The 127,893-nt window shown below is 35.9% G+C and overlaps 4 protein-coding genes and 1 non-coding gene across 5 annotated transcripts; 2 read left to right on the plus strand and 3 right to left on the minus strand.

The window, feature by feature from the left end:
* The first annotated feature begins 12,394 nt into the window (after window positions 1-12,394).
* LOC100776644 (protein LSD1) lies at window positions 12,395-18,161 on the plus strand. The gene is made up of 7 exons (XM_003533780.5): window positions 12,395-12,592; window positions 12,895-13,008; window positions 13,555-13,665; window positions 16,461-16,567; window positions 17,107-17,187; window positions 17,280-17,351; window positions 17,703-18,161. Exons 2-7 carry the CDS (start codon window positions 12,897-12,899, stop codon window positions 17,742-17,744), a joined length of 525 nt encoding a protein of 174 aa, XP_003533828.1. The 5' UTR covers window positions 12,395-12,592; window positions 12,895-12,896; the 3' UTR covers window positions 17,745-18,161.
* Window positions 18,162-18,338: 177 nt separating this feature from the next.
* On the minus strand, window positions 18,339-31,842 carry LOC100777179 (vacuolar protein sorting-associated protein 2 homolog 2). Its single transcript, XM_003533781.4, has 11 exons — window positions 31,553-31,842; window positions 31,030-31,074; window positions 30,101-30,135; window positions 29,963-30,013; window positions 20,193-20,297; window positions 20,027-20,098; window positions 19,500-19,571; window positions 19,152-19,232; window positions 19,028-19,063; window positions 18,866-18,924; window positions 18,339-18,625 (listed from the first exon to the last, which is right to left on the minus strand). The coding sequence occupies exons 1-11, from the start codon at window positions 31,590-31,592 to the stop codon at window positions 18,562-18,564; spliced, it is 660 nt and encodes a 219-aa protein (XP_003533829.1). The 5' UTR covers window positions 31,593-31,842; the 3' UTR covers window positions 18,339-18,561.
* Window positions 31,843-39,084: 7,242 nt separating this feature from the next.
* LOC112997815 (uncharacterized) lies at window positions 39,085-39,459 on the minus strand. Its single transcript, XM_026123899.1, has one exon. It carries the CDS (start codon window positions 39,457-39,459, stop codon window positions 39,085-39,087), a length of 375 nt encoding a protein of 124 aa, XP_025979684.1.
* Window positions 39,460-51,748: 12,289 nt separating this feature from the next.
* Window positions 51,749-110,650, minus strand: LOC100777704 (vacuolar protein sorting-associated protein 54, chloroplastic). Its single transcript, XM_003533782.4, has 19 exons — window positions 109,538-110,650; window positions 108,622-108,684; window positions 108,278-108,357; window positions 107,127-107,244; window positions 105,664-105,738; window positions 90,316-90,472; window positions 90,096-90,184; window positions 79,478-79,734; window positions 77,784-77,955; window positions 77,611-77,694; window positions 77,102-77,523; window positions 76,668-76,821; window positions 70,483-70,564; window positions 70,268-70,347; window positions 68,716-68,877; window positions 68,067-68,134; window positions 53,275-53,355; window positions 52,916-53,170; window positions 51,749-52,044 (listed from the first exon to the last, which is right to left on the minus strand). Exons 1-18 carry the CDS (start codon window positions 110,342-110,344, stop codon window positions 53,032-53,034), a joined length of 3,090 nt encoding a protein of 1,029 aa, XP_003533830.1. The 5' UTR covers window positions 110,345-110,650; the 3' UTR covers window positions 51,749-52,044; window positions 52,916-53,031.
* A 6,861-nt stretch (window positions 110,651-117,511) lies between these two features.
* On the plus strand, window positions 117,512-117,580 carry LOC112997955 (small nucleolar RNA snoR53Y). The gene has a single exon (XR_003263004.1). It is a non-coding gene; the product is annotated as a small nucleolar RNA snoR53Y (small nucleolar RNA).
* The last annotated feature ends 10,313 nt before the right edge of the window (window positions 117,581-127,893 follow it).

Below are 127,893 nucleotides of genomic sequence, written 5' to 3' on the forward strand. Positions count from 1 at the left end.
TGATGCGCATGATATTCAGAAAATATAGAGCATAAGCCAATCTTAATTAGTACTATAATAAAATGCATTAATTTATGTTTCTAGTATGGAATATATATATATATATATATATATATATATATATATATATATATATATATATATATATATATATATATATATATATATATATATATATATATATATATATATATATATATATATATATATATATATATATTACTTTGGGTTTATAGTCAAAGTTTCACAAAGAAAAATGAAATGGAAGGGAATCAAGAACATTCTTACGATGGAGGCTACGAAAGAGTGATGTACATGACATAAGGTAAAACGACCGGACTTTAATAAATATATTTGAATTTTTCAAGCTTGATCAAGCAAGGAGTCCTCAAGACTATTTTTTTTTTTTTTATGAGCAATAGCAGTTTTATTAAAGCACCAGATGTGCTGGAAACAACATATATACATGTTGCAATAATCCCTCCAGAATGAACATCACAGCCAACAAAAATCCTGTCCTTCCCCAGTGCATACCATATATGTCCTAAGGAAAAAGAATCTTAAAATTTATTTCCATGTGTTTTTCAATATATATATATATCCATGTATGGTGCATTCCCGGGGAATTTTGTAGCTTCTTTTTTTTACTATATTCTCTCATACTTTTATTCTCATCTAGAGTGATGAAAATGTGGTATTTTTATGAGAATATGAAAAATTATTATCTAAAAATACATGTAACTTCTGCTTTTACTTTTTTATTTGAATTATTTTTTAATTTTTAAAAATAATTCTTTGAATATTAGAGAGTGTATTGGATTAGGATTTTAAAGGATTTTAGAACACTATTTTTTTTTATAAAAGAAAGTGTTGTGATATTCAATCAAGATTTTTTAATAGTATAAATAAGTCTTGTGATATTTAATTAAAATTTTTAAGAAAGACAATAAAATCTGGTGGTATTTAATTAGGATTTTTTATAACTTATAAAAGTCTTTTGGTATTAAAAAATATATATATTTCGATGGGTTTCACCTAATATAAAACATCTATCAAGAAATCTAACCAAAATTCTTTGGATTTTGCTAGACTTCTTTTTTTCTTTTTTTATTAGTTAGTGGACTTTTTATTCTTTAATCACACATAGTCTCTTCTTCCTTTAATATTCTTTCATATGCATGTGTCATATATATTTTTTATATTTTTTGGAATAAAAAAATGTCAAATATACTCATCTCTTTTGCAATTTTCCTTGTTTATGTGTTAAGACTAACTATATTTTCCTTATACTGATCATGTCTATCACTTGTTTGACGCAATGTTTTCATGATTGTCATTCTTAATTTTATTATCCACGTAACTCAGTAACTCTCGTATCAATTTTTCATCCTCACTACTCTCTTCTAGTATATGCTTATTATTGCATTCTATTTAAATATGTCATTAGATTTATCATGAAATAATTATAGTAATTAAAAAATTAGAAAATTAACATATAATTTAAATATATTGTTCAAATCCAAAAGTGAGAATGAGAAAATGTTATTGTAAGAAAGATTAGTATAGGAGGACATAAAGCTAGAATCAATATAATTATTAAAAGATTAAAAAAATTAAATTGGTTTTACTTTCTTTTATCCAAACCTCATTATTTTTTAAATTATTTTTTCACTAACTCTTGTAATTTTAAATGTATTTTTAAAAATTTACAAAATCATTTCAAATCTTATAAATCTATAAACTCTATTCAAATCCTTTAAATTCTTATGATATAAATTCATTAAAATTCAAACTATATTAAAAATCTTGCAAAAAAATCTGATAAGTCATAAAATTCCTACATAATCTTTAAAATCTACACGTTTTTAAATATACACATGAATAATATTCCTAGTTATCATATTCTTGTGAATATGATTCCTCATAATAGAAAATACATATTTTGTGTGTGTTGATGATATCCGTGAGAGATTATAGTCATTGTTTTTTACAATGGATACTTCATATCAATACTATGATAAAAAAAATCAATTTGTAAAAGTATTTTTGTTTTAATGATTACTAGAAATTATAATTTAATTTTATATATATCATTAATTAAGTTTAAGTATTTTTAATTTCTTAATTACTTGAAAAATATATGTTTGTCCCACAATTTAAATTAATTTTAAAACATTACTCCCTCCGGTCCTTTTTTTATAAGAAATAAATAATTAATTCATCAAAATCAATAGAAGTAGGTAAGTTAGTTAATTTAATTAATAATATAAAAAATTAAAATCTTATTCCAAAAATATCCATGAAAAGTAGTGGTGATATTTAACGACACTACACATAATTTCAAAAATATATTTTCATATATAAATTTTTAATAATTAATTTTATGTTAAATTTTTTTAATATATTTATTAATATGAAAAATGTATTATAATTAATTATGAAAAATTGATTAGTGTTATAGAATTTGTTACTTATTAGCCAATGATAGGTAATCCAACAATTAAATATTCGATTCTAATTATTCCAAATCAATTATATGTAAATAAGATTTTTTCAGTTTGATTTTTATTAATTATTTGAATTGAATTTAGTTTTCATTTTAAATTTTAAATGTATTCTTTATCCATCCATCAATTTGTCTTTTATTTTGTTCTATCTCTTTCATATTGCATTTTTATTTTTCGTTTCACTTGTGTGGCAAAGGGTGTTCTCCTCGTGTAACGACTTTTCTCCCTTTCCATTTGTCACATGTTACTTCAAAGAAAAATATTTTATGCATCATTCTCTACAATAATGTTAAAATTGATCTCTTCTTTTGTTGTTGTTTCAAAGATGGTGGGCATAATGCGATGAGTGTATGCACAAAATAATAAAATCGGTGATTATGTTATAAATGACGTTGATTATAATTTTAAATGACTGATATATGATATAAAATATTATATATTATTTGTTATATAATATAGAAATATTATTCCATTTGTGAATTTCAACTTTTGTTTGATCCATCTTTTAATTTGGGTTATAAGTATAACAATTAGAGATGACAAAAAAAATATGAACTAAAATTTATTATAGATATTATGAATGTCTATGAATATACTTGCAAACATACACACAATCATGACACACACGCATACACACACATGCATGAACTCAGAGACATGTATATAAATATAGTTAACATAAATAGAGATTAAAAATATATTAAAAATTATAATAATATAAAATTTGTAAATGGTAAACCTAAGACTCGTGTAGGCACGAATTATTACACTAGTAGAATCAATATGACAACAAAGTGTAAAGTCTATTGGATGAAGTTTAAACTTATGATCTAATAATAATTCATCAGTAACATGCATTTAACCACTAGCTGCACATCAATTATTCACACCACGTCTACTACTATTAATTGAAATCCAGTATCACAGTATTAACACACATGATACATCAATCACAACTACACATCATTTACACACACATGAATTATACAACCCTTAAAGTGTGACCACGACTTGAAATATATGATACAAGAGATTAGCTGCATGAAGCTTTATTCATTCCGATTTCCTATTCATCAAAAATCTTAGAGGTTAAATTTTCTGACCAATTGTACTCCTTCGAAAATCCTTCCAAGATTCCAGCTACATGATCTTGTTCAGATACATGATCATTTGTTGCAGCCAAAGATTCAGTAATACTTTGATATTGAGAACAAAGTCTGAGATGGATTCAATTCCTTTTGTTGTGATCTCGAGTTTTGACCTAAATTAAGTGACAAACAAGGACTTCCTCTTCTAAATTGAAGGGCGTGAACATTGCATCCCAAAGCTGCCACGAGGGGCGGAGTTGATGCACAAAAGGACGAATAACACTACTACAAAAGCATGATTTAATGTCGTTAAATCTAAGTTGGTTTTCAAAAAATAGATGTAGAAAAATAAGCGGTGACATTTTTGAAATTAAGTTCAACTTTTTTAGGACGATTATATAAAACCATCTTTGAAAACAATTGTTCAAAGACGGTTTTAAAAACCCGTCTTTGAAAGTAGGGTTCAAGGATGGTTTTCGAAAAACTGTCTTTGAAAATCCTTCCCATTGCTTTAAATTAAACTTCATTTAAGTAAAGAAACGTCTTAGAAATATACATTTTTTTAAGATGGATTTTTACATAATCGTCGTCATTCATTAACACTTTCAACGTCGTTGGCTTCAAAGACGATTCCACAATCTTCTTTGAATGTACATTAGAACCGTCTTTGAATGTCGCTTTTGTAGTAGTGTGACTTCAAATAGAGACGGTACTAGCCAAGAGAAGATCTCTTGATCTTGAAGGAACCATCACTTGTACTCCTTCATTGTGCGAGCGCAAGAGCAATCACTTTCGCTTGTGTATTCGACAAGAATGAGAGGATCTTTTTCAATGAAATAACCCAATCTATGGTTGATGAGGCCAACTTCAACCTGTGCATTCCTTAGCAAAAAATTATTGCTATAAAGTTTGATGCATGGCTCACGAAGTTTCACCACCGAAGTGCCTTGGACCACCATGATAAGGAAAATACATAGAAGAGAATGAGGAGGTAGTTCTTTCTTTCTATATTGATTGCTAAACGTTAATATTCATCGAGTGAGGTTATATATATAATGAACTATGAAGGATGCATGGATGATTGAGAAGATAAAAGGTCAAAGCTTACATGTAAGCACACTCCTATAAAGATTGACTTTCTTTCTGACAATACATTTTTTGTCTAGACAAGTTATGATGCAATCCTCCCTAGGAAGGGACCAGTCATTAGAGCCATGAGCAAGAGGCTCCAAGAGGATTAGGCTAGAGTTGTTGAAGAAGGCCTTAGGGTTCTCATGAACCTCATGGTAGATTTCTGAGCCCATGGGTCAAGGTTGGGTCCAATTATCTTTGTACATATTAGACTAGGATGTCATTATATTTGATCCTTATATTTAGGGCTCCATAATGTAGGTAGGGTACCCTAGAAATATAGGATTTTTCAGCCCTTGTATTTTAGGGCACCTAGACTAATTTTTGTATTAGGGTTAGATTTGTAATTTCACATGCACTAAGTGAATATTTGATGTGTGTGTTGGGAAATAAAATTTAATTGAATTGGTAGAAGCCCAATCCAATTAAATTTTAGAGGGGGAGGTGAGCATTTGCTTACTACACCTCATTGCCACATCATATAGTCACACTTTGTGCATGTCCTTCATGCTTTACATGCCTCATGACACCTAAGTACATTTAGTGGATAATCTTGGAATTGATCTTGGATTAGTGGGTTGAACCATAACTAAAATTCACTAATCATAATCAGTGAAATTTTGGCTCCAAAGTTTGGCTCCACAAATTCAATTTCAAATTCAAGTGAAATTTGAATTGAAATTCAAATTTTCCTCCAATTTTGTGTGAGACTTAGGCTATAAATAGAGGTCATGTGTGTGCATTTTTTCAACTTTGATCATTTGAAAATTAAACTTCAGATTTTAGAGCTCTTTTAGAGCATAAAATTTCGTGCTCTTCTAAGCATTAAGTGAAGAACTTAGCGACTATTATATAGGGTGCCATAGTTCACATACTAAACATCACTCCCAAAGAAGAGAAAAGGATAGAAGGCCTCAAGAGGTTAATATTAGCCTCCCATATTTCCATAGAAAAGATAATGTTGTGACCTACTTAGATTGGGAAATGAAGGTTGAACAACTCTTTGCTTGTCATCATATTAGCGTAGAGAGAAAAGTTCCATTGGCTACCCTTAGCTTTCAAGGGTATGTCCTCTATTGGTGGACTTCCCTTGTTAGGGAACAAAGGATTCATGGGGATCCTCCAATAGAGTATTGGAATGATCTTAAGAGTGCCCTTAGGAAGAGGCACATTCCCTCCTACTATGAAAGGGAGCTTATGGACAAGCTCCAAAGGCTTAGACAAGGGAGTATGAGTGTTGAAGAATATAGACAACAAATGGAACTACTCCTTTTAAGAGCTGGACTTAGGGAGGAGGAAAGAACAAGCATAGCTAGGTTCCTTAGTGGGCTTAATATGGAAGTGAGGGACAAGGTTGAACTCCTTCCATATAGGGAACTAGATGAGCTAGTCCAACTTTGTATAAGAGTGGAGCAACAACTTAAAAGAAAGTCTTCTTCAAAATCTTATGGCTCTCACTCTTATCCAAGGAAGGACCAAGCCCATGGAATTTTAGGGGCTGCACCTTCAAAACTCAAGGAAGATAAGGGTAAGACCATAGAGAAATACACCCCTAAGACTAGTTCCTAAGAAAGGACTAGCAACATTAAATGCTTCAAATGTCTTGGGAGAGGTCACATTGCCTCTCAATGCCCCACAAAGAAAACCATGATCATGAGGGGTCAAGACATTTATAGTAGTCAAGAGGAGACTACTTTTTGCCCTTCCTCTAGTGGAAGTGAAGATGAAGTAAGGGGTGAAGAGTCTAGTGAGGAAGTCTACCCCCATAAAGAAGATGACCTCTTAATGGTTAGAAGGCTCCTTAGAAGTCAATCTTGTGATCTATCTCAATCCCAAAGAGAGAACATCTTTCATACAAGATGCAAAAATTTATATAAAACTTGTTCTCTCATTGTGGATAGTGGATCTTGTTGCAATTGTTGTAGCACAAAATTAGTTTCCAAGTTGAACCTCACTATCATTCCCCACCCAAAACCTTATAAACTTCAATGGCTCAATGAGCAAGGGGAAATGATAGTTAACCAACAAGTGAAGGTACCTTTCTCCATTGGGACATATAAGGATGAAGTTAATTGTGAATTTGTGATATAGTTTCCATGGAGGTAAGACATATTCTTTTAGGAAGGCCGTGGCAATTTAATAGGAAGATCATTTACAATGGCCTAACTAATGAGATTACTTTCATTCATCTTGGCACTAAATTTGTGTTGCATCCTCAAACACCTTCACAGGTGGCCAAAGATCAACTAACTATGAAAGATAAGAGGGATGAGGAAGAAAAACTAGAAAAACAAAAGAAAAAGAAGGATAGTAAGACCTTGTCTTCAAAGGCCAAGGGGAAGGAAAAAGAGGAAAAAGATTCCTCCAAGAAGATTGTTAAGAAGGAGAATCATTTTGAAACAAAAGGTGATATTAAAAGAGCACTCCTTCTTAAAAAATCTTTCTACCTTTTCCTATCAAGGGAAACATCCCTTAGCACTGCCACAATTCCTACATTTGAGACCTTACCCCCAAAGGTCCAAGAACTCTTACATGAATTTGGTGATATATTTCCCAAAGAGATACCCCTTGGGCTACCTCCTTTAAGGGGAATAGAACACCAAATAGATTTAGTCCTAGGAGCAAACCTTCCTAATAGGCCAGCCCATAGGACTAACCCTTAGGAGACTAAGGAGATAGAGTCTCAGGTTAAAGAATTGTTAGAGAAGGGCTGGGTCCAAGAGAGCCTAAGCCCATGTGTTGTGCCAGTGTTGTTGGTGCCCAAAAAGGATGGTACGTGGAGAATGTGTACAAATTGTAGGGCCATCAACAACATCATTGTAAAGTATAGGCATCTCATTCCTAGACTTGATGATTTGCTTGATGAGTTGCATGGTGCCAATATCTTTTCAAAAATTGATCTTAAAAGTGGGTATCACCAAATCAGGAAGAAAAAGGGTGATGAGTGGAAAACCACTTTCAAGACCAAGTTTGGTTTGTATGAATGGCTAGTGATGTCTTTTGGGCTCACTAATGCACCAAGCACCTTTATGAGGCTTATGCATCATGTCTTAAGGGATTTCATAGGTAGATTTGTAGTTGCTTATTTTGATGATATTTCAGTCCTTAGGAAAAACACCCTTTATGCAAATATAGAGAAGTGTACTTTTTGTGTAGATAATATAGTTTTCTTATGGTTTGTAGTTGTTAGAAATGGGGTCCAAGTGGACCCTGAGAAAATCAAGGCCATCCAAGAATGGCCCACACCAAAAAGTGTGGGAGATATTAGGAGCTTCCATGGGTTAACAAGCTTCTATAGAAGGTTCGTTCCTAATTTCTCTACTATTACATCACCTCTCAATGAGCTAGTGAAAAAGAATGTGACATTTACCTGGGGTGAAAAACAAGAACAAGCCTTTGCTTTGCTCAAAGCAAAGCTTACTAAGACACCTGTTCTAGCTCTTCCTGACTTTTCTAAAACTTTTGAGCTAGAATGTGATGCCTCTAGAGTGGGAGTTGGAGCTGTATTGTTACAAGGTGGGCACCCTATTGCTTATTTTAGTGAAAAACTTCATAGTGTCACCCTCAACTACCCCACCTATGATAAAGAGCTTTATGCCTTAATAAGAGCCCTCTAAACTTGGGAACATTACCTTGTTTTCAAGGAATTTGTCATTCATAGTGATCATTAATCACTTAAGTACATTAAAGGGCAAAGCAAGTTAAACTAGAGGCATGCAAAATGGGTAGAGTACCTAGAGCAATTTCCACATGTTATCAAATACAAAAAAGGGAACAACAAATGTGGTAGTTGATGCCTTCTTTAGGAGACACACATTGTTTTGCTCCCTAGGAGCCCAAATTTTAGGATTTGATAATATTAGGGACTTGTATGCTTTAGATGAACATTTCTCTCTCATTTACGAGAGTTGTGGGAAAAAGGCCCAAGATGGATTCTATTTGGCTGAGGGGTATTTGTTCAAAGAGGGAAAGCTTTGCATACCCCAAGGATCCATTAGGAAATTACTTGTGAAAGAGAACCATGAGGATGGGCTCATGGGCCACTTTGGGATAGACAAGACCCTTGTCTTACTTAAAGAAAAGTTTTATTGGCCCCATATGAAGAAAGATGTCCATAAGCATTGCACTAGGTGTGTAGCTTGTTTACAAGCCAAGTCTAGGGTGATGCCTCATGGACTATACTCACCCTTACTCATCCCCTCTACACCTTGGGTAGACATTAGTATGGACTTTGTCCTTGGGCTTCCTAGAACTCAAAGAGGTGTAGACTCTATCTTTGTGGTGGTGGATAGGTTTAACAGATTGCACACTTTATACCATGCCACAAGGTGGATGATGCTACCCACATCTCAAAACTCTTTTTCAGGGAAGTTGTGAGACTCCATGGTTTGCCTAGGACCATTGTGTCAGATAGAAATGCTAAGTTCCTTAGCCACTTTTGGAAAACCTTATGGGCTAAGCTAGGAACTAAACTTCTTTTCTCTATCACTTGTCATCCACAAACTGATGGGCAAAAAGAGGTAGTGAATAGGTCTTTATCCACCCTTTTAAGGGCTCTTCTGAAAGGCAACCATAAGTCTTGGGATGAGTATCTTCCTCATGTAGAATTTGCCTACAACAAGGGGGTTCATAAAACAACCAAGCAGTCCCCTTTTGAGGTTGTCTATGGGTTCAATCCCCTAACACCGTTAGACCTCATTCCCCTCCCACTGGACAGTTCTTTTATACATAAAGAAGGGGAATCTAGGTCAGAGTTTGTAAAGAAGTTGCATGAGAGGGTTAAGAACCAAATAGAGAACCAAACAAAGGTGTATTCAACTAAAGGCAATAAAGGAAGAAAAAAGCTAGTTCTTAATGACAGTGACTGGGTTTGGCTCCATCTTAGGAAGGATAAATTCCCTACTAAAAGGAAATTCGAGCTTAGCCCTAGAGGGGATGGACCTTTTTAGGTTTTGGAGAGGATCAATAGCAATGCCTATAGGTTGGACCTCCCAGAAGAGTATGAAGTCAGCACCACTTTTAACATTTCTGATTTAATTCCTTTTGCAGGTGGAGCTGATATTGAGGAGGAGGAATTAACAGATTTGAGGTCAAATCCTCTTCAAGGGGAAGGGGATGATGCAATCCTCCCTAGGAAAGGACCAGTCACTAGAGCCATGAGCAAGAGGCTCCAAGAGGATTGGGCTAGAGCTGTTGAAGAAGGCCCTAAGGTTCTCATGAACCTTAGGGTAGATTTCTGAGCCCATGGGTCAAGGTTGAGTCCAATTATCTTTGTACATATTAGACTAGGATGTCATTATATTTGATCCTTGTATTTAGGGCTCCATAATGTAGGTAAGGTACCCTAGAAATATAGGATTTTTCAGCCCTTGTATTTTAGGGCACCTAGACTAATTTTTGTATTAGGGGTGATTTTGTAATTTCACATGCACTAAGTGAATATTTGATGTGTGTGTTGGGAAGTAAAATTTAATTGAATTGGTAGAAGCCAAATCCAATTAAATTTTAGAGGGGGAGGTGAGCATTTGCTTACTACACCCCAGTGCCACATCATATAGTCACACTTTGTGCATGTCCTTCATGTTTTACATGTCTCATGACTCCTAAGCACACTTAGTGGAGAATCTTGAAATTGATCTTAGATTAGTAGGATGAAACATAACTAAAATTCACTAATCATAATTAGTAAAATTTTGACTCCAAAGTTTGACTCCACAAATTCAATTTCAAATTCAAGTGAAATTTGAATTGAAATTCAAATTTTCCTCCAATTTTGTGTGAGACTTAGGCTATAAATAGAGGTCATGTGTGTGCATTTTTTCAACTTTGATCATTTGAAAATTAAACTTTAGATTTCAGAGCTCTTTTAGAGCAAAAAATTTCGTGCTCTTCTCTTCCTCTCCCTTCATTCATCTCCTTCTTCCTCAAGCTTTTATTCATGGTCTCTTATGGTGGTGAGTTTCTTCTAGACTCATCTTCTCCTTGAAGTGGCGTCTCCTCTCTCTCTTCCTTCTCCATTTCGCTGTCATTCATCTTCCAAGAAATAAAGGAATCCATTGATGAAGAAAATCCTAGGCCTACAAGCTCCAATGGAGCTTACATCAAGTTATATTCTCCACCAAAGGTAATTCTATTCCAATCGGGTAGAATCACTATTGAAAATAAAACCCTTCTTTCAAATATTTAGTATAATTGCATATCTAGGACTAAAAAATTATTTGTTTAGTATAATATATATAGTGTAATTATGTTTCAACATTATTTAAATTGTTCATAATGATTTTCACCCATAAGTATAATGTTCCAATAACTAATTTTGTTCCCACATTAGTTATTTTGGGGATTTCAATAATTTCATTTTTTCTCGTTAAAAAATAAAATTTCATTTTTTCATGGTATCTGCAATAAAATAAAATATCTTAATAAATTTAGAAAAATAATTTATCAATTAAGTTTAGTATGAGTTGTGTTCATTTAAGATTACAGTAATTTGGGAAAGAATTATATTGATTATACTAAAAATAGAAAAATAATAAAGAATATAATCTAACAATATAAAGTAACCAAATTGTCATTATTTTATTTAAATCATAAATTATTATTATTATTATTATTATTAACATACTTCCTGCATGGACTAAAAGTTAAATGTGTGACCTATTTAACAAAATGTAACTGAAATTGAAAGTTAAAAATAAATTGAAAAGATGTAACTAAAATTGAAAGTCTATAATTCTTAGAGATAAAAATGTTCATTAAAAAAGTGAACACAAAAAATTATTACCTTTATAATAATTATAAATTATTATTATTACTGTGGACTTGGTGTTATGGTACTCACCCATTTAATTTATGGGTAATTATTATGGGTAATTATTGATATTCAAACTCATATCCATTGTGTGAGTAATGATCTATTAATCATTTTTGTAGGTACACGTTAGATATATTAACTAGTGTCATATCTACATGGAATGAATCAGCGTCATGTAATAAATTTCATCATTATCAAACCAAATATCACAATATCTTAACTTTGATCACTAATTCACTTTGGTAGATAAACATTCTTTTAATATAGTTTCTAGTATTTTTTTTTTGAGATACTAGATGAATGAATTTTCAAAATATTAACTTTTAGCCTTTTATATTTATTCTCTTTTTCTCTTTAAAATATTTATTAAATAAGTGATTCTTCCACTCATAAGGTAGGTTTTTCTTATGTGTGTGTGTAGGTTTTTCTTATAATAATGTGTGTGTGCGTGTGTGTGTATATTTTTGATCTCTAATAAATACTTGATTTTTTCATTTGTTTCCTAATAAAATTTAGTTTTGCATTGATTCTCTTATAAAATAAAAATCTTAATTTTGATGCTTCATATTTTATTTTAATTTATAATAAATTAACAAATTTTGTATTTATTCCTCACTAAATTAACATATTTTATGAGAGAACAAACATAAAATTTATTCATTTGTTGGACTAAAAAAATATCATAGATAAAAATAAAATCATTTTTTAATTAGAAATTTAAGATAAAACAAAAATTTATGAGGAAGAAAATATAAAAATTAAGTATTTATTAATGATAAAAAACATATTTAAGTTGATTATAATTTAGCTTTAAATAAATAACAATTTGGGTTAATTTGAAGGCACAAAAAAAAAGGTTAGAACGCGGTGAAGTTTCCTAATCCGCGTACCCAGAAGGAAGGAAGTTATTATTATACAGACAAGAGTTTAATTTGAAGGCCAAATCAAAATATTGAAAAGCCGCGAGGGAGGTTTCGTTTCGTTTCGTTCAGTTCACACATTCTATTCTCTATCGATTCCTCTTCCCTTTTTCTCAATCCACTACACCACAGGTATGCTATTCTTATTCCTCGATGTTCTCAATTTCTTGCACGTTTCCGCTTGATTTCTTTCAATTTTATTATCATTATTATTTCTTGGTGGGTTTCTGGGTGAAGTATATATGGTTTGAGAACTTGTATATCGAGTTTTTGATGTGTTTGAATATACAAAGATTAAAATTTTCAGGGCAGGGCATAAATTTTGTTACAAATTCTATGTTTTGTGGGTTTCAGATTAGAATTGTCTTGGATTACATGGCACTGAGATGTTAAAAATGTTGCTAATGTGTGAGTGTGTGTGTGTGACTTTGCAGTTATGAGGAGCCAACTTGTGTGTAATGGGTGTAGGAGCATCTTGGTTTACCCTAGAGGAGCAACCAATGTTTGCTGTGCGTTGTGCAACACCATTACCTCTGTTCCTCCTCCTGGTATTCCTTTCACGGTTTCTTTATTATCAAGATTTGAGAAACTTTCGTGCTCCTTGATGCTTAGTATGTTGGATTAGTTTCACAGTTCACACTTGGGGATTGAGTGGTGTAAGTGTAAGCCATCTTAGGTGTGGAATAGTGGGCGGTTACCATTGCTTTATTTTATATCTCTCATGCATGAATACTTAAATATTGGGGGTATGGCATCCATCTTATCAGAACTTGGCTGCATTTTTTCTTAACTTTGTCTACGATTATGCATTTTTAATGAATTCTTCAAGAGATTGAAGATCAATGATGATGAAAAATCAATATAAATGTTAGCTATATGCTTTTATTAAGATAAAGAATAAAAAAATTGCACTCGTGTGTGTAGCTATTAATAACATAGGCATATTATTTGAAAGATACTGTGTGTGTGGTGAGAGCGAGATAAACTGAAAAGAAATTATGCATTTAGCTTGATTAAATATTCATTCACACGTATTGTACTTTAACTGAATGGTTACATCTGGGGGAACCTTTAATTTCATGATGCCCATGCAGGAATGGACATGTCACAACTCTATTGTGGAGGCTGTACGACATTGCTAATGTACACACGTGGTGCTACAAGTGTGAGATGTTCCTGCTGTCACACTATTAACCTTGTACCAGGTACAATATATTTCTCTGTTGCCAGATTTGTGAAGCTTATTAGCTCAATATTTATTTTGCTGTACTAAATGCTGATTTGCTAGACAAACTATTTACATTTATAAACTGTAACTACAGTGATGTTTTGGTGGTTTTCTTGATCATTGAATATGCTTAATACATTGATGGTGATTCCAAATCCTGGTAATGGATTCAGCAGGGGAGCAGCGAGGGAATCCTTTTCTCCTTTCCTCATTACCTTAGCTGTTGGAATAGGCCATATGTTGATGTATTTGTGATGAACTCAAGAATGCAAACCAACTGTTTGTACATCAATCATACTTGAAAAAGTATTTGTTGACTACTGTAAATTTATCAACTCTACTAAAAGATTAGGCTGTTTTGGTGAAGGATCATGAATGGCTTTTATATCTTTAAGCATCTCTTCATGCAACAACCCTTTGGGCTTAAAGTTTGGGCAATGTACAAGTCCACTCTCTAGTCTCTACCTTGTGCTGAAATTCAGTTTATTTATTTAGAAGAACGCGAGCAACAACAATTGAACCCATGATTACTTTTTCATAAAGAGTCTGATACATGTCAAATACCAATTCTTCCAAAAGCCTAAGGAGTTTACTAAAAGCTCATGAATGGTTTTTAACTTTTTATATCTCTATCCAGTACAAATTGTATGCACAAAAAATATCCATCAAACCATATCTAGGTAGTAGGAAAATGAACAAACTTAAATTCAAACCATGTGGTTCTCCACAGCTTTCTTTTTGATTTGTAACTATGTAAGTTTATAAATTTCTTCTGATTATTCCCAACTTTCTACTCAATTCTTTTTAATAAATTTCATAAGACATTAGTGAAATGCCACAACCACATATGTTATTAAACAAATAATTATCATCAACTGTCTTAGGGAACACCTAATGCCGGATTTAAACCCTTGCAAGTCTCAATTTCCTTAGCTAAGCCAACTTTTCCCATGCCCTTATTGTTGGGTTACAAGTGCGAGGTGAAGTCCCACATCGAGCAAAAGTGGAAAAGTTGAGCATTATATAAGTGAGGAGAATACCCATAAACTCGAGTATTAAGGTTTTGAGTTAAAGTGTGGTGTCAAGTTCCCTTATGTGGTGGCTCGTGGTCCATTGGTGTAAATCTCCCCGACGTTTACTCCCCTCGAATTTTCCCAACAACTGGTATTAGAGCCGATGGTTCGACTTGGTGACCGGTTTAGACGAATAAGATGGCGGCGATAGATCGTAGCCTTGGAGATCCCTTGTATTGAAAGTCTTCCTGGTGGTGGGTCCAGGCAGCGTGTCCCGTAGATGGAGCGGCGGTGCAAGTACTGCAGGTAGCTAGAGCATGTGGGCTCTAATGGCTATACTCGTGGACTCACACTTGAGGGAGAGATTGTTGGGTTACAAGTGTGAGGTGAAGTCTCACATCGGGCAAAAGTGAAAAAGTTGAGCACCATATAAGTGAGGAGAAGACTAATAAACCAGAGTCTCAAGGTTTTGGGTTAAAGTGTGGTGTTAAGTTTTCTTATGTGGTGGCTCGTGGTCCATTGGTGTAAATCTTCCCGGCGTTTACTCCCCTCAAATTTTTCCAACAACTTATCACTTCTTGGAACCTAACAGTAGTAATTCTGGTCAAACTTACATTGTTCCCAACTTTAGAACCTTCTTATATATTCTCCTTTTGGCAACTTGTTATGCTAGTACTGATTCCTTAGTACTAGGAAAATGCTCAGCTGACAAGGAAAAATTAGTTTGTGCTACCTTTGATATAGAGCTGATGCTATCAGCTATAAAGTGTATAAATTGAGGTCAACAGTACTACCATGTATATTAACGTTCTTCTTAGAGTAATATTTCTTCCAAATTAAATTAATGATCCAAATTAGCTTAATGCACGGAATTGCTTGCTGCCTGGAGACCATGAAAATAAAAGAAGTCTATCAACAGTTCTAATATTGGTCAAGAACCAACTACCCTGTATGCATAGTAGTTAGTCCCAAATAGTGGTGTGGAGTGGCTGCTCCCCAAAAACGCTAAAGCAGGATAGCAGATAGCAGAGTTATTTGGAATCCTAAATAGATTTATTCTACACATGTATACATGTTGAAAAAAGAGAAAAAAGTACCTGAGATTAAAAACATCTGTCTCCTCTTTGAGTGCATTTGGGATCGAGCAGTTCAGCTAGCTGGCTAGCTTCTTTGTGGTGTTCTGCTAGGAGTTGTCTTTTTCAGATCTTCAGACAGATTGACATGTTGTGTCACATGTTTCTTGTTCTTAATTCTTTGTTTTTTCCTTTTTATTCCTTGTTTAGTTCTTGAGGATTTCTTATCCTTTTTGTACCTCTCTTTTCCCTCTTAATAAACCTTTATTTATAATAAAAAAGAAAGGCAAACAAAACAAATCAACAAATCAACAAATAATGTCAAGTTAGTTCACAACCTGAAAATCACAAACCAAGAGTGACATCCTGATTCATTTGAATATAAGCATGACCCAAAACCAGGATAATATTAATTTGACTCTGTATTTTATCGTTGATGACAGTTTCTATTGTGAATGCTGTCATCAATTGACCGAGCTCTGTAATAAGGTTATTTTATGCACAAAATCCTACTGCATAAACTACAGGATGTTGGGTGTTTGATGTGTCATTTATTGGGTTCCATTTTCTTTATCTTATGTCATTCCAATGATGAGTTCCTTGTTTTACTGTAATATTGTATGCTTATTAATTTGCTTAAATTTATTACTGATTTATTGTTGATGGGCTGTGTCTTTATCAAAAAGAATCTAATCAAGTCATTCATTGTGCGAACTGCCGGACAACACTCATGTATCCTTATGGAGCTTCCTCAGTCAAATGTGCAATTTGTTGCTATATTACTAATATCAGTGTAAGTATACAATTCATTAATTGTATGATTAATGTATTGCGTATTCACTTTCTATTTTTGCAAATGCTTCAGAACTATTGAAATTAAATTGACATGAGTTTTGACACATGATTTGGGGTTCATTTTGTTGTAAATTTTGGTGGCTTTCTGTTGCAATGTGAATCAGAATCCTTATGTGATAAATTTGCAGCTAGAAATTTTTGGTTGATTGGATTTGTAAAGTAATAAGAGTGCAGTTATTTGACTAATTTGGAATTTTAAAATTGAAGATTTAAATCTCATATATCCTCTTATCACTGAAAATTGTTTAGAGAACCCAGAAGCTCTAGTTAAATTTATTGTTCAAGCTCCAAAACATCTTTCCTACCTAGGGGCTGTTATCTGATTCAACATTGGACACATGTTGGGATTTCTGCGCCTTTTACATGTTATAAATGACATGAAAATCTTGAAATTTGATGCAAATGTTTTGCATTTTATGTAACTTTTCTGATCTGAGTTTTTCTACCATTTAATGGCTTCTGCTTCTCCTTCTGTAGATGACCAATGGAAGGCTTTCAATTCCTGTACAGAGACCAAATGGAACAGCCAACTCTGGAACAGTATCTTCAACTTCATCGGTATGGTTTTCTCCTTTTCTTTTTGATGATTCTGTTAGACGTATTGTTGCATTCTTGTGATGATATCTAATACATGATTTTACTACTTGCAGTCAATGCCTTATTCTCAGAGCCAAACTGTCGTAGTAGAAAATCCTATGTCTGTTGATTCGAGTGGGAAATTGGTAATTACTATTGCTTTTCCTTTTTGGCTAGTTTTGGATGCATATTTGACTTAAGTATGTTTTTAGTCAATGAAAATAAGACGTCTTTTTTTTAATCCCTACTTAAAGTTTATTCATCTTTAATTCTTATGTATGACCACTTTTTAATCCCTTGTTGGTGGCTGAAAGCACCTTTTTATTTATAATTTTTAAGAATTAAACTAAATAATTTAAATAGACTAATTATAAAAAAGTGTGTTTAGGAACTAAAAATATACTTTAGCTTATAAACTTTTTACTATATTTCACTAATTTTTCTGTGATTCTTTAGCAAAGTAAGATTTTCTCACTTGTAAGAATTTGATGTCACAGGTGAGGAATGTCGTTGTGGGCGTTACAACAGATAAGAAATGATACTTGCCACATGAAAATGTTACACAAGTGTAAAGGGAACATCATTTGACTCGTCAACTGCTGGTGCTTGAAAATATTGTTCGTGTATATGAAATTGCAGCTTATAAGTTAAAGATATTTTTGTTCTAAATGAGATTTAGACTGATTTAATTTACATATATGTATACGAGGACCAGTGGAAAGGGCACACAACTTGTCATTTATTGAATTGCCAAGGTCCTCTTTTTGCTGCAGTTGTATCACAGGGTTTTTCGCATCTCGAATTACAAGTCCTAGATGCACATTTGATTCCTCTTCTTTGGTGACTTGATTTTATTATGCAAGCATATAACCTGATAAGGTGCCTAGAGTCAACTGGCGCAGAAATTCAAATGTGTACACGCACTAAATCAAATATCAAAGGATTAGTTATTGTAATTTTCGTCCAATTTTGTGTAACATGTTCCAATGTGTACAGGGATCACACCTCAAATCCTTATTTGTGACCCAAAACTTGGACACAATGAAGTACCCACCTATCTAAGTAGCTTATTGATAAACACATACACATTTACAAATTCCCAACTGATCAATGGTAATTATAAGGGGTGCCAATAGTACAATCTCTCCATTGCTATATAGTATATATAATAAATGTTTGGGATAGTAATATATATTCCAGTCTAAAACTATTTTTACTAGTTCTTTATATCCAAACACACATCACAGCATAAAATTGGTAATTAAAAGAGGTGCCAATAGTACAATCTCTCCATTGCTATATATAATGATTTGTACATTAAGAAACATATATATGGGTACAGGCTGTAGCAGAGATTTAAATTCTTCGAAGAGAAGCCAATCTCTTTTCAAGTTCTTCGACATCTTGGGATTCTGCTGGTCTGCATCAACAAAAAGAAATTTCTCTCTTAAAATAACAGAATCAACACAAAATCAATAAATAATATAAAAAAATAAAAAAATCTAAATGCATTTAAAAGCTTTAACTGGCAGATCAATCAATTTAAATCAAATAAAAAGTATTATACCACATAACCAATAAAAGAAACTGTATACATGACAAAAACCAATGGTCAAGGAATGTATAGAATGCATTTTCCATGAATAAGTTTGAAATGTACCTTGGAGCAACATTTTCAGTATTCCTTGAAGCAATACGCCCTTTGGGAGCAGAAGATAACTAGCAACATAAAAGACCAGCATCAGGCTCAAACATTCAGAAAAATAATTAAATGAAAGAATTGGTGCAAAGACAATGGATTCATGTTGTGTCTAAAACCAACCTGGGATGCAATATCCACTCCAATCTCATCAAGAACCTGTGATGAATAAAATGAAAATGTTACAAAGGAAAAAATTGCTTATAATAGCAGGCTATATTAATTAAGTTGGGATTAATATATTCACCTGGTTAGTGAGCTCTTCTGTTTCTTCCTCAGCTTCATCTTTGTCTAGAGTTTCATCAATAGATTCTGACATCATCTCAATCTGCAAATAGGATAATGTCATAAATTTATGGAGCAAAAGAAAGTTTTTGTCAAATGGGGTGCTGGTCCTCTCCTCAAACAATGTCTAAGAATATTGACATATTGTTCAGTCAACTGGATTAAATGCTCTCTAATGAAGGCCAAACTGGATCCAAGTCCAAAAGCAGTTACTTGAGAACTTACTGAGGAATCTTAATGTATTTAGCCTACCACTAATGCATGAAACTTGCATGAGAACACATCAGAAATATGCTCAAAAGAAAATTACCGTCATGTCCAACTGCGCTGATTGCTTTTGGAATTCTTTGATCACTTTAACCTGTTTTGCCGGTGCCATTTGCTGAAAAGAAAAGACAATGCATCATTTTTAGACATGCCTGGCAAAATTTAATCAATGTCACGAAAGAATGTAACAAATATCAACTTTTGATCCAGTAACAGCAGAAAATTGCTTAAAGAGACAATTTTGCAGTTTTTTGTATTAAACAATACCTTTCTATCAGCATATCCAATGGGAGCCAAGTTTTTTTTAACATATAGGACTTATGCTCAGTTTGCTTCCTTGGCAATGGCATACTCGAGTTCAAGACTCTTTGACCTTTAGGTGTTTGGTTGGGTGAAAGTGCAGGCTTGCATATATATATATATATATTGATATTTTTTTCAGTGCCAAGGAAAAAGAGTTTGAATAACATAAACTGATTGGATATTTATTTTACCAGTAAAACAAAAGAAATGCATTCCATAATTTTGAGAGATATGAATCAGAATCAATCTGGATAACATAAAACATACCTTATTCATTGCCACCATTGCTTTAGTTGCACCCTTCATTCCTGTAGAGATTGAAGTGCTTGCATATAATGCCTGCAAATGAAATTTGGAAATTCTGAAAATTGAAAATCCTGTTATCATCTTAAAAAAAATAATGAAAAACAAACAAACAAAATTTTCTGCATACCTGTGTGTGAGTTGCTACACCCCTGATCTGAGCACGACTTCCCTGCAAATTGGTTATCTGTTGACGTAACCTAACAAGTTGACGAGCTAAGATTCTGGTGGCAGCCTGTAACCACACTTCTATATTCAGTATATTGGCTATAAGGACTACATTGATCATAAATCTAGTTGATGTGAGATCTTAACACACCCTCCCACACCTTAAGACTGGGAGCATAGACAAATGCAGGTGTTTCGCTTTTATTCAAGAAATATGTCCTAGTCAGAGATTGAGAGTTTCTGAAAATTACTTCAGTGAAAGAAACACTCAACAGACTGTATATTTACACACATTTCAGAATTAATTACATTTAAGAGCAGTAATTATAAATGCAATTCCCAATATATGAAAGATACACTCAACAGACTTTTTATTGTACCTTAGAATACAAACCATTGCATCACAATGATCAGTATATGGAGATCTTCGATATCTCTCAAGATCTAGGTACCTTAGAATACAAACCATTGCCCCCTTTTCCTTGATTGCATACTAATTTTTTATTTGGGTCCATGGGACTATCAATGGTCCTAAATTGGACTATTTTGTGGAATATTTTGGTTAATATGGGTTACACATATCTAGTATATGTGGTGGGGCTAATGTTGATATTTAATTTTGTATTGGAGGGTGATATAATAGGTGCATTGCACTTATGTATAAATCACCAGCAGTACCTCTGGTGCTGCTGTGTTTACTATTAATAATATATAATATATCTTTTGCCTTCCAAAAAAAAAATGGTCCTAAAATTTGACATAACTATTTCCTTCAAAATGTCTATTGCATATTTTCTTTGTGAAATTGCAATGCCATCCTTTGAACGAGCAACTACAATACCAAAAAAGTATTTTAGATTACCAAGAACTTTTGTTTGAAAGTGGTTGAACAAGTGCTCTTTCAGCTGGGAAATTTTAGCTAAAATAATTTCTTGTAATGACTATATCATCAACACAAACAATCAAATAAACACATTTACCAGGAAAAGTGTGACAATATAGATTTGCACAATGAAATTGAATTTCCCAAACCAAGCTCATGGAGATTGTGGTTTATAAACCAGCTCAGACTCCCCCTGAAAGTGATTGCTCCATATAGATTATTTCTTGTTCACCGTGAAGAAATGCATTTTAATGTCTAACTGATGAAGTGGCCAATGAAGAATAGCATCAGTTGCTAGAAAGAGATGAACTAAACTCATCTTAGCCACAAGGGAAAAGGTATCACCATTTTTTTTTTTTGCTCAGCAAAAGTAAGTATCATATATATAAATGAGTACCAGAGGTACTGTAGATACATAAGAGGATTGGATTAACAGCTGGTTCAGAATGCCAAGATACATGCAATAAGAACTAGCTGAACCCGAGGAAAGAAAACTATTACGCAGCACAAATTACTTATAATACTGCAGCTACCCTCCTTCCCTAATTACAAAACGCTGCTGTGAGATGAGAGGACCAATGATTGAAATGCAGGGTGAAACCCTTCTCCAAAAGTTTAAGCCATGTCCATAGTAGAAAAATCGCATCTTCCATCACTTTACTTCCTTCGAAAGTTTAGCAAAGATCACCCCATTTCGATGCTTCCAAATGGTCCATGTTAGCGCTACCCACCAGCATTTCCATCTTGTTGCTTTAGTTCCAGCAGCAGACCCACTTACATGTTGCAGAAAATGATCCTTGGGATTTTGTGGGAATACACCCATTGTGTACCCTTTGTCCACTAATCTGGCTTTTGTAGAAAATCAACATTGGCTTTAATGAAAATTTCATTTTTGATAGAATCTAGTGGCATAGGTTGATCCATGAAGATTACTCACCAGTAGGATAAACATTGGTTGTTGTTCTTAGAGATATTACCACACATATGATGATGAAAACTAATATTTCTGGGAAATGTAGTCAAAGAAAAAGACAAAAGGCACCGCTTAACACACAAGAGATTAGGGACTTAGGTAAGAATAGGAAAGTGAAGAAATATAAATTTCATTATCCAAACTATTCAATACAAACCAAGCTTAAGTCACTCCAAAGAGAAGAGCTAACTCAAGGAAGGAGGATTGCCTAAGTCTACATATATAGGGAGTACACTAGCTATATTCCAAGCTAATGTGAGACATCTTAACACAACCCTCACTCCCAAATTTGAACATCTAAAGCATGAAGTTTGCAAGACCGGACAACTAAGGTGGCTTAACATTGAGACTGGATAGGTTCTAATTAGAAGCGTAGCAAGCCTAATTCACTCCCAAAAGCTTAAAGGAAAATGATTGCCCAAATAATAGCTTAGGTCATCCAAACTCAATCCCACAAACCTGACTTGTAAGGTGAGGACTACCCAAGCTTTTATAAGCTTTATTTAAGCCATATCTCTAGTAGACGTGAGACCAAACCACTACCTTTGATGCTACAATTAAGGCAGCCCCAAAGAGGTTGCAACAAAGGCAGGCTACGGGTCAAGGCCGGTCCTGACATTTTATTGCACCATAGCGAAAAATAGACATGGACCCTTTTCTATATGTATGATAAAATATATTTCATAAAAAAATAGACACACAATTTTGCTGAAAATAATGAGAAAATAGGCTATGCATTGACATTATAAAACAATATTACACTATTATCCAATCACAACCTATTATGTAGGACAAGTTCGTTGACTTTTATGATATCAAGGTGATTTGTAATTGAATGATAGTGCAATTGTTTTACAAACTCATTTTATTACATACAAAACATTTTCTCTACTCATATATACATACAAATATAAAATATTACATGCGGATAAACATTTAGTTTTTTTGGTTTAGTATGCTTGAAAAAGTTAAAATTTAAGAATTAAAGGAGTTTTAGAAAGCCGACGAGATAAAGTTGCCACTAAAAGTCATTGAATTTTTTTTCCTCCTCACACTATAGCTATCTAGATTTCTTTTTGGGCCCCCTTTAGTCATGGGCCCTGGGCGGTCGCATCGGAAAACAACCACCAAGGCCGGCCCTGCTAGGGTTTACCACAATTAAGGCAGCTTTTCAACACCCCCTCTCACGCCCATGGCTACTAGCATAGAGCGTGGCAAATGTAGGTAGCCCAACAATTGATCTAGGATAAGCTTTAATACCATCTTAGAATTTGGACTTAGAGCCTAATTGATTAATTCAATCCCACAAAACCAACTTGTAAGGCAAGGACTGCCAAACTTCTTTATAAGCTTTATTTAAGTCATATCTCTAGTTGATGTGGAACTAAACCACCACCTTTGAGGCTGCAATTAAGGCAGACCTCAAAGAGGCTGCCACAACTAAGGCAACTTTCCAACAGTTACCAATATCACATTGTCAACCTCTGTTCTGAAACTGTACTATCCAAGGGACAAACATTTTTATTAAGATATAGGTCATGAACAGAGAGATATGAGAGCGAGAGAGAGAGAGAGAGACAGAGTGAGAGAGAGTGAGAGAGACAAAGACAAAGTGAGAGATAGTCAGAGAGAGCTCCTTCAGAATGTGAAGGAGAGAGAGTGGAGGAGTGAGAGAGTGGGTAGACCGAGAGAGAGAGTCCGATCACATCGACAGAGAAAGGTGGAGCATAGAGCTGATCATGGGTGGCGTACGTTGAGTAATCGAAGGACCAATTGGAATGGCATCAATGGAAGAAGTGCAGAACGCTGGAATGCAAGGACGGAGGAACTGAATAACGATAACTCTAATCATGGAGACTGGGTAATAGTATCACGCAAGAGGAAAAACAAAGTGGAGGATAGTAGAGGTAGAAAGCAAGGGAACAACTACCAAAGGAAAGAGAAGCAGATGACATGGAGAAATAAGGCTGACGTTACGACCTTCTATTTCTCCAGATTCCCTGAAGGGATAATGGAGAAAGATATGTGGCAGATTTTCCAGAAATGGGGGAAGGTATGGGAGGTTTTCATTCCCCGAACCAAAAACAAACTTGGCCATAGGTTCGGTTTTGTTAGGTTCAAAGAGGTGATGGATGAACAGGGGTTAGAAAGATGTCTGGATAATAACATTTTTATAGATGGCCAGAAGGTGTTCGTCAATAGACCGAAGTTTGACAGGGGGAAGGTGCCTTGCACGCATGTATATGGCAATGCTACCCGTCGTATGGAGGCTGATCAACAGGTGCACAAAGATGCTCAGGTGGACAAGACAACCAGTGTTAAAAAAGGAGGTCCTCGTTCATATGCAGAGGTAGTTAAGGAGCTCCAACCTGGCCACACGAGAACCAAGTATTTGGGGGAGGGTGTTCATTGCGCTGTTAGGGATAACTATCGGCCAGTGACCTTGAGCTCGAATAAGGAGAAGTATGAGTGGCTTTACAAGTCCTGGGTAGGAAGACTGAAGAACAGAGCAATGTTTGAAAGGGTGGAGGAGGAGTTGAAATGGGTGGTGGATGATAACGTTAATCCTTGATACTGGGTTGATGACTGGGTTCTCTTCCCTAACATGGACGACTCCAGCGCTGCTCGTCTCATACAACAAGAGATGGATAATGGATCCACTCCTCTCTCGGAGCTCCAGAAATGGTCTCCGGAAATACGTCCCACTCACAGACTCACGTGGGTGCTCTTATGGGGCCTTCCACTGACGGTATGGGATGTGGAATCCATGGCGAAGGTGTTAATGGAGTTCGATGAGGTGGTGGAAGTGGACGACTTTGTGGAGGATAGAAGAGGATGGACGTGGCGCGCATTCTGATGAGGACGCAGATGGGACCTCTGTTTCAGGCGACGTTGCCGGCCACCATTGATGGAGCACAGTATGTTCTTCACGTCGCGGAGGATGCGCCTAGTCTGGGAATAATGAAGAAGCAAAATCGAAGTGACATGTGGTTCCCCCCTTCCCCTTTCTCGACCCAGCCAAACACCCCTGTAACGGCGGGTGACGACATCCCAGGGGCCACCTTCTGCGATGACTTCTTCGGCGACGTTTCCGACGACCCCGTCGGCGGTTTCCCTGATCACAGGTCCATGTTCCCATCGTCCAATGCTCGTAGAGACCACTGGGTTCAATCCCTTGGTCGAAGCGTTATGGACCGGTCCGATATAATCAGAGATGACGTGGCCCAATCCCAGGTTGACAGAGCTCAAAGTCAACATTGTCCTCATCTGGAGAACGTGTTGGAAAACCCCAACGGCCATATTTCCGGAAATGGCCTAGCTTTAAATGCTCCTGTCGAAAAAGCTATGCAGGAGACTAACCTTATAGAAAAAATCCCCAATTTAGACTGCCATGCAGACGAAGGGCAGTGGGTTAACACCCATGGGGAAAATTCGGGCCTGACAACCAAAGCTAGACAGGGGGAGTTCGAAAAAGCTTTACCTCTTAAGGAACCTCTGCCTCACAATTCCAGTTTGAATTCCACGTATCCCAGAAGGAATTGTGATGACTATGGTCAAATTTTAAAGAAGCTACCTATGGGCCAACAGATATGTGGCCCAACTACCTCTGCCACAAAGGTCTATGTGAGAAGAAAGGAGGTGTTGAGAAGTAATCCCAAGGCCCAGCAGAGTGACAAATCAAAGGAGATGATGAAAAGTAATACCAAGGCCCAGCAGACTGAGGAACCTTTAGTGGACTCCAACCCAGCTTCTAAAGGTCACCCTCTGTTTTCTGTATACGAGGGACCCTATAAAGCTGCAATGTGACATCTTGAAGGAAATGGGCTTGTCTTATGAGGAAGAAGATAGCAAGATTATGGGGATGCTGCTGGATATGGAGAATAAAGATGATTTGATGGCAGCAGAGAAGGGAATTAAATCTCAGCAATTATGATAATTCTATCCTATAACTCTAGAGGTTTGGGGAGGGGAGTCAAGTGGACTGCTGTTAGAAGGCTCATTGTTCAGCAAAAAGTGGATCTTGTCTGCCTCCAAGAAACCAAGAGGGAGAACTTTAATAAAAGTATTTGCCAGGCCATTTGGGGAGACTCCACTGGTCATTGGGATTTTGTTCCATCTGTGCAGGCTGCTGGTGGCCTTTTATGTATGTGGAATAACTCCACCTTTGTGGTAGAAAGGAAGGTAAAAGGTAGAAGCTTCTTAATGCTTGAAGGCACATGTTGTAGTAATAATCAGAAGTTGATATTTGTCAATGTCTATGCTCCTTGTGATCTGGTTGGGAAGAAAGCTTTATGGGATGAGTTGAGGCAGCTGAAGGCTTCTAATCCTAGTGGAATGTGGTGTTTCCTTGGGGACTTCAATAGCATTAGGAGTTCCCAGGAAAGAATCAGCTTATCTCAAAGAAGGGCAGATCCTTATGACATTGCAGCCTTTAATCAGTGGATTGATGATATGGATTGATGATATGGAGCTTCAGGAAATTAAATGTCCTGGGAATAGTTTTACTTGGATTAGGCCTAATGGCTGTGTGAAAAGTAGGCTTGATAGATTCTTGGTCTCACAGAACTGAATATCTCTTTGGCCTGAGAGCTGCCAAACTGTCCTTCAAAGGAACCTCTCTGATCATTTCCCGTCTATATTGCAAACTAACATGGTGGACTGGGGTCCAAAGCCCTTTAGGGTGTTTGACTGGTGGCTGCAGCAAAAGGGGTACCAAAAAATGGTGAGGGAGGTCTGGAAAAAGGACCAGCAGGGAGGTTGGGGGGGTATCGCCCTTAAAAATAAGTTGAAGAACTTAAGAGCTGCTATAAAACAGTGGAGTAAAGCAGAGGGGAATATTAATCCTAAGAAGGTCCTTAATATTCAGCAGAAGCTAAATGAAGTGGAGGATCTAGCTGCTCATCGAAATCTGACTGATCAAGAGATTAAGGACAGAACTTTACTTCAGCAGGAGTTATGGAATGCCTCTAATGCTTTTGAATCTTTATTGAGACAAAAATCTAGGGCCAGATGGCTGAAGGAGGGGGACTACAACACTGCTTACTTTCACAAATACATGAATTTCAGGAGAGCTTATAATAATATTCCAGGTATATTTATAAATGGGGAGTGGATCCAGCAACCTGATGCAGTGAAATATGAAGCTGCCAACTTCTTCCATAATAGATTCACTGAGCAGATGCATTCTAGACCTACCTTGGATGGAGTTCACTTCAAATCTATTTCTCAGAGGCAAAGAGAACAGCTGACTGTCCCTTTCTCTGACCAAGAGATCAAACAAGCAGTGTGGAGTTGTGGAGGGGATAAGTGTCCGGGGCCTGATGGCCTTAACTTTAATTTTATTAAGGAATTCTGGGATGTGATGAATCCTGAGTTTAGAAGATTCGTGGATGAGTTCTATGCTCATGAAAGCTTTCCTAGAGGATCCAATGCTTCCTTTGTGGCTTTAATTCCCAAAAAGCCTCACCCAGTCCCTAAATGATTACAGACCCATATCCTTGATAGGCTGCATGTATAAAGTCATAGCTAAGCTTTTATCTAATAGATTAAGGTCTGTTATGGATGAACTCATTGATGAAAGACAGTCAGCTTTCATTAAAGGAAGACATATACTCCATGGAATCCTGATTCTTAATGAGGTGGTGGAGGTGGAGGAAGCAATGAGAAGCAAGAAGTCAGCAATGATCTTCAAGGTGGATTTTGAAAAGGCCTATGATTCAGTGTCTTGGTCCTTCTTGGATTATATGTTGCTTAGATTGGGTTTCTGCCAAAAATGGAGAAATTGGATCTCAGCTTGCCTACATTCAGCAACCATATCAATTTTGATTAATGGTAGCCCATCTAAGGAGTTCAACCCCTCAAGAGGCTTGAGGCAAGGAGATCCTTTAGCCCCTTTGCTCTTCAATATAATTGGGGAAGGTCTCACTGGTATGATGAGGGAAGCAGTTCACAAAAATCTCTATAGAAGCTATCTAGTTGGAAAGAAGAGAGAACCTGTTAATATTCTGCAGTATGCTGATGATACTGTTTTTGTGGGTGAGGTTGATTGGCAGAATGTTCATGCTATAAAGGCCTTGCTTAGAGGCTTTGAATTGGCTTCTGGCTTGAAGATTAACTTTGCTAAAAGTCAATTCGGGATCTTAGGAGGTGGAGTTAACTGGGGTTTGGCAGCAGCTAATATCCTGAACTGCAGTCAAATGAATTACCCCTTTCACTATTTAGGCATTCCCATTGGTGCCAATCCTTCCAGTCTGATGGTTTGTGAGCCTCTCATTACTAAATTCAAAGCAAAACTATCCAAATGGGCCCAAAAAGATATATCCATGGGGGGGAAGGTCACACTTATTAATTCTGTTCTCAATGCTCTCCCAATCTATCTTCTTTCCTTTTTCAGGATTCCCCAAAGGATAGTCCAGAAAATTAATTCCTTACAAAGGAATTTCCTGTGGGGAGGAGACAATACTCATAATAAAATTCCTTGGGTGAAATGGGCTGATATTTGTCTGCCCAAGAATGAGGGGGGTTTAGGTATAAAGGATATTTCGAAGTTCAATGTAGCCTTGATGGGTAGATGGATATGGGCTTTTGCATCTGGTCAGCAGCAGCTTTGGGTAAGAGTTCTAATATCCAAATATGGTGGATGGCCTGAGTTTCAGCATGATACAGATAAGAGGGGATTTTCTCATTGGTGGAGGGACCTTAGAAAGATATTTCACCAGCCAGATCACAATATCTTCAAGCACCAATTGAATTGGAAGGTGGGATGTGGGGAAGCAATCAAATTCTGGACAGACAAGTGGCTTGGGGAAGATTATACCCTTGAACAGAAATATAATCAGCTTTTTCTGATTAGTAGGCAGCAAAATTCTCTCATCTCAAATATGGGAGAATTTAATCATGGTAGCTGGGAATGGAATCTTAGATGGAGAAGGAACTTATTTGATCATGAAAGTGATTTAGCTGTGCAGTTTATGGAAGAAATCAGTTCTGTCCCTATACAGCAACATATCAAAGACTCTATGTTGTGGTTGGCTGAACCCCATGGCCAATATACTACTAAATCAGCTTATAGATTGTGCTTTAACCCCAGTACAACAAGTGTAGATGAGAACATTTATAAGATAATTTGGAAGCTGAAAATCCCCCCTCGGGCAGTGATGTTTTGTTGGAGGCTTCTTAAAAATAGACTTCCCACCAGGGCCAATCTTCTGAGAAGAAATATCAGTATGCAGGAAGTCATCTGCCCCTTGTGTGGAAGTGTTCAGGAGGATGTGGGTCACTTATTTTTCAACTGTACTTTGACTAAAGGCTTGTGGTGGGAAGCCATGAGTTGGATCAGGGTCGTAGGACCCCTTCCAATCACTCCTAAGTGCCATTTCATTCAATTCTGTGAAGGATTTGGGGAATCTATGAATCATGATACAAGATGTGGGTGGTGGATTGCCTTAACTAGCTCTATATGGCAACATAGGAACCAACTGATCTTCCAAGGAAAACCTTTTGATCCCTATAAAGTCATGGACCATGCTATCTTTTTAGTTTGGTCCTGGTTAAAGGCTAAAGAAAAAGATTTCACCTGTAGTCTCAATCATTGGTCTTCCAATATATCGAATTCCTTTGGTTAGGCTGTCTGGGTTTTTCTTGCTTGTATTTAGGTTGGGTTTTTGGAGGGCAGCACTTATGTGCTTTGTAATCTCTTTCCCGGTACCGCTGGTACTGGTATCCTATTTTTAATATATACATATATATTTTTGCCTTCCAAAAAAAAAAAATCACATTGTCAACCTTTGGATTGCATAAACACAAAACAAGCATGTTTTTATGGCTCATTAACAATAAGGAAATGGAGGAGATGCATTTAAATTACAAAACATACCTCATTTCCTGTTTTTGCTTCTCTTTTAATCTCTGCCACCAATTTTTTTTCCTGCAATTGACAAGGCAAATGAAGCACTAAAAAGATATATGAAACAGAAAGGAAGTCACTAAGAAGGTCTTTGTTAGCATTATGTACCTCCATCTGAAGTGATGCTATCTCTCTTTCAATTCCTACAAGAGTGAATGAAAGAGAAATGAAACAAACCTGTTACAGAAGTGCCACTTCATTGAAATTTAAAACTAAACAATGATACCAAATGTGAACTGGCTGGCTATTTCCTATCAATACATTTAAATGAACAACCCAGAGATAGAAAGAAAGAGAAAGTGAAGAAAAGAAAACAGAGAAGAATGATACATAAGTGCCACTATATTAAAATTAAAAATTTATATCAAATGTGAAGCCTTTTACTAATTCCTACTAATCTCTTTTAATGTACAGCCTCATATGACATATGACATAGACCTTTAGTGACACCCAACCTATGCTGATGCCAATGTCTTGAAAGAAATCCTTTAATAAGAAGAAATATATATTTAATGTAGTTGATTTGAATTTAATAACGAGCACTATTCTGGCGTCCATCTTTCTTCTTGATCATACCCATCAAACATTTCATTAGCTTCTGTCTTTTTTTTTTTTTTTAATTATAATGGAACTTTAAATATTTATTATGAAATAAACAATTAGTAATAGCAAGTATCATACCCATCAAGACACAATCTCCTTTTAAATATTAAACTACACAGGCAGGACATTATAAAAAATTGGAGCAAAGGCAAAACAATGCAAGGAAACAAAAATGACTGATCAAAATTTGGGCTAAGGGCTTTGAAGGAAACATTGAGGAAATATAGATTACAAGAAACCATTGAGGTAAAGAATGAGCCATTTAGGACAAAAATAAAGTTGAGATTTGAGAAACTGAAACAACTGTTGGAAGGTTGGGTAGCTTGACTTATGTATATCTGCCTGAATATTTTCTACTAAAAATTAACATGGGTTTATTGAATGACACAAGCAAATACTCAATGCTATAACTTCTGACTAATTCAAGTAATTACCTCTGGTTGCAACAGCCATTTCCCTCTTACTTGACCGCAGAGCCTCTGTCATAAACAACAACAACAAAAAAATAAACAGACGCAAATGAGTGACACGGCCCGGACTCAATAAGAAAGTCAACACTGTAACTTCCTTTCCCATTTTCATCAAGCACAAACAATGCCATATTGACCAACAAAAGAAACCAATTCCACAAAACTAAGCAGCAAAAAACCCATAATTTCTAAGAATTCTAAAGAGCAATATGTTTCTTCTAAACAAATTCTAGATCCAATCTAGCACACAGCTACCCAATTCCAACGTTTCTCCGATCCGAAGTTCCCAATCTTTTTCCTACCCAAATTTTCCCCAGCAAGCAAACACTAAAGAAACGAGTTTCCCTTTTCAGAGACAAAACAAACTTCTCATTCAAAGCGCAAATCCTAAGCTTTAGGATAAACATGGAAGGTTAAACAGAAAAAATTGATAAAAAAAAAACAATGTGGAAAATTTTGGAGAGAAAAAGAGGGAAAAGGGGTGAACCTTTGGGTGAGGTTTTCTTCTTGAAGATATTCATGTTCATGATGTTGGCGCTGATCACGGAGAAGGGGAAAACCCTAATTGAAGAAGAAGAAGCAGATAGTAGAAACTAGAAAGGAGGCACTGTGCAGTGTGTGAAGGGTGCTGTGTTGTGTTTGTGACAAAGAAAGAGAAGAGGAAGGATGCGCCTCGGTGAGCGTGCTATGTGTACACGTAACCAACGGTCGTCTTTCAAGTAGCCGTTATAGCTTTCATTGAGTCAAAAATGCTAATCGTGTTTTGAGTTTTTTTTTTTTATATACACTTCGGAGGCTACCGTGCCAAATTAAAAGATATTTCACATGGTACCAAAGTTATTTTCACCGTTTAATTAAAATTGATAATTGAGATACGGGAGAAGTATTCACATCAGATCAAATATTTTTTTTTTCTTTTTGCCACCCGCCATTGCAACTTCTACTTCATCATCGATTTCTACTGCCTCCTCCTTTGCTCGCTTCTCACCTTAAGTTTTATGTCACAAGCGAGGTTCTTGCTCGCTAGCCTTATTAACGACAATGTTTCGACGTCATCGTCGTCATTTTGTGACCACCAGAACAACCATCGTGCTGCTCCATGTTTTCTACTCCTAGTTCAAAGGGCTTTGGTTCTCATTGCGCTTTCTCCCTTACCCTTCTCCCTTTATGGTCTCCAACCACCCCCCATCTCTCTGGTATCATCCTTGCAGTCACCACCACAAAACCCTCCATTGTCACTACCTATAGGATCGTCGTTGCTGTCATTGAAGAGAAACCATTTGTTCCCAGTGTCCTTGGTATCGAATCCAGATCTAATGATTGTTTCATTTTCGATCTTAGATATGAGATTTTGTCGATTTCTTTGTTTTCGATCGCATATCTAGTGATGATGCTTGATGTTCATTGGTGAAAAAGAGGGAAGCTTTGTCTTCCTCCATTGGGTAGTGACGACGACGGTGAAGCAGAATTTGCAGTGGCAATAGTGATGGGTGGTGTCAGAGAAAGAGGGGTGGTTGGAGACTTAAGGGAAAAGCTCCGACGAGAGAGAAAAAAGAAAAGAAAAAGCTCATGTTTTTTTATTTTATCTGGTGTGGACAATTCCATTTGTAGTCCATTGTTAGAAAATTAAAATAAAATAAAAGAAATAAATGAGAAGAAAATGCAAAGCCTTAAACTAAATAACAAAACAGCAGTAGCAAAATAACTTCAGTTGACAAAACATGAATCAACAATGCAATATATCATATAATAAGCACAAAGGAAAATAATTTAAGGGATAAATTTTTAATTAGCCTGGGTTGAAGCGCACAAACGATATCCTTAGAAAGAAAACACCCCTAATGCACTGGTAGGAAAATTTGATTGCGCTCATCTCCCAAGATACAACAACTAGTTGGTTCTGATAATGTGCAGTGAAAGAATCCCCGAACCTTCTAAACACCAATGCTCTTGCTCTCAAAAATAATTTTTTTATAAGAAAGGAAAAGACAAAATTTAGAGAGAAATAAAATAAATTGTTTATTATGCTTGTGTCTTTTCTAGAGAGGAGGAAAGAGATATATATAGACATTGATCCCCCTTATACAACAACAAAAAATCTCAAACTAAAACTATGTGATTGTTAGAAACCAACGTGCAGATCAAAACAAATGTAACAACCTGCATTGACCTACTCAAAGCAAAATCTTAGAAAAGATAGAAAATCTAATTTTACGTAACAAATTTTAAAACAAATAGTTTATTTTATAAAAACAAAATTAATATGAGTAATATATTTTTATAAATTTTAATTTATAAAATATATATTTACTAACATTCCCCCACATAATTTAAAATTTTAAAATATTTTTTTAAAAATAATTGCTATAGAAATGTAAAAGAAAGAGCATGTGATATTGTATTTCAGTATAAGGAACCTTCCGGGTTTGAGCCTTATACTTAGTGTTTATGAACTTCCGCCCAAGAAAAATGTAGTAGCTTAATTGTCTTGAACTACACCTTCTTTAACCGAACTTTAGTGCACAATTCCTACAATATTGACGTTCTTTTAGGTTTTAATCAGTGGTAGGGTGTTACATGGCCTTGTGCATGTATCTTGTTTCATGAGTGTCACTTAGAGATTAGTCCATATCTCACAGTGGCGGTCCCACCACTACACTTACTAGGTGAATCCTCATGGTATGTGACCCTCACCCCTACAATAATTGTCATCGGATTTATTAAGAGGTTTTTTTTTTTTTTTTACCAAAAATACACATATATAAATACCTCAACCTTAATATTGCCACAATTATAATACATCTCGTCATAGGAATGAGAAACAGAATAACTTCACAAAATTTTATTTTGGTGTACTTTAGTCAACAAGCAATTTCGTTGTTACTCGTTGAACTTCATTCATAGGAACACCAATCACACAGAGATGGGTGTCCATTGTTGTAACTAAATAATGGGCTCTAGTCTCATTCCCCTCGACAACTCAAGTACTTGTTGGCGCATCAACCATTTTGTAAGAGGATCCATAATATTGTTTTTTGACCTGACAAAGTCAAGAGAAATGACACCATGAGAAACCAAATTTCTGATAGACTTATGTCTCACTCTTAAGTGTCTTCTTTTTTCATTAAAATTTTTGCTAGTAACTTTAGATATAGCAACTTGACTATCATGAGACACTGAAATAGGAGGTATATAATTATTCAATAATGACAAATCACATAACAAATTTTAAGAAACTCAGCCTCACTAGTAGTAGTATCTAAAGCAATAATTTATGCTTCCATGATAGAACGTGAAATAACAATTTGTTTAACAGATTTCTATGATATTGCACCACCAGCTAAAGTAAAGACATAACCATTGTCGATTTTGTTTCATCAGAATCAGAAATTCAATTTGCATCACTAAACCCCTTAATTACTGGAGGAAAACATGTATAATGAATGACATAATTAATGGTTCCTTTTAAGCATCTAAAAACTCTTTCTAATGCAATCCAATGAGAATGTTCAAGATTATTAATATACCTTCCTAATCTACCAATTGCATATGCAATGTCAGGCCTAGAGAAGTTTGTCAAATGCAACAAAGAACCAATAATTTATGTGAAGAAATTCCTTTACTCAAAATTTTCTTTAACTTAATGGATGAGTCATAAGGAGTAGAAACATGTTTCACATCAAAATAATTAAACGTCTTCAACAACTTTTTAACATAATGTGATTAGATTAAAATCATGTCATCATTTTTCTTTATAAGCTAATACCCAAAATCACATATATAGGACCAAGGTCCTTCATATCAAAATTACTAGACAAGAAAGACTTCACATCATTTATGAAATGCATATTACTACCAAATATCAATATGTCATCCACATACAAACATAAAATGACACATCCACTATCATCAAATTGTTTCACATACACACATTTATCACTACTATTGATTTGAAAACCATACGAAAGAACAACTTGATCAAACTTTTCATGTCATTGCTTTGGAGCTTGTTTCAAATCATATAAAAATTTAACAAGTTTACAAACTTTCTTTTCTTTACCCAGTTCTACAAAGCCTTCAAGTTGGCTCATATAAATTTCTTCTTTTAAGTCACCATTTAAAAAAGCAGTTTTTACATCCATTTGATGAATTTCTAAATTAAAAACACAAGCAAGTGCAATTAAAACTCTAAAGTAGTAACTTTAGAAACAGGAGAATATGTATCAAAGAAATCTACATCCTTTATTTGTTTACAACCAATTGTTGGGAATTTTCAATAAACTTTATAAAATACCAAATGAGCACCATAACACATTACGTCAGATTATCAAGAGGTTTTAAAGAATACTTGGACCCATAGAGCTTGATTAACATGCAGCGGAATCTGACAGTGGTCACGAACAATTGGTTTAATGACCTTCCTCAACCAAATCACCTTCTTTCTTATGGGACCTTCATTTTCTCTTCAGATGGGGAAATGAGAAACTGTTTGTTGATTTTGGTTTATTGGGGACCATAATCATGCCTTATGTTTTAAACCTATTAGGGTTCCCATTATTTCCTAATGGGTCAAACTGGTTTTCGCTCATTAAGCCCATATTAATTTTCTGACAGTCTAATGGGCCCACTTAAATAGACCACTTTATATTAAACCCATTTAGATGTAAATAACTAATATAAATGTTATAATATAATATGCAGCCCATATTAATTAATTAGGAATTATAAAATTCCTAACAATCTCCCACTTAGGCTTCATATTAACCTTAGACATTTATATCACAAAATTCTTTAGGCGTGCAACCGTATTTTATTTACTTTTAGACTTCTTTTATACAATCTGGTCCATCTCATATGGCAACAGGAAACCACTGCAGTTTTCATCACAATTTAGCTTGACTTAGCCACAATGATCACCACTGTTACTCATACTCGATGACATAGATCAAATATGGATAAGCGGCATGGAAATTACATACAATGTGATCTTAATCATGTCTATTTCCAACTAGTCCAAACTTTATTCTTTATAGAGATCAATCCAAAATGCAATACAAATATTGCACATAAAACAAACTCAAAATATAATGATAAACATCAACTTTATTTTTGCAGAAAATCCAAATAACAAAAATGTTTGTAAACCGTAAGATATAGAACATGAGTAAGACTCCCACTAAACTAAGGTACTATCAGGAATTATACCCATATGAGCAATGTGCTCGTGAAAAAAAAAACTTTAGTGTCATACCTTTAGTAAGTGGATTAACTAGCATGGAATGAGTTCCTATATGTTCTATACAAATCTATATTTTCTGGATTCTTTATTTAACAACCAAATACTTTATGTCAACAAACTTTTATTTGGTTGAATCCTTAATAAGACTGCTAAGATATTGTCTCAATAAACACCTGATGGCTACTTAATGTTGGCGACAACAAGCAAGTCAGTTACAATAATTTAGCAATCATAAATTCTAGTATAATGTCTCATAGCAAAATATTAACTCCACCAACATGGTCAAATGTGAATCCTTATGTGAAGTGATTGCTATTAAAACATTCTGAAAAATAGAAGTCAGAATATCCAATGATCTCTAAACTTCTAAACTTTTGATATGAAAACACGTAGTTTCTTGTTCTCTTCAATTAACGCATAATGCGCTTCACTACTTCTAGTGTTACATACCAAGATTACTCATATATCACTTTAGGACTCCATTTTCAAACTCTAAATTTTACACAAGTAGATTTGAGATTCACATAATATGAGTAATTTAAACCATAGTAGTAACAACAACAACAATTAAAGAAGAGAACAAACATGCAATGCACAAATAATCTTTATGGTAAATTTCAAGACCCAAACAAGATACCTAGCGCACCATTAATCCTCAATCTTTGGATTGAAAAAGACTAACTGCAAGTGGTACTCTCAATGCATTGATCAAACATTGGTGATAAGTCCTGTCAAACAAAGGTTGTCTTTGGACACTTCATTGCTCACATGGAAAACTTATATGATGATTATTCCGGTCAAATAATGATTGTCTTTGAACATTTCATTATTCACATGGAAAATCACACTATTTATAATCACCACATGTTTACCATTGCAAGCATGTAATTATTCTGTCAAATTGTGTCTTCCTTTGGGCCGAACACAATTCACATGAATAATTTCATGCAACATCCATGTAAATTCAATCAAATAAATTTACACAACAAAGGTTACTTTGGCAACATGTTGTTTCAATCAATTTAACCAAAAATACAAGATAATTTAATACAATAAATGAGAGGTCTTAAAATTACACAAATTTTGTTAAAATTACATAATTTAACCAAAAGAATCCTTTAAAGATACTAGAGAAAATGTTTCTTTATAGTCAATGTCTTCCTTCTGAGAAAAGCCTTTAGCAACTAGACGAGCCTTATATCTCTTGATATTACCCTTTAAATATCCATTTACAACCAATAGGTTTCACACCTTCAGGCAATTCAACTAGATTCCAAAATTCATTGTCATTCATAGACTTCATCTCATCCTTCATGGCATCAATCCAATTTTGAGAGTTAGAACTGTGCATAGCTTGACAGAAGTTGATTGGATCATCCTCTGTTAAACCAACACCATCCTTATGTTCTTGGAGAAATATAATATAATCATTTGAGATTGCATTTCTCCTCTTTCTAATGGATCTCCTTAATGACACTTCTTGAGGTTGTTGAGGTTGCTCTAAAGGTATTTGAGGGGGAACCTCATTGTTGTCTTGTTCCGGAACAATGTCAATAGTTTGAACATTGTCTTCTATTACCGAAGTTGTGTCTTGAATAGTAATAGGTATGAGGACTTGATCACTGTAAATAATAGGTTCTTCCTCAAAGACAACATTCTTTATGTTCTCTTCCTTCCCAAACTCAACTTCCTCAAGAAATCTCGCATTTCCCATCTCGAAAGAAGATTAAGGTGGGATTGTAAAATTTATAGCCTTGAGAGCGTTCAACATAGCCAACAAAATAACAACTAATTATTCTTGAGTCCAACTTTCTTTCATATGGCCTATAAGGCCGTGCCTCAACTGGACAACCCCAAATGTGCAAATGTTTAATGCTTGGCCTTTCCAAGAAATTGTAGAAAAATGACCACAAATGTCTATATGCTCTAGTTCCAAGATGTCTTTAGCTCTTTCGACACCTAATTTCCTTATGTTTGTTCGTTTTCCCTTTATGCATTCAATACAAACCTCAAAGTCTAATAAATACAAAGGGTCAAGAATTTCATCCAACACAAGTCTCTGAATTCTTTGTTTAGAGATATGGCCCAAACGCTTATGTCATAAGGTGGCTGAATTCTCATTCAATTTTTCATTTTGTACCATGTGAACTTATTTGCAGTATTTCATTATAGGAACTAACAACATCAAACATGTAAAGATTATCAATTAAAGAACCAGAACCAAGCATATTTGAATTTTGGTAGAGACTAACTTTATTATTTCCAAATGAACAAGAAAATACAAATTTGTCCAAACTAGAAATAGAAATCAAATTCCGTCTAAAAGACAGTACAACAAAAGTCTTAAACAAATCAAAATAAAATCCAGTTTTCAAATGTAATCTAAAAGTTCCAATAGGTTCCACTGCAACCTTCTTGCCATCATCCACAAAGATGAATCTTTCATCATCACTTAGTGGTTGGCTCCACAGGCAACCCTGCATAGTCATACTTATGTGAGTAGTAGCACCAGAATCTACCCACCAAGTATCTTTAGGTACAAAAGCCAAATTAACTTCTGAACAAACTAGAGTAAGAAATTTACCTTTCTTCACACGCCATGCGGCATACTTGGGACACTCTTTCTTCATGTGTCCCGACTTCTTGTAGAAGTAACAAGTAAATTCCTCATCCTTATTTTGCTTCTTTTGCTGAGAAGTCCCTTCCACAGCACCCTTAGTCTTCTTCTTTTTCTTATTCTAAGAGGTCAAAGTCAAGTGAGCACTTTTAGTCCTATCTCTCTACAACCTCTCCTCCTCTTGCACACAGTGAGATATAAGCTCATTGAGGGACCATTTGTCCTTCTGAGTGTTATAGCTCACTTTGAATTGCCCAAAGTGTGCAGGAAGCGAGGTCAAAACCAAGTGCACGAGCAGGTCTTCACCAAGCTCTAACTTAAGTGACTTGAGTTTTGATGCGAGATTGGACATCTCCATAATGTACTCCTTTATGTTTCCTTTACCTTTATACTTCATAGAGATGAGTTTGGCCAAAAGGTTACTCGTCTCCGCCTTTTCATTTTTGGCAAAGTATTGCTCAATTTCCTCAAGGAATTTCTTTGCACTTTGACCCTCGGAAATAGAGCCCCGAAACGCCTCTGGAATAGAGTGCTTCATGATCATAAGGCACATTCGGTTGGACCGATCCAACTTCTCAATTTTTACCTCATTAAGTCCAAATCCATACAGCCAAGAACAATTTCTACGGCTTCCTTCCAGACCTTAAAATTTGTCCCATTTAGCATTGGGATAGAATTCACTTGGGCAGTAACATTTGCAGCACTGGTAATATTAACTAAACAGAGAACAAAAAAAAATAACATGTTCACAAATAATCAAGTAAGTCATATAAAGTAAATATATAACAAGACATGCAAATATTTCCCATAACAGATCCATCACAAGATACCCAACACAACATTAATTCTAGTCTTTGGACAAAGAAATTAATTTGTAATTGGCACTCTCAACGCAATGATCAAATATTGACAATTAATTCTGACAAATAATACCCTTTCTTTGGACTGACTATTATTCTCATAAAAAAAACTTAATAATTGTCACATATTTATCATCTCAAGTATGTTATTATTTGGCCAAATTGTGTCTTCCTTTGGGCCGAGCACAATTCGCGTAGATAATTTCATACTAACATCCATGCAATTTAATTAAATCAATTTACACAATAGAAGTTACTTTGGCAACATAATGGTTCAATCAATTTAATTAAAATTACATGACACACAAATAAATGGAAAAGATCTGTAATGGTTAAATTTGCACCCAATTGTGATAACAGTAAATGTTTGAAAAATTACATCATGGTAAACTAATTACGCACCCGAAACAAACATATCACGATACTATCACAAATTTATACCAACCACATGAATAACATAAATTATCAGCTTATCACCATTTCATAAAAAAAAACAGTTGGCAAAAAAAAATTTATTCATATAAGACAAAAGACCATTGTCTTATTACTTATTCATATAAACAAAAAATATATATATTTATGAAATTGTGTCACGTACTAAATGCCAACACCAAATACGTAAAACCTTTATTCCAAATAGAATAATATGCCAGCAAATGCAACAAAAAAAAAAATTATACAACCGTAAATCAAGTGTAGAGGCCTTTTATTAATTCTAAAGAGGAGAAAAACTTTATGACCATAACACATAAATTTAGGGGTTTTACAATTTTATTGATCAAAATAGTTTCTCTCCAAAATAAAATTAGGGTTCATATAAATAAAATGATCCAGATATAATACATATTAAGCAAAGCTTTAAATCCCAATAATCTAACAGTAATGGAGGCTCTGATACCACTTGTTGGGAATTTTTAATAAACTTTATAAAATACCACATGAGCACCATAACACATTACGTTAGATTATCAAAAGGTTTTAAGGAATACCTGGATCCATAGAGCTTGATTAACACGCAGCGGAATTTGATAGTGGTCACAAACAATTGGTTTAATGACCTTCCTCAACCAAATCACCTTCTTCCTTATGGGACCTTCGTTTTCTCTTCAGATGGGGAGAGGAGAAATTGTTTGTTGATTTTGGTGTATTGGGGATCATAACCATGCCTTATGTTTTAAACCTATTAGGGTTTCCATTATCCCCTAATGGGCCAAACTGGTTTCCGCTCATTAAGCCCATATCAATTTTCTGGCAGTCTAATGGGCTCACTTAAATAGATCACTTTATATTGAACCCATTTAGATGCAAATAACTAATATAAATGTTATAATATAATATGCAGCCCATATTAATTAATTAGGAATTATAAAATTCCTAACACCAATCACAACAAGTCTTTCCTTAAATTTTTCTATAGATCCATCAGTTCTTAATTTTTTTTTGGAAAATCCACTTACAACATTTACTTTTACAATTATTGGGAAGATCAGTAAGAAAGCAAGTTTTATTAGTTTTAAGATAACTATTTTCATCAATAATAGTTTCTTTCCAAAAAGGTGCATCAATAGACCTCATGACCTCACCATAAGTTTTAGGATCATCTTCAAATAGAAAAGAACAAAATTTAGAACCAAAATCCTTAACTTTTTCAAATCTTTAACTCCTCCTAGGTTCAAAAACAATGTCTTTATTAGCATTACTACTAGATGATAAATTAGACCAAGTAGTATCACAAACAAATTTAGACAATTTATTTTTTAAAGAAAAAACATTTTCAAAGAAAGTGACATCTCTAGATTCCATAATAGTATCATTAGAAATTTTGGACAGTTCTAAATTAATAACCAAGAATCTATAAGTAGTATTATGCAAAGAATATCCAACAAACACAATCTACAGTTTTTGGTCTAATTTTTTTTTCTTATTAATAGGAATGTTAACATTTGCAAGACACCCCACAATTTAAGATATTTCATATGTGATTCTCTTTTTTTTCATAACTCATAAAGGGGTTTATAAAAATAAAATAAAATTATAAGGTACCATAGTAAGAATATGACATGCAGAATATAAAGTTTCACCCAAGTATTCATTTTATTGCTTTGTGTATTGTATTTTCACATGTTTATTTATTTATTTATTTTAGCAATGAGCTACATATATAGAGGTAACCAGTCACCAACATGTAGCAACAAAATACTTGCAGCAATAACATTAAACAACAAAAATTAAAAACCAAACAGCAAACTTCCTAATTTTAAAGACTTGTAAGTTCACAAAGGAATTTGACTAGGTAAAAGATAATTTCCTAAAATTAATATATAAATAGAGGTAATGAGATGACATAGACTAATTCTAAAAGTATTTTATCTTTACAAAACATGATTGATAAACAAAATATATTTTAATTTTAATTTTAAATTCTAAGAAATTATTTTCCAACAATCTCCCACTAATTTAAAATTTAAGGAAATGAAATAATATAACAAAAACATTTTTAATGAAACATAATACATTGTGTTTTCATTCATTAATTTTCCAAACTTACTAGAAATGGACTCAATCATATCCATTACAGACATCTTGATAAAATAGAATGTTACTGCAGAAAATATTATACAAGAAGTTAGTTTCTCTCTCTAAGATGGTTAGAAAATTAAAATAAAATAAAAGAAATAAATGTGAAGAAAATACAAAGTCTTAAACTAAATAACAAAACAATAGTAGAAAAATAACTTTAGTTAACAAAACATGAATCAACAATGCAATCTATCATACAATAAGCACAAAAGAAAATAATTTAAGGGAAATTTTTTTAATTAACCTGGGTTGAAACACTCAAACGATATCCTTAGAGAGAAAATGCCCCTACTACACTGATAGAAAAATCTGATTGCGCTCCTCTCTCAAGATGCGACAACCTGTTGATTATGTTCAAAAATAATTTTTCTATAAATAAGGAAAATACAAAGTTTAGAGAGAAAGAAAACAAATTATTTATTAAGCTTGTGTCTTTTCTAGAGAGGAGGAAATATATATATATATATATATATATATATATATATATATATATATATATATATATATATATATATATATATATATATATATACCTTTTATACAACAATAAAGAATCTCAAAGTTAAACTACATGACCGTTGTTGGAAACCAGCATCAAAACAAAAGCAAACACGTAACAATATGCATTGACCCACTCAAATTTTTTTTATAGAAAAGATAGAAAATAATAACGGATTTTAAAACAAATATTTTATTTTATAAAAACAAAATTAATATGAGTAATATATTTTTATAAATTTTAAATTATAAAACAAATATTTACTAACAGTCCATATTTATCTTAACCTTTAACCTTTGATTTTAATGTCAATACATCTAACGGGTAAACTATCCTTTCGCACAAATTTTAACTTACATATCGCGTCTTAATATATATCTTATATATTAACGAATGCTTAAGAGGATACCTTCATGACACTTTCTTAATTTAATATTATAAAATTTTTTATATTATTGATTTGTACCGTAATAATTTGTTAAATTTTATAATAATTATTTAAAAAATGAGTTTAATCACTATATACCAATAATATTATTGTGAAATTATGATTGAATGATGATATAAAATTATTTTACACAATACATAAACTTTTTTTCTTTAGAAATTAGAACTAAGATAATTTTCAAATAAAAAAATTATAATCATACTTTTTTATAATTTCTTTTTATCAAATAAAATAACTATTTTTTTTACACATTTTTTAGTATAAGTACCCTGTATTGGAGTTTGAAAAATATAGAAACAATCCAATCTAATTTATCCACAAACAATTGCATACATAATTACTGTTTTTTTAGAAGAACATAATTACTGTCTTAAACACATGTATTTATATTTTTATTTTATAGTATGAATTTTAATTAGAATGTAACAAAATTAATATATTGCTCACGTTATAATTAAAATACACAATTTAGCATTTTCAAAAACACACGCAATTCAGCATTCCAAAATAATCACAATGTACAATTCAATATAAAAAATATTTATTTCACTTATTTATACATTTTTATTAGAATTTAATTAGAATAATTGAGGGCGAACCCTGGTGCAGCGGTAAAGTTGTGCCTTGGTGACTTGTTGGTCATGGGTTCGAATCCGGAAACAGCCTCTTTGCATATGCAAGGGTAAGGCCGCGTACAACATCCCTCCCCCAACTTGAAGGGGGTTGATCTTGAGCTGCTTTGGGTAAATGAAGAAGTAGAAGTTGGTTGTTATCGTCAAAAAAAAATATTTTATTGTGAAATTTGCAAGGATTTTCTAGATTAACAATTATAGGAAATCAAAGATCTTCAAACCTATGATTCTCATAAATAATAAATAATAGATAAACAATGCGTACATTTCTCTATAATGATATTTCTCTCCGGTGCACTTTGATTTCTTAGGAAAGGAGAGAAACAAGATTTCACTCCCTTGATTATTCTTTCTGTCTCTCTCTACGTTTGTGATGACTAAAGATTAGAGAGAACATTTTTCTGTCAGGAAGGAAATTTTATTTCAAGTTAGTGGGTATTAACCCCTCTTATAACCACTACTCCCATCAAGTAACAATTATTTTTAGAAATTTCTCCTATTTAATCTAATTACAATTTAATCCTTAATTATTAATTATTTATTTATTAGTCCCTACATAAATCACATGTCTTTCACATGAGGCATTAATTCTAACATTCTCTCACTTGGCTCATGTGACCTTAACAAACATTATGTACTAAATAAATAAATATATTAAACTAACATAATGCGCATTAAAATGACTAAACCGTTCTATACATTGGGTACATCATAATTTCATGCTTAAGAATAGGAACCAATTCGAGTCATGACAGTTGTACATCACTTAATCAACATAGTCCCTTCTATCTACTACAAATTAGTATTCTCCTTAATATGACCATTAGATGTCTTTATTTAAGACAAAACTTGTTAACATTACTCTAACACAAACATGCATGAAAACATAGAGAACATGTAATCTGAAACATATCATAAATGAGCTTAGAGTGTCACTTAAATGCATAAGGTAAATTACACTTAATGATCATCAATAACAATAATGCACATACTTTCAACATGATCTATAAATGTCTTGGGCGATAATCCCTTATTCAAAGGGTCATTTATCATAAAGTTTGTACTAATATGTTCTATTAACACTCTTTGTTTCTGAACTTTGTCATTTACGACAAAGTACTTCAATTCCATATGCTTAGCACCCTTAGAGTACTTGTCATTCTTAGAGAAAATAATGTTGTGGAGTTATATCAATACATTTTCAGCGGCCTAGCAATACTGTCGACAATTCCAAGCCCTGAAATAAAGTTCCGCAAACAATTAGCCTGAATCGTAGCCTCAAAACATGCTACAAATTCAGCTTCCATGGTAGATGCAACAACAATTGATGCACATGGAATACTTAAGTCTATTTATATTTCATATAGATATACCACATAGTCATTTGAAATAACTGGTCTCGTTTATCTTTGAGACCTCCTTAATGCTACTTCTTGTGGTTCTTTCACAATAGGTTCATTATGTATCATGGGCTCATTATTGTGCTGCTCCTCTTCATTATTTTTTTGAACAACAACTAAAGGAGCAATCACCTTATTGTTAGAGGCATAAGCTACAAGGACTTGCACTCTAACTTCTTTAATTTCCACATCTTGTGGAACTGCACTCCCACCAATTTCATCATTTTCAATGAACCTTGCATTTCTAGTTTCGACAATTCTCATATTATGATCAGGACAATAAAAAATATACCCCTTTGATTTTTCTGGATAACCAATGAAATATCCACTGATTGTTCTTGCATCCAATTTTCTTTCTTGTGGATTATGAATCCTTATTTCTGCCTGGCAACCCTAAACAAGCAGGTGCCTTATACTAGGTGTCCTATTTGTCCACAGTTCAAAAAGTGTCTTTGGAGTTGTGTTACTAGGAACCCTATTCAACAAATACATGACATTTTTCAAGGCATACATCCACAAAGATACGAGTAAAGTTGAATTGATTAACATACTCCTAACCATATCCATTAAAGTTCTATTACGCCTTTCTGATACATCATTTTGTTGTGTTGTACCAGGCATTGTGTATTACACACAAATGCCACATTTTTGAAGGAATTTAGTAAATGGACCTCGATGTTGTCCAGTTTCACCGTATCTTCCGTAATACTCACCACCTCTATTAGACCTAATAACTTTCACCTTTCTGTCTAATTGTCTTTCTACTTCATTCAAGTAAATTTCTAAGGCATCCACTGTCTGAAATTTCTCATGTAGTAAGTAGACATAACCGTAACGTGAGTAGTCATCAATAAAGGTGATAAAGTATCTTTCCTTTCCGAAAGAATTAACTTTGAAAGGTCCATAAATATCAATATGCACAATTTCAAGAAGCTGAGTGCTTCTTGTAGCTCCTTTCTTTGTATGTTTTATTTGTTTTCCCTTAATACAATCCATACAAATATTTAGATCCGTAAAATCTAGATCAGGAAAAATTTCATTCTTTATTAATCTTTCCATCCTTTCTCTAGAAATGCGACCTAAATGTTTATGTCACAAGAAAACAGATCGTTCATTCACTAAACTACGTTTAGTGTGCCAACATTATGATACAAAGTTAAAACGGTTTCAACATACAAACCATCTAATTTCAATTTATATAAACCATCACAAAGAACACCAGTACCAATGAGATGATCATGCTTAAATAAACTTAAACATCCATTACCAAAATTAAAAGAGTATCCAGTAACATCGAGTTTAGATAATGAAACTAAATTCTTAGATAAACTAGGTACATAAAGAGTTTTCAGTAAATCTAAATGATGTTCCATGTTGAGTTTTAAACAATAAGTCTCGACTGCTTCCACTGGAGCTTTCACTCTATTTTCCATGAAGATGAACTTCTCATTTGAGCTTATGATTTGGATGGTAAGGAATCCCTGCATAGTGTTAGAAACATGAGTCATACATCTAGAATTAATCCACCATATATCATGGGAAACTTCAGTTAAGTTTGATTCAAAACATACATGAGCATTAAGCTCACCTTTCTTTTCAAACCAAGACTTACACTTTAGGCAATCCTTCTAGAAATGTCCAGATTTCCCACAAAATTGACAATTATTGCCCTTTGATACCTTCTTCTGGATTTGCAAAGAGTCGTCATTGATCTTTAGTGACCCTTTGCCTTTATCATACTTCTTCATAAATTTTTTTTCAGCTCCTTGATTCCCTTGGTGGCTTACATAATGGACTGAGTGACTTCCTTGATTCTTAAGCCTTGTTTCTTCCTAAACTAATATATTGTGCAATTCATGCACATTCCATTTATCTTTCATGGTATTATAGCTCATTTGGAACGGGTCATACTCAAACGATAATGAGTTCAAAATAAACTGAACAAAGAAGTTCTCATTCATAGTCATTCCTAAGGTCTTTAGTCTTGTTGTAATGTTTGTCATCTCAATGACATGTTCATACATAGTACATGAACCATCAAATTTCATGGTGGTCAATGTACTCATTAATGTCCTAGCAATAGACTTATCAGTTGTTTGAAAGCGCTCTTCCACTAACCTCATAAACTTTTAACACTTTCAATTTTAGGGAGAGTTGTCTTAATACTGTCTGCAACAGTCATTCTCATCAACATTAGGCCGAGTCTCTTAGATCTTTCCCAATATTTATAATGGACTTTCTCTTCATTGCTACTAACATCAGTAATAGTAACAGACTTTTCTTCCAACATAGCAAGATCAAGATCCAAAACACCGAGGTGAAATTAGACTTGCTCATTCCAGTTAGAGAAGTTAACACCATTAAAATTGACACAAGTGATACATGAGAATTTAGTGAATTGGGAATATGTATTGCATAATAAAATTCACATAAGTGTTTTGAGACATAAAACACATGTCATACATATGATTAATTCAGATAACGGTCAATGCATATCGATGTTCTCCTTTGAGTGATACACCAACACACAACATACAAACATGACGATGCTAATAAATTTTTTAGCATTATTTGGCAATTAAGTATGCACCAATTAGTAGTACCTATTACCTTTGGGTATATAAATAAAACCAATGACACACACAAATCACTTACAATTATATTCATTAATTATAAGAACAACTAATCAACCTTTGGGCGATCCATAAATGCCTTATAACAATGAATTTCAATTACCCATAAACCAACAATCATATAATTTAGCATTCATTATTTTATGAGTAATTGGAATAATTATTAATTTGGAATTAAATAAACTTATAAATTTGGTCACTTTAGTGACTAACAAATTCATCATACATTTAATTCCAACTAAATATATGACCTGCACATACTTATTGCTATTAACAACTCATAGCCAATTTATTTATTTCATTCCAGGCCAAATAAGTACCATACATTCACATTATAACCAATAAAATAATAGAAATTCAATCATATTGAAGCAAATGTATATCATATACATATTTACTGCTACCGACAATTTTAAAGCATTTACGTTAATTTAATTACAGGGCATAAACTTTCAATCCTTTAATCACATTTAATAATAATATTCAGAAAAAAAAAATGAGCAAGTGGGTTGCAAATAATAATTCCAAAGAATTCACCCCTACGTACATACAGGCGCTCGTTGTTTTTTTTTTTTTTCAAAGAAAGGGAACAACAAAGGAAATAAAGAAACGTACACACAGGCACTGTTTTTCGTTCCAATGAAAAGGAACAACATTCATTGTTGCCCACTTTCTTTCTTTTTTCTCTAATATTATACTTTCTCGGAAAAAAATCAACAATCTCCCTTTTTATTTATTTACAAAATATCATATTTGTATCAAAAAAAATAAAATCCCTAAATTTCATAATTAGTGTTCATGCATAATTGGAAGAAAATAAATCATTCTTGGAGAATTATAAATTTCATAACACATGCTCTGATACCACATGTAAAATTTGTAAGGGTTCATAACACATGCTTTGATATCACATGTAAAATTTGTAAGAATTTCCTAGATTAACAATTATAAGAAATTAACATGATCTTGAAACCTATGATTCTCACAAATAATAGATAATAGATAAACAATGAGCGCCTTTCTCCATAATGACGTTTCTCTCCAGTGCACTTTGATTTCTTGGGAGAGGAGAGAAATAAGATTTGACTCCCTTGACTATTCTTTCTGTCTCTCTATACGTTTGTGATCGCTAGAGATTAGAGAGAACATTTTTTTGTTAGGAAAGTGATTTTATTTCACGTTAATGGGTATTAACTCCTTTTATACTCCCATCAAGTAGTAATTACCTTTAAAAACTTCTCCTATTTAACCCAATTACAATTTAGTCCTGAATTATTAATTATTTATTTATTAGTTCCTACATAAGTTATATATCTCTCACATGAGACATTAATTCTAACATCTATGACTTGAGTTCATTATGGGTGATGTCATTGTGTATCAAAAATGAAGGGTAGAGATGAGTTTCTAGAAGTAGCGGTGTTCAAAACAACTCCAAGAGTTATTTAGCGAAAATCTTAGTAATAAACAATAACTGAATGTAGTATTTGTTAGTAACACAAATCAAAATAAAAATATCTACTCTCTCTTGTATATATACTTGCACTTGTGTCATATAATGGTTCTAACTTAAAATAAAGGTTTACATAACTTGGTTTTGCACCATCAAGCTGGATGGGGCTTCATCCTTCTCCATTGAACTCCTTGTGTTTAGCATCTACTTTACTTCAAAGTGATTATTTTGAAAATGGTTTGTAAAAATATTTTTAAAGCAGAGTGTAACCCTCTTCTTGTGTTTCATTTTTTTTATAATGGTAATCTTTAATTGTTCATACTCTTATTTTTCCAGTAAGAGAATTCTTCCATGTAGACAAGTTTTATCTTCTTGTTTGGTTGTCACTTCTTCTATGTTATAGCATTTGTAAGTGAAGTTGTTATATTAAGATTGACATCCTATCAATTATTTTTATGGTTCTTTTTATGACATCTCCTTTCAAGGAGAAATTATTAGATACTTATGAATCATCACCTACTTGTGGTCTCAATCAATGTTTACATAAAACATTTAAATTTTACAATTTACAAAAGAAAATTAATAACACTAATTATGTGTTGTGTGAAAATTATATAAAACCATAATGGTCCGAGAACACCTGATAATTCTTCCCTTTTAGGTTAAGGACACAATTTTCAAAAAAATTTATTTGTATTTTTACTTTATTCATCTTCTTGTAGCCTATCAAAGGAATTAGTCTTAAATTGCTTCCTGACCTTGAAACAACAGACTCTATTCAAAGTTTTAGCATGGTAAAATGCATAAATGTTTTGCTTAGTAGACACTGCTTTGATAAGCATGTAAGGATTTTGCATACTTAGTTTTCGTAAAATTTCATTAGTCTTAATGTTATTTATCAAAATTTTGAGGTACCAACTGATTTGACTCTAAAAGAGAAGATTATTTTCTATTAGCTATACTTAAAAATTTATGAAAATTAACTCGTTAATGAAACAATACATATCAGTTGTCAAAGATAAATTTTTATGAATATAGTTTAACTATGTTAATACTATTTAAGAAGCTAAATTTGGCAGAAAAAAAACTAAACTTTTTAATAAAAAATAATTCTTAGTTAAAAAAAGGGAAGGAATTGAAACCTAACACTAAAATAATCATGATTGGCTCATTATTTTTCCAACCTTAATGGTAAAGTATACAGATGGGAGTTTTACGGGAAGTTTTCCACTGTACTCTTTAGATAACACTTTGTATGTTCAACATTAATAACATACGGGAACTAACTTTTTAATATAAAACTTAACACTAAAAATACTTATCGTCTCTAACAAAACTTATCTTCAATAAAAAAAAATACCTATCGTCTCTAACAAAACTAAAAATAAAACTTGTATGTGAAAGCGACGTAGAAATTATTTCTTATGTAAAACCTTAACAAGAGTAACAGAAACAAAATAATGTACAAAATAACTTTTTCTCCTCACTAACAAGTTTTCTTTTCATGTAAATATATTCAGATTATGTTAACACTATATTATTGACATATAAAAAAGACTTTAATTTTGATAGTATTATATAGATCATTAAAATACCTTCATGTGTATTATCACATTGGTGATTAATTTTCTACGGGAAATGTAATTTTTTTTTACTTCAATTTACCCTTTCTTCTGTCCCACAGATCTCTTTTGCAATTTACAAAAAAAATGAAGTAGGTTTAAATCCCCCAGTTCCACTAATTTAAATTTTGGCCTCCAATTTTTGTTTAATTTTATTCCTGTGCTTCACTTGTTTGCATTTTTATCCCTTATTTATCCATATAATTCAACTCATTAAAATATGGTTTAAAGAGGAACCAAAACAATACTATAAAATTAATCGGTCCTATACTAGAGGAAAAAAAATGTAGGAAACAAACTATACGATTGTTTAGTTTTTAACTATACGAAAAGGTACTTCAATTTTTAAAATATTTTTTAACATAGTTTAAAACTATATTAATGTTACAATAGCACATTTAACAATACAACTTTTTATTTATATAACAGATGGACAGTATCATTGCCTAATGCTTACTTACCATTTCAGCACAATCAAATGCACCTCCTCCACCATTGAATTATTATTTGATTAGGGCAAATATCATGTCAACACTTCTCCGTTCTTGACACCGGTTCTAACCATAACACTTTCAAAGGTGTATATTTGTCTTTATTCTATTGCGAAGGTTTTGTTGTTCATGAAAAACTAAAAAGAAATCCTCAAATGAAGGTAGGTACTTCTTGTAACTTGTAAGAGAACCGCAAATATACACTTGAATAGAACACACAAATCGGTAATATCACCATAGATTTCACGAATCATGTACATATTGATGCATCGATAGCCATGGCTGAAGAAGCAAAGGGATAGATAGATTGGGGTGGGGGGGACAAAACTTAATTCATTCGCTAAATCATATATATTTTCGACTTAACATTACAATTATGGAGACAAACCAAGAATTTGAATATCGACATCGACTGCTACAAAACTTGTTAAATGACCAACCACGGCTGCACAATGCTCAGAAATGATACATTACCTTGTATATCTACCACAGACCAACCAAAGGCCTGAAAAAAAAAAAGAGAAAATGGAATTCAGATTCTGTCAATGAAAGCTAAGGAACACTTGTGTATAATGCTCTCATCACAACAAAATATTTAATCCCCCGTTCATATTTTACAAACAATCTACTTGAGGCTTTCTGTCAGATATTTAACACTGCAAGAAGAGTAGATCACATGATTTTTAAGCCTGTGAAAAGTGGTAAATAGATCAAGGACATTGGAAGAAGTTATTAATAGAGATCTTAGGTGAATAATATTTCGATGAATTTGGTTTTTAACTAAGCCTAATAGTATCATGATTCATGTAGCTGATCTCACCTAATGGGATAAGACTGTTGTTATTTGTTTCTGTTTTCATTCTTATCTGCCGAAACAAAAACTAATCAAAAGTCTACTACCTACCCTATCATACCAGCCAGTTAGACTTCATGCAAGCGACATTAATATAGTCAACTGATTCCCAACCTAGTACCTGAGAAAATATTTAGAGGTTCCTGTGTGCATATCCTATAATTTTCATTAATTTTGATTAGTTATCATTTAAGCATGTCCACCTAACTATTTGCTACACGGAACATTAACTTAAAATTTGGCATACTATTCTTTTAAGAAAAATTATATTATCATGGCAACAGTGATGAATCATTCACCTCAAAGTGAAATAACATAAATTCAGGCAAGCCACAGACCCCCTATTTTTTTGGTATAACAATGGTAATAGGTTTGAACCGATGACCTCATCTAAATCAACTTAAGCCCCTCACCACTAGCCTGATCCTAGTGGCTTTCCTGGGTCCCTATTTGAAATTAAAATGATTAAGATAACAAGAATTCTTGTGTGTAAGCTAAGAACAAAAAGTAGCAAAAATATTACCTCAATTTAGTGTTACACGAAAATGCAGAGTGAAGAAGGTTTAAATCACCCCCATATCTTCCAAAGTATGTTAGCCTTCCCACGGAAGGAATTGAATTGCTACTTTACAATACAGTTTACTGAACAGCATCATTTCCAAATCTTTTCACCAAGAATTCATCCAGCTGACCCCAGTTTGGGGTATCAGATTTACTCAAATCACCCAATGGCAATAATCGTATGCATTGAAGAATATGTTTGACATCTCGATATAGCCTAGCAAGTGGGGAAAATTTAAGACATGAAAACAGTGTCACTGCATTTTCTAAACTGCCTTAAAAATTTATTTCTTCATAATATAACTTCACAAAAGTAAATACCTATTCTGTGCTTGAGGAGTGCTTATATCAAATCTTGAAAATGCTTCAGAAATTTGTGAGTGAAATATAACGACCACTTGACTGAAAAATAACAAACGTGAGAAGTGAGTTGTAGGTATTCATGTGATGTTAAGCATTATACAATCAATTTTCTTTCTAAGCAGAAAGTAGTGTTTCTTTCTTTCCTTTTAAATGGGAAAATAAAAGAATTTTATTTCATAATTCACCACAGAAAATAATGTAGATCTAAGAAATTTAACAGTATAACAATAGTAATAAATATTTTGTAATTCTCTCAATTTAGAAATGAAAAATTATCCCTGCCTCCTTTTCCCTCCAAACTCTATCCAAAACATACCCTAATTGGTTATTTAATTAATAGTAAATCAGGATTACCCACTTCATGATCTTTAGATATAATATGTCAACCATAGAAAAGAAAATATTACTTCATTAGACACCAGAAATCAGACAGTGAATAACAACAGAGACACCAACAAATCTCCACCATTAAAAGAACCATTTATCGGTTGGAAAACTAATTTAAAACTCAAAGCTACTACACTACTTTTTGCAAAACTAGGTTTCTTATCAACTAATTATAGATAAGGCCTAGCAGAAAGAAAATAATCAGTCACCTTTTGTTACGTACTATTAGAATGAATGTATAAAAATAATTGTTACAAACAGTTATTGCAGGACAGTTAGGACAATTAGTATAAGCTAACTACTTTTCTTTCACTAACAGAATTCTGTCAGTTAGTTGTTAGTTAGTTTGATAGAATTCTGTTAGTTAGTTGTTAGTTAGTTTGTGATTAGCTTCTAGGTCTAGAGGTTTATAAATACCTCCTTTGTAACTGCATTAAAAACTAACCTTTTCAGAATCAATAATATCTGTTTTTCCTTTTTCTGTTCTCAATGTTTTCTCTTATTCTCTCTGTTCTCTTAGTTCTCTAAATCTGATGTGGTATCAGAGCTTGTTTCTTCGTAAAAGCTCTTCTCTTCAGTTTATCGAGCTGCACCTTCACATCCATGGCTTCCGCATCTCAAGGTTCAGTTTGCATTCATTTCCGACATCGATAGCTGAGAAATTGGATGATTCCAACTATCTACACTGGCGACAACACGTCGAACCAGTCATTAAATTGCATAAGCTGCAGAGGTTTCTGGTTAATCCAGTCATTCCGCCTCAATTTCCCACAGAAGATGATCAAATCATGGATCGCGTTAATCCTGAATACAAAGCCTGGGAAGTGCAGGACCAAACGTTGCTTGTTTGGCTTCAGTCGATACTCTCAAAGTCTGTCCTTTCTCACGTGCTAGGCTCAAATCACTTCTATCATGTATGGGAGAAGATTCACGAGCATTTCAGCCTTCATACCAAGTCTAGGGCACGACAATTACGGACCGTGATGCATGCTGTCTCACTCGAAGGGAAAACAATGGATGAGTACCTTCACAAAATCAAAGGCTAAGTCGACGAGCTTGCTGGTGTTGGAGTTCCGATACGGCATAAGGAGCATGTTGATGCTATTCTTGAAGGTTTACCTTCGGATTATGCACCAGTTGTTTTTGTGATTGAAAGCAAGAAACGTACGCCACCAATTGCAGAGATTGAGGCTCTGCTTTATGGCCACGAAACTCGCATTGTTTGGTACAATCGAGACACTCAGATGCTTGCATCTCCATCCCTAAATTACACTCAAGGTTATTCGTATGGAAGCTCATATAAAGATAATGATTTTGCTGGCTCTAGAAGAGGTTATGGTTGTGAATATATGTATACATGATTTTGATGATGTCAAAAGAAGAATCAAACAAGGCTCATTTTGCTTCAAGATTAATACAAGATTGTTTCAACAAACAAAGCCTTGATTCAAGATTTCTTCAAGATCAAGCCTTGCCTCACAATGAAAGGTTTCAAGTCATTCAAGGCACATGTAATTGATTACCAATACATGTAATCGATTACCAATGGTTTGAAAGTGTGTAATCGATTACACATCATATGTAATCGATTACCAGAGACTCTGAACGTTGGGAATTCAAATTTTAAATGGAGGGTCACAACTGTTCAAGAAAAACAACTGTGTAATCGATTACACTAATTCTGTAATCGATTACCAGAGAGGATTTTCAAGGAATATCGCCAACAGTCACATCTTTTCATTAGATTTGTGAATGACCATCAAAGGCCTATAAATAGGTGACTTGGACACGAATTTTATGAAGAGAGTTTTGCTTGGCAAAAATGTCTTATCCTCTCAAAAGACAATGAGAGAGATTCCAAAAGAACTTCATTGTCAAATGCTCTCTCAAAAGAAATCCTTGGCCAAACACTTGCAAAATCTATAAGGATTCCTACATGATCTTTATTGTAATATTCTTCTCTTGAAGAGAGAATTCTTCTTCCATTCTTCTTATTCAATGAGATTGGTTAAGAGACTGTGAGTCTCTTGTTGTAAAGGATTCCTGAACACAAGGGATGGGTTGTCCCTGTGTGGTTCAAACTTTGTAATGGATTTTACAAAGATAGTGAAAATCTCAAGTGAGTTGCTTGAGTACTGGATGTAGGCACGGGAAGTGGCCGAACCAGTATAAAAATGTGTTTGCATTCTCTCTTCCCTTATCTCATTTATGTTATTGCAATCAATTTTGCCTTGCATGTTTATAGAACATTATTAAATTGATTGTTGTTGCTTCTTCTGCATTCTAAGCCTATCCCTCTTAAGATTATTGAGGCCACAAGGTCCAACAATGGTAGAAGTAATGATGGTCGTAATACTTCGTTTGATCGAGGTGGTGGTCGCGGTGGTTCTGGAAGAGGCCATGGTGGAGGCAGATTTGCTAACTTCCAGTGTCAAATCTGCCTCAAGTATGGTCATACTGCTAATGTGTGCCACTTTTGTTCTGATATGAATTTTCAAACCTCATGAGTCACTCACCTTTGTTGATCCAACTACACTCCAACAATTCCTTATTCGATTGCCATGGGTAGGACCTCAAACACTTGGGTTAATCCTAACTCTAAACTAGTTACTCAGTCCTCCAGCCAGCCTAGTGTGATGCTTACCAATTCGACACCTCAGGATAATGGTCAAGCTAGCTCAACATGGATTCCAGATTCTAGAGCTAGTTTTCATGTAACTGTGAATCACAACATATCAAACAATTGTCACATTTTGATGGACCTGATTAAATCTTTATAGGAAATGGTGAAGGTTTGAGTATTTTCAACACTCGTACTTTATCATTTTCGTCTCCTAATGACTCTTATAATAAATTGTTACATGTTCCTTCCATTTCCAAAAATTTGCTAAGTGTCAGTCAGTTTGCTAAAGATAATGTTGTTTTCTTTGAATTTCACCCTCACTTATGCCTTGTCAAATCACAAGGGACCAATAAAGTGGTCCTTCAAGGTGTTGTGGGTGCTGATGGTCTCTATTCTTTTCATAACATCAAACTCTAGGATCACAGACCTCAGCTGTTATCAACAATATCTTCTACTGCTAATAAAGAGTCTACTGTTACATCTAGTTCTGGTTTTTCATCTCCTAGCACTGTTAACCTTTGGCATGCTAGGTTAGGACACCTTAATAGTCATGTACTAAAACTTGTTCTTGATCAATGTAACATTTCATCATCTAATAAAGTGATTTCAGATTTTTGTGCCTCCTGTTGTGTGGGAAAATCTCATAGGCTGTCTTCCCATGCTTTCACTTCAGTTTATTCTCCTTTAGAACTTGTCTTCACAGATTTATGGGGGCCTTCTCATTTAACCTACTTTGGTTTCAAATATTATGTATCATTTATTGATGCCTTTTCGTGATTTACTTGGATATTTCCTATTAAAACCAAAGCTGAAACAATGTCTGTTTTCCAAACATTCAAGTTATCAACTGAACTTCAACTTAACACTAAAATAAAAAGTGTTCAATCTGATTGGGGTGGTGAATATAGACCCTTCTCTGCTTTATTAGTTATCTATGGCATTTCGCATAGGTTAATCTGCCCACACACTCATCATCAAAATGGTGTAGTTGAAAGGAAGCATAGGCATATAGTTGATCTAGGACTCACATTACTTCATCATGCAACTCTACCTCTACAGTTTTGGGATTATGTTTTTGTCACTGTAGTCTATTTGATTAATAGGTTTTCATATTTAGATCTGTTTTCCTCTTCCTCCAGTTCAACACAGAATATTACTTCCTATTTCAGCCTCAATCCTGACCTATCTTCTCCTGTTTCAGCCTCTACACCTTCAGTTTCCCAAATACCTTCCACCAACTCCCTTTCAGCTCCATCCGTTCCTCTTGGTTTCTCTCCTACTGCCTTAAATCAAACCTCATCTGAATCCACCTCCCCTCATCCTCAATCATCCAATATAGTGTCATCTAGTGAATCTATACCAACTGCACCTTTCCCACTCATCCTCAATCATCAAATACTATGGCTCATAGTGAATCTGTGTCTGCATCAACTCTAGTTCCCATTAGCACTCATCCTATGCAAACTAGGTCTAAATCTGGAATACACAATCCGAGGCTGCATCCTTCATTATTTCTTACTCATTCTGAACCTAAAAGTAAAGCAGGCCTTGGAAAGTTCAGAATGGTTTGCAGCTATACAAGAGGAGTATAATGCTCTAATGAGGAACAAAACTTGGGATTTAGTTCCATTACCAGTTGGTAGACAAGCTATTGGATGCAAGTGGGTCTTTAGAATAAAAGAAAATGCTGAAGGTTCAATTAACAGGTACAAAGCTAGACTAGTTGCTAAGGGATTTCATCAAGTTCATGGCATTGATTTTCATGAAACATTTTCTCTTGTGGTAAAACCAGTTACAATTAGAGTAGTTCTAACTCTTGCTCTCTCACAAGGCTGGGACTTATTTCAGCTTGATGTCAACAATGCATTTCTAAATGGATTACTTGAGGAGACTGTCTATATGACTCAACCTGCAGGTTTTGAAGTTGAAGGAAAATCCTTGGTTTGTAAACTTAACAAGGCTCTCTATGGGTTAAAGCAAGCTCCAAGGCAGTGGTTTGACAGGTTAAGGTCAACACTAATACAGATTGGGTTTGTAGGAAGCAAATGTGATCCCTCTTAGTTCATTTATACACATCAACAGCACACTGTCTGTATTCTAGTTTATGTAGATGATATCATCATCACAGGAAGTTCTAACTCTCTCATTCAACAGTTAACTTTGAGATTGAATACAGCCTTTTCTCTCAAACAGCTAGGTCACTTAGACTATTTCTTGGGGTCAGTGTTGTCAAATAGCAGTTATGGTGGCGCCATGGCGTGGCGGATTTTTGAAAATATACCACCAAATAGCGGTGGCGTTGCGGGTTTCAAATGGCGGCACCATGGCGGCCGCCATAGGTTTAACAGTGGTGGCGGAATGGCGGAAGAAACATTTTTTTTTTTTGAAAATTTTCCAAAAATGACAAATTGGCTCATCTTGGGCTGACCTGACCCAACCTTAAACCCTGGGTTTGGAATCCTAAATGAGATGAGCAGCACGACACACACAAGCACCACACGAGTTGTCTCACCTCGAAATCGTGAGTTCCCCCATTCGCAACAGCGACGACAATGGACGATGACGGCGACGCGAAGGTGACAAGTTCTCTTTTCCGTTTTTTGTTTTTCTGGTTCTATTTTTTTTTTTTTTTTACTTGTTCAGCCCTCTTCTACTATCTACAATGATTGAACCTTCATCTATTCTAAGTTTGACACTCCTTTTTATTTTTTGGTTATGTTTTTTTTTTAATTGTTCATCCCTCTTCTACTAATTACAATGGCTAAACCATCATCTAATGCTGCAACAAGGAAAAATAGGACAAACCCTAGTTGGAAGTATTGTCATCCACTTGTGGAAGGGGATACAAATACTGTTGTTTGTAATTACTGTGGAAAAATCACAAAGGGAGGAACAACGAGAGCCAATTGGTTGGGAAGTCAGGTAACATTGCATCTTGCAAGAAAACTCCACCAAATGTAGTTGAAGAGCTCAAGGGATATATGACTAACAAAAAAATTGGGACCACTTACAGTAGTACTGGTAATGGTAATGTGCCAAATATAAGAGATTTTGAATTTGGTGAACCAATTGGATGTGATGAAAGTGAAGATGAGTTTGAGGACTCTTGCAATGCTACTGCTTTGGCCGCAAAGACAAAGTGTGAGACTAAAAAAGGACCAATGGACAGGTTTTGTAAGAATCCAAAAACTGCAATCAATCGGAGAAAAATGGAAATGTTGAGGCAAAGGAACATAAGAGAGTTAATGGATAAGAATGAAGTCTTGAAGGTGCATCAATATATTGCTCGCTTTTGGTACCAAGCTGGTTTGCCATTCAACCTCATTAAATTGAAAAGCTTTGAGAATATGGTTGCAGCCATTGGTCAATATGGGCCACATTTGCCCATTCCAAGCTATCATGGGGACAAAACCGGATGCTTCAGGCGGATATTGACCAGCGGACCCAAACCACTGGGCGTCTGGTTTGGCCTGCTGCTGACAGGCATGACGTGGACCAATTGGATTGCGACAACAACCCAGAGGAGATCGACGACTTCCAGGCCCCCAACAACGGTCATTTGATCCAGGAAAGGGAAGTATTAATTGCCTCACCCCACACTGGGTTTTGTGAAGACATACAAAAGGAAAAAGGCATCGTAGAGCAGAGGGAAACAGATATCGAGGTGGCAGAAAGGGAGAAGCAGAGAGAAACAGCCTCTGAGGTGGCAAATATGAACCAGAAGAAGAAAGAGGGTCAACGGTTTTGCTTGGAGACTCCTCCTTTATCCGTAGGCCCTTTATTTCAAAAAGAAGGGAGGGAGTTGGGCCAGCAAACAACAGGCCCAACTACATCTGCTCTGAAATTTTATATTAGAAGAAAAGGAACTAAGGAGATTAATGTAGAGGCCCAATCGGCTCTGGATCCTCCCATAAAAATAAGTTCCCAGACTTATGAAGCTCCTCTTGTAGATTTCAGCAGGGACCCGAGTACCAGCATATGTAATCAGGATTTTCTGGAAAAACAGATGGATTTAGTTAGTGATATGGGCCTCACTTATGGTCAGGAAACTCAAAAGGTTAGAGACCTGATGATCCAGTTGGAGCAGAGAGATAAAGTTGTGGCAGTTGAGAGGGGTATCATGAAACATCACTCATGATTATCCTTTCATACAATTGCAGAGGGTTGGGAAGAGGGATCAAATGGAGTGCTATAAGGAGACTTAATCTAATTCACAAGATTGATCTTGTTTGTATTCAGGAAACAAAAAGGGAGATTTTTGATAAATTCATCTGTCAGTCAATGTGGGGGGATTCCACTGTCTCTTGGGACAGTGTACCCTCTGTTCAGGCAGCTGGAGGTCTTCTATGTTTATGGAACAATTCAATTTTCCAAGTGGAAAGGAGAATTAAAGGTCATAGCTTTCTTTTTTTAGATGGTATATGGGTTGCTGAAAACCAGAGACTTCACATAGTCAATGTGTATGCTCCTTGTGATCTCCCTGGGAAGAGAATTTTGTGGGAAGAATTAAGACAGCTGAAGGTGGCCAATCCAAATGGTGTTTGGTGCTTCCTTGGAGATTTTAATAGCATAAGGAGCCACGAGGAGCGTATTGGATCATCTCAAAGGGGGGCTGATAATTCTGACATTTCAGAATTTAATGACTGGATTTCAGATATGGATCTTCATGAAATCAGAGGTTTTGGTGGAAGCTTCACTTGGTTCAGGCCTAATGGTTCCGTCAAGAGCAGACTTGACAGATTCCTAGTGTCAGATCAATGGCTAGTCATATGGCCTGACACATCCCAACATGTTCTTCACAGAGATTACTCTGACCATTGCCCGGTAATTTTGAAAACTAAACTGGTTGATTGGGGTCCTAAGCCCTTTAGGGTGCTGGACTTATGGCTCAATCAAAAAGGATATCAAAAGCTGGTGCAGGAGTCTTGGTCTAAGGACCAGCAGGGTGGATGGGGGGGCATTGTCCTTAAAAACAAGCTGAGAAATCTTAAAAATACCATCAAACAATGGAGTAAAGCTAATGCTGATATCAATGCTAATAGAATCCAGAGTTTGAGACAGAAGCTTAATGACTTGGAAACTACAGCTGGTGATAGAGCTTTATCTCAAGAGGAGGCCAAAGTCAAGATTCTACTGCAACAAGAGCTGTGGGAGGCTTCAAATGCTTATGAATCTCTGCTGAGACAAAAATCTAGAGATAAATGGATTAAGGAAGGAGATAGTAATACAGCTTATTTTCACAAAGCTATAAATGTTAGAAGAAATTATAATGCTCTCCAGGGTCTTTTCATTGATGGGAATTGGGTTCAACAGCCAGATCGTATTAAGAATGAAGCTTTTAATTTTTTCCTTCATAGATTTTCTGAAGATAAGAGGTTCAGACCCACCCTTGATGGGGTTTTCTTCCAGTCCATTGATCAGAATCAAAGAGAGGGACTCATTGCCCCTTTTTCTGATCAAGAGATTAAAGATGCTGTTTGGAGTTGTGGTGGAGATAAATGCCCGGGTCCCGATGGTTTTAATTTCAACTTTATTAAGGCTTTTTGGAAGATTCTGAGACCTGAATTCAGGAGATTTGTGGATGAGTTCCACTGCCATGGAAGCTTTCCTAGAGGCAGCAATGCTTCCTTCATGGCCCTTATCCCTAAATCAAATCATCCTCAATCCTTAAATGACTACAGGCCTATTTCTCTCATCGGCTGCATGTACAAAGTCATATCCAAGCTTTTGGCAAACAGGTTGAGGACTGTTATTTCGGGAATTGTTGATGAAAGGCAATCAGCCTTCATAAAGGATAGACATATCCTTCATGGAATTCTGATCCTTAATGAAGTGGTGGAGGAAGCTATGAAGACAAAGCAGCCAGTTATGGTTTTTAAAGTGGATTTTGAAAAGGCCTATGATACAGTATCTTGGTCTTTCTTGGACTACATGCTGTCAAGACTAGGCTTCTGTACTAAATGGAGACAATGGATTGCTGCCTGCCTTCAATCAGCATCTATTTCCATTTTAGTTAATGGTAGTCCGACTAAAGAATTCGCTCCTACTCGAGGTCTGAGACAAGGGGACCCTCTAGCCCCTTTGTTGTTTAACTTAGTGGGGGAAGGTCTCACTGGAATGATGAGACAGGCCATTGAGAAAAATCTGTACCGAAGCTACCTGGTTGGAAAACAAAAAGAGCCTATTAATATTCTCCAATATGCTGATGATACTGTCTTCATTGGCCAAGCTTCCTTGGAAAATGTTATTGTTTTGAAGGCAATGCTTAGAGGCTTTGAGATGGCCTCTGGTCTGAAAATCAACTATGCTAAGAGTCAATTCGGAATCTTTGGAGATTATGTTAATTGGGCTCAAGATGCTGCTCACTTTCTGAACTGTAGGCAGATGGGGATTCCCTTCCACTACCTGGGCATCCCCATTGGAGTCAGATCCTCAAATCAGGTGGTATGGGAGCCTTTGATCAGCAAATTTGAAGCTAAACTCACTAAATGGAACCAGAAAAGCTTATCTATGGCTGGCAGGGTCACTTTGATAAATTCTGTTTTGAATGCTTTACCAATCTACCTATTATCCTTCTTTAAGTTACCCCAAAGAATAGCTGATAGAAAGGTTTCTCTGCAAAGGAATTTTATGTGGGGTGGGGGGCATGATCAAAAGAAGATCCTTTGGGTCAAATGGGATGAAATTTGTCTCCACAAGAAGGAAGGCGGTTTGGGAATCAAAAATCTGATCAAATTTAATGCTGCTCTCATGGGAAGATGGATCTGGGAATTACATTCTAAGCAGAACCAGTTCTGGGTCAGGGTTATAAATTCAAAGTATGGGGGATGGCCAGCCTTGCAGAATGGCAGAGTTCATTGCTGGGACTCTCATTGGTGGAGAGACCTCAGGAAGCTATATCAGCACAATGACTTCAACATTATTCATCAAAATCTGGTTTGGAAGGCAGGTTGTGGGGATAAAATTCGATTTTGGAAAGACAATTGGCTGGGAGAGGGCTGCAGTCTGGATCATAAATACCCTCAGCTCTTTACCATTAGTAAGCAGCAGAATGAACTTATCTCAACCATGGGTAGCTTCCACCAGAATATTTGGAGATGGAATTTGAAGTGGAGGAGACACCTATTCGAACATGAGGAGGGAGTAGCTGTGGCTTTCATGGATGAGATTAGTGCTTATCCTATCCAGTGTCACTTGAAAGATACAGTTCTGTGGAAAGCTGAACCTACTGGATTATACTCTACTAGGTCAGCTTATAGACTCCTATCAAATCAGAATACATCTGTCTTAGATGGGAGGAACTTTCAGATTATTTGGAGTTTAAAAATTCCCCCAAAGGCTGCCATTTTCACTTGGAGGCTTATTAAGGATAGGCTCCCTACTAGAGTTAATCTTCAAAGAAGAAACGTGGGTCTGCAGGAATCTTTTTGCCCTCTTTGCCTGAGGAGCAGGAGGAGGCAGGCCATCTTTTCTTTCACTGCACCCAAACTATTGCTCTGTGGTGGGAAACCTTGAGATGGATTCAGGCTATTGGAGCTTTCCCTATTTCTCCAGCAAGTCATTTCAGGTTATTTTGTGAAGGTTTTGTTGTAGGGAGAAACCACACTAGATGGTGTGGGTGGTGGATTGCACTAACTTTTGCTATTTGGAAGCATAGGAACTTACTGATTTTTCAGGGTATTCCTTTTGTATCTTCCAAGGTGATGGATGATGCCTTATTCTTAGCCTGGTCCTGGTACAAAGCTAGGGATAAAGATCTAAATATTCCTTTTAACCATTGGTCTTCCAACCTTATGGAGGCCTTTGGTTAACTTGGGTCTTTAGCTGTTGGTGGGGTTTTGAGATGGGTTTATCCATGTTTTTTGGGAGGCTGGCAGCATAGCTGCTGTTGTATTTTTATTTAGTACTTCTGGTACTAATGTTTCATATTAATAATATTATATACTTTCTGCCTTCCAAAAAAAATGATATCAGAGTTCCACTCTTGAAGAAGGAAGTTGAATACACTAAAAATTTGATGAAAGGCCCTAGGGAGCAATGAGTCAAGTATAATTGTACTATTATGTCTAATGCATGGACTGATCGGAAACAAAGATGCATCATTAATTTTTTGCTTAACTCTCAAGCTGGTACAATGTTTTTGAAGTCTATTGATGGCTCTGATTTTGTGAAGACAGGTGAAAAGCTTTTTGAGTTGCTTGATGCTATTGTGGAGGAAGTTGGAGAAGAGAACGTTGTTTAAGTTGTAACTGATAATGGGAGCAACTATGTTTTAGCGGGTAAGTTGTTAGAAGACAAAAGGAAACATATTTATTAGACTCCTTGTGCATCCCATTGTATTGATTTGAGGCTTGAAGACATTGGGAAGCTTCCCTTGATAAGGAAGACAATTAGAAGGGCAATTAATCTAGTTGGGTTCATCTATGCCCATTCTAGTACCTTAAGCTTGTTGAGAAATCGTACAAACAAGAGGAAATTGGTGAGACATGCTATTACTTGATTTGCCACTTCTTATCTAACCTTAGAAAGGCTCCACAAAGAGAAAGCTAATATTATAAAGATGTTTATTTCTGATGAATGGATCTTAAACAAGTTATCTAAGGAGCCTAAGGGGAAAGAAGCTGCAAAGGTAGTGCTCATGCCTTCTTTTGGAATAGTGTGGTTTACACTCTTAAAGTCATGGCTCCACTTGTCACAGTGCTTCGTCTTATGGGTGATGAAAGGAAACCAGCCATGGGCTATATTTATGAAGCAATGGACAAGACAAAAGCAACAATTATCAAGTCTTTCAACAACAACGAAAGCAAGTACAAAGATGTGTTTGCAATCATTGATAAAAGATGAAATTGTCAGCTTCATAGGCCATTGCATGCAGCTGCCCACTTCTTAAATCCAGAGTTCTTTTATGACAACATCGATTTGGAGTTTGATTTTGAGGTCACCAATGGATTGTTTGATTGCATTAAGAAGTTGGTTCTACAATTTGATGTGCAACAGAAAATTCTAACCGAGTTGCATCTTTACAAGTTTGGTGCTGAACACTTTGGTTCTGAGTTTGCAATGGCTCAAAGGAAAATCCATTCTCCTAGTAAGAAACTTTTATCAAATGACAAATACTATACTATTTTTTTTTTACGTATTAATGTTACAATTCAGAATTCTAAGTTATGCTCTTGGTTGGTATTATAGCATATTGGTGACGAATGTTTGGGTCACAAACTCCAAATTTGCAAAAGCTAGCTATTAAAATTGAGTTTGACTTGCAATGCTTCAGGATGTGAAAGAAATTGGAATGTATTTGAGTAAGTAATTGTGACAAAACTCTAACTATGCTTTTTATTTAATTTTGATGGTCAAGTTTTATTTGGAGTGTATTTGAGATTGAGATCAAGATTTATTTGTTATGTTGTAGATTCATTTCAAAAAAAGAAATAGGCTTGAGCACAAGAAGTTGCATGATTTGGTGTTTGTCAAATACAACCAATAATTGAAGCAAAAATATAATGCAAGAGAAGAAATTGATCCAATTTCTCGTAACGATATTGATGTGTGCAATGAATGGCTCGTGGGAGAGATGGATGAAGATGATGATAATGATGTTGGAAATGATTTGGTATTTGAAGATGATGATGCACTAAATTGGACAACTGTGTATGAGGCTTCGGGGGTTGGAGAGCGTAGGATGTATACTAGGAGGAAAAAAAGGGAAAGAAAGCAACCAACAAGTGCTGGTATTACTCCTACTGCTGCTGCTGCCCACACATCTAAAAAACAGGCAATGATTGTTGGATCTTCATCAAGGAAGCAAAAAGCAGTCCAAGAAAATGATGAGGATCTAGAGTTTGAGGATATTGAACTTGAATCTGAAGAAGAAGAAGAAATCATGATTAATTTTGAGGCGTCTGATGGAGAAGAGGGAGAGGGAGATGCTCCACTATCTTATGATAACAATGAAGAGGATTATGTTGGGATTGGAGATGATTAGAGCCTCAACCTTTACTTTGCACTTTGCATTATGCTTTTATCATTTTGTTATTTTGAACTCTTGAATGAGTTTATTTGGTATTGGTTATTGTGTGAACTCATGAAACTTTTTTAGTTTATTTGAATGCAATCCATTGTTTTATTAATATATATAGTGGGATAAGGCGTTGTTGTTGTTGTTGTTGTATATATATATATATATATATAAATTTGTCCGTCATTTGCCACTACACCATCCGCAATATTTTTATGGCGGATTTTTGGCTTTCCGCCATGAACCGCCATCTGCCATTAACAACATTGCTTGGGGCTGGAGATTAAGTATCTCCCTAACAAGTCTATTTTGATGTCTCAAAGCAAGTATGTTAGAGATCTACTTCATAAAACTCAAATGGCTGAGGCACACTCTATCTCTACTCCTATGGTTACAAACTGTAAATTGTCCAAACATGGAGCTGATTTATTTCATGATCCAACTCTCTATAGGTCAGTAGTGGGTGCCCTGCAGTATGCTACCCTTACTAGACCTGAGATTAGTTATGTTGTTAATAAGGTTTGTCAGTATATGGCTAATCCATTGGATTCTCATTGGGTTGTGGTCAAAAGGATATTAAGATATCTCAAGGGTACTATATTTCATGGTTTATTCCTTCAACCTGCTTCTGTTTCAAAACATATGGCACTCTATGCTTTCTATGATGCTGATTGGGCATCAGATATTGATGACAGACGTTCCACATCAAGAGCAGCTATCTTTCTTGGCTCAAACTTGATATCCTGGTGGTCCAGGAAGCAGAAAGTCATGGCATGGTCCAGCACTGAAGTTGAATATCGAAGCTTGGCCCAAACATTTACTGAATTAACCTGGATTTGAACCCTTCTAACAGAATTACATGTTTCTTTTCAAACTCCTGTGATGATCAAAGTGCAGTGTCCATAACTCACAATCCAGTGTTCCATAGTAGAACAAAGAATATGGAAATTGATGTCTTTTTTTGTAAGAGAACAAGTTTTGGCCAAACAACCCTCAGTTGTGCATCTTCCTACCTTAGATCAATGGGCAGATGTCTTAACCAAGCCGCTTTGCTCAACAAGATTTGAAGCACTAAGGGACAAACTCAATGTGAAGCATTTTTCTGTAGAAAAACCTTCCCCTTGAGTTTGTGGGGGGGGGGGTATTAGAATGAATGTATAAAAATAACTGATACAAACAGTTATTGCAGGACAGTTAGTATAAGCTAACTACTTCTCTTTCACTAACAGAATTCTGTTAGTTAGTTGTTAGTTAGTTTGTGATTAGCTTCAAGGTCTAGAGGTTTATAAATACCTCCTTTGTAACTGCATTAAAAACTAACTTTTTCAGTTGTTCTCTCAGTTCTCTAAATCTGATATTCTATTAAACTAACAACTAACAGAATTTTGTTCGTGAAAGAAAAGTAGTTAACTTATACTAACTGTCCTGCAATATCTGTTTTAACAGTTATTTTTATACATTCATTCTAATTCGTACACATCAATATATTAGAATTAAGAAAAAATTTTGCCCAACTAAATTCCAAAAGCACAATGGGGGTGGATTGTCCATGTCATTGTAATAGCTCTATGTGGGATCTTAATCTTAACCTAATATACCCATCATTTTAATAAAAATCCCAGCATATGAAACAACAGGTACAATGTTCAGTAATGTACTCTTGATTATGATCTTTCGTCGACATATAAGAATAAAGAAAGAGGAAATCTCTGTGATTCTTACCTGAAAATTGCTTGAACATCATCTTCATTCAAAGTTCGAGATAGAACACGTTGAAGGTATCCAACTTCCTAATAATAAATTCCAAAAATAAATAAGTTTCAATTATGAGACAGGTGGGGCATGAGAGTGAAACTAAAAAACGATAATTTCAAACCACCCCAAACCATTATCAGCATATATATAATGACTGGTCATAAATTTATTGTCACCTATAAGTGGTTAAGTTTTTTTTTTTTTCTGCAAAAATAATATTCTATTAATTGAGTACCAGTGGTACTAGAATTACAAACTACATGTCAGATTAGTCCCAAGACATTAGGTATTCTTGGTACCGAATTACAAACTATAAGTGGTTAAGTTATTAAATCAGTTTGACAAATAGTTAATTGCATATCTGTAAGGAATTCATCTCAAATTTGATATTGCAACAATCACTTCCTTATTTATGATAAACCCAGTGGAGTGACTCGTGAGCCACCATATTCTCTCCAAAAGGTTTCTTGTGCTCTTTGGCATATTCATATTTATGCTCTAAACTATAAGATAGAAAGATGCATATAAAAATCTCCTTCAATATTAAAATTCAAGCTAAAAGAAAAAGAAGTTGACAGACAGAACACCATCTAAGCATTTACACGTAATTATTTACCTTTGTAAGGGACCGAGCAAATTGACTAGGCTGAGGGTCAGCATCCTCAGGTCTATTCCAACTCTCAACAATTTGAGGCAAGCCACGTAAATGTACCAGTAATCTTTCTCGCATTATTTGAACTAATTTACTATGTATTTCATCTCTGTGGACTTTATAATCCTGGAATGGAAAAAATAGAACAATAAAGCAAACGTTAAAAAAGAATACATACTTAAAAGTTCTTAAAAATTTTCGGCAAACAAAATGAATAGTTTTTTTTAGTTTATACATATATAAGTATATTTTATTGGAGAAAAATTACAAAAAAAAAGGGACAAACAAATGGTATCCTCCTAAATTGAGAAACCAAAAAGAATCGAAAGTCAAGGTTTTATAAAGATGTTTGAACACTCAAGGAAGGATAAACCATATTCATTCTTGAAGTTCCACTTAAAATGCCTCCATCCCATGCAGTTATGGATTAAAAAAATGAATGCCATACGGGACAGAAAAGGAATTAATTATGGAAAATTTAAAATAAGAAAGTGAGCAACAACTTTTGGTACAAATTCACAGAAACTAAGAAGTCATCACAATTAAAAACAGACACTGTTGAATTTCGTAGATGACATCATGACAAAAAATAAAAGAATTTGAACATGAAGAAACCAGTGGGAAAATTAGGGAACCTTTGTTTTCAGCTTTCAAAAAATGCAGATTCACAGTATAACCTTGTTTAGAGTCAAGTATAGCATGCATTACAAGAGAGAAGACTTAAATATAGTGGTGTTGAACCAAATGTCTGTCAGACTCTATGTCCTCTCTATTACTGCTTCCCTTCCTTTCTAACAATATTTCTTTTTCCATTCAAATGAAAAAGGGAATCAGAGGAAGAGTAAAAAAAATGCTTTAACTGTGTTTGGTTTTCCATTGGAAAGTAATTGCATGCATTAGGAGAGAATTGTGTTGAGTCAAATGTCCCTCAGACTCTATTCCAATAAAAAAGCAAACACTACAATTTTTAGCTCCAAAAACACTCAAAAAGTTTTTTCTTTTTTTTCTTTTGCTTTCCATCTGATCATTATAATTTTTTCAAACATGCTTTTATTTAAGTAAAAAAGTTAAGTCTGATAAAGGCGGCAAAATCTTAACTATTGACCTCCAGATTCAACACTCACATATTGTTGCAATTGCAATTTTCAACTTGCAAATATTTGTGCAAGTCTTGTCCTCTCTATTACTGCTTCCCTTCCTCTATAACAATATTTCCTTTTCCATTCAAATGAAAAAGGGAATCAGAGGAAGAGTAATCAAATGGAAATCTCTTTCCACTTATTCAACTACAAGTAAATTTTCATCATACACGATGAATTGCTTACCAATGAATTTTCATCATACACGATGAATTGCTTACCAATGAATTTTCATCATCAATATGTAGGAAAAGAAAGAAACCATCATACTTCCCACAATCATTAAAAAAATGAATAAATGAACAAAACATCTGAATAAGTCTCCCTCTAACAAAAGAACAAAAGGAGTAAAGGTTAAATAACAATGAAGCAAATACCTGAGCAACCCGATCGATCTCAGAAAGCAATAGTGTTTTTCTAGTCTCAGGTACTTTAAGAAAAAGAATCTTCCGAATTTCTTATACCGGAAATGAAGAACAAAATTATAATTTAATTCATACAATTAAAAAAAATATAATAAATTCATGAAACAGATTAAAAATTTCCTTTCAGTACAACATTAAAAACTTCATTTAGGTGAGTGCATTTGTACCTGGAATAATAGCATGTACAAAACTAATGACTTGACTTGCCAACGCCAGGTGTTTAGACGTGATGGACTTCAAACCAGACACCTGCACAGAACATAGGTAGAATTAGAAGCCACTAGAATGAGAAAGCTCCAAGTAAATTGAAATGGGATCAAGATAGATCAGTAAACTAGGGGGGGAAAACCTAGTACAGGAGAAGTTTGGAAGCAAACAAAATTCTTGGCTATCTCTTCGCCTTCGATTTTGTTTTGGCACATATACAGCAATCAGTTAGATGAAATAAAATCCAAAATGAGAAAACCAAAAACTCTAAAACCCAGCATTTTCTTGCAGTTTTAGCTAGCTCCAACCAGTTCCTGGAGGGAGGGACCTTGATACAAGTATATGCTTGTACACAACGAACAAAAGATGAAGGTCATATATATTAGAGATAATGTACATTTGTATTTGTTATCTCGTTTTAATTTCATCTGGATTTCAAAAGTTAGTTACTGTATCTGTTATCCTGTTAGTTGCTAACTCAGCAATAAGTCATACAACCTTCCTGTTAGACACCGGAATGTCCATGGGAGGTGATGGAGTGTGTGTGGGAAGGGAGTGGGCTGATGAAAGCACCATTGTCAAGTAAGGAAAAAGCTATTCTACCATTACTCCTAATTCTACAACTAAAGGAGATAAAGATAACATTTATGTTTGTTCATTGGTTCTCTTCCATCATGATTACATAGTATATTAGAGAAATACTCAAAATCTCCTCTAACAGAATTATAACAAACTCCTTCTAGAATCTACCTAAATAAAATACTATTATCCATATTTATCTATTATTGTTAAAAGACAAATAAAGGATATCAATACTAACAATGGACCTAAGAGTGCACAACACTATTAATACTCTATTGGGCCGCATAATATTGTACTATTCGTAACAATACTATCCCCGTCGAAATCAACCTTGTCCTCAAGGTTGTAGAGGGACTTCAAACCATGGATTCAAGGTGGCTTCAAAAGTAGGATCCAGATCCATAGCATGAAAAAGGGGTACCAAAAGTAATTGGAGTGCAAATTTAAAAGGCATAAAGTCTGAGAGTAAAATGGGCTTGGAAATTATTGTGGGCTATATGAAACTTGAACTTTGATTATGTGAAGAATGAAGTGTGCAAATGGTTGATAAGGAAGGGCTTTTTTTTAAAGGAGCAGCAGAGATGAAAAGGCACTTGCAAGTGCAACGTGCTACCAATGTGGGGTCAAAAGACATGAGAAAATGGGTATTGAAAAGTGAATGGTGTAGATGGGGGCTTTGGAAATTGGTGTGGAGTTACAAGGAGCCGTTTGATTAAAGTGAGTGAGGGCATTAGGGAGTTTGGTCTCTGTTTATAAGAGAGTAGTATTTTACTCCCTAAGTGTTTTTTACTTAGTTTCTGTATGTCTTGTAATCAAAGGTTAGTTAACTGTTTCTCATAGTTAACTTACTCAAGTTAGGTTAGTTTTTTGTTAGACGGTTGTAAGTTCAACTTTCAACAGCTTTATCATTCTGTTATGCAACTGCCTATATGTATTGCTTCATTCCCCAATCTATGGTTGGGTTGAATCTTCATCAATACAGAAACACTTTCCTTTCTCTCTCTCTTTCTCTTTTCTCCCTAAATCTCTTTATGGTATAAAAGAGCTAGGTTAGATCCTTGCTTCTGAAAATGGCTTCTGCAAACAACAATTCTTCTCCGTCACCACCTATGCCGCCTGTTTCGACACCGGCACTGTGCTCCCCTGCCTTGTTCTCGCATGATGTAACGGCGAAACTCATGGATTCCAATTACCTTTTATGGTGTTCTCAGGTTCAACCTGTAATCATCGGCCATGGTCTTCTCGATTACATTCTCACTCTGCAGATTCCGCATAAATTTCTCATCGTTTAAGATCACGAGAACAACATCGTTAGTGCTGCCTATCGTTTCTGGGAGCAAGAGGATCAATTTTTCCTCTCTTGGCTTCAATCGACTATTTCAGAAGCAGTTCTTCCTTGCATCATCAATTGCGCAACCTCGTGGCATCTGTGGGATCAATTGCATGAGCACTTTCAATCCATTGCAAGTGCAAAGAAGAAGCAATCACATAGTGATTTTCTAAGTTTGGACGATGTCACTTCCATGCCACTGGCTGAGGAATCTAGCATTGAAAAGTCTCGCAAGAAGAATTTGGGCTCATTGAATCTTGTCGAGGGTTCGAATTCCAATTCTACTTCTGAAGCTCAAGTTCATCTAACTCAGGGTAACACACACTCCTCCTCAAACTATGATTTTGTGTCTGAGGGAGGGGTGATGGTGGCCATTCGTACGGTCGAGGTGGAGCTCGTGGGAGAGGGCGTGGCAGAGCATGGCAGATTTGCTCATGTTCAGTGTTAGATTTGTCGCAAATTTGGGCACAAAGCCTCTCATTGCTGGTACAAAAATGATGCAAGCTACTCCTCCAAGCCCTCTTAACCAATTCCCAAACCAATTACCAATCCAATTACCCTAAACAAAATCCCAATTCACCCTATCCTTACTCACCTTATCCCTTTTACCCATACTTCCCTTTCATGCCACCATTTGGCTTCCCATCTCCACCGCAAGATCACTCTCCTAAACCCAATTGTAACTCACCTCCTCAAGTCAATGTAGCCAATGCTTCTAACACCTCATCAAACAGCTGGTATCCAGATTCTGGAGCATCTCACCATGTCTCCCAAAAATATTCAGCAAGTCACTCCTTTTGAGGGTCCAGACCAAATTACCATAGGTAATGGTCAAGGGCTTCCTATTGATTCCTCAAATTATTCAAAATTTGCTTCCCCTCTTAATCCCAATGTTATGAAAAAAATAAAACATGAAATTGGGATTGGAAGATTGAGTGGGGTTCAATGGGGTTAACGTGGCAAATGGTGATTGAAGGATTGGGTTGGCACGGACTATGCTTGAAGGCAACAGCTGAGATTCAGAGCAAGTGAAATGTAGGAAAGCAAAGTACGGAGATGGTGTTGTGTGGGAAGAGGGGCACCACGTGGACACTGGAGAAGCTGGACGACTCTTGTTTGGAGAGGTGTTGCAGAAGGCTTATCCCTGTGACGACGGCGAATGTGACCCTGACAATGGCAGGTGCTCTTACGCGCACGGTAAGGATTCAGAGTCATGCGAGGCTGTCCGTGATTCTAGCGGATGTGAAAGAGATCTGGTTGACGCCGTTGGAAAGATTTTGAAGGACAAGCAATACCGTGGGCGGTTTTTGGGACAACTCCAAAGATGGGATCGCAGAGCACATCGTAGAGGTGGAGACAATTTACCACGATGGGTACGACAGTGTCTAAATTCCTCCGACAAAACCGTTTGTGCTGCAAATTGTTTTGTCACTAGAGTGGTCACCTCTGGCGAAATCTGTTTCGATTGTGGCCACGACTTCATCGGAGTGAGTTTTGCCTCCAACTTCTTCTCTGGAGACATTGTCGACATGGATTCTGTGCTTTGTTGCACCATCATTGCCGTTGCCATTGCGGAAGCCATAGGTGACCTTCGAGATTCGTCTATTGGGGGTGACTTCATGGTCTCTGCAGGTTGCAGATCTGTGTGGTTGACGCGGAAGTGAAGCGGGGTGATTTGGGAGATGATGGAGTGATTGTGAGAGCCAATAACCAGTCAAGGATGACGTCGAGCTTAATAGCCAACTCCTGATTCTTGGTGGTCATGGTGGATAGATTCTAGGTGAGGTGGAGACTCGCATCTTCTAGATGCTCTATGGCTGACTTACGGGAATTGTGACCAGCCATGGAAGGAGGCAGGGCATACAACAGTGATTGGGGTGGCCACTGGTAAACGGTAATGGGAGGCAGGTCAGACCAATTGTTAGACACTAGAATGTCCATGGGAGGTGGTGGAGTGCATGTGGGAAGGGAGTGGGCAGATGAAATCACCATTGTCAAAGTAAGGAAAAAGCTATTCTACCATTACTCATAATTCTACAACTAAAAGAGATAAAGATAACATTTCTGATTGTTCATTGATTCTCTTTCATAATTACATAGTACATATAGAGAAATACTCACAATCTCCTATAACAGAATTATAACAAACTCCTTCTAAAATCTACCTAAATGAATACTATTATCTATATTTATCTATTATTGTTAAATGACAAATAAAGGATATTAATACTAGCAATGGACCTAAGAGTGCACAACACTTTTAATACTCTAGTAGGCCACATAATAGTGTATTATTTGTAACAATTCCTATACAAGGTTTCATGATTCTCTCTTCCACAACCACCCTGAGTTTGAGAGGGGAATATTAGAGATAATGTACATTTGTATTTGTAATCTCATTGTAATTTCATTTGCATTTTAATTAGTGTATCAGTTATTCAGTCAGTTGCAAACTCAGCAATGAGTCATACAACCTTCCCCTTTTTTTTTATCCGCAAAAATATATTATATATTAGATTAAAATCAGTACAAGTCGTACTTTGATATTTACAATCACCAATGAGGTCTCCCATGTGGAGGTTTGGTTCCCTAATACAGAACTAATGGTGATGGATTAAAGAACCAAAACTCTAGGTGTAAATTTACATTGGTGATCCCTATATGTGGAACTATTTTCCACTAATGACCCTTCTAGGTTTCACAATAGTGACCCTTCTAATGACAATTTTCACATTTAAGTTTCTCTCTCCTTTCTATGTTTCTTTGATTTCAATTAATAGAAATGAGTATGTTTCATCAGATAATTAATTCAGTATTTCAAAATGGACAATAAATGCAATAAAAGTGAAACACTAGGAAGGTCATTTAAGATGGTTTAGGAGGAATGCTTTGAGGAGTTATGGAAGATAAAGGTCCCAAGTAAAATAGCTGTATTTGCATGGAGATTATTTAAGGACAGGTTACCAACAAAGAAAAACCTGCAGAGGAGGCAAATTCAGATTGTGGACTCGCTGTGCCCTTTTTGCAAAAGGGTGGAGGAGGACGCATCCCATTTATTCATCCATTGCATTAATTCAACCTATTTGGTGGGATTCTATGTCTTGGATGAATATAAAAGGTGCTCTTCCTCTAAAACCAAAACATCATTTCCTTCAACATTCGTTTATTCAGATTGGTGGCATACGGGTCAAGAGATGGCAGGGATGGTGGCTTGCTGTAAACTGGTCTATATGGCAGATGCGGAACAAAATACTTTTTTCCAATGAAACTTTCAACGGCAACAAATTGTTTGAAGATGCTGTGTTTCTACTATGGACCTGGATTAAAAGTGTGGAGAAAGACTTTTCAATCCACTTTAACCATTGGTCAAGTAACCTTAGACAAAGTTTCTTACAGTAGCAGGGGGTAGCATAATTAGGATTTCCAGCAGATGTATATTTCATCTTGAGTCATAATATGGTTCCTTTTCAGACTTGTTTGTCTGTACACGGAACCATTTTTATGGCTTCTCTTCTTTTGTACTGAGTACCTCTGGTACTTCTCATATTCATATAAATATATACATATCTATTTTTGCTGATCAAAAAAAAAAAAAAGATGGTTTAGGCATGTAAAATGACAAACTATAGTATGAAACGTGGCATCATAACAGCCACCCTTTTGTGGAGGGGTGTAGGCCAATAGGGAGACCACATAAGATATGGTATAAGGCTAGAAAGATTTGGAAATTAGAATTACAATAAGTTTCAAGAATTTTGATATGACATCGAGTACAATGGTGCTAGAATCCATGTAGGTGACAGTATTCAGTGAGAATAAAGATGGGTTAGTTTTGTTGACCTTCGTAGTTATGTGCTTGTCTGTACAATGTATAATCTATAACAAGATATTTAAAATAATTATAAGACCTGGCTAAAAGACCGGTGATGCTCTATGGTACTGAATATTGAGAAATGAGGTGCCAGCAAGAGCAAAAATTAAGTGCACAAGAAATGGAAATGTTGAGGCGGATGAACAAGGATATGATAGAGGCTTCAGCAAAGCAAAAAATGTTAATCAAATGGAAGAACGTTCAATTAAAAGATGTATAGGAAGAACTCAAAGCTTAAACCATTAAAGACATTGCTCTATATATATAGGTCGAGGATCAATTGGTACATGCAGGACTTGACATGTATATATGCACATATATCTAAAATGCACTAACGGTTTTGAGAACAATACTAGCAGTACCTGCATAGCACCAGCCCCAAGCACAAGTTGGCATGTTCTTGTGTTGAAAAACTTCAAGATTTCTACTACACGGTGAACAACTTCTGAAGATAGTGTTGGCAAAAGGTTGTTCATATCAATGTACTCCGACAACATCTTCAGCAATATTAAGCCACTAGAAGCAAACATGACAAAACAAAGCTACTTTAAATGTATGCACAAGATGGCAACCCAAACAAAAATAGGATCAAATAAAATCATAAAAAAACAATTGAACTTCACAAATAGGCAACTTCAAATTAAGACTAACAGAAAACAATATATTGTAATATTATAATCAAATATTCCAACCATACCCACAGAGACAGACAGAGAGAACACTGAAAAAAGAAAACAAAAGGAACAGAGGTGCAACTACTTGGGAAAAAAACAGAAGTTGAATCCAGTTAACTAACCAGTTTACCATGTGATAACCAACACCTTTGTAATAAAGAGCCTGAGATGTAGATTTTTTATGGTCTTTCTCAGTATTGTTACTATGTGCTGATGAAATCCTACCATGAGCTTTATTTGGTTCCGTTGAATCAACCGGGGACTTGGATCTATCTGATGTTTCATTATTCAAAGATGCTTCAATGGAATTAGACCGCATAATTTGCTGTTCAGCAGTTGACTCTGAACTGTCTGCCATCGGCAGAACATCATTATTAGTCACCACACCATTGTAACTGGTAGAAATATCATCCTCGATTTCATTAAGGTTCTCAGAAGCCAAATTATCAGATGTAAAAAGCAAATTAATGATGGATTGAAATTCATCAGGAACATCTATCTCCACCCAGGTTTCCTGGTCAAGCACTGCCTTAATCTTTGACATCTACATCCAAAAGCATCCATTAACAATTATGTACAAAGATTTCATGATGATGAATGCCATACAAAAGGACAAAAATTAAAAACTAACCCGAGATTCATGCTGAAAATCAACAAAAGCCTTGGCCTGTGATTGCAGTGTCCCACGGATGCTGTATCCCAATCTCCCACCAATCTGTTAACATAAGCATGGGAATTAAATCATGGAACAAAAACCATATAATTTGTATTCGTTAAGTTTTAAATCAATATGAAAATATATACTTTTTCTGTAGCAGTAATGAACTCCTGGGTAATGTTGTATATGGTTAGAAACTCCTGCAATTTCAACCTAGGATGAAGAATTGCACGGACCCCAAGAAGCTTTGCCCATCTTCCATGAGCAGCATCACATGCTGCAAAGACAGCTTCTGCGTTTTCTCGCAATATATCAGCTCTGTTTAGAACCAGATTGTTTGAGAATATCAAACAAATGGGAAAACAACTGAAACACAAAAGTTATAGAAGAAAACAAACAAGATCTGAAATGTATTCTCTCTTCTTTTTTATCTGGAAGTTTTACAAGTAGTCAGTGAATTAAAATGAAGTCCCCATCACCCTCATTCTTAAAGAGAGGAAACCCGAAAGTGCCATTTGTTATCATATTCAGTACTTGACTCCTGACAGCCTCTACGACAACACAATAACAACTGAAGGGTCTAATAAACATGCATACTGATTTAACATCATTGAGGTGATAAGAGCTATTAATCTTGCATGACAAAACAAGTTACTCCATATTTAATGTATCAATGAATTGACAATGTCCTCCTACTTATTAAAAAAAATAAGATTTATTATCTTTTTAGTCCCTAGACATTTTAGCTTTTAGGATTTCTGATTTTAGTTTCAGAACTTCTTATTTCTGTTTTTAGTTAAACTTTTTTTCTCTTACTTTTAGTCCTCCTAAGGAACTCAAACTAAGGACGGGAAAAAGTTAAGGGACCAAAAGTAAGGACGAAAAAAAATTAAGGGACTAAAAACAGATAAAAAAAAAAAGTTCAAGGACTCGAAATTCTAAAAATTTTAAGGAAGCTTGTAACTTTCGCAAGTGAATAACAGGAGTGAACATTCTAAAAATTGTCATCTACAATCTTTCATATGAAACTGAAAATGTACAATAAGAAATTAATAAACTATAGTTTTAGTCAATCTGGGAAAGAGATTCTTCATATAATGATGCACTCATGCTATAGCCACAAGTAATAACCACTCAAGTCTTAAGGAAAACCAAAGTAGAGGCTAATATTAATATTGCAGCACAAATATTTTTTTTCTTTCAATTTTCCCTCTCATTTTCCCCCATTTCATATTTGGTAGCAATGTAGCATATTTTCAAATGACAGGATAGAAACTTTTAAGAGATAAAACCATGTATATGTGTTCACTTTATTAAAATGCATCCCTACATAATGGACTCTAGAAAGGAATTGCTCACATCTTCTCAGAGCTTCACCATATCATATCACATGTCACCATTCAATGAATAATCAAACTTAAAGGGGGAAATTACTACCAAAAAAAAAACTTTTAACGGGAAAAACGAAATTCCTTGCAAGAAAAAAAGAAAAAAAATATTGAGATAACAGCACCATTGTGCATCAATTCTAGAAATCTTCACTATATAATTCCACTCATTCAAATATAGTTAAAAAAATTACAAATACAATCCAGGAGGCACACGACAACAATGTCTCTCAATACTTATATTTCCAAACTGAATTATAAAGTTTGGAAGCTTCTGAACTTCATAATAGCAGTTATCGTTTTACAACGACAGGAAAAGAAAATTTGAAAGAAAAAATTAGCTCTAATCACAAATTACTTGCCTTCTCAATTTAAACACCAAAAAGAATCTGGAAAAAAAAACATTACAGTTTCCACTACAAGTAAATTAGAAACAAGAGCCTAGATTTAACCTGAAATTTTTTGACATGTTTGAGGAGCTCACAGAATCAATTGCTTTTCCCTGAAATGAAGAACCCTTGGCAATACTTCTTTGTGGTGAATATGGCAAAAATGTAGTACCATGAGACTCGCTTTCTTGGGATGTTTCTGCAGCTACAGCACCATGAACAATTGCCGCCACAACTGAATCGGTAGCATAATGACCATCACGGTTGCTTAAAATCCATTCAATCGTCTTTTTCACTTCAGCAGCCCGCACTAAATGTGCCTGCAATCACTAAAAGGAAAAAAATCTTATTACATCACTCTTAAAACAACTAAGTTGAAAAACAATGTATAACTGAATTTCAGTAACCTATATCATGCTTCTATAGTGCACTGTTGATAACTATGTCCATGCATAGCACAGCTAGCTTGATTTCAACCTCTTCGATCTCTGCCCAGTTTATTCATATTTCGTACAGATCTCTATTTTGTTAGTGTTCTTCCTTCACACTTTGGTTTTGTTGGAGACCAAAATGGATGTTGGAAATCATCAAGGGAGATCTCAGGCTAAATAATTTTCCGAAACTTTGGTTTCTAACCATGCCAAATGACATCATCTGATCCATGTAGCCGACCTTACCTAGTGGGATAAGGCTTTGTTGTTGTTGTTGTTCTTTCTTCACACTTCACAGCCACTATTTTGCCTCTCTTTTATTTCCTACTCCTTTGTCTCTGTTCACATATCTAAGTGTTCTGATTTTTCTAATAATTTCATCCTTTTACTTCACTATTCTGTTCTCGTACTCTTAGCAGTCTTTTCCCCCTTTTTTGAGTTATACAAGACATGTAAGATGGGGTAACTACTAGCATGAAAACTCCAACAGGCAAGACTAAGGACTTATTTTTTTGGAAGGCAAAAATATATATTATTGATATGAATCATAGCAGTACCAGAGGTACTGTTGAAGTATACATGGATACAAGACACTTAGTGTGTCGCCTTCCAACATAAATAACTACCCAACAGTAATCCCACTACATAGGATAAATATATCCCAGCCCACTACAAGGATAAATATACGCAGCCCATATTAACTAAAATATTCCACCAGGTTAGAAGACCATTGATTGAAAGAAATACTAAAGTTTTTCTCTCTGGTCTGTAGCCAAGACCATATGAGGAATAAGGCATCATCCATCACTTTAGAAGGTTGAAAGTGATTGCCCTCGAATACCAATTGGTTCCTATGCTGCCATATAGAGCTAGTCAATGCTACCCACCATCCATATCGATGAGATTGGTTGTGCCCTGCAAAAAAGCCCTCACAAATTGAGCAAAATGAGATGCTGGAGAAGGTGTAAAGGGGCCAACCATCTAGTTCCATGTCATGGATTCCCACCAAAGCCCTGTGGTCATTTTACAATTGAAGAACAAGTGATCCACCTCCTCTTGAGCATTCCCACATAGAGGGCATGAATTATCCTGAATCAGCACATTTTTTCTAAGAAGATTTCCTCTAGTGGGTAATCTATTTAAAATAAGTCTCCAAGAGAAAATCGCAGCCCTTGGGGGTATATTCAACTTCCAAATAGTCTTTAAGATGTTAGCCTCTGGAGGTTGATTGTTGGTCATCAATAGTCTGTAGGCTGACTTAGTAGAATATATACCACTAGGATCAGCTTTCCAGACCCTAATATCCTGCATATGAGGCTGAATTTGTATAGCATTAATTGCTTCCATAAATTCCACAGCTATATGTTGCTCATAGTCAAATAGATTCCTTCTCCACTTTAAGTCCCAACACCAATTGCCTTGAAGGAAATTTCCCATGTTGGAGATGGTGCTATTTTGCTGATCACTAATCAGGAACAACTGATTATATTGCTGTTCAAGTTTATAATCTTCCCCCAACCATTTATCTTTCCAGAATTTAATTTTTTCCCCTCCCCCTACCTTCCATACCATCTGCTGATGAATAATACTGAACTCAGGCTGTTGAAATAGCTTTCGGAGGTCCTTCCACCATTGAGAATGCCAAGCTTTATCCCTGCCATTACTGAGATCTGACCAGCCTCCGTATTTTGACATTAAGACTTATAAGGGTAGATTTACATTAGGCCTCATCCTTGAGTCTTTACATGTTTAATCTAGTATTCTAGTCTATGATGTGCTTTTTTTTTTTTTTTGCACTGCAAAAATATGATTGTATTAATATAAACTTCAGTACTAGATGTACTGAAGAGGTGAGAATTACAAAGGCAGAATCTGCCAAACCTAGCTACAAAAAGAATCACATAAGATAACAGCCCTATCCTCGCACACCCCTAGGACATTTCTGCCTTCAGCCTAGCAGACCATTGGTTAAAATGGATATGGGAACTTTTCTCCATGCCATTTAACCAAGACCAAGTGTGAAATAAAGCTTCGTCCATGACTTTTTCAGAGCAGAAATTCTGGTTGTTAAAAACCATAGAGTTTCTATGCTTCCAAATAGTCATGGATAGAGCTACCCATAGGACTTGCCATCTATAATCCACTGAACTTTTTCCACTCCACAGGGAGAATTGCTTAAAATGATCTCTAGGCTCGGTGGAAAAAGGACCCACTCTATTGACCCAACTCATAGTCTCCCACCAAAGAATCCTAGTTTTTATACATGAGTACATGATATGACCAACTGTTTCCTCCTCCTCATCGCACAGCGGGCAGTTATAGGAAGGCAGCTCCACATGTCTCCGCCTTAAGTTAACCTTGGTAGGGATTCGGTTCTTGAATATTCTCCAAGAAAAAGCACTTGCTCTAGGTGGAATTTTGAGATTCCAGATTGCCTTGAAGTCACTATCTTCAGTAACCTGGCTGTCACCATCCTTCAAGAAGCTATAAGCTGCCTTTGTGGAATAGGGTCCACCAGAATCAAGCCCCCATAGCAGAAGGTCCCTGCTTGCAGGTTGAATTTGAAACTCAGCAATGTCTGCCATAAAGGCTGCTGCCGTATCAACTTCGTGGTCAAATAGGTTTCTCCTCCATTGAAGCTTCCACTCCCATCTGTTATCCACTAAGATACCCATTGAATTGATTAAATGGTTCTGCTGAGTACTAACTTTGTACAAGCTTAGGTATTTATCTTTTAGGCTTAAGTCACCCTCCCTCCATTTATCTTTCCAAAACTTGAGTCTTGACCCATCACCCACCTTCCATCTCAAATTGTTAATGAGGCTGTTGCTGTGATGTTGGTGAAAAACAGACCTCAAGTCCTTCCACCATTGAGAGAAATGAGCACTGTCCCTACCAGAAAATAGGGTATTCCACCCTCCATATTTAGATAGCAAGACACTAGCCCAGAGCTGATTATGGTTGTTTGCCAATTCCCAGCCCCATTTACCAAGCAAGGCTTCATTGAACTCGGAAAGATCTTTAATCCCTAGCCCTCCTTTGCTCTTGGGAAGACACACAGTGTCCCAATTTACCCATGCAATCCTGGCTGCCTCAACACCCCCTCCCCATAGAAAATTCCTCTGGATAGATACTGCCTTGTGGACCACTTTTTTGGGAATTTTAAAGAAAGACAAAAGATAAATAGGCAGGGCTGTTAGGGCAGAATTAATAAGGGATATCCTGCCCCCCATAGATAAGCATCTCTGCTTCCACTTTGCCAATTTAGATTCAAACTTGCTAATAAGAGGCTGCCAAACATTCCAGCTTTTAGAGGACGAACCCACTGGAATTCCAAGATAAGAAAAAGGAAAACCCAACTGGCCACAGTTAAGGTAATTAGCTGCTTCCCTACACCAAATCATAGATTTACCTAAGCACCCAAATTTGCTTTTAGCATAATTGATCTTGAGCCCTGAAGCCAGCTCAAAAATTCAGAGGATAGACTTCATAACTCTAACATTGGTTGTAGTCGCAGCTCCAAAAAACAAGGTATCATCTGCATATTGCAGTATGTTGATCTCTTCCTTTTGCCTCCCTATTTGATAACTGCTGAAAATGTTTTTAGAAACAGCTGTCCTCATCAAACCAGTAAGGCCCTCAGCTACTATGTCAAAGAGGAAAGGTGCAAGGGGGTCTCCTTGCCTTAGCCCCCTCTTAGGCACAAACTCTCTAGTAGGGCTACCATTGATCAAGATTGATATAGTTGCACTAGACAAGCACCCATAGATCCACTTTCTCCATCTATCACAAAATCCCATCCTCATCATCATGTAGTTTAGAAATCCCCAAGATACCGAGTCATAGGCTTTTTCAAAATCAACTTTGAAAATCATGCAAGGGTTATTTTTGCATTTGGCTTCAGCTAAGACTTCATTAGCAATCATCACACTATGGAGAATATGCCTTCCTTTGAGAAAGGCAGTTTGCCTTTCATCAATAATGTGAGGCAAAACAAGGGCCAGTCTATTAGCAAGGACCTTAGATACTATTTTATAAACGCACCCTATAAGAGAGATGGGTCGATAATCATTAAGAGATTGTGGGTTATTGGTCTTGGGGATAAGGGCTATGAAGGATGCATTGCTTCCTTTGGGGAATGTGTCATTTATGAAGAACTCATCCATAAACCTGATAAAATCAGGTTTTAAAATATCCCAAAACTGTTTAATAAAGTTGAAGTTTAACCCATCCGGGCCTGGGCTTTTATCACCATCACAAGCCCAAACTGCAGACTTGATTTCCCCTTCCAAGAATCTAGCAACAAGGCTTTCCCTCTGCCCTTGATCAAGAGAAGTAAACTGAATCCCATCCAGAGTTGGTCTGCACTGATTCTGTTCTGAGAATCTTTCTTTGAAGTGCTGAAAAATTGCAGACTTGACATTATTAGGCTCGTGAATCCACCCCCCACCAATGCACAGGCCTTGAAAAGCATTTACCCTCCTTCTACGATTGATGATTCTGTGGAAATAGGATGAGTTTCTATCCCCTTCTCTTATCCACTTCACTCTGGCTTTTTGCCTAAGCATGGATTCATAGGCAAGAGCTGCACTCCACAGCTGTTCCTGCAAGGATTTCTTAAGCTGAACTTCATCTTCGGTTATTGTTGAAGCATTATTACCTGCCTCCATGTCATTTAGCTGCTTTTTAAGATCGTTTATCTTTCTAACAGTGACTGACCCATTCTGCGAACTCCATTGTCTTATACATTGCTTGAGGAGCTTTAATTTCTGCTTAAGAACATAGCCACCCCAGCCACTAGGGTGATAATTTCCCCAGCTGTGAACCACCATATTCTGAAAACCTTTGTCCTTCAACCACCAGTCCATGACCTTGAGAGGTTTGGGCCCCCAATCCATGATTCTGGACTTCAAAAGGATGGGACAATGGTCAGAGAAGTCTCTATCCAACACAAACTGTGTAGTATCTGGCCAAAGTGATAACCGTTCATCTGAAAGAAGGAACCTATCCAGTTTGCTCATAATTGTTCCATTGGGTCTACACCAAGTGAAGCATCTCCCAACAGACCTAACCTCCTCAACATCCATGTCAGTTATCCACGAATTAAACTCAAAGATATTAATGGAGCTCCCCACAGATTGGGATGAGCTCAATCTCTCTTGTTGGTGTCTTATAGAATTAAAATCACCCAATAAGCACCATGGGCCATCATGATAAAGAGCTTTAAGATGTTTAAGCTCTTCCCATTGATCTCTTCTTCCTTGAAGATCACAGGGGGCATAGACATTGGTGATATACACCTTCTTATTGTCTTTAGTCCATGTACCTTCCAGCAAAATGAATCCTCTGCCTACTACCCTTCTATCCACCATAAAAGCTTCATTATTCCAGATACAAAGAAGTCCTCCTGCTGCATTATTAGAAGGAGAAAACTCCCATGAAACATTATCGTCCCCCCAAAGATATTGGCATAATTTCTTATCAATAGCCTCCTTTTTGGTTTCCTGGATACAAAGAATATCGACATTATGAGCCAAGGTTAGCTTCCTAATAGCTGACCTTTTGACCCCACTTCCCAAGCCTCTAGAGTTGAATGACAGAATATTCATGGCTCTATGGACTTCATACCCATCACTCCTGCTGATGTAGAGGTTATTCTACTATTAAAATCTGCAGAGGCATTGTTGTCTTCAGTAGTGGTGATCTCAACAAAGGACACTCCCAGGTTCCTAATGATCTCTCTATGCAGTGTCTCGTCATTGTCGAAAAAGCCCTTGTTGAAGCTACTGCTGGATACAGGGCTATGTGCCAAGCAAGCCTTCTCTGGGCTCATTTCTTTTGATTCTGGAAAATGAGTGTGACTTCCAAATTCATGTGTGTCCCTCTTCCGTAATTCAGCCTCAGCCCCATGCTCATCTGGGTTATTATTTTTTTTTTGCACAGCAAAAATCATATATTGTATATAAAGATCAGTACTAGGTGTACTGAAAATAGAGATATGAATACAAGGCATAAAAAGCCTAAACCCCACTATAGAGAATCAGTAGATAGGACATAATACAAAGCAAACCCATCCCCTTTAAGAAAAAGCCTCCTTCGGATTAGTTGACCAGAAATTAAAATGCGAATGGAAACCCTTCTCCACACACTTGAGCCAGGACCAGGTGTGGAATAATGCCTCATCCATGACCTTTTCTGGATTGAAAGGCTGATTTTTGAAAATCATGCCATTTCTATGATGCCAAATGGACAATGACAAAGTTATCCAGAGAAATTCCCATCTCTTGACTATGTAGCTTGGCCTATTCCACTGAGAGAATTGCATGAAGTGATCCTTTGGGTCAGTGGGGAAAGGACCCACTCTATTAACCCATCTCATAGGCTCCCACCAGAGACTCCTAGTCTTGGGACAGTTGAAAAAAAGATGATTGGCAGATTCTTCTTCAAGGTCACATAAAGGGCAACTATATGTATGCAATGTCACTTGCCTTCTTCTGAGATTATCCCTAGTAGGGAGCCTGTTCTTGAAAAACCTCCATGAAAAAGCACTAGCTCTTGGGGGAATTTTCAGACTCCACATGGTTGTAAGAACCCTGTCCTCATTAGCATTAGCATGAGCCTCCTGCAACACTTTGTAAGCAGACTTTGAGGAATATAGGCCAATAGGATCAGGCTTCCAGCAAAGGAAATCCCTGCTGGAATGATTGATGTTGCCTGACTCGATGTCAGCTATAAAATCAGCTACCATGTCAATTTCATGGTCAAAAAAGTTCCTTCTCCAAGTTAGTTTCCACTCCCATCTCTCTTCCACAAAATTCCCCAAGTAATTTGTTGGAGTAAAAGCCTTTCTTCTAACGTAGACCTTGATGGTTGAGGGTAACTTGCTTCCCGTAGCATTTGGGCTAGTGCCTCTCAGGCCCAAAGTTTGATTCAAGTTAATTCCCGCACAGATTGCATTATCCCCTACCTTTGACCCGTGTTTGACTCCAAAAGGAGACTCATGGATATTATCCGGGGGATCCTCTCCTGTTGACCGCAAGTTATAAGGAGTATGTAAAGCACAAATACCTTTACCTTCAACGTCTCCTTCCTTAAGAAGAGGGTACTGCTGGCTAGGGCAAGGAGGGTTAGGTTCAGTCGTGCCATTTCCTTGCAAGACCATAGGATCAGAGCCGTTGCACCCCTTGTGGCTCACATCCCCATGAAACAGGCCCTGAAGAACTGAAAGCGACCGTTGACAGGTTTGGGCTGCCACGTCATCTCCGTTGAAGTTTGCGTTTCGTTTACACCGGAGATATGATTCCGGCGTCTTCCGTCTACGGCGGCGCTGAGCTGTACATGGCGATGGCCATATGGGCGAAACGCCTGCTGGGGTGTCGGAGCAAAAACCAGGTGAAGGACTTCGTACCCCGTGAGTGTTTTGGTCGCCGTCTGACCCTATGATTTCCGTTGAGAACGGTGACGGCGACAAGTGGTCCATCATCTCCATCCGCGAACGACCCCCCCCCAAGCACACCCCCATTCCTCTCGCAGTTGCAGGAGGTAATGAGTCCCGTCCACCACGACCGCAACCGTGTTGTCTATAACCGAAGTCTCCTCCGTGCGGATTAACAGCCTCGCAATGTCTACCCGCGACCTGTCCTCCGTAGTCGGGTCAAGTTCAACCAAATCACCACACACGGAGACAATGCTTGCGAAGTTCTCCGCGTCCCAGGCCATTAGTGGCACTCCCCATATACGTATCCACGTTAAGCAATGAGAGGGCTTCAATTCCGGCGTCCATCTTTTAAGAGAGGAAAAAGGAGTCCCTCCGTGTTGTTGTTCGTCAAGAATGAGCTTGTTAGCTGTTTCGTCATCCATGTCGGAGATGATGATCTTATCATCTCCCCAATACGCAACTTTGATCTCTGGTCCAAACAACCCCTGAACCTCCACGTCTACCCTGTCAAACATACCCTTGTTTTTAAGGCACCCCACCCACGCGTTGTCAAGCCATTTAAGTTTTTCCGACGACGTCTGAATGTTGATAGGCTCCATGTTCGCCTCGCTTAACCCCTTCCCTGGGATAGTCTGTAACTTCTCTTTCCTGTCATTCTTACTCTGCTTCACAACTTCCGCGAACGATTTCCATGTTGTGGACTCCGGTACTTGTCGTGTCTTCTGCTCAGTCGTGACAGGCACCGTGGGTCTTCTTATAGTATGGTTACGAAGGTCCACTGATGGGTTAGCTACCCTGTTACCTCCCCTCTCCCCTCTGAAACATAGGCTTGTTGACGAACAGTTTCCTCCCCTGTAAGTATATATTGTTATCTAACCTTCTCTCCATTCTATCAACGTCATCTACCCCTTTAAAGCGCACGAAGCCGTATCTATGGCCGTGTTTGTTCCTCTTCTGCGGTATGAATACCTCCATCACCTTTCCCCATTCCTGGAATTTCTTCCAGAGGTCCTTTTCATGCACCTCATCAGGAAAATGGGAAAAGTAGAAAGAGGTAATGTCATGCCTGTCCCTCCACGTTGCTCTATGGGACCTTCCTCTGTCAATGCCCTGGTAAGTGACATTCGAGGCCTCTCTACCCCTTCCGAAAATTGAAGCACTCTTCGAAGATGCCTTTCTCCTGCTCGTCACTTGGGTCCATTGTCCCTCGTGCCGGTCTGCGTGAAGACAGTGTTGGTCGTCTTCCTCTGTATCGCATCCCCCTATTCCTTGTTCGCTCCGACCATGGTGGTGGGCTTTCACTCCTTGATGATCGAGTACGCTAGAAGAACCTCTTTCCTTCCGTTTCTCATATTGCCTTTCTCTCTCTCTCAGATTCTCTGTCTGCCTCTCTCGCTCTCTATGATTCTCTCTCTGGTTCGTTCTCCCTCTCGCTCTCTCTCTATCTCTCTTTCTCTCTCTCTGTCTCTCTCTACCTCTCATCACTCTACCACATATTTACATCTAGTTTAATCCTCTCATCACTCTACCACTCTGTCTCTCTCTATTACCAGGGATGTACAAAAGATTATCCCTGTTAGGAACCAAGATTAGAAAATAGAAGAAAGAAAAGAAAGATGGAATTTCTTGATTGCACAAGAACGGGAAATAGGAGAGGTATCTCTCCTCCAAGGGGTTTCCTTTCACAAAGTGCAAAGCTCAATTCTCATATGATACAAAATAAAATGCCTCCTTTCCTCTTAATTCCCCTTATCTATGCTTACATTAAAACTGGTGTACTTTGCACTGTAGACTGTCGCATTTGGTCTCGTCAAGCTACAGTGCAAGTGCACAATTGGTTTATATTATCAAATATTTTAATAGTATTGTACAAAAGGTTGATAAATATATTGATAATACGAAAATTACAAACTATATCTAAAAACATATTTTTAAATTACTATTAATAAATATTTGGCATTACATTCTTACTATTTATTCTTGTTAAAGTTGTTGTTTAATAATGTTTTATTAATGTTTTATATTTCTAGCTTGTTGTAGAAGCTTGCAGAAGCTCTTAGAAGCTGTCCTGTGATCTGTCACCATAGCCTAGGCTGTAGCCTCCATTATGAACTATTTTTTGTACTATCTGTCAATTCTCGTATGTATATACACACACACACACACATCTCAGCAAACAAAGGCTGAGGATCCTTTTTGTGTGCATATTTTCATACTCAAACATTTCAAGTATTATGAACAATATTTTTAAATTATATAGTTTGGTCTTAATACTATCAATAAATATTATTATAAGGTCAACATAATAATTATTATAGGACAAATAATAATGACGTCGTGAAATCCATGTAGCAGACCTCATCTAGTGGAATAAAGCGTTTGTTGTTAATTACTTGAGTGTTTGGCACTAGACTATGACTTTGGTCATTGATTTTGAATATACTTATAATTTTGATACCTTTTAATTTTTAGCATGTATATATGCGTAGTATAAATTGTTTTATTTGTATACATAATCTTCAGTATAGTGGCCATTCTGCTATCTGTCGTAGAGGTTTTGTAGTCGGTCACTCCACACAATAAATATTTTAGGAATAGAACTACATAGTTATGGTTCATTTACACCTAATTGAATTAAAAATATGTAAACAACTTCACAAATACAAATTTGGAAAACATAATATACATCTATATACAATAACAAAGAAAACTTCAAATAAAATGATTGAGAACCCGTTGAATACTGTTCAAAGGACACAAGAATTCTGGTCTAGATGATGTAACAAATTAACAATTGCCAAGTATAAATTACCTGTACTATCAAGAAAATAGCACCTAGAAGATGCACAAAACAGTCAGATGATAGGCTCCTCAACTTGCTAGCAAGTGATGCACCTCCACCTGAGTTACTATTTAGCATTAGAAAGTTGAAAGTAGAACAGATCACATAAAAACACTGGAAGAAAAATATTAAAAGTATATCTTCTCTTCTTACAGACAAACATAATCAATTATGACAAAGAAATTCTCACCATCTGCATCCACAGCTCTGTCTCCAGAAAAGAACTCTGATTCTGAACCTCGACAAGCAAGAACCGGAAGCAACTCAGCAACAGCAGTCTTAATAGCACTCTTCATATCAGCAGTCAGTGTATCTCGATAAGTTCTCAGAACAGAGGGAAGTTTAGCCTGAAAATAAGGGAATTATTTAACCAAATTAAGCTTAAATAAATCACCAAATTTTCTGTTCCCGGATAACAATGGTCAAGGATAGTCACATTCTGAAGCAGTAATTTGAAAAGGTAGTCTTGATGTTTTAAGGAGGTGTTTCTCAGAAAAACAACAATCTCAAGTCATTAAAGTGTGAAATCACTTAGCATGCATAATTCCCATCACAAAGAAATACCAAGGGAGATAAAAACACATCAAAGAAAGGAGTATAGACAAGTAGCTATAGGAGACAGAATAAACAGGGTAAATAAAAGGGAGAAAAAATTCATCTCTTACTCTGTGTTTTTTTTTTTTTCGGCAAAGATAAGTATTATATATAAAAAGAAGTACCAGAGGTACTCATAGTACAAAAGAGATCCATATAAATGGTTCCACAGTCAGACTTAAAATTCTGAGGGGGAACCAAACTATGGATACAAAAGCAAAAGTTTTTACATGTATCAATGTGAACACTATGCAGTCCCCTGCTAATACATAAAACTCTGTGGTAAGTTAGTTGACCATTGATTGAAATGCACTGAAAAATCCTTCTCAAAGCCCCTAAGCCAAGACCAAAGAAGGAATATGGCCTCTTCGAACAATTTGTTAGCATCAAAAGTCCCATTAGAGAAGATAATGCTATTTCTAAATTTCCATATGGACGACGTCAAAGCTATCCACCAACATTGCCATCTACTATTTCTCACACCAGCTGGTTGAAGACCCAAATGATGGAGGAAGTGCTGCTTTGGGTTTAAAGGTGAAGCGCCCTTAAGTTGCAGCCATGACATGGATTCCCACCATATCTCTTACTCTGTGTTTGTTTGGGTGTAAATAGAGAGGAGAGAAATAGGATGGAAATACCAAATTTCTACAGTTCTTTTCTTCTTATTTCTATCCATCCAAACAAAACAACACATCTTTTCTACTCTATTTTCATTTATTTTTATCCTTTCTACTTCTTTCCTCAATTTCATTTCTAATCCAAACAGAGCATTAGTCTCTTACGAAATGTATACAACACAGTCTTTTCCCACGAATTGGAGCCAGCCATATGGATCAAACAGACATAAAGTTCAGTCATAAATCATATCTATAGATAAACTATTAACCTCTAAATCCTTGTTAATGGTTTCACCTATAGATTTTCTTTGTTTCCCTTTATGTTAGGATATATAAGGAGAAGGGAAAGTTAGTTAACATAGTTAGACTATTAATAAGTTAGTTAGTTTTGATAAATTGGGAGGAAAATAGAGAGAAAACAGAGAAGAAAAAGGAGATATTCAGAAAGCTAACTAACTCTAGAGAAGCCCTTGTACTCCTCCACCCACCATATTTCGAATCCAATACCCTAGCCTATAATTCTCCTTGGTGCTGAAATAAACTCCATTTCCATTTGCCAAACAGTGCAAGATTGAAGGTCTTAATGTCCTTGAGGCCTAATCCCCCTTTTTCCTTTGGAAGCCACATTGTATCCCACTTAATCCATGCAATCTTCTTTTGTTCAATGCCGCCACCCCATAAGAATCGGCGTTGTATACTCACCAGCTTGTCCACCACTCTATTAGGAACCCTGGAAAATGAGAAGAAATAGATAGGGATAGATGTTAAAACCGACTATATAAGGGTCACTCTTCCCCAAAAGAGATGTGTCTTTGCTTCCACTTTGCTAATTTTCTCTCACACTTGTTAATGATAGGATCCCACAACTGACATTGCCATGGGTTTGTCCGAATTGGTATGCCCAAGTATATGAACGGTATGAACAACAAGCTACAGTTCATGTATTTTGCAGCATCATGCTTCCACTGATCCGGCATTCCAATTGCTCCAAAACAGCTTTTTGCAAAATTAATTTTGTGACCTGATACAAGCTCAAAGGTCCTCAAAATGGCTTTGATTGCCTTGACATTCTCCATTGACGCCTCACCAAAAAATATTGTGGCGTCAGTATATTGTAGGATGTTGATTTCCACATTGTTTGTGCCCACTGAGAATCCTCTGAATAGATTCTTCTCCACTGTCTCTCTCATCAACCCGTTTAGAGCTTTAGCAACAATAGTAAACAAAAAAGACGCTAGTGAATCCTCCTGTCTAAGTCCTCTTTGTGGGACGAATTCAGTCGAGGGGCTTCCGTTCACCAATACTGAAATAAAAGCAGATCTTAGGCATAACTCAGTCCATTGGATCCATTTGGAACAGAAGCCCATCCACCTTAACATGTATATCAAGAATTCCCATGAGACTAAATCATATGCCTTTTCATAGTCTACTTTGAACACCATGCATGATTTTTGGCCCCTTTTAGCTTCCTCAACCACCTCATTTGCTATGATCACACTATGCAGCAAATGTCTGCCCCTTATGAATGCGGATTGTCTTTCATCTATTATGACTGGCAGCACCTTCAATCTTTTAGCTAACAACATGACCACAATCTTGTATATACAGCCTATTAGCGAAATAGGTCTGTATTCATTAAGGTGTTGTGGATCAACCACTTTAGGGATTAGGGCTATAAAAGATGCATTGCAGTCCTTTGGGAAAAGTCCATTAACGTAGAATTCATCCAGAAACCGGAGAACATCAGGTTTGATTACTTGACAAAACTCCTTAATAAACTTAAAGTTTAGTCCATCTGGGCCTGGACTTTTCTCACTCCCATAATCCCATATAACCTTTTATATTTCATCCTCCTGGAAACGCCCCATCAGCATATCATTGTGTTGCTGTCCAATGGCCTGAAAGCGGATTCCATCCAGTTGTGGTCTATCTTGCTCAGATTCTTGAAATCTTTGCAAGAAGAACAATCGGACTGCCCCTTTCACTCAATCCAGGATCCATCAATCATCACTCCTTTCAGAGAGTTATTTCTACGATTCGCATTCATCACCAAATGGAAGTAGCGTGAGTTGCAATCGCTTCTTTAATCCATCTTGATCTCGCCTTCTGCCTCAGTAGAGACTCGCGTGATTGGGCAGCTAACCATAGTGCTTCCTGTGGTTTCTTCCGGGTCAGCAATTCTTGGGAAGATAGTTGTCTATCAATTGTATCCGCTTCCAGCTTGTTTAAATCAGTCTCAATTTTCTTTAACTTCTTAGAAGTATCTCCAAAGTGTTCCTTATTCCAAACCTTCAACCTTTCCTTGAGTCGTTTTATTTTTTCTTTAAGCACAAAGCCACCCCATCCCCATTGCTGACTGGAAGCCCAACAATCCCGAACAACTGTCTTGAATGACCTGTCTTGAAACCAACAATCAAGGATCCTGAAAGGTTTGGGACCTCAGTCTATATGTTTGAATCTGAGCAAAATTGGGCAATGATCCGAGAAGTTCCTATCCAAGGTGTATTGTGTACTTCCAGGCCATTTAGCAAGCCATTCAGGAGATACCAGAATCCTGTCCAGCTTGCTCTTGGCAGATCCATTCAGTCTGAACCATGTGAATTTTCTCCCCACCCATGGCACCTCTTCTACCTCCAAATCCTTAATCCATTCATTGAACTCCTTGATGTTGCTTTCCTCCACCCCCCTCTGACAAGTACCCAATCTTTCAAATGAATTTCTGATATTATTGAAATCTCCTAGTATACACCATAGACCTCCAGGGTTTAAGTTTTTCATCTGCCTGACACTGTCCCATAAGGCTCTCTTGTTCTGAATATCACATGGTGAATAGATGCTGACAATATGAACTTGTTGTGCCTCCTTAATCCACTGCCCTTCCAACAAGATGAAACCATTGTCAATGACCTTCCTTTCCAATTTGAAAGTTTTCTCACTCCATATACATAGAATCCTGCTTGTTGTATTATATGCAGGTTGCATTTCCCAACTTACTTCAGGGTCCCCCCCACAGTGCTTGACACATCGTCTTCTCAATTTTCTCCTTCTTTATCTCCTGAATACATAGCATATCTATGTGCTCTTTCATGACCACTCTCCTAATTGCTGCCCATTTCACCCCCCTCCCTAACCCTCTGACATTGTATGTTATGACATTCATGGGGTAGTATTCCTATTTCCCAATCTCTCTGCCTCTTTCCTATCTCTTTCCTCCATTGCCCTTATCTTGTCTATGATTTTGCCTTGCTCTATCCCACATGTTGCCCCTATTTCTTTTTCCATATTCCATAGAAATGTTGCCACTTCCAACTGGTCTTTGCTTGGATTAGCATTCTCAACTTCATTTTGTGTTGATGTTCCTTCCATGTGGACGTTGGTATCACTGTTACCACTTCTATCTTTCTCCTTGTCCACGTTGTGTTGCTGCTTTGGGCCCCTTATAGATGGTTTTGTAACTATGGCAGGCCATTCGTCATTTGCAGTACCCTACTTCATTTGCTTTTGGCACCTCCTATTTCGCGAATATACCTGCCAGGCACAAATAGGTTCCCCTTTATTATTTTGTGGGTTGAGACCAGATTGTTGTGTTGCTTCTTTGATGGTGTGAATAGAAAAGCCCAAATGATTTTTAAAACCCCCCTCAGCCTCCTGTGGGTCACGTGACTCTTCCCATTCAAAATATGTACCCCCAACACCTCACAGCTCCTTCCAGACTCTTGGTTTCCGTTTTCGTGTAATTGTTTCTCCCACTTTGTCGGGTTGATGTTCCCGACATGTTGTTCCTCTCTATTCTTGTGTGTTTCCTTATCTCAGAAGCTATCATCTGTCACCATCCATCGACACGCCACTTGTTCTTCATCGATATCCATTGTGCTATCTGCTCTGCTCCCTTTCTGATTGAAGCGTTGTACCCACGGGCCAATGTTTTTACCATGTGGTCTTTCCTTTCCGTTTAGACCACTAGGTATTGTCGTGTTCCCCTATATTGCATTCCCGACATTCAGATTGAAGGTGGTCCTTCACAACGCGTCATCAGTTTTCGACACATCTTCATTTTTCGGCTCATCTTCCTTCTCCGACGCGCATAACATCTCCGGTACCGGAGTTCCAATATCACTTTCGTCGGACTCGATTTCCTCCGATGATCTCAAAGCACTCCTGAATCGGCAGTTGCATGTTCCCGTACTGTACCCATTTTCCTCCACTACATGTACTATGTAAACCTCCCCACCTATGTGTACATTTACCGTGTGTTGGATTACGGGTCGCCACAGTGTTTTGATGAGTACCCTTGCCCTGTCCACCCTCCGAACTTCTTCAACGTCATCGTCCACCTCCACCATATCCCCAATCGCAGCCAAAATCTTCTGAATTTGCGTCGTGTCCCAGGCTATCAACAGAATACCCCAGCACTGGACCCAAGTCAACCTGTATCCTATATGCAACCTCGGGTTCCATTTCTCCAGCGAATGAAATAAGGAAGCTCCACTCATGATTTCTTCCTGGATCATTTGTTCTGCTCTGACATCAGTGAGGCCAAGTAGCAGAACCAAATCATCCCCTATGTACTTCGGCGCTATGTCTGCTCCTATATCCCACGATAGTTCGTCTTCAACTCTGTCAAACAGTGCCAAGTTCTTCAATCGCCCCACCCAAGCATCGCTAAACCACTTCTCGTCCATTGGGATATCAAGGTGTACCGATGAGAGTGAACCTTTGCGACTGTAAGCTCATTGTCTTGTGTCCACCTTTGCCCTGAGTTCCTGGTGTTTCTCGCCGCCACCATTGCATACGAGACTGGATTTGTTCTCTACTGTGGTTGTCTTCGTCGAGCTGCTTCATTTTCGTGTCTCTCATCATACCCCTTTGCTTTGTTTTCTGGTATTTGTTCTACTTTTCTCGCCAACTCTCTCCTATATTTTGGAATGTTGACATACAACTTTAAACCTCCAATGACAATATTGTCCAGTTGTCATTCTAAGCTGTGCACATCATTCACCCCCTTAAATCGTGCAAAACCATACCTCCTTCCGTTTTTGTTTCTTTGTTTGGAGATGAAAATCTCCCTCACATCCCCCCACTTTTTGAACTAGTACCACGGGTCCTTCTCGGTTGCATCTTCTAGGAATCGCGTGAAATAGAAGGATGAGATGTCATTCTAATCCCTCCAGTTTGCCCGAGTAGAGCAATGTTGTTGTCCATCCTTGTTCTCAGCGTAGTTATGTCGGGGATACTCTCTCGACCTCACACTATCACTCTCTCTGACACTTCCTCTATTCCTAACTCTAACCCACCGACTGTTTCTCTCTCTACTCATTCTCTCTCTATAATGCCTACACATATGACTAAGTGGGATTGTAGAACTAACTATATCTAACTCTAACAGAAAGCTAACTAACTCTAACAGAAAGCTTACTAACTCTAGAGAAGCCCTTGTACTCCCTGAATTACTAACTACCACGAAATGGGTGCTGTTAGCAAAAGCTAACAAACAGCCCTTACAGTAGATATTCAGTACAGAATGGGTGTTGTTAGCAAAGGCTAACAGCCCTTATAGACAAAATACAAAACTGTTTTCACAGTTATACATTGACATATACTAATAGTTAGTTAGAGGGGTTTATTAGATATAAATAGGGGAAGAAGGAAAAGCTGCTGGCTAACAGATTGAAGAAGGTCATGCCCTTCATCATAGACGAAAGGCAATCTGCATTCATTGAAGGAAGGCATTTGTTGCATAGTGCAGTAATTGCAAATAAGGTGGTCGAGGAAACTAGGAGAGGACAGAAGCCTTGCATCGTCTTTAAAGTGGATTACGAGAAGGCATATGACTCGGTGTCTTGGAACTTTCTGCTTTACTTGCTGCGGAGAATGGGTTTCCACTCCAAGTGGATCCAATGGATCGAGGGATGCCTAAAATCTGCTTCTATCTCAGTATTGGTCAATGACAGCCCCTCGCATGAGTTCATACCATAGAGAGGCCGGAGGCAAGGGGACCCATTAGCACCATTTCTATTCAACATTGTGGCTGAAGCTTTGAACTGGCTGGTAAGAGAAGCAATTGGGAAAAACCTGTACAGGGGATTCTCAGTGGGGTCAAACAAAGTGTTTTTTTTTTGTCAGCAAAGATAATATATTATATATTGAAATAAGTACCAGAGGTACTTAAAATACAAAAAGAGTCCATATAGATGGTTCCACAGTCAGACATTAATATTCTGAGGGGGAACCAAGCTATGGATACAGAATGCATATGAATTTACATGTATAGAGCTCATAACTATGCAATCCCCTGCTGATACATAAAACTTTGTGGAAAATTACTTGACCATTGATTAAAATGCACTGTGAAATCCTTCTCAAAACTCCTAAGCCAAGACCATAGGAGGAATATTGCTTCTTCAAGCAGTTTATTAGCATCGAAATTTGCATTAGAGAAGACTATACTATTTCTAAGTTTCCATATGGACCAAGTTAAAGCTAACCACCAGCATTGCTGTCTATTATTCCTTACACCAACAGCTTGAACACCCAAATGTTGAAGGAAATGCTGCTTTGGGCTTAATGGAAAAGCACCCTTAATTTGCAGCCATGACATGGTTTCCCACCAAATGGGTTGTACTTTACTGCAGTGAAAGAAAAGATGGAATGCATCCTCTTCTTGGGTTCTGGAAAGAGGACATAGTGTATCTGTGAGCTGTATCTGTCTTCTCTGCAAGTTTTGTCTTGTCGACAGTTTGTCTCTTATTAATCTCCAGTACGCAGATGATACAATCTTTTTCGGGGAGGCATCCATGCGGAATGTAAAAGCAATCAAAGTAATCTTGAGGTCCTTCGAACTCGTATCGGGACTCAATCAATTTTGCAAAAAGCAGCTTCGGCGTATTCGGCATGGCTGACCAGTGGAGAAGAGAAGCAGCAGACTATCTCAATTGTAGCTTGTTGAACATTCCTTTCATCTACCTGGGCATACCTATTGGGGCAAACCCAAGAAAGAGTCAGATGTGGGATCCTCTTATAAATAAATGTGAGAGAAAATTAGCGAGATGGAAACAAAGACACCTATCTTTCGGGGAGAGAGTGACTCTCATACAGTTGGTTTTAACATCTATATCCATTTACTTCTTTTCTTTTTTCAGGGTTCCTAAGAAGGTGGTCGACAAGCTAGCTCGCATTCAGAGAAAGTTCTTATGGGAAGGAGCGCTTGACCATAACAAGATAGCCTGGGTCAAGTGGGACATAGTGTGTCTCCCAAAAGACAGAGGGGGGCTGGGGATCAAAGACGTAAACACCTTCAATCTCGCACTACTCGCAAAATGGAAGTGGCATCTTTTCCAGCACCAAGGGCAACTGTGGGCTAGGGTATTGGAATCCAAATACGGCGGCTGGAGGGGTCTAGATGTGGTAACCACAGGCAGCAAAGAATCCATTTGGTGGAAGGATTTGAAGTTGGCATCCCATCATCCGGAGAACGGAGAAGCATTACAGAGGAGCACAGTCTGGAGGGTCGGATGCGGGGACAAAATTAAGTTCTGGGAAAATAATTGGATAGGTGATAGCGGTGCATTAGCAGCAAAATACCCTAGATTGTACCTCATATCTAGTCAGCAAAATCACACTATTCAGCAGATGCGGGTCCATAACGACTCAGGGTGGGAGTGGCAGTTCACGTGGAGAAGATTGTTGTTTGATAATGAGATAGACATGGCTACTACATTTCTAAAAGATATAGAAACCCAGCAAATTCAGCCACAAAGGTCAGATGGGTAGGCGTGGATGGCAGATTCCAGCGGTCAATTCTCAGTAAAGAGCGCTTACATCATCATGAGGGAGCCTTCATCAGAAGCAATAGAAGATACAGCTTACGCAGATCTGTGGAAGCTGAAGGTACCGAATAAAATATTAGTTTTCACATGGAAACTACTTAGAGACCGTCTCCCCACAAGAAGCAACCTTCATAGGCGACAAGTGGTGATAAATGATAGGAGGTGTCTGTTGTGTGGCAGCATGGAGGAGGACACAAGTCATTTGTTTTTTCATTGTAGCAAAGTCATTCCTCTTTGGTGGGACTCGTTGTCTTGGGTGACCTCTGTTGGGCCTTTCCCGCAAAATCCAAAACAACATTTCCTCCAACACATACATGGAGTGACTCAGGGAGCTAAGGGTAACAGGTGGAGATGGTGGTGGTTGGCTCTTACATGGTCGATATGGCAACAGCGGAATAAGATACTCTTCTCCAATGACACATTTGACGCTAATAAAATCATGAACGATGCATCTTTTCTATTGTGGATGTGGCTACGGAACTTAGAGAAGGACTTCAACATTAGCTACAATCACTAGTCCAGCAATCTTAGATCAGGGTTTGTGTATTAGTTGTCGATAGTATAGTGCATAGGTGCAAAATACTGGTCACATGTAATCTAGGCTTTGGTTTCCATCAAGACTACATTAGTCTGACAATGGAATCATTGGTCTATGGTCTTATAATGCACCATTTGTAAATTTAGTACCTCTGGTACTTAATTAATATATTATCTATTTTTGCTGAGCAAAAACAAAAAAATAGGGGAAGAAGGATTGGGGAGATTCAGATTTGGATCATCTGTAATTGAGCATTAGCTCTTTGTTTTTTTTTTTTTTTATCAGCAAAACTAAATATATTATATATATAAATGATCAAAAGTACCAGAGGTACTAGTACATAGGGATATACATCCTGATATCTAGACACCGAAACTAAGGTATTCTAGATATTAGGAGAACATGTCTTTTGTTCTAGTTGTAACACCCATTACATGAGAAAACCCTGACTAATATTGCTTGCCCATTGATTGAGATGAGTGGAGAAATGTTTCTCAAAATGTCTAAGCCAAGTCCAAGTCCAAAAAACAGCTTCATCAAACAATCTGTTAGCATCAAATTCTGCATTTGAAAACAGAACTCTATTTCTGATTTTCCAAATAGCCCAAGTTACCGCCATCCACCAGTATCGCCATCTCTTAATCCTTAAACCTTCTACCTGGATGAAGATATGCTGTAAAAAATTCTGTTTAGGCCCAAGAGGAAAGGCAGTCTGTAAATTCAACCAAAGACATCGATTCCCACCAGTTGGTTGGATGAAGACGCAATGGAAGAACAAATGAGATGCCTCCTCTACAGCTTCTCTGCAGAAAGGACATCGCAGATCCTGCAATTGCACCTGTCTCCTATGCAAATTCATCACTGTTGGTAGTCTGTCTTCTATTAGCCTCCAAGCAAAAACTGCTATTTTGCTAGGAATTTTAATCTTCCATAATTCCTTACACCAGTCTTGTTGCTGACCTCCTTTAGAAGCTTCCAAAACCAGATTGTAGGCACTGCGGGTGGAATAGATCCTTGTTTGATCACCTAACCATTCCCATTCATCTGGTCCTTGCTGCTGAATGTGTATACCTTCGATATCCTTTAAGAAGTTGACTGCTGACTCAATTTCATTTTCAAACAACGGTCTTCTCCACAGAAACTGCCACTCCCAACCTGACTACATGTGCTGTCCCATCTGTCTAATGGTTTGGTTTTGCTGTGTAGATATTTGGTACAATCTAGGATACCTCTCAGCTAGAGGAGTTTTCTCTCCTATGTTTTGTTCTTTTCTTATTATTCAATAAAATCTATCTTTTCTTTCTCATTCTGATTCTTGGCTCCTAGCAATTGGTTCGACCTATCGGATTTGAATTTTGAACCAAGAATCAGAATGGAAAAGAAAAGATAGATTGACCCCTAGCAATTGGGCTACCAAGATTTACTCTGCTTACTGAGGTTTCTACAAGTCCTCTCCACACATGCCCAAACCACCTAACAACCATCCATCTTTTCAATAATAGATGTTACTCCAACTTTCTAATGCATTCATTCTCAATAGTCTCTTGTTGGCTTTTATAACTTAACAATGCAGTCTTCTTACTTTGGACATGGTTGCGGAATTTAGAGAAGGATTTTTCCATGCATTTTAACCAATGGTCTAGTAACATTTCAGCAGGGTTCATGTAACAGTAATATTTGGACTAATTCTAGTTTTGCTCTATCTGGGGTAGCCCAACTATGGTTCCACTCCCGACTCCATTTTAGTCTGTTTTGGAACCATTGTCTTGGGCATTCCAATATCTGTAATTTAGTACCTCTGGTACTCAATTAATATATATTATCTACTTTTGCTGAGCAAAAAAAAAATAACTTAACAATGCAAGTCTTATAACTGAGAAAAGTTTCCCTTAAGCTTCGGCAGTATATTTCTGTCACATAGAACACCATAAGCATGCCTTCATTTCATCATCCCTAATCATATCCTATGGTTTACATCTCTCTCAATCTCTCCATTGTTTTGCATGATGGACCCAAGATACTATAGCCACATGACTCGTGGTATGGTATGGTCTCCAATTTTTACCTCTAAGCTAGGATTGGTGTACCTCCTGCTAGACTTGAAATCCATTTGGTCCATCTCACTTCTATTGTGCCAAAGCTTATCTCCACATCTCTAACTTCCCATTTATTTACTCTCTTGACTCTCCAGCCAAGATTATATCATCTGCAAAAGTGTGAATCATGGCACCAGCTCTTGGAAAAGCCAAGTAAGAACATCCAAGACAAAGGTAAAATGATAGGCGCCCTTAGTTTTTTTTTTTTTATCAGCAAAGGTAAGCTATATATTAATTGGAGTACCATAGGTACTGAATAGTACATAAAAGGACCATACAAATGGTTCCACAATCAGACATTCATATTCTGAAAGGGAACCAGTGTATGGATATAGATTTGCTATGAAATTTACATGAATTAGGTTCGTAACTTAGTCTACTACTGATACAAAAAGCTTTGTGTAAAACTGCTTGCCCATTGATTGAAATGGACTGTGAAACCTTTCTCAAAACCCCTTAGCCAAGACCACAGTAGGAATGTCGCCTCTTCAAACAGTGCATTAGCATTGAAAGTGGCATTAGAGAACACTATACTGTTTTTAAGCTTCCAAATGGACCACGTTAAGGCTAACCACCAGTATTGCCATCTGTTCATCCTTACTCCATCAAGTTGAACACCCAAATGTTGAAGGAAATGCTGCTTTGGGCTTAATGGGAAAGCACCTTTAATGTGCAGCCATGTCAGAGTGTCCCACCAAATGGGTTGTATCTTGCTGCAATTAGTTGATCCCTAGTAGTGCAGTCCTATAATTATAGGAAAATCTATTGTGACGCCACCCTATGTTCTTGCCCTAGTTGTGACCCTCTTATACACATCTTTGATAGCTCAAATATAGGTAACAACCATTTTTTTCGTTAGGGACTTCCACAATACCTATCTTAATACCCTATAATACCCCTTTTCCAAATCAATGAACACCACATGTAAGTCTTTTTTTTTGCTCTGCAAAAATAATATTATATTACTGAGTACCAGTGGTACTGGAAGTACATATTACATTCAGATATGCTCCCTAGACATTTTGTATGCCCATTGAACCAATCTGATATAAGTTAGCATATTACATAAATCTGTTCTAAAATCCTATTTTCTTGCATTAAGAAATCCTTCTCTGATATTGGAAGACCAGTAGTTAAAATGCATGTTGAACTCCTTCTCCAAATTTGTGAGCCACGTCCACATTAGGAAAATTGCATCATCTATGATTCTATTAGCATTGAGTGTACCATTTGAGAATATAATGTCGTTTCTTTGCTTCCAAATGGTCCACGTCAGTGCCACACACCACCATTTCCATCTTCTAGACCTCATTCCCTCTGTCACACCACATGTAAGTCTGTTTTATTCCTTCTGTACTACTCCATCAATTGTTGTAGGAAGTATATTGCTTCCTAGGTTGACTTCCCAAGCATAATTACCCTTGGTTTTTATAGTCTCTTGTATTAATTCCTGTTCAATTACCCTCTTCCATAGCTTCATAGTAGGGTTCATGAGCTCAATCCCCCTACAATTTGTGCAATTTTATGAAATATATGATAAAATTTTAGGAATCTTTAAAAAGATTTTGCAGAACTCTCCTCACAATTGTTGTGAAATCATGAGATCCTACAAATTTTGTGTAGGGAAGGGGGGATTTTGAATACTCTATATACAAGTTACAACCAGACAATTACTTGCCAAATTTTGCATAGGGAAGGTATTAGAGTAGTCTTACTCTAATAGAAGGAGACACATCAAAGAAACAAGTATTAAAACTTCATCTTTCAAGATAATCCTCAAACCAATAAACAAAAGACAACTGCAACGTGGAGCCCAATAAAATTAAGGATCACCACATATAATTATCGTTAAAAACAAATGTCTGTGGCATTTACCTACTGCAATCATGCTGTGGTTTCAGATTTTATACAAAGTTCTGGTCAACACATCTTGGAAAAGAGAATAGTTCTTGTAGAATTTCTGATGGCATTTTGGAAAAAAAAGTACATGAAGATTCAGAAGTTTTGGAAATTGGAATCACATGGGATGCATTAATATGAAACACTCAAGCATTGTTTCTTTGTGCATTGTAGCTCAGAAACAGAAACCTTCTACATGGGATCTCATACAAAGTTTTTTTTGTTTTTGTTTTATTTTCCTTTTCTATCAATTGCAAAATACCTAGTATATACTGTAAAATGAGAGAAAATATAGGGGGATAATAGACTGAAACCGTGTGTCATAGTACACAGCAGATGTGTGCCTATATAGGATAATTACATTAATTGGAATCACATAGGATGCATTAATATGAAACACTCAAGCATTGTTTCTTTGTGCATTGTAGCTCAGAAACAGAAACCTTCTACATGGGATCTCATACAAAGTTTTTTTTTGTTTTTCTTTTATTTTTCTCTTCTATCAATTGCAAAATACCTAGTATATACTGTAAAATGAGAGAAAATATAGAGGGACAATAGACTAAAACCGTGTGTCAGAGTACACAGAGGATGCAAGCCTATATAGGATAATTACATTAATTATACATAAATAGAGGATATTTTGTTTCCACTAAATCAAAGATAATATTCCTATAAACTGTAATTAATACTAGAATCAGAATGTTAATTCTAATTTTCAACACTCCCCCTCAAGCTGAAGCTTACTAAGCAATCAGCTTGTTACAAGAAAATTTATTCCCACTAATAAATAAAAAAACAACAGAAATGGAGTTCCACAAAAAAATATTTGAAGGACAACTCAGGGATGTTGACGAAGTCAAGGAATATTGCTAGAAAGAGAGAGCTAGAATATCCATCAACCTAAGAAAACCAAGTTCCAACTTTCTTAAAACCATCATTTGGAAGTTTCAAACCAATATTTTGAAGACAACTCAAAGATCTTGGTGAAATTAGGGAATATTGCTTGAAAAAGAGAGTTGGAAAACACATCAGCCTCAGAAGGTTCAAAGCAAGTTCCGACTTTCTTAAAACCAAGAGTTGGAAGCTTTAGAGCCAATTGTGGACTGGAGACTCAACAAGGGGATAGAGAAAAAAAAATCTGCAGGTAAAAAAAGCCAAAAAAGTCAAACATCAAAATCCCCGGCGGAGGCAATGGTGGCTGACTACATGTTCAGACTCACCGGAGGAAGACAAGCACCATGGTGGTAGTGGGTGCACCTAGATTGCACCGGAGAGGAGTAGATCTGACAAAACGTGAAAAGATTAAAAAAGATGGCCAGAGAAGGTGGCGGCACGTGGCAGCTCCGATGGCGCCGAAGAAAGGTGGGCTTGACCGACGATGAAGAGACGAGTCTGATGGTGCTAGCAGTGACAGCTTCTGCACAGCGAAATATGGTTCACCGGATAAGAACACTCGCCGGAAAAGTTGCTGGAAAACAGAAACAGTTCGCCGGAAGAAGGGCAACGAGTGGAATGGTACACCAAAAACTGGAAAAAGAATGATAGAAGAAAGGCAGCAAGCAAAAGGGCTTACCGGGGACAGTCGGTCCCCAGTGAGGGACGGTTTTTCCTTATTCCCTCAACCTAGTCCTAGATACCATGTAAAATGAGAGAAAATGTAGGGGGATAATAGACTGAAACCGTGTGCCAAAGTACACAGTGGATGCGTGTTTATATAGGATAATTACATCAATTATACATAAATAGAGGATATTTTGTTTCCTCTAAATCAAAAATAATATCCCTATAAACTGTAATTAATACTAGAATCAGATATTAATTCCGATTTTCAACATATATAAATCTTGATGAAAGGATAATTTATCCTCAAAAATACAAAAGGGAAAATCTCACAGCACTGATCTTACTAAAGTTCTTTCCCAATAAAAAATAATACTCAAACTTTCACAATAACTAATTACTTACAGTTCTAAGCAATCCAATTACAGTAGGAAGAAGACTATCTTTGAAATGATTGGTTTCCTCTTCTTCCAACTTTACCTGGTTAAGAAACAGAGGTTAGAACACAAACTGCATCCTGAAACTTCACAATCAAGGTCAAAACACAAAGTTAACAATACATCATATCATATAACTTTACTATGAGACTTTCAGCTACTCAAATGTTGGATTAATGACAAAACAGAGTGCTCAAATAAATGATTGTGCAGTGTGTAAAAATAAAGGCATCAAGAATCAACAATGGCTTCATTTACCCAATTACCCTTATATACTAGTCCTCTATGTTCCAACACAGATAGATTAATATGGATTCTGGATTCTTCATGTGTGTTCTCCTGAAAATCTTTTTTGTCAGATGCAGAGATTCTAAATTAAATAATGAATATCCTAAAAATTACAAAATTTCATCCCTGACAAACCCATTTGAAACTTTCACACTACCCTCCTAAACACAGGTCTTTCATTAGGACAGAGATTAACAATATAATAAATGTAGCAAATTCATATACCATACACAGCTTTTATCAGACATGTGTTACATGCAGATTAACACTGGAACAGTAAAATAGGAAAAGAATGGATTTTATTCAAGAACTCTAATCCCAGTTCAGCCCCCGAGATATAACAGAGCTAGGATAGGAATGAATGCTGAATAGTGAATACAGAAATGGCCTTGGGAGTTTTGAGAGGCCCAATATCTATTATTGATCCCCTGCTCATGGTCATTTCAAGGGAATTTCTATTATTGATCGATATGCAAAGAGATCATGCAGTTTTGTTGCACTTTTGAGCCATTTCAAATTGCCGTTTACTCCCTTCTTCTTGTTTCCCTTTTTAGTTGGGCTTTCTTAACCTTGTCCCAAATGTAGAAAAAATATTTATGAAGGTTACAACTTCAAATTCTACACAACTACAAAAATGAACATTCACTTTTTTCTTTAGTGAAGTTTAATACATACATGTTTTTTTTTTGGTCAGCAAAAGTAGTTATATATAAATAGAAGTACCAGAGGTACTAAAGATACAGTATAGTTCTAGATATACTACTGGATTCAGTGATCAGGCTGACTACAAGCTGATAGGATCCAGAGTAATTAACAGTAGATACATGTACATAACCCTCAGCTGGATTGTCATCCTAATTACAGAAACCATCTATTAGGTTGCTAGACCACTGGTTAAAGTGTATAGAAAAATCTTTCTCCCTAGCTCTGAGCCATGTCCAAAGCAGAAAATGTAACTGGAGCCTATTGGCCCAGTGACAAAAAAGAACAACTCATTTTTCTATATCTTGACCCCCATTATAGCAAAAGAAACCACCACAGTAAACAGTACCACTAAAAAATGTAATGGTGAAGATTTGAAAGATTTCCAGCACAAGAGTCACAGAAAATTAAAGATAAAAGTAACTGAAGATACAATCTTACTTCATCATCCTTTCCATTCATTGGAAGGGAAGCTCTTGCTTTAGCTTTGGATAAAATTATCACATCTTTTTCAGCAGCATCGTTTAAGGAAGCTCGAATAAACTCTGCGGAAAGAATGCTACCAAAATAATACAATACATTACTAATTGTCCAATACAAAATAAAACTTTAGCCTTTTCTTTGACAAATACAAAATCCAATTTTAGAAATATACCATAACCAAAGTTCAGAATAAAATGGACAAAAAAAGCACGTTCAGAATACGCAGAAGTTTAAAATATTTCAAAGTAAGAATTGAATTTGTTCACAAGCTTAACTGTTGAAATCATTATTCACATCAAATCATTAGATACAATTTTTGACACAAATGATAGATTGGAGAGCCAATCACAGAGTGGCCAGAGAAACTGCTCAAATTGGCAGAATTATACGATCCAGTATAGAAATCGAGAGACATGGAGTCTGCAAAGGGCCAATGCTGCCCTAAGCCAAAAACTGAAACTGATTTCTATTTTTAAAATTTTTATTTTATAATTTTGTAGAGAAAAGAATAAGGACACATTGGCAAAAAACACTGTTCTGCCTTGGTGTGTGAGAAAAAAACTGTTTTATTTATCTATTTCTTCCTGTCTGCCCTTTGCCATGAATGCAAAGATTAAAAGAGTAAGGAGACAAAGCAAAGGAATAAACTTTTGAGTTTAGACTAGGACTAGGTTATGTTGCTACTGGCTAGTAATATTCGATCTATGTTTATGATTTTGTTCCATGAGACTTATGGTTATGATGTTTTGTGATCAATTCCGGGTTTAAAATTATTACATTGAGGACTTTGTTTATAGAATAAAACTATACATCATTTATATGTGTTTCAAGCTATTTTTAATTGTGTCTAACTCTTATGATTTGATTTGTAAATATTGTTTCACATTCAACCCATCCAAGCCATTAGCAGAGTGCAGATAGCCTTTTCAGCAACTAAGATTAAAAAAACAAAAGGAGCTATCCAAACGTAAACATTATAACACAACCTATATCTTTCAATTATTACTCAGCTCTCAAAAATCAAGAAAGTAGAAAGCATTGTTAAATGAATTAATGCAAGTTAATGGAAAAACTTATCTTAAAACAAGTAAACAGTAGCATATGTGTACCTGTTTATGGATTCTATAAAGCCTATTACATGATCTCTAAGATGACGAAAGCAATGCAGACCAGAGAGCTCATCTCCATCCTGCCAAAGTTACAGAAAATGAAGAAGACAAATTAGATACAATTTTCTCTTCAACGTTCAGGAATCCCAGGCTATGTTATAAACAGTCTTCAAACTGAACTAGCTAAGTTCAACACAATAATTGATATCAGCTAAAGCATTAATCTCGAGTCCCATCCACTTAACTCTAAAACAATTAAAACTTAAAAACAGAATATATCCCGAGACCATCATTTATAAAAGCATACATATTCATGAGATACAATACAATGAATAAAGAGATACCAGCAAATGTTGCAAATCATCAGTCACATCTAGTGCTCCAGCACAATCTGCAGACGCAACAAGCTGTATCACAGCAAAACACATCAACTTAATAGCAATATGCAAACACAACAAAAATAACAAAGCAAACACCAAAAGCCAAACAAACAAATGACCAACACTGAATCAATAAGGCATGACAACTAGTAAATAAACTACCACCATAAAATTCACATAATTAATCCACAACCTAAACCAACCTCCAAAAACAATAAAATACAAGCACAGTTTCACTGCAAATCTTCACAATCCTACTCAGAAGATTAGACAGTCACATCGCCTCACTCTGGGAAAAAAAACACACAGATTCGCAAAAATTTAAAACAGTTTCATAGGTTCTTTTGGTGTTGTTCTCCAATCATAATAGGAGTTTCACCTCAGTAATTTATGTTGATATTTAATGTTAACTTTTATTGCACTCCAATTCTGATTGTAGAACAGCACTATAAATACCTAAAGAACTGCATCTAGGTTTTGCCCATTGGCACAAATCCTCACAATCCTACTCAGCAAAGATTAGACACTCACATTGGTCAACTCTTCACAAAAACACAAACACAGTTTCATTCATAAGTGCTTTTAGTGTAGTTCTCCAATCAGAATTGGTGTCTTATCTCAGTAATTTTTGTTGATCTATAATGCAAACTTTTATTAGGTCAATTACTGATGTATAACTCCAATTCTAATTGGAGAACAACACCAAAAGTACCTGAGGAATCACATCTAAGTTTTGTGCTCTCACACAAATCTTCACAATCCTACTCGGCAAAAAGATTAGACACTCGCATCACATCGCTCCACTCTTCCAAAATACACAGCAAGAAACAGAAACATCAAAATCCAAAAACGCGAAAACAAAACAAAAGCAAGATAGTACCAATTTGAGAGCGGAGAGGGCCTGGTTGACGTAAAATATAAGCCTGAGTTTCTGCAGGAGAGCGAGGAGGTTGGTCCTGGTGCCGTTGAGCTCCTGAATCCGGCGCGCGTCGTGGACCAAATCGGCGTCGAGGAGGCGAATGGTGTCCTTAAGGTGTCGAATCTGCTCGCAGCCCTGGAGGATCTTCGCATCAAGGTCCTGCAGCTGCCCCTGCGCCTCGAAGAACGACGATGACCGGAGCGAGATCTCCTTCACGAGGTGGAGCTCCACGACGTCGAGGTAGTGCGAGAGCTTCTCCTGCAGCGCGAGATTCTCCGCCACGTTGGCGAAGGGGCATGCAGCGCGGAACGTGGCGCCGTCCTCGAGGCGGAAGTCCTCCTTGAAGTAGAGCGCCGGGACCTCGCGGAGGCACGCCACCAGCGCCTCGCCCTGGCCGCCGCCGCCGGAGCCGGTGGAGTTGGTGGCGGCATCGGCGGAGGCATTGATCTGTTCGTTGGAGGCGTGGTTGCGGATGTCCTCGAAGCGGTGGAAGGCGTCGGAGATAGGGGAGAGGTAGGGGAGGAAGTCGGATCGGGAGACATCTGAGGCGGCCTTGGAGGCGGGGATGATGGCGAATTCGGGGACGGCGACGGCGACGGCGGAGGATGAGGAGGACCACCAGCCGGCCCAGGAGGCGGCGTCGGCAGCGTGAGGGTTGTTCAAAATCGAAGACAAGCTTTGGATTGAATCAGAATTCGATTTGGAAAGAGAAGAGGAAAGGGAGGTTGTTGACCTTCCCCACGTGTGTTGGGAAGGTGGGGAATCCATCACATTACTTTTTTTTCTTTTTCTTATGATCGGTTTCAATTTCAATTGGAGTGTCCGATTGTGATTGTGTTAATGTGATGGATTTTGGTGTGGTGAGTGTGGATTTTGGTTTCAGGTACGTTGGGATCTGAGGGAGGGTTGTGTTGTTGTGTTGTGTTGTGTGTTTGTGAAATGGAGGACATACGATACGGGAAAGGCGGGCTGGGAAATGAGATCGGGATCTTCCACCCGGAACAATCCAACACCGGAGTCTAGTGCTGGGTGGGGCTTCAAAATGTAATCACACACTACAGGATAGATTGATTCTATGAGTAAACAGCATGATGTAACTTTGGGTTTAATTACTCATTTAGTCTTATAGTTTTTAAATTTATTCGTTTTAATCAATAGTTAATAAGTAATTTTTTTAGTCCATGTAGTCTATTATTTAATTTTTATAAGTTTCTATCATTAAAATTGTTTAACACCATTAAATTATTATTTGTCGGTCGTCCTTCTCCGGAGCTCCCTCCCTTTCCGGAGGCCCCTGCCTTACGACGAATAATGCACTTCCACCTCACTCTCACCATCGGCGTCCGCTACAAAATCAACGTTATATTTTACGTCTTAAATATAAGAAAGAAAATAACATTTAAGAATTAATTTCATCTTAAGGATTAATTTCATCTTAAATTATATTTTTAAAGACTAATTTTACATTTATCAACTATTTTATCCGAATTTTAAAGTTTTCAAAGTTAAAAGTAAGGTTTAATTACCCATTTAGTCCTTATAGTTTCCAAACTTATCCATTTTAGTTCATATAATTAATAAATGATTTTTTTAGTCCCTGTGATTTACCATTTAATTTTCGATAGGTCCCTACCGTTAAATTATTGTTGTCAGTCGTCCTTCCCCGGAGCTCCCTCTCTTCCGGGAGACCCCCGCCTTGCAACGGATATTGCACTTCAACCCTCACCCTCACTGCCGGCGCCCGCTGCAAAATCGACCTCTCCGACACATGCAAAGGCGAGTAATGGAGAGGAAGGTTTTGACGGCACGGTGTACGGCGAGATTTTCCGTTTCCGACACATGCAAAGGCGAGAAATTGAGAGGAAGGTTTTGACGGCATGTGTCATAGAGGTCGACGGCAACGGCGACGCCGATTTTGCAGTGGGCACCGACGGTGAGGGTAGGGTGGAAGTGCAGTATCCATTGCAAGGCGGGGGTATCCCAGAAGAGAGGGAACTCCGGGAAAGGATGACCGACAACAATAATTTAACGGTAGAGACCTATCGAAAATTAAATGGTAAACTACAAGGATAAAAAAGTCATTTATTAACTATATGGACTAAAATAGATAAGTTTGGAAACTATAGGAACTAAATGGGTAATTAAACCTTACTTTTAACTTTGAAAACTTTAAAATTCGGATAAAATAGTCGATAAATGTAAAATTAGTCTTTAAAAATATAATTTAAGATGAAATTAATTCTTAAATGTTATTTTTTTCTTATATATAAGATTTTAATGTCTAAAAAATAATTAATTTAATTGATAATAATAGATTTATCTTAAATTTATATTTTTTTAAAAATTATCTTTATCATTAATATTTTTTCTTTTAATTATTTGGCAATATATATTCTCTCTTCTTTTAATGAGGAATATTTTTAATCTAAAAATAATTAATAAAAGAAAAATTATAAATTATGTTTTATAAAAATTAACAAATATTATGTCAATCCAATAGGCACAAGTTAAACCAATAGGCTCAAAGGTGTAATAAACAAGCCCAACAAATACAATGACTATGATAGGTTGTTTTGGACCATTAGAGATTGGGTCTTTTAGTATTTTCCATTCCAAGAAAACTTCTAGTTGTTTATTAGTTGTATTTGACCAGTAGGTGTTAGAATTAGGTTTATTTGTGTATTTAATCCCTAAAGTTATCTTTATTATTATTTGTTTTTCTTCTTGTTTTGGAGACCTCATCCCTGTCTTGAATGTGGGATTGATCTATCATCTTTTGGTGTTTTCATTTTCGATCATGTCATGCAAAACCACCAAGGAATTCGAAGATGCTATGTTGACCATGGTTGCTGAGATAAAGGTTTTTTTTAGAACTAGCAAAATGACTATTTAGACCAGTTACAAATACGATAGAGACTAACTGTTCTAGCCATTATCCTAAAAAAATTACTCAACCACAACCTACCCTAGCCTCGTCACCTTCCCCTCCATTACCCACTCTTTCTATACATGCCAATTCCTTTCAAATAGTCCCTGACGAAATTGTTCAGCCATAATATTTTACTCCTAGTTTCATCACACCCATACCCTTCCCTTTCATGACCCTTAATGTCATCAGCCCATCAACATTCTAGACCAATGCTTCCAACCCCTTTAGCCAACCCAACCCAACTCCAAATCCCTTCTCCTATGACCCTCACGCCTTTGAATTTTTAATCCAACACCAACACTACTCAATCTTCCATCCGCCCCTAAGCTCCAACTCTTACTTTTGATGGTACTGACCCTCTTGATTGGTTGTCCCAAGCATAACAATTATTTTCTTTATACCAAATACCCATGGAACAACGAGTTCCTGCTATGGCTTTTTATATGAAAGTTGATGCCTTAGGTCAGTACAAATGGATGCATCAAAACAACTTTTGAAAACCACCAAGCGGAACTATTTAAGCTACGACAAACAAGTTTTGTAATTGATTACCAACTACAGTTTGAATGCTTATGCAATAGAGTTCATGGCCTTAATGTTGAGGATTTGTTAAATTGTTTTATTTCTGGTCTTACTCAAGACATCATAGTTAAACTTAGCATTTTATGCCCCACCACCATTGTTACTGCTATTGGCCTAGCCAAATTGGTGGAATCCAAGGTTAAACTCATCAAACAAAAACCTTTTTTTTGTTCACCTACCCCTACTTCCTTGCCACCTAACCCCACCACCATTCCTCGCCCTCCTCACATTCCTTTTAAGCATCTTACTTCCTCATAGTATAATGAAAGACGTGATAAGGGGTTGTGCTACTATTATAACAAAAAATTCCGCACATGTTGTAACACCTTCAATTCTTTTTTCAAAATTTTGCTTCAAAAACTATTTAAATAATAAATATTGCGGAATGCACATTATTTACTTTTAATTTCTATTTCTAAGTTGGCAAAATATCTCATCAATTTTTTTGTTTTTTTATAAATAAGATAAAGTAAAATAAATGTGTTGCTTGGAAAGCGATAAGTTTTCACATCACAATTAAATTCATAAATAAATGAACACAGATTTATAATACAAAGCCTTTGTTCATAAATAAAGCAAATAAATAATGTCTTGGTAGAAGAAATTTGGATACAACCAAAAGTGTAAAAATAGTGAAACGATCGACATATACCTGCTACATAAAAATATATATTTACCGTGAAGATCCCACCCCTCAAAATACATGAAAATATAAAAAAGGATTCTAGGATCAAAATAGATCACCACCCGACTAAAAGTACTAAACTACGCCTAAGGTATAGACACATGAAGGTAGTCAATCCTCTTCCTCAGATGAGTGCACCAAATGTCAAGTAGTCATCACTCGCTAATTCCCCTAAATCCTGTGAACCTCTCTGCCCACTACACCCCAGTGTAACTTTGTGTATCATCCACTTTCTCAACCAAACCTCACCATTCACATATGGTATAGAATCTTCAATTCATTACTCTTCCTTTAGTCATCTCACTCTTGCCACCATGTTATGTGTGTAGCCCTCATGCCACGTATGACAAACATTTTCAAACATTCACACAACAAGAAATATAGGAGAGAATCAAACATACGTACTATTCTCAAGAACCAATCTCAATCTCTCAAGTAAGCAAAAGAACACCTAACAGGTCGATTCACAAACAGCATAACAGCTAAAACAACCAATATCACAATCACACCGCTGGACCAAATCCAAAGTGCGTACAGAAAAATGATAATCAATATATATATATATATATATATATATATATATATATATATATATATATATATATATAATATATATATATATATATATATATATATATATATAAATTTCACACATCACATATAGAATTTGTTGGAGTTCACACTCTCACGGTCTTACTCATATCCAATGGCTATCTTAGGGTTTCAGACTAGAATAAAATTTACACACCACAGATAAATAGCACTGGAGTTTACACTCTCATGGTCTTATTCATATTTAGAACAACAGAAATTCAAAATAAAATGTCTAGCATGCTCAATCATGTCATTCATAAATGCAAAACACAAAGCACTCAATTATAGCGATTTTATCCATCTAAATCTATTGTCTTGTAATTTTATTAGAAATCAATTTTAACACTCCTTACTACTTCCTTAAAGTTTTTCCATGTTCTAAATTCATTTTTTAGCTTAAAATCACTAAATTAAATCATCTAATACTCAAAATTCCTCTGCTATCCGGGTTCACCAAATTTTGTTCCTAAACTTTATTTGGATTTTCTAAGTACTCTGAAAATCAGATTTTCTTAAACCTTAGGTGTTACCCTACATTTTCATACCTAACAAACTCATTTTTTAGGTTAAAAATTCAAGAAAAATAGTCCATACAACAACACTACCTAGTTCAATTTCATGCTAAAATAATGGCTTCCTAAACATCTCCATAAATTGTTTTACTCATAACTTTATCTAGAAAATTCCATTTTAGACACACCTTAAGTCTAATCCTAGGTTTTAAAATCCAAAGAACTCATTTTTGGCATTAAAATATCAAGAAAATAATTTAGCACACAGATCCAGAACAGGGTAGCAATACAAAATTTTCAAGACAACAACATATTTAAGGAAGTTTAACAACAAGTATAGGGTTCAAGAGTTGGAGAGACCCCTTACCTTGATGATGCCCAACGAAATTTAGAAAGAAGAATGAGGGAGTTCCGATTCAATTTTACAACCATCAAGAGTGCAAAAATAAGATTTTGAAACCACAAGTGAGAATAAAGCAAGAAAATGAAGTGAAAATCAAGCTTAGAATTGAAAATGGAGGTCATTTACCTAAGCTTGATGGAATAAGGATTCAAGAACACTTGGAAAAGCTTGGAAGAAGAATGGAAATGGTGTCTCCTTCCCTCATGATCAGCTCATGAAAGAGAGGAAGAATGACCAAGTTTTGTGAGCTTTTGGAGTTTAAATGAAACTTGTAGAAGAAGCTTAGAGCATGGTCCATTGGATTCTTGTGTAGGATTTAGTTAATGACCAAATTTGACACATTGAATGACCTTGATCAGCTATGTGTGGTGCCATCCAATACAAAATGTGGTGTCCTTCACTTTTAAATTTTTTTTCTCAAAAAGGTTAAAGTAGAGTTTCGTAAAAACTGTGTATTCTTGCTTTATACCAAAACTAGTAAATTCTATCCTAAACACCTTGATTATTGTGTTAATCTTCCTAGGATTACACGTAACTAGAGTAAACCTCATACAGAGCTAAATTACATTGGCCCTCAATGTGCAATGCAATCTTGTCACAAATGAAATTTTCATCCAGACAGTTTTCATATCTTTGCCAGCTAAGCTAAAAATTATATATATATATATATATATATATATTGCACAAAAATTATATACTTAAGACAATACAAAGAATAAATTAGATCACACAAGCACAAAATTAATTACTCAGTACAAATTTTCATTGTCTAGTCTATCATAGTGTAACTTTGCACAATGTAAAAAAATAAATTAAGGAAATTTCAGGGTATTACACCTGTCATTACCGTCAAGCTAAGAAATGTTTACTATTACTAGTGGATGAAAATGACCTTTTGGATGACAATGAAATTCCCATACCTCCAAATAGCCCACTTGAAGCATAACCTAATAGTTACCCTATTCATTTCCAACTATCTCCACAAGCCTTAACACGGAGCCCTTCATCCCAAGCCACTACAAGAAAATGCCAAATTATCTATGGAATATTTTCCACAGATTTTAGTTTGTAGGTAAAAAAATATTACCTATACATATATCTATAGGTAAAGTAAAAGCTCATGGATAACATTTGAACTACATCACTAGTGGGAATTATGTTAAAAAATTCATCGAAAAACTTTGACGCCTCAAAGCGGAAAATTTTTGGATGAAATTTACCTATGAATCTCATTGTCAACATCTATATTCATGGATAACTTAACTAATCCGTTGATAGTCTTAAAAATAGAAAAAAGAATATTTTAAGTTACCCATTGATATGGGTTGTGGGTAATAAGGTTAGTGAGTAATGTTATATTTTCCGTCAATAAGTGTAAATTAATTAAAGTTTTAAAAAAAGTAAGCAAATAAATAACAATAAAACAAAATAGGTTTTGCAACCTTGCCTTTTCGTATCACACTCACACCACGAGCTCTGTAGCCTTTTCGCTGCAACCACTCCTTACCACTACTCCTCCCCACTACCACTCCTCACCATCACGCCTCTAAAGCTCTAGTTGGTGGTAAGCTCTATCACAGTTTTTTCCTCTATCTATTTTAAATTAACGAAACTTAGATGATATCCTTCTTCTGAGTTGTTATTATTTCTTCAACTTCGAAACCACCTACCATTCATTTGTTTCTCAAGTTTTGAAATTGAAGGAAAAAGACAAAACCTTGCTCAAATTCAAACATTGTTATTGAGGTCTTTATTCTTTTCGTTTGAAAAAAGTAATCACATTTTTATTTCGTTTTTCCATAATTATCACTATCTAATTTCATTGTTGTCAACCTTAATTAGTTTTTTTTGTTTTTTTATCTTACTGATTTTTTAATTTTGAATTGTAATTTTTTGTGTGTTTGCGTCATAAGAACTTATTTTCATCAATCTGGAGTGTTTTAAGCACACTGAGAGAAAGAAGAGAGAGGCCCAAATTTACTACTATGCATATAGTTGGGTAGTTCAAAGAAATGTGGTTGAATGCCTCTCTCAATCACACCCAAAGACAAATGTGGAATATAATTTTTTCCACATTTGTTTGAACCTCAACATGCCTTTCTCTCACACTTCACATGCTTTTGAAAATTTTTCATATGGATAAAGAATGATTGATAGTTTAAAGTATGTGTTGTTGCCATAATTTTACTTTTATTGTATTGTTGAGTCAGTGTCTTTTAATGGTCTTAAGGTTCCCAGTGATGCTACTATGCTAATGCTAATAACATATGATTATTACCTTCATTAAATTGAGGGAACAAGTTCTTCTTTTTTTGTTGTTGTGTGTTGAATTTTAAGCACTTTAAGTTTGCACAAGCTTTTACTAGGTTCAGAAATGATTGTTTCCTTGCTATGTATAAATTTGTATTTGTATTTAGGTCACATGAATGTTTTCTTATTAATTATTATGAAGCATGTATTGTATGATTTTGATTAAATGTTACATGTTCAACTTTATCGGTTCCGTATTCAAAGGACTAACAACAATTTCAATGTTGTGATACTCAAGCGCTTGTTCATGAGCAAGGTTAACAAGCCTCTAATTTCTTTGTCAAGGTTAATTAAGTATTCAAAGGGGAAACTATGTCTCACTCTATCTTTATATATCCCAACACTAATTGCTAATTTTCTTAAAATTTGATTAATTGTAGTTTACTTTGATTTTTATTAATGTAGAAGGATAAAATTGTTGTAGTAGTTAGGATGGTAATTGATGATATAAGAGTATATAAAGTTCAAACATTGAAAATTATAGCACTCAAGTTTACAGAGAGATCACATGCAAGAATAGATAAGGTAAGCGGTGAATGCTTGACACTTGATCAACTTGCCCTTAGGGTTCCTTTGGGACAGAATACGGTATAGGTGGATAATAATATTAGTCATTGTATTTTTTGGACTAAATTGTTAAACCTTATTATTGTGGTTGTGTCAGTAAATCTAATATTGGTTTTTGCTCACATTGTTGAATGATTTTTTGTTGTTGTGCGTTGAATGATATTCACCAGACCCAATTTTGATTATTTGCCCTTAATATTTTTTTTGTGAGTCCCTGACGTATATTTTGGTCTAACCACTTAAAGATAATACTTCCAATTGTTGCCATATACCTTTCCAAACTGCTTCAAATGATATCATCTACCCCATCCCCAAGTGTTGCCCTGATACCTTCCCAAACCAACTATTACACCAATACCTTTCCAAATCCTACCAACTATTGCACCAATACCTTCCCAAAGACAACCATATATTGCACCCATTCTCATTTTTATACTTGCACTCACATTTTCTCCATCCCCGATTGTTGCATCCACGATACCTTCCTCATCTCCTATAATACCCTCACCACTACCAATATCATCACCATTGTCAATACCATCTATAATTTGTAATTCTCCTCTTGAGGATGGCCTACCAATGTCTACTGATGGAGGAGCTAATCACTCAAACAATGAGGAAGACCTCCCACTTGGTGTTGATCTTGATATGGTTGAACTTGAGGGTATTTTGTAAGATTTTAGTATTATTTAAATCATTTGTCATTATATGTTATATCAATCAATTCATTGTTTAATAATTTTACATAACTTGTTTTTCTATTTAGATTTATTCCAGGTCGAATTGTGACAAAGGCTATTATAAAGAACATTAAGCAATAATTTTATAAGTTTTGGCTTTCATGGGGTGAGATGAAAGATGTGGAATAAGAGGCCTTCTTCCAACGTTTTAAGGTAAGTTTATCCAAATGTTACTGTTTAACACAATCCTTTTGTTACTGAATTAGATTCTTTTTTTGTGGGTTAGATCATACAATTTTATCTTGTACATGGTTTCTCTTTGTTGAACACTGTGTTTTGCAATTTTTCCACTTCTCTGCCAAAATTTATTTCCAAAACCATTATTCCTATGATAGTTTTCTTCACAAACTGAGCACCAAACTAGATGTTTTCTTCACTTTGTGTAATTGGATTGCTATGTTCTCTTGCTATGATGGTCCACTTAATTTCATTGTTTAACAACTAACACTGAGTAATCAAATTTTAAAAATTGTGCAAACACTTGGATGAAGGGGGATTTAGGGAGTTTCAGTTCATTTGCATGTTTTGCTCCCATAGTTTTATATACATGTTTAGGTTGATTGATTGACTCATTGTAGTTTTGCAATTCTTTACAATTTGAATTGTAATCCATTCCAAGTGTAATTTGATCTTAATTATACTTGTATATTTTGATTAGATTGTTATTGGTTATTGCACGATTGCATTCTATGTCATTGTTAGTTTTCCATGTCCTCTATCTACTTGATGGTTGGCCAACAACTAATGGATGCCTCTAAATTAAGGTAATGCCATGGTAGTGTGGCTAGTGTGATCAATTTTCAATTGATACAGATCTTATAGAAATGGTCTTACTTCATGGGAGTTATATTTTTTGTGTTGCCTATGTTTTATGGCTTCATAAAAGTAGTTTTAGAGACCCTTCTATATGACTGGTCTTTATAGAAATGGTTTATTTTTATTAATTTCATTTCATCTAATTATAGTTTCATTTTCTTTTAAAAAATGTTTGAAAACGGTTGTTGATGATGTCTTATGTGAACTTAATCTATTTTTTATGGTGAACTAACTAAGGCATAAGGACGAGAGGATGAGACTTAAGCATGAAACTCGAATCAAGAAGAATTTTCACTCAAAAGCCTCACATAGACTTTCTGAGATGTTCATAAAAGCTCGAAAAGATGGGAAAAAGCTTAAATGGATGTTTGATAGTGTGGAGGGGTTTGTTAGCCAAATGGAATCTACCTGAATATCACAGTAAGTGTTGACAAGCATAGAAATATCAAAATTCTGAAAAGGGTGGGTGCTAGCACACAAGTGGCTCCCTCAACACGCACGAGCATGCGATTCACATGGTAAGTAAATTAAAATAACATACAATTCTTGTTTTTATTTAAAACATACCATTAATTAATATTTTCTTTGAAGGTAGATGAGTCTGGTTGTCATGTACATGTTGATGAGGTATTTCACTAAACCCATATATGAAAGAATACTAGTCAATTTGTGGATTAGAGCTCAAAGTGGACACATGTGATTTTTTTTGTATCTTGCATGTTTATTTTCATTTTGATGATCTTTACTATATTTATAAAATAACACCACTATTTATGAATAACATGAAGAATTTGAGACAAGATTTTCTCAAGTTAGGTTTGAGACTGCTTCATATGGTTGCAACTTAGATAACTCTGTTCTAGATCCTACCAAGAAGGTGAGACTTAGGACTTAAAATTTTGTTACTACTGTTGGTGGTTTCAAAAAAGGATACATCTATGGGACTGGAGAACTCGCTTATGGTTATAAATGTAGGGATATCTTGACGCAATGAATACATGTAGGTTCTAGCCATTCTTAGGATTCAGAGGTGATTGTCCAGGTGAAAAAAGAAGGTTCATCAGTCGAGGGAGAATAATGAGTAGCTGAGTCACCAATTTCAATCACCTGTTAATATTTTCCTCTCGTACTAACCAATCAATGCACGTAACATGTTTTAGGCTTTCAATAGCAGCGACAAGATTAGCCATAACAACACAACCGACAACAACATGAGCAACACCAACACCAACATGACTCTCTGGACTATTCAAATTATTAGATTGTTAAAAACTTTATGTAGAAAACTAGAAGATTATTTCTCATTATTGTTCAAACTAGTGTTTGCTTTAAGTTGACTTTCAAGTGTTGAGTTTTAATTATTATGATGTTTAAATATTGACATAAGTTATATACTTTCTTTTAATTAGTGTCATCATAATTAATATGATGTTCAAATGTTGAATTTTAAGTTATAAGTTATGATGTTCAAAGTTTAGTTGAATTTTATTTTTATTTGTATTCAATTAAAAAAGATAATCACATTGAGTTGGTTAGACTATTGATATTCTGCATACTTTTATATTTGGGTCTATGGTTTACCCACAAATTAATCCATAGGTATTTTTCCACTAATATATCCATAGGTAACTATCTATGTAGTTTCCCATTGATTTATTCATAGGTAAATTACTCATGGATATATCTTTAGGTAAATTATCTATGTAGTGTCCGACTGACACTTCTGTAGGTAAGTTACCTACGGATTTATCTGTAGCTAAGTTATCCATGGATAAATCTGTTGGTAGTGATGATAATTTCCTACGGATTGTATCCATCGGTAAGTTACCTACAAACCCCAAAATTCATCAATAAGGTTGCCTATGAGCAAATTACAGACAAATTTTTTGCTGTGGGTAATTCGTCGGTAATTTTGGTGCATGAAGCAACTACATGTCTTTCATATAGAGCAACATACATAGATTAGTTATCAAAAGACTGGAGTTGATATCAGAATGAGATATAAAGAAACATCATGCCTTTCATATACAGTCACAAAAGATAATTGACTCATCAAACTAAGGTTAATAACATCACTTTTTCCTTATGCAGTTACATACACTAAGAGCCTATCAGAAGATGGATGTTAACAACATTTGAAGATGCAACAAGAAGAAAATTGGAACATGTCCTTGAGAAGAACGGATGTGAAACATCATAGTGAAGATTGGAAAAACTTTTTGAAGTCTAAACCAAGGACAAAACAACAACAACAACAACTTTCACATGCTACCTATGCTGAAGTATGTTACTTGAAAATGATCTATTATGTGAAGAAGTGTTTAGATTGATGAAGTTGAGTTATATACAATGGCATATCATGTTATCTTCATCAGAATGAACCTACATTGGAATAGGTCCTTCCTGAACAACATCAGAATGCAATTCTGATGTACCTTCGGAAGCTTATCAGATTTGTTCTTCAAAATAGAGAACTTTAGAGTGAATTCAAATCTAACAAGTATTGTTGGCATGCTTTCAACTTCTTCAAGAAGTTGTTGCAAAGTTAAGGGTCCTACTTCCAACAACTATTTCATTGGGGTATTTCAAAATTGAAGGAAGCTTTTAAAGAGAGAGAAAAAGAGACCCATATGTCAAAAATGATTAATTTGGCATGTGGGTTCTATAAACTGGCAAATGACAGCTGTAGAACATGAGAGAGAAGGTAGGAGAAAACCTATATTGTTCAAAAATGAAGTTCATATCTTTTCCCCTTTCCATAATCCTTCTATGAGCAGAAAGGAAGCAGATGGAGTGAAGTAAATCTAGAGATTCAATGAAGAACCAACCCATGAGTGTTGTTAAGTTGTAAAATTCCCTCAAACACCTTCTTGTATTTAATTTGTATGTATTCCTAATTAACCAAGTAGGTTAAGTTTGGCTGAGAGAAAGTGATACAAAGAACCTATGAAAGGTGAGTAGCTTAGAGAAAGTCTTTAAGATTGGAGCCTAAATAGGATAAAGTGAAATAATACTCATGTCACCTATACTTGTGTTGTCTTTACCATGACCAAGTAGATGTTGTGGTTGAGGGGGTTATCTTCAAGCCAAGACCAGGTGTGGTGTTATGGCAAGGAGATGTTGTAAGTCCAGTAGGGGCTAACAAGGAAGTCCAATAGGTGTGGCTGGCAGTTATAAAAATCCAATAGTTGTCTGGTCTAGTAATTGTTAAAATTTCATCAATTGGGTGAGGATTAGATGTAGCCCAAGGTTTAGGTGAAGCAGTATAAAAATCCTTGTGTTAAAACTTTTTTCCCTTCTTTTTACATTACGTTATTTGTTGTCTTGTATACTACATCTGCATTACAACGTTCCGAGCATCAAAATTACATATATCATAATGTATATATAAGAAGGTTTTCATAACAAGCTTGACTAGTTTGCAAAATGGCATACTTGAAATATATATGTTGGATCAAGTGGCCTCGGAATAATTAAGAAGGGGGGGTTGAATTAATTATTGATGTGCCTTGACTAATTAAAAATCTATCCTTCTTAATGTTACTAGATTTAATTAAGTTTTTACTACAAAGTTAAGAAAGTAAAGAACAGTAATTGAAACTTAACCAAAAGTAAAAACGATAATTAAAAGAGCACAACGGAAATTAAAAGTGTAGGGAAGAAGAAGACAAACACTATAATTTTATACTGGTTCGGCAACAACCTGTGCCTACATCCAGTCCCCAAGCGACATGCGGTCCTTGAGATTTCTTTTCAACCTTGTAAAAACCTTTACAAGCAAAGATCCACAAGGGATGTACCCTCCCTTGTTCTCTTTGAACAACCAAGTGGATGTACCCTCCACTTGAACTGATCCACAAGAGATGTACCCTCTTTTATTCTCAGTTATAACAACCCAAGTAGATGTACCCTCTACTTGTACCACAAAGGATGTACCCTCCAATGTGTTAAAACAAAGTTCTCAAACGGTTAGTCCTTTGAATCTTTGTGAAGTGGAAACAAAAGATATCTCAGGCGATTAGTCCTTTGAAATCTTTTGTTTAAGGGAAAGGGAAGAATCAAAAGAATTCTCAAACTATATCTTTTTGAATTCTTTGAAAATGGAGAAGGGAGACACAAAATAATTCAGGCGGTTAGTCCTTTGTTATTTTGGAAAAAGGAGAAGAGAGACACAAAAATAATTCAGGCGATTAGTCCTTGTTGAATTATTTTTGGCAAAGGGAGAAGAGAATTAAAAAGATGAATAACACAAGTTTTTGAACAAAGAACTTTTCTTGGAAGAGAAAGTTTTGAACAAAATTTTTTAGAAAGATGAAGAGAAAAAGAATCAGAAAAATTCTGTAGAAAGAATTGAAAGAAGATGTTGAAAGATAGATTGAAAGATAGAATGATTGAAAGGGATGATTGATCATTTTCAAATTCATGTCATGGTCACATATTTATAATCTCTTGATGACTCAAGTCAAAGTTTGTAACTCTTGGCAATTTCTTTTAAAACTAGTCACTTAGAAAAGTTGTGACTTTTGAAAGAATCTCCAGAAACAAGTCACTTGAAGAATTGTGACTTTTGGAAATGAATTTTTTGAAAACAGTCACTGGTAATCGATTACCATTAAGATGTAATCGATTACACATCAACAGAAGTGACTCTTCATTTTGAATTTTGAAAATCTTAACGTTTTAAAACACTGGTAATCGATTACAGCTTTGTAAATCAGTATGAAAAATAATGCTGGCTACTGGTAATCGATTACTACCTTATGATAATCGATTACCAGGGAATAAAACTATTTGGTAAAAGATTTTGTGAAAACTTCATGTGCTACTCAATGTTTTGAAAAACTTTTTAGTACTTATCTTGATTGAGTCTTCTCTTGATTCTTGAATCTTGAGTCTTGAATCTTGATCTTGATTATTCTTGATTCTTAATTCTTGAAACTTGATCTTGAAACTTGAAACTTGATTCTTGAATCTTTGCTTGAAACTTTGCTTAACTCTTGATTCTTTGGCATCATCAAAATAACCTTGGAAAACATTGCTTCCACAATATAATCTCTGTGATCATATGATCTGCTTTTTAAACTTGTTCAATCATAAGCATCAAAGTATGAAAGCTTTTAAAAAACATGAAAATGATTTTTTGCATGACAAACTTCAAAAAATTTCTGAACAATATTGGTTTTTTTTTTTGCAACAAATTCATAAGATTAATTTTTTTTTAATATTGGTTTTTGTTTTGGCAACAAATTCAACCTGTAATTTCAAGTAGAACCAAATCAGACAATTTGTAACAAACATATTTAATTATCAATCAAAAACAATAAATTCATAAATACTAATAAACACCAATAAAATGATCCCATATTATAAAATTAACTACATCAAATAAACAAATCCAACATTTGTCATGTTTACAATGTAAATCTAACTTAAAGCTATACTAAAAATACAAGTTTAACTATCCTAGACATTCTCAAACATTGTTCGGTGCTTCATTTCTAACTTGTAAAAAACATCTTGCCCATTCTTTTCAAATTGTTTCAGTTCTCTCTAGTTCCAATGGTGTTTGATCACTAAACAACTGCAACATAAAATAATCACAAGTTAATCACATAAATAATCAAAAGCCCAACAAATGAAACATGTAAAGTAAACTAGTATTTTTTTATATAAAAATTAACAAAGCACTATTAAATAATTAGAAGTGAAATAAATCATTTTTCATAAAGTAAAGTAGTATATTATGTTCCATTCATTCTTCAAAGTCCCCATGACTATGGTTCATGTCCAATCCATTACATAATAGCGACATTGATAGCCACATGATACATCACTAAAAAGGTACCTTGCAAGAGAGGAAGTATGCAGACCTATGTCGTGGGTGTTGTAGAAATTGCTGGAGCTTTTAATCGAACATGCAAAGAGCATTAAACAATAAAGCATTAATCATGACATAGCTAGCCACCTAATTGCAAGACCAAAATTGCATTGTTAAGACTAGAAGAAGGCTATAAACATGTAACAAAACAACCACCATTATACTAAAATTTAAACTCCATATAAAGTATAAAATACAAAAATATAAACTAATAGGGTTAAACTTTATGTGTTTCAATACCCCCTCCTCTGCCTCCTATCCTGTGGCCGTCACTGGGATGTTTTAAAGGGAAACTATAAGTGGGAATAGAGAAGCAAGGTGAGAATGATGCAATTCTACCCCCCAAGGGTATTTGATAGAAGACTTTAAGAAGATTGAGCCAGAGACGCAAGAGAAGCCCTAGGGTTCTCATGAACCTTAGGCTAGATTTCGGGCCCACGAGCTAAGTATGAGCCCACTTATCTTTGTACATATTAGATTAAGATTTCATTATTTTTGGATCTTGTATTTAGGGTTTCATAATGTAGGTAGGGTACCCTAGAAATGTAAGATTTTTCAACCCTTGTATTTTAGGGCACCTAGACTAGTTTTTGTATTAGGGGTAGTTTTGTAATTTCACATGCATTAAGTGAATATTTGATGCGTGTGTTGGGAAATAAATTTAATTGAATTGGGAGAAACCCAATCCAATTAAATTTTAGAGGGGGAGGTGAGCATTTACTTGCTACACCCCACTGTCATGTTATATAGTCACACTTTGTACATGTCCTTCATGTTTTACATGCCTCATGACACCTAAGCACACTTAGTGGAAAATCTTGGACTTGATCTTGTATTGGTGGGCTAAACCATGTCTAAAATTCACTAATCATAATTAGTGAAATTTTGACTCCAAAATTTGGCTCCACAAATTCAATTTTAAATTCAAGTGAAATTTGAATAAAATTCAAATTTCCCTCCAATTTTGTGTGACACTTAGGCTATAAATAAAGGTCATGTGTGTGCATTTTTTAAAATTTGATCATTTGAGAATTACACTTCAAAGTTCAGACCTCTTTTGAGGCACAAAATTTCATGCTCCTTCTCTCCCTTTCCATCCACTCTTATCTTCTCCTACCTTCAAGCTCTTATCCATGGTTTTCTATGGTGGTGAGCTTCTTCTTGACTTATCTTCTCCTTGAAGTGGCGTCTCCAATCATCTTCCTTCTCCATTTTGCTGCCATTCATCTTCCAAGAGGCAAAGGAATCCATTGATGAAGAAGATCCAAGGCCTACAAGCTCCACATGGAGCTACATCAGAGAGGATAAGGTTGTGTTAGCTTATGAATCACATTGGCTGGAGGGATTCACCTAATAAGGTAGGGATTAAACCCTTGTTTTTACCTCTATTAGCATTACAAATTTAAAAGATGATCTCTTTTCTTCTACTACTTAGTTTGTGGAAGATGATAACTTGTATAGGTTTGTGTAAATTAAATTCAAAGATTTTTGGATTACTATGTTATTAGTGTAAATTAATTTTTACAAACACTAATTACAAACATAATGTAGTAAAAATATACAAATTTCAATTATACTGCATCAAGTAATAAACTAAATGCAATTAAAAGCCCTTAATGCATACATATCAAGTCAACAAAACAAATTTATAATACAAAGTAGAGGTATGAGACTAACCTCGACTTTCCAATGTAAGTGTTGCTAGCCTGAGAGAAATCATCAACAAGTGATATTAAAAATTTTGTACATGGTAGGAGCACAAAATGGACAATAAATTTTAGTCAAACATATCCCTAAAATGAAAAAAAACATTTTAGAATGAAAGTAATACCTCATAGTTTGACCAAAACAATCAATCTAACCAAGTGTTTGAGAATCTGAAATGAACAAATAATGAGTAAAAAGGTTATTATCATATCTGCAGACCTATTAGTAATTATGCTTGAGTGCAATGTGACAAAATTACACAATTCCAACAGCTCCATAAAAAATATAGCTTTTTCATTTCCATCTGGACAATCATCAAGCAATTATTCATGATAATATGTACCACTACCATCTATAGAAAATAAACTAATTCAAAAAAATTGTGCTCCTTAACTATCTTATTCTACTTAAGTAAATGTCAAATTGGTACTTAGGGGTGCACTGAAAAATTAAAATTAAATGTGTTTCTTTCTTATTGAAGAAATGTTTTTTTCTTGGTTAAATTTCCTCTTATCGCACCTCTTCTTTGTGCTTGCATTCTGAGGCCTTAGTGAAGAACTACTATATTCTTGTCTAGAACTTCCTCATAACATA

This window comes from Glycine max, chromosome 9 (assembly GCF_000004515.6).
Source record: "Glycine max cultivar Williams 82 chromosome 9, Glycine_max_v4.0, whole genome shotgun sequence".
In the NCBI taxonomy this organism is placed as follows: Eukaryota; Viridiplantae; Streptophyta; class Magnoliopsida; order Fabales; family Fabaceae; genus Glycine; species Glycine max.

Coding starts and splice junctions, on each gene's coding strand:
- LOC100776644 (XM_003533780.5), top strand. CDS start 12,897: ATGAGGAGCCAACTTGTGTGTAATGGGTGTAGGAGCATCTTGGTTTAC. Junction 13,009..13,554: donor TACCTCTGTTCCTCCTCCTG/GTATTCCTTTCA, acceptor ATGCCCATGCAG/GAATGGACATGTCACAACTC. Junction 13,666..16,460: donor CACTATTAACCTTGTACCAG/GTACAATATATT, acceptor TTTATCAAAAAG/AATCTAATCAAGTCATTCAT.
- LOC100777179 (XM_003533781.4), bottom strand. CDS start 31,592: ATGAACATGAATATCTTCAAGAAGAAAACCTCACCCAAAG. Junction 30,136..31,029: donor AATGGCTGTTGCAACCAGAG/GTAATTACTTGA, acceptor TCACTCTTGTAG/GAATTGAAAGAGAGATAGCA. Junction 18,925..19,027: donor GAGTGGATATTGCATCCCAG/GTTGGTTTTAGA, acceptor TTATGTTGCTAG/TTATCTTCTGCTCCCAAAGG.
- LOC112997815 (XM_026123899.1), bottom strand. CDS start 39,459: ATGAAGCACTCTATTCCAGAGGCGTTTCGGGGCTCTATTTCCGAGGGT.
- LOC100777704 (XM_003533782.4), bottom strand. CDS start 110,344: ATGGATTCCCCACCTTCCCAACACACGTGGGGAAGGTCAACAACCTCC. Junction 76,822..77,101: donor GGTTATCACATGGTAAACTG/GTTAGTTAACTG, acceptor GTTTGCTTCTAG/TGGCTTAATATTGCTGAAGA. Junction 53,171..53,274: donor ACTCCTCAAGCACAGAATAG/GTATTTACTTTT, acceptor CCCACTTGCTAG/GCTATATCGAGATGTCAAAC.